Source organism: Leptonotus elevatus, chromosome 5, assembly GCF_054856555.1.
Source record: "Leptonotus elevatus isolate MCC_2025b chromosome 5, RoL_Lele_1.0, whole genome shotgun sequence".
Classification (NCBI taxonomy): Eukaryota; Metazoa; Chordata; class Actinopteri; order Syngnathiformes; family Syngnathidae; genus Leptonotus; species Leptonotus elevatus.
Window position 1 is genome coordinate 23,829,896 of NC_141243.1, and position 144,179 is coordinate 23,974,074.

The 144,179-nt window shown below is 38.7% G+C and overlaps 2 protein-coding genes across 2 annotated transcripts; one reads left to right on the forward strand and one right to left on the reverse strand.

Moving 5' to 3' along the window:
- Window positions 1–13,284: 13,284 nt before the first annotated feature.
- Window positions 13,285–37,168, forward strand: LOC147174414 (nuclear receptor subfamily 5 group A member 2-like). The gene is made up of 7 exons (XM_086076118.1): window positions 13,285–13,446; window positions 14,346–14,464; window positions 14,890–15,031; window positions 15,726–16,375; window positions 27,942–28,061; window positions 29,460–29,607; window positions 34,741–37,168. Exons 1-7 carry the CDS (start codon window positions 13,425–13,427, stop codon window positions 34,992–34,994), a joined length of 1,455 nt encoding a protein of 484 aa, XP_085932244.1. The 5' UTR covers window positions 13,285–13,424; the 3' UTR covers window positions 34,995–37,168.
- Window positions 37,169–39,835: 2,667 nt separating this feature from the next.
- On the reverse strand, window positions 39,836–113,676 carry adgrd2 (adhesion G protein-coupled receptor D2). The gene is made up of 25 exons (XM_086076431.1): window positions 113,268–113,676; window positions 113,024–113,081; window positions 112,688–112,927; window positions 111,968–112,591; window positions 106,220–106,342; window positions 105,589–105,683; window positions 102,608–102,895; window positions 99,325–99,436; window positions 95,975–96,112; window positions 95,494–95,602; window positions 95,044–95,149; window positions 94,905–94,960; window positions 94,599–94,725; window positions 94,369–94,472; window positions 94,037–94,139; window positions 90,365–90,518; window positions 86,519–86,652; window positions 85,940–86,055; window positions 82,190–82,310; window positions 45,652–45,693; window positions 45,478–45,531; window positions 44,344–44,491; window positions 43,851–43,909; window positions 43,711–43,741; window positions 39,836–40,731 (listed from the first exon to the last, which is right to left on the reverse strand). The coding sequence occupies exons 1-25, from the start codon at window positions 113,310–113,312 to the stop codon at window positions 40,724–40,726; spliced, it is 3,195 nt and encodes a 1,064-aa protein (XP_085932557.1). The 5' UTR covers window positions 113,313–113,676; the 3' UTR covers window positions 39,836–40,723.
- Window positions 113,677–144,179: the final 30,503 nt, after the last annotated feature.

The following is a 144,179-nucleotide window of genomic DNA, read 5'->3' on the forward strand; positions in this document are numbered from 1 at the left end:
TACCCTACTTAGTGCCTCATTTTGATTTTTTTTAAAGAAATACTTTATATTTTGCATCACCAAATGCATCTTGGCATGGCTCCACTATTTATATAACGTCGCCAGCCAGGTTGATAATTGTGATTTACTCGAGGTGATTCTTCACATTATCAATCTGGTACTTCACTAGGCAGACCCGTTCGGGGAAGGCGGGACTTGCTGTACAATACTTCGAGCTGATTGGACGATGCTTATCTTTGTACATTTGTTTTGACCAATCAAGGCAACGGAAGAAAATCTCGTTTTCCGTCTCGTATTAGGCAGGGACGAGGGAAAGGGTGGGGGGGATGTTCACGAACATCTTTACCAGATAAAATTGCACGAAACGCCTCTCGCTGTTCAAATTCAACATTCGTCTATTAGGTTTGTTTGTTTCCCCCCGCCACCGCCGCTTATCGGTTTCGTCCTGCCTAAACAAACGCCTGATTGGTCCGATCGAAAAAAGATCGGCTGCAAACGTATCAGCGGGAGCGGTACAAGATGTATTCTCCGGAGTTTGTGAACTCACAAATATCGCGAGAATTCATCTGCTGGCAAGGTTACTATTTATATACATCTTTATATATTTTTCCGCTGGTGAAAAAGGATACTACCATCTCAGGTATTATGATAGCCAATAAAGCTTGCCAAACCAATATCAAGAAATACAGACAGTAAAAGCATATTGTGAATCAACTCCAACCAGCAAAATTATGCTTGCACAGATCCATGTATGTACTTGATCAGCAGACGCATCTCCATTCACAATAACAGCCCTCATCGCAACAACTTGAGAGAGTACTGATACCAGGTATCAGTATTGGGTTGTTACCTGGCCTTATTTGAAGGTATCAGTACTTGTGACAACAGCCAATAACAGGCTGTTTTACGATCACCAACTAGAAATGAGAAATAATAAGAGAAAATTGCAATTATTATTTTTTTAATTTTCAAGCATTTTTAAGGAAGATGCTATATTGGAATATATAGGTCTTTCTTTAAAGTTATTTCTCATTTTGGGGGGGAACTTTAATGTATCAAAAGTAGTGATGGGAAAATGAAGCTTCATGAAGCACTTGTGATATTTTTTGACTCCCCTAGACGGTGCTCTTGGTTTAAATATAAAGGCCAGTGCAAAGGAAATTGATTACATTTCCACTGCATCTTTCAACCAAGAGTGCCATCTAGAGGAGTCAAAAAAATCACAAGTGCTTCATGAAGCTTCATTTTCCCATCACTAATCAAAAGTACTAGTGGTATCGGTAGTTGTTTTGGTATAGTTGACTGCTGACTACTCAAGAGTTGAGTACTCCTACTGGTATCGGTCTGAAAAAAAAGTGGTATTGAACATATCTACACTCGAGTATATGCTGGTTATCAAAAACCAACACTGCTAAGTTAACCAATGCTAATTTGTACACTCAACAAAACTAATTGCAGTCCTGCTTACCTGTTGGATTGGACATAATGTTTCAGTCCGGCAGTTGCTTAAGTGGCAGCCAAACTTATTCCACAAGATCCTGAATACTTTTAGTATAATGTATACTGAGAAAGAATAGTACAACTTTTGTATACTTTTGCACTTTTTGGTCAATCTTAAGTTCCCAGGATGCATTGCGACATGCAACACAGAACATTTTCTGTCATAAGGTCGTTAATTATCCATCCATCCATCCATTTTCTTCACCTCTTATTCTTGGTTGTTAATCATTATGGCTTAAATGTGTTTATGTTAAATACATCTTTCTTTGAATGTGGGTCTTAGTTAACTGTCACATTATGGTAAATTTAGGTTGCACATTATTAACATGAAACTGTGACTTTACAATTAGTTCAAGTTTAAGTCAGCTTTGTTTATAAACAAGAATCTCAATGTGTGATACAAGATGAATCACAAAAAAAGGAACAAATGTTTTGGACACTTGGCAGCAATAACACATTGTCATGAAGTTTAAAAGTTATTTTGAAAACCATTGATATTCATTGACACCACATTAATTGTTTGAGCAACCAGGCTAAGAAATGGTACAACGATTACTTTAATTGATTTCACATTTTGTCACCATGTTTTGAAAGTTAATGCTTTCAGCCTTTTTCCTCTCTGTTTCTCATTCTCTAGTGTGATGTTCACCGTTTTGTAAAGGCTCCTTTTATCGCCTAATTATCAACTCGCCTCCTGTAGCCTTGAGAGTGAATGGGATTTTGGCATAAATCTATACTTGAACATCTGGTGTCTGCACAATAAAAACATTCTTTGTACCAGTGTAACAAAACTTATATAAGGCAACAAAGGGTGAGAAGCCTGGCAAGTAATGTACCCGGTGTGACTTGAAATTAGTGAGACACTTGTTCCTCCCAATTCAAATTCCTATGAAATGTATTGAAAAGGTTTTAAGATCTTGTTCCAAGTTTTTCAGGGGTGTGTGACGGCCAAGGACTGTTTCAAGGGGGGGGGGGATATTTGGCACAGTTTGCTGTGATATTAATGCTGAAAGACTTCTACGATATTGCATGCGCCGTATCTACACTGTAGAAATAAACAGAGACAGGTGCAAGATGATTGAATGATGAAACTGTAATGAGTAAATAATGAAAGCTCATGTTTACTGATCATAACTAATTATACTGTGTGAATTCATGCATAACTACTTTTAAAAAAAATCTCTTATTTCATGTGTGTTCAAGTCAACCATACCTGAAAAACAGATTGAGACCAATTTTCTACACTGCTCATCCTGTCCCAGGGCAAACTTACTGTACATCCTGGACTGGTCATCAGTCAATAACAGGCCACATACAGCAACTGAGATATGACCCATTGTTGCCTGCTGAGAAGTCAGGCAAGTGAACCACTACACCAATGGGGTGTCTATGCATATAGCTGGCGTCAGGTGGAAACAGGGCTGGACTGGCACCCAAAAAATCGGCCCTGGCATTTTGACTTAAGCCCACCGGCCCGGCCCGACTCCTGCCTTACATCATCTAGTTCTGCCACTGATGTTTATTGATGATGTTTTAGTTTTCTATCTATATTGGAACTGTATTAACGGACTGATCCCTCTAACTTGTGGGCCAGTCTCTTGGGGTAAAAAGTAGGAAAAATAATCTTTAAAAAGCACTGCAGGCCGGCCCACTGGGCATGTGCCCTACATGCCAGATGGCCAGTCCAGCCCTGGGCGGAAACCTTCTACCTGCAAAATAGTCACTTTTCAGGAGACTCCAAAAATGAACCTTGCCCGCAAGCTGAACTCCTTCTCAATCTATCTCTTTTTCCATCCCCATGCGAGGCACCCGGTGATGATGTCGGACGCTACGTCACGAAGCTTTGCGGGAACATTTATTCTCATTCTACGGTTAGTAGTTTATCCTTGACTTTGGTTGTCTTTTATGTTTTCACAAGCTCAATTTTATTGCATCTGCACCACAGAACGTGACAATAAAGGCTTTATTCTACTTAATGATTGTTTTTGTGCTCTATAAAGAAAGCTGAGGTGAGAGTACAAGTCTGCGATCACACGGACTTGCAAGTACCGTGAAACAGTAAATACTGTACTGTACATGTAGCTCATAAATCAGATACGGTTCTTTGATCGCTTTGATAACATTTGGATGACTTGAATAATTAATAAAGAAATGTCTTACTTACGGTAGCTCGACATTATTTCAGCAACTGTATGTATTAAAGAGTTTGATGGATTGCTATGCGTCAAACTGGTGACTAAAAGTTAGTAGATCTCTGCATACCATAAATGTAGAAATTATGATTGATTTTTACAACAGTGTGAAGCGCTTTGTGCATTTTTAGTTGGTAAAGATGTTCATGCTTTAAAAAAAAAAGTTTTCCTCGAGGTTAGCCAAAAAGGGTATATTTGCTCAACCATTAACATTGCATCATCCAAGAGAGTAGGCCTAAGCAAATTTCAACACATGTGTTAAAAATAACACTACCTAGTACGTGTGGAATGGCTAATAGTATAGATTTTTGAAATTTTTTTGACTTTTACCAAATTGTGACCAATGAAGTTTTGGCCCAACACCAGCGATATGAAAACATCAACAAACTTGTGGACAGTATGCAGAAAGGATTTAGCACTGGGGTGGCCGTACTTGAAATTAGTAACTGTGTGACATTTGAAAGAGTTATATTGGACATTATGCATGAAATAGTGTCCTTGAATATATGTTTCCAGTTAAACTGACCAAGGCTGAGTAACTAATCAAGCTTTTTTTTATTTTATTTTTTTACTATTGTTTCAATACACCCAATCAATTTTGTTCACACTTGTCAGGGTTCATGTGGTTTAATTTTAATTGGCATACGTTTGAAAGAGACTTATTACAGTTTTGTGAAGGAAAAAGTAGACCTATTATTTTGTTTTAAAAGGAACATGATACACACACTATTCATTATCATTATTCATCATTGTGTAGATTCTCTTGATTGAAATTATGCTTGTAAAAATGGAAAGTTTGAATAAATAGAGGTCTTTTTTTCCTCAGAATTATTTCAAACTGGATTTAAAGCTCTTCATATACAATAAGGACACAAGCACGCACTCCCACGCTCACACGCATAAATTTATATCAGCCACGAGTAACAATATACCAGCAGGGGGCATGAGTCCATCAGACAAGCTTTGATTTACAGTATAGCCCTGCAGATCATTGTTTAAAATAAAGACAATTAGACAGGGCAGTTGTATGTTGTGAGGACTCTAGAGATATATGAGTTTTTTTTGTTTTTAGTTAAATGACTTTAAGGAAAAACCCTCTCATGCTTTCTCCCCATATTGTTTGGGTATTCCATTTAATTTCCTTTCCTAAGTGGTTTGTCATTGACGTTGAGGCCATTTTGTTAAGGGTAGATCAGAAGCACAGTGAATGCTTGCTGTTTACCAAATCATTTCACCATTATTCTGCTTATTCTGGAACCAGTCAATATAGTTCTCTTAATTGTTTGCGGCTCTCTATGATTTGGATCAACCAATAAGGCAATAGTTGGGGTTGTGACTATTAAAAAATGTTGACAGTGCTCATCAGAGGTGGACGATATCACAAATAGGGATGTTCAATACCACATTCTTTTTCAGACCGATACCAATACTCAACTCTTGAGTAGTCACAGATACCGATACTAGTACATAAAATCCCCCCCAAAAATTGACAGATAATTTTAAAGAATGACCTATATATATATATATATATATATATATCCCAATATTGTATTTTCCTTAAATTTGCATGAAATTAATGGCAATTTTCTACTCCTGATTGCAAAACGGCCGCCAGAGGATGGCCGATTGGTATCTGCCACTATTGCAAGTTCCAATACCTAAAAATAAGGCTGGGGATAGGCACTGATACCGATACCTGGTATCCCTAATCACGAACATGATTTCATTAGTTGGGTTTCTGACCCCCCAAATATGGTCAGGCAATATAATGGAATACTGTTGACATCATCTATTGAAACATTTGTATGAATAATCTACTTCACACAATATTGCTGTAGTTGCTGTTGTCATGATTTTAGTCCTCAGTAATTTCAATATTGACCCACACTCTTCTCCCTCTCACCAGGGCAGTGCAGGAGGGTGGGGCAGGGATGCTGAAGAGCAATTAGCGAGCTTCTTAAGACGGCTCCAGATGCTCCTCCTGTGCCAAACCATTTTGCAAGCAAGGTCGCTCAACACGTGTCTCCTCTCTCCAGTCGTTCTCCACACTGCCAACAGCATTTATAGTTAAGATTTAAGTTTGTTTTTCCCCTTGTGGTGATTTTGTGCTTTTGCCTTTTGTAAGAAGAGGAGTTTTTTTGTGCTGAAATAAACTTTTTTTTTTTTTTTTAATGATTCTTCATCTGGGTCCTTGCTTCATTGATGCACCTTCACAGTAGTTGAGCAGTTTGGTCATTCATTCTCTCATATTGCATGTATGTAAAATATTTCCATGAACGCACAGTTTATTTGATTAGTAAAGTGAACTGCAAGTTGGAATGCCCCAGTAGCCATGAATTCAAACCAAATTACTGACAAACACATCTCAATTCAATTTAATTAGAAACTTTAGGGATTATACACAATCAATCCCCCCCCCCCCCATTGGATTATTTATTTATTTATTTATTTATCGGTTTCCTTTTTTTGTAATGAGTGAAGAAGTACTCAACACAATTTTAAAATGGTGTCCACAAGCATGCCCCAAGCTCAAGAGGTGCAGCACTGTATGCCCGCTCCTGTCACTCTAAGGCCAATACTCACACTGACTTCCACCCTCGTGCCCCTCAACTGCGTATTCCTTTAGATGGGTGCGAGTGCGTAGGGTGTCCCATTCTCCAAAGTGCGCTGTCACTCTGCCCTCTTCGCCCCTTTGTTCCACACTTCGGCTGAGCCCGCATCAATGCACATCCCAAATCCAGGCATGGAGCCATATAGCTGCCATAGACTTGGATTTTAAATTTTGTACTACTTTACTGAAGTTTTGATATCATTCCAAGCAGCAAGATTGCCAAAACAACAACCGCTGCCGCAATGTTTGATGACATAAGCTACTTTAGATGGAACACAACAAGTCAATAAAATCACACGCACTCTCCCAATACTGAAATTTGCATGTTTGTATTGTATCCTGCAATTAAGTGTGCACTTCAGTGAGGAGCGTAGGGTGTAGTGTGGGAATTGAGGCAGGGCCTAAATTGTCCATTGGTGTGTGAATGGTTGTTTTTATCTCTGTGTGCTCTGTAATTGGCCACCAGTTCAGTTCAGTTCCGACCGAAGTCAGCGGGGATAGGCTCAAGCACGCCCTCGACCCCAAAGAGGATCAGCGTTTCAAAAAATGGATGCATTATAATCAGCATAAAATTTTTCAATAAAGAAAAAAAGAATGCTAGTTATAAACTACAGTACCATGGTAAAATGGAAAAATTATGACCAAAGAACCAATAGAATGGAACAAACAATAATGCTAAAACACACCCACCATGGCTGCTGTACCAAGTATGGTTATCATTATTATTGTTCTAAAGATGAATAAATCCAAATTGTAGTATTCAAACCCACACCCAGTACACCTTGACCTTGGCAAGCCAATTCTTTTTTTCAAGAAGTTAATTAAAATAAGGTGATTTTTCAGAGAAAAGTCATGTTTGAAGATCTTGTCAGCCATATCTACGGCATATCACATACTAAATTTTGTGAGGAACCTATTAAGATGTAGGCAAGGTAAGAATTGTGTGATTGAATTTAATTTAATGAGGTATTGCCAGTTGGTTCCATTTTTTTCCGGTGTACACATTTTAAAACAAATCCAAATAATATATTAAATATTTTAATTAGGGGTGTCAGGCGATTATTTTTTTTTAATAGTAATTAATCGTGTGACTTCAATAGTTAACTCACGATTAATCGCAAAGTTTATATCTGTTCTAAACGTACAATAAAATATATTTTTTTCAGTTTTCATACTCTTGTTAACATACAAGTGGGAAACAATTTTAAACTACGGTAATTGAAATATGGCTGCATCTTTTAGTCATTGATACAATAATTTCAAAATAATTCATAACATTTAGTTAAAATTATAAATATGCACTGTACGGTAAAAAAATGAGTGTGATATTGATTTGTGTTGAAGTCATTATTCTGCTACTAGAGGGCATAATTGCATTTGTAAGACATTGCTGAGAGCTCAGTGCATTTTTCTTTTCATATTAAGAGCAATCTAATCTTTTACAAGAACTTTGTGAAATTCTGCACATTTTTAAAATGGTAAAATACAGCTTGACCCCAGTCTCCACAAATATATGCATAATTGTTAAATTTATTACTGCTAAATTTTGACGTGGACGTGTCTGCTACGTTGTCTGCTACGTTGCGACTGGAATCCCCCCCCCCCCCCCCAAAAAGGAACTTAAAGTTAACTAAAAATTTGTGCACTAATTTTGTCACCCCTAATTTTAATACAGTAAAACAAAGGAAACAAATTAATCAAACATTATGTTGTAAATATGTTGGAAATCATGAGTTTAAATTTGTATCATATTTATTATACACATTGTACTCCCTAAAAGTAAATTTATTTTTCTATCTCTCGTACAATATTAAACCACACAAAGAAGCCAGCCACATAGAACAGATTGGACAAAAGTGAGGTGAGTCTCAGAGGGGTTTGATGCCTTGCTCAGTGACACCTGACCAGTACTCAGGAGGCAGAATAAATATCTGTCCAAAAGCAAGTTGCAATAATTGTTGTCTAGTAAATAACACAAATTCAACAATCATCTTTATTTGTTTTTGACAAGTGCCGTTTAGTCAGTCATCACATCGGCATCTATGATTTGTTGTATATGTATCGAAGTTTTGTATGTATTTCTTTTATGGAGCCATGTTCATGCTTATGCAACTTTGCGTATTATTCACATGAAAGATCTTCACATTTTTGAATCCAGCCAATTATCTTTGAATAGATACAAACTCATTTGGCTGTAGCTTTCACCCAGTCTGATAGACAGTATTTATCTTTTGTCCGCATACATCAAACTTTCGCACCAAGAGATGACTATGAGCGGTTGGGGTGGTTAGTGAGGAGGTGGGGGGGGGGGGGGTGTACACTGAACAAAATACAAATGACAAAGTCAAAATATGAGCTTGGCCTTATCCCTTCCCTTTATTTATTGTACAAATATATCTAGGAGACAGAGACAGAGCTTGTCTGATGCTGGGGCTCTGCTGACCTAGCCACAGCACACTTGCAAAACAAAATCATGCTGGGGACAAACAACAGATAGGCCATCATTCTTGGCCACAGTGACAGAGGGCTCGACTTAGCATGAGGCCCCCTCCCCTTGGTCAGCCAAGCTTGTTTTCTGGCCTGTGATCCCTATTAACTGGAGGTGCAGATTCAGACTAATCGAGGACCTTGTTGTGACTCGGGGAGTTCAGGGGTGAGCTAGATTGATAGATACAACTTCTCTCCCTCATCTGCCTTTGTGCACTTTCTGCTGAGCCAACAGTCTGATGAGCAAGCAGCCTTATTGTGAAGTTTTGGGAGGAGGCAGGATTAAAGATACAGCCAAACCTTCATCCAATGGGAATTATTTGTTTTAATGTGATAATAACAATGTGATGACAAAATAAGACATTGGTACTTTGTATACACATTCTTACATACAAAGAAATACTAAACCTAAAAAAAAAAGAAGATGTCATATATATCATTGGTATCAAACTCCCACCCTCCATTATGACTGTGAACCTATGTATGATCGCCTGGTATTGCGCTATACTGTATACACAACAATTTGATGAACAACAACGATTTGATGAATAATTTTTCCTGAAATTGGAAGCTAGTGGGAAAATAAATAAATAAATAAAACTTCAACAATTACTCAATTTTAAAAAGGTGGGGGAGCTTTCGGTATATCAATGTTATTACAAAAGAAGACAATTTGCAATTTGATATTATTGCAATAGTGATGGGAAAATGAAGCTTCATTAAGCCCTTTTTTTTATAATAATTTCCATTACATCTTTAAACCAAGAGTGCCATCTAGAGCAGTTAAAAATAACAAGTGCTTCATGAAGCTTCATTAGTCCATCACGACATAGCAAACACCATGAAGCCGACTTACACAAGAGGATTTGCCTTCATGGGTTTTCTAAAAATGATGTGGCGGGCCGGATCTGGCCCCTGGGCCTTGAGTTTGAGACTGTGTCAACACCACCATTACATCTGCTAGAATTACATTAGTAGTGATTATGTAGCACGCAAAGTCAAAGTCAAGGCCTGGGGGCCAGATCTGGCCCACCACATTGTTTAATGTGGCTGGTGAAAGCAAATCAAGCATATCAACTTCCATGATGCTTGCTAAAATCTGTACCAAAAATTCAAATTATTATATGTAATAAATAAAAACATTGAGATATTGCAAGCATTTGCTTATTACCAAACCACTTATTGCAATAACTTTTTATATTTGACTTCTGATTTCAAAGCTAGTAATTGTATATGTATAAGGAGGCGATGAAACATTTGTATGGTTGCACAGTAATAATGGCCCTTTGAGGAGATAATTACAATGTCATATGCGACAAAAATGAGTTTGACACCCCTGATTATAACTTTTATAGATATTTCAAAAATAGACCTAAATCAATATTGCTTATGGCTACAACACTATTACTGTTACAGCTTCTTTTTCTTCTTCTTCTTCTTAACCCACATTTTATACACTTTTTATTCTCATTACAACTTTTCGCTGCAGCGGGCCACTCTTTCTTAGATCTTAGAGTATCTTGTTAATAACACACATTGCTGACAGTGGCCGATTTGTTACAAAGCATGAGTATGCCAACAATGTCATAAATTAGCACATCATTTGCAAACATTTTTTGCAACACTGCAGAAAACTGCAAATGGGTGAATTTGCAAATAGTGAATCCCAAATTGTATATCGTCCTAATAGGAGCTTGGTGTCCCATTGATTTGCACGTCTGAAAGTTTTGATCCAATCTCTGCTGACACTTTGCACATTCTCCAGGTGCTTGCGTGGGCTTTTTTCAGGTTTTTGAGCTTCTTCCCACATTCCAAAAACTAGTGATGGGAAAATGAAGCTTCATGAAGCACTTGTGATATTTTTTGACTCCCCTAGATGGTGCTCTTGGTTTAAATATAAAGGCTAGTGCAAAGGAAATTGATTACATTTCCACTGCATCTTTCAACCAAGAATGCCATCTAGAGGAGTCAAAAAATATCACAAGTGCTTCATGAAGCTTCATTTTCCCATCACTACCAAAAACATACGTTTAAGTCCTTGGAGGAAGGAAGACTCTACATTTTCTGTAGGTGTGAATTGTTTTTGGACAAATGTGACCTGTGATTGGCTAGCAATCTGTCCTGGTGATATCCTATCGCTTGCCTAAAGTCAGCTGGGATATATATTCTGGTAGAAAAAAATTAATGGATGGCAAATTGTCAAGTAATTTTGCTATAGAAATGATCATGTGGCTGATGAAAACTACAAACTACTATTATACTTTTATTCCATTTCTTTCACTTTACATAAGGACAAATATCTGTTCATGAAGTTGAGTAAGTCTGGCAACCATGGACAAAATAACTTATTGCAGTTTGGGTAACAAGATTATGGTTTTGGTTTATTAGCCATCGACTTCCTGTACCTCTTATCCTGTTTGGGATTCTTATTAAATGAAACTGAATTCACCCAAAAATATTTTAATTTTCATGTTCACATTTTCAACAAAAGTGATGGAAATTCTCATGGTAATAGGTTGACTTCTGTTATCATAGTTTGATGCAAAGGTCAGATTTTGGTTTAATGATTTATTTAAACATATACTAGCTACAAATATGCCCGTCAGAGGTTACAGATATTGACACATGGTTCAGTAGAATCTGAATGTGATGAATAATATTTGAATATTCCTTTCTCATGCATGTTTTTGTATCTTTTATTCAATGAAAGGTCCAATCTGTAAACTGGATTACAGAAGGTGGTGCATATTCCTCTGTGCATATGGTTTGTTCTTGAGGGTGAGGTGTCCTGTTCTGCAAATTAAAAAAACATTGGGCCATGGCTTTTCTGGTCTGTGTTCTTAAAAAGAAGAAAAAATTTGATGTGGGATTGATGAGTTATGAGTTCTTATATTGGATTTATGTAAAATCATGTTCAGTTGTAAAATAATATTGTAAATTCTTCAATATTGTAAATATTGTAATCATATTTTACACAGTGAGCAATGTGCAGTAATCAGATGCTAAAGCTGTCCATGAACGCTAATCTGCGTATCCAACGTAATTCATTAAACCTTTGCTTACCTTTTGCTTTGACTCCTGCTTTTAACAAGGGCATCACACCCGATTGGTGTCTTGCACAGTAGTGCCTGCATGATAGTGTTTCTGAACATTGTATAGTCAGGCATACTACTCTACTACTCTAGCCGTCGCTTGAAAGTGGCTGTGAATGTTCGATCAGCCTAGCTGCTCATATCTTGGATAGAGAATGTCTGTGTCTATGTAAATCAGTCTACTGTTGTGTAACGGCAGCTCACAGACGCATTTTAAGAAATAAGAAGACAGCAGATTTATTTAATTCATTTAATTTGATGGAGGCAGGCGTGTAGGCACTCTGAAGGACCAACTATTTGTATACAGGCAATTAAAAAGTTAATGTCCCTTGATTGCCCTTAAGGAAGAGAGCAAACTGGATTGAAAATAAAATGTGTAACACGGCACAATGAAAAGAAAATCGTTTTGTGTCTCTTTTTCCCAATTAATAAACGGGGCACGGTCAATTATAAGGACCCCTTGCTTTGTCCATATTTCCACACAATGACCCTCAGTAGCCGGCAGATTCCGACCAAACCACCCACAACTTCCTGTCCCAGCTAACATTAGATATCTGGACTTCTAAGTATAAAGGACTTTCATTATTCTGATTTATATTACGTTAATTTAATAGAGAGTATGATTTACACAGAAATATAGATCTTAAAGAGTAAATTTAAAAAAAATGGCAACCTCCTAAAATAACAGCCTGTCTTTGTTTTCCTGAAAACATAGAAAAACTGAATAAAATGCTGAAGATATTATGTTTATGAACAGTTTCATTTAAATGGGGAATTGCTTCAGTTGGCCAGTATCATGAAGAGATTATTTGTTTAAAAAAATAAAAATAAAATTGGAATAGGCCAGGATTTTTGGGAGGTGAAGATAACTACTAGCCTACTACTGCTACTACTAGCCTACTACTACTTACTTTTATTATTAGTATGTATACTGTAATGTACTGCTAGGATTTATTGTACTGTATGTATGTACAAAACATTATGTATTATGCATTATGTATTCTATACCTAGTCCTACTTACTTACAATCTCAACACTAGAACCTTAAAATCATAATACACACATGAGGGGTATAGGCCTATATCTAATGAAAATGTGTGCGTTTATCAATTGAGGTATTATCGAGCGCAATTATCGTTTTCATGAATGTCTCTCTCGTCTAATAAAAGTGATACATTGTTGTACAAATAATGTCAAAACATTATTTCCAGATTGAAAAAAAACCCTTTCATATTCTGAGTCATCTAAATCAGCAGCAATTCTCGCCTGTCCAGGCATTTTTCAGGAGGCAGCAAAGCGACGGTCACCTGACTCTCCGTCCACCAATAGCAGCAGAGCAGCATAAGTTTGCGATAAGGGAAAGACAGTAAAGGGCGAGGAGGGTGAGGGAGACACCCAAACCAATCCCGTTACAGACGATTATTTTTTCTTGGTCTCCTCCTGCTGTTGTCCTCAACTGCATATGCAAGGTTGCAGCAACGCCTCCGTCAACATTTTCATAATCAGACAATCATCAGTGACTGGCTGCAGCCTGCTCTTCAGATGCTGGGAGACAAGGCTCACGGTAAGGCTCTTTACTTTCCCCCGAATTCCCTCAGTTCTGATGTGCATCGGGCATAGAGGCGGCAATCACCAGTTCCAGCGCCAATTCCATCCAAAAGAAAATATATTTTATTGCCAACCTTGTTACAAAGGTTCTTTAACGGCTTCGATTGCGCCCGACAGGAGACAAAAGCGGATGTAGTTTGTAAAACTAAAATACTAAAATGCAGCAACAAGTGCGTATTAATGCAACTAGTGCTTTCCATCATCTGCCATCGCCTTTTTAAAAATCCCATCAAGTCGCTGGTAGAGGTTACATGCAATAATTAGCAAAAAAGAAAAAGAAAAGAAAAAAGTATTGATTTTAAATTTGTGTTACTGATTATATGAGGTCTAGATGTCATAAATCAGTGCACATTAAATGCATGTATTCCCTTTGGAAATATAATTTACAATATAAAACAGAGAGTCTTAAATCCATTTAAATAAAATGCATGTTTTTATTTTAATTTTTTATTTTAAAATGAAATAGATTTCATTGAAAGTTTTTTTTAATTTCATTTTAGTCGTTCATTCATTAACTATATGTACTACATGTCGTGTGGTCGGCTATTTAAGTAAACTATAGGTTGGTAAAGACCACCATAGCATCTCTACAAAAAAAGAAGAAGAGAGAACCTGTGTTTGTGTGTGTGCGTGTGCGTGTGTGTGTGTGTAACGAATATTGTTATTACTGAGATTATTTAATTTATTTTACCATTAATGGTTGTTGATTTTAAATTTGAAGAACGTCAAATCTGAGTCTACATGAACAGCCTACACAAACAATTAAAAGGTGCTGTCGCACATGCAGCCTTGAAATTGCGTTTTTAATGACCTTGGTATTTGTGCGCGTGCGTGTGCGTATATGTGCATGTACAGGTGTGACTTTGAAGGTTATGGAATACACATATGATGACGATCTGGAAGAGTTGTGTCCTGTGTGTGGAGACAAGGTGTCCGGGTATCACTACGGGCTGCTCACCTGTGAAAGTTGCAAGGTAAACATGCAGACACTCAAGTGCTGCAGAAAATATTGACACCATTTCATTCGTTAAAGGGGAAGCTGGCGGTAAATGCTTCGTTTTCATGTTTTTCCCCCTCAACGTTAATATGACCTAAACATGCAAACGTTATTGGTCTACAGGTTTTTGTGTGTGTGTGTGTTTTAAAAGCACGCTGTCATTCCGCTTGTTAGCGGAAACACTGTTTAATCAAATATAGCTTATATTTGTATAAATGTGCATTCTTATTATAGACTATAGCCTATTAGTTTAAATGTAATGCTAAATATTTCTGAATCGAAAAAGCCTAATCTGAATTTCAATATTTCAAAATTTAATATGGGGCTAAATGAAAAATATTGCCATTCAAATTTGATGTTGATGACTTGAAAACAAAATGAGTGTGTTCGCCGTTTTTTCAGGGTTTCTTCAAAAGGACAGTGCAGAACAACAAGAGATACACGTGTGCTGAAAATCAGGAGTGTAAGATTGACAAGACTCAGAGGAAGAGATGTCCTTTCTGCCGCTTTCAAAAATGTCTCAACGTCGGCATGCGACTAGAAGGTACGTTTGCGTTTTTTTCTTTTAAAGTCATAACAAAAACTAAACTGTTAAATTGTTTATTATATAATAGCACGAAAAGACAACAATTAATTTAGTTGGCCTATTATTTAAGGGAAAAAAACTTTATTGTAGTTTCAAAATAACAATAGAAAAGCTGTATTGCATTTTTATACATAATGTATTTATATTGATGATTATGTGGCGTTTATAGCACGTTTGTATTTGTTTGACTACGTTCCAAATTGAACTCTTAAATTCCGATTTAACTAACAACTTGATTCTCCAACACTTGATTTGTTGGCTGAAGCTCTGTTCTCACTTCCTATTCACATGAGATGGGATTAATCTCCAGACAGCCATGCAAGAAAGCACCTGCTTCTTCCACGCTAGAAAAAAGAGCACATTCTGGACTTACTGATAAAAAAGTGCAGAGACTCCCGTGTTTTAAATCAAAAGCTCTATTTAGGCTACAAGGAGGAGTGAAGACTGAGAATCTTCTCAGCCCTAAAAAGGGAAGCAAAAAAGTGTGTGTGTGCGCGCGCGCGACTGTGTTATTCATTCCATGTTTAAATCGAGGATTAATAGGGAACAACGGAAGTAGCAATTTGACGCGGAAAAGTCATTTTAAACTTTTGAATTGGATTTGAGATCGTAGGCTGCAATCATGTTTCATTTCTTGGCTCTTTTTTGACAGCGGTGCGTGCAGACCGCATGCGTGGGGGGAGGAATAAATTCGGGCCCATGTACAAGCGGGACAGGGCCTTGAAGCAGCAGAAGAAGGCTTTGATACGATCCAACGGCTTCAAATTGGAGAGTGCGCCCCCCCCGTCCGCCTCTCCTCTTCACGCCGACTACGGCTTCGGCGGCACTCTCAACAGTATGCCGGCCATCCCCAAAAGCCTCATGCCCTCCACCCCTGGCTCCATCACCCCCACAGACTACGAGGCGAACCTTTATGCCCCCCCATCCCTGGGTATGCAGTCCCACGTCCCCCTGAGCGGCCAGTACCAGTACACAGCCTTCCCCAGCAGGGTCATTAAAGCAGAGTGCCCCGACTACACCAGCTCGCCCGAGTCTCTCACGGGATACACATACCCAGAAATGTACCCCTCGGCCTCACCGCAACCGCCCAGCCTGCCGCCGCTGGTGCTGGAGATGCTGCGCTGCGATCCGGACGAGCTGGTGGTCCGGAACAAGATCGTCGCTCATCTGCAGCAGGAGCAGAGCAGCCGAGGCCGGCTGGAGAAGCCCAGCGCCTTCAGCCTCATGTGTCGCATGGCAGACCAGACTCTCTTCTCCATCGTGGAGTGGGCTCGCAGCTGCATCTTTTTCAAGGAGCTCAGGGTGAGTACATGGGCCTATACGCCCTATTTGCTCCTTGCTCTATATAGCTTATGCATGCGCTTGTGTAAAAGCCATCTGAACGAACAGATCCAATGAACTAATACATTTAAACAAATTCCCTTTACTTGTCGTGTATGTTTGAAACAAAAGACATCAGTAACCAATTCAACATTTAAATTGTATAGCTATACCCGTTCCGTGTCACTATAGGATATTTTCCGAAAAGCTTTGGATGTCGAAACCTTTTAAAAAGCCGAACTGAACTTTGAACGAGCGATTTTGCATCTACAGCGAGCCCATTTTATGTTGCCTAGCAACCAAGACAGCACACATGGGCAGCAAGTTGTGGAGAATTAAACACGAAGACAACAACAATAAGAATATCAATAATAATAATAATAATAATAACAATAACAATAACAATAATAATAATAATAATAATAATAATAATAATAATAATAATAATAATAATAATAATAATAATAATAATAATAATAGCCTATCCTCATAACCGCCAGTTACTTTTCCGCTTGTAATTATACATTAGGTAGGTAGAGAGAAAGAGAGAGAGAGAGAGAGAGAGAGAGAGAGAGAGAGAGAGAGAGAGAGAGAGAGAGAGAGAGAGAGAGAGAGAGAAAATTGGGATGGTATTTACTCTAGTAAAAATGATGAATTATTTTTGATGCAATGTAAATAAAAACAGTTGTTGCTTTTGACATTACTTTTTTGTTAGTTGACATACACGAGCTTTATAAGAGCTGGATTGTAATCCCCAATCACATAAATAAATAAATAAATAAATAAATAAATCGAATCATTTTGAAAACTACAAAATGTCCATTTCAATCTGAAAACGCATTCTAAAATTTGGGAGAATTCTCATCATTTGTCAAAATTGCTATGAAACCGCTAATTAAATAGTGTTCTATTGTAATAACAACAGAAATGCTGTATTGTAAATGCGTGTCGCTTCACAGAATGTATATAGTCCTTTAAAAGATCTCTCCTGAGTCAACACAAAATCAGACACAAAATTAATAATTTCTCAGCAAACAAGCGTATTCAATTACTGCATTGTATTCAACAATTCATGTTTCTAAATTATGGACAAAAGTATTACACAAAAAGAAAACATGCTCTTCTGGTTGCTCTTCCATGCTTCTGGGAAGATTTTTGCTGCATCTATGGGAATGTTTGCCTCTTCACCCATAACACTTGTGCGGTCAGATGTCACTGACGTTCGGGCGAGGGCTTCTCATTCATAACCTCCATTTTAGTAAATCCTGCAGGTGTTTGATGGCGCTCAGATTAGGGCACATGCAGTCAAGTTCTTATACACCATATACACCAAGCATGCCAAGCTGGTACCGAAAGTGTTGGAAGCACACTCCAACATGTCACTTGAAAGTTAACCATCACAATTCAAGGTGATGTTTGAGTGTAGTATGGTTAATAGTTAGCGTGTTACTCTCAGGAGACGTGGGTTTTCGAATTGCAGTTGGAGCATCTGTTTGGAGTTTGCATGTTCTCACGTGTTTGCTTTCTTGGGTTTTGTTCGAGTATACTGGATTCCTCCCACATTCAACAAATATGCATGTTAGGTTAATTGAAGACTCCAAATTGTTCAGATGTGCATGCCCTGATGAGCACAAGTGAAAGCGGATGAATGGAAGGATGAGGAGCTAAGAGGTTTACTACCCCTGATTGATTAGTTCCGTATTACAATTACAAGGGGTATACCAGACCTTTTGTCCATGTGCAATGCATATTTTAGGTGTACTATACATCTTTTGGGGGGGGGGGCAATCAGTCAATCACTGTTCGATGTCACAAGATGATGATTTTTTTTTTAAGGGATTGCACTCTTTTGGCTTGCTGGTTCACCAAGCTTTCGTCTTCATTTCCGAGCATATTAGCAGTTCTATTGTTCAAAGTTGATGATACTTTTCGGAATGTCTGTCCTGTGTGGGTAGCTGGGTCCTCTTCTTGCTCTGAGATACAGTATCAACGTGGTTTGCATATCTGTGTAAATGTTTAAAATGCACTCAAGCTTCTTCATTATCCAGTTTGTGCTGCTCAGTGTGTCATGTTGTTGCTTTGTTACTCTGCAGCTGTGACAACACGGTGGAAAACAATTCTCTTTTGGCTTCCGGGCCGCTGGTGAAAATTTTCTGGAGAGCTTTTTGCATCACATATTTTCTGCACTCCTGTTAACTGACTGTTTTATCTCTGGACCAGTGTTTCTCAAAGTTTTATTTTCAAATTTCACCCAATACCGCCTGAATAAATATGCCATTATCACCAAGTATCACCATTAACATAACAGAAGTGTACTAGGCCCAAGTGTTCGTTAATTTGAACATTAGCACCACACTAAAATATTCTGTAAGAGGGGGAATCCTTTTTTTTTAATGATTCATTACAATTTTTATGTATGCACAAGTTAAATAAAAAATATAATTAAATAAATATTTATATTACTTATATATATATATTTAAAGACAAAAAAACAGCTCTAAAAGAGTAAATGAAAATGTGCTGTTCTTATCAGTCAAACACAACTGAACTGAGCTTTAAAGTGGAAGTCAACCATAAATATTTCTTGACAATATTATGTTATGTGTGATCTCGCTAGTCTAAACATGACATTCAGATAAAAAAAATTTTGGAATATGAGTTATGAAGCAAAATCCAGTCATTTTTATCTATCTCAGGGTGCGGCCATTTTGCCACTTGTCGTCGACAGAAAATGACATCAATATTGCTCAGGTCTCAGGTAACAACCAATCACAGCGCAGGAAACAGGTGAGCTGTGATTGGTTCAATCAACAGCAAGTGGCAAAATGGCTGCCCCTTGAGATGGATTAAAACGGCTGAATTTTTCTGCTTAATTCATATTCCACTAACTCAATATTAACCAGAATACCATATTTAAAAGGAATAATCATCCACGTTTTGATCATTTTGTTGGTCTTGAGTAGAAGACGCCATGTCCTCAGGAGTGGTGTCTTCTCTGGCATCTCTCTCACCCGCAGAGTCAAACCTTGGCTCCTCTAAAATTTTGGACTCTGTAATTGGCTGGCAACCAGTTCAGGGTGTACCTCGCCTACTGCCCGAAGCCAACTGGGATAGGCTCCAGCACCCCCACGACCCTTGTGAGGAATGAGTGGTTAAGAAAATGGATGGATGGATCATATTTAGACTAGTGGGGCTACACAGAACAAATTATTGTCAAAACATGTTTTTAGGGTTGACTTGCCCTTTAAGGGATACTTGACTCATTTAGCTATTTACAGCAGTAAAATGTTAATATTTAATCATTAATAATTAATTTGATAACTTATTTTTCATGTACAATTAAAACCTTTAAAAACACATTTTGCCACTTGCTGTTGACTGAAAATGACATCGTAGGTGCTCAGAGCTCAGGTGACGACCAATCATGGCTCACCTGTTTTCTGAGTTTGGTCATGTGACGATAGCAAACTGAGCCATGATTGGTCGTTACCTGTTTCCTGAGCACAGGTAATGTCATCGTCAGTCAACAGCAAGTGGCAAAATGTGTTTTTAAAGGTATTAATTGTACATGAAAAATAATGAAGTTATCACATTAATTATAGATAAAATATTATTTTCTTACTGCTGAAAATGGCTAAAAACGGGTTAAGTATCATTTTAACAAATACATTGTACTGGATTAAAAAAAATAATAATATGCACACTTATATCACTAGTGTGAACATTCAATTAAGTGATTCTTTTGTGTACCATTAGAGGGAGCCCATGTACCACTGGTGGTATTCAAAATAAATCACCCTTTGAGAACCGCTGCTTTAGACTGCTTCGATAATTGCTTTGAATTATTAGAATGGTTCATGAGCAAACACAAGTTAGCAAAATAGTCTTACGCTAACTCACTAAAACCCTTTCAGATAATTCCTTTCATTTTACGTGTGTAGCTAAAAAAGAATAAACTAAAAGCAAAATAACTCAATAACACATCTGTTGTTGGGCGGGGGAGAACATTTGTTGAATTCGTTTTTTATTCTGATTAAGACTAAAATGGTCATGATGATTTGAAAATGGCAGTAATTTTTTTCTAGAACAAATTTGGAAGTTTTTTTCCTCCACATCTTACCCTCCAGATAAACGTCATTCCACTGATTTACTGTAGTAAGACTGTAGTAAGAAGATCTGATTATAATTAACATTTCTACAGTGTTTGCAGTTCCCAATAGGTCAGTACTATCAATATGTGCAAACAGAAAGCTAGCAAAGTAGGAATTAAGTGGATTAGTGCTGGCGTTTCTTTTAACCAAGGAACCATGGCCACACTGTTGTAAGTTTTAGTTCATTTTATGCAGTTTTTTGTTTTCAAAACTTGTAACTATTCTATCTCAGTGTTTTATTTACATACATACACATGTATTTCATATGTATTTTTCGAGAAAATGGGGGTCGTATAGCTCAGAAACTTGACATGATAGAGAAAAACTGAGATCAGTTTTGGATTTTGCAACCAAAAATGTGTTAAAAACAGCTGTCAGACATGATTCAACAAAAATTCTGCTCCCCAGTCTAATCTATTAGTGGGCGCATGGTAGACTATTGGTCTATTACTCAGATCCACAACAAGCGTACATGTGCAAGGGGCGGGGCCAGACAAAGTCCTGGCAAGTCTGGCACAGTTAGGGGCGGAGTGGTACCGTCACTTGCAGGTTGACGAGGGTTCGCTTCCCCGCCTGGGAGACCATGTTTGTATGTGTGCGTGTTTGTGTGAGTGTGTGCAAAAAAAAAGAAAGAAAGTCTGGCACAGTTAGGGGCACCACATTTTAGCCCCTGATTGCGTTTCTGGATGTTAGAGCCCCACTCCCTCAGTCAATGAGCAGAAATGCTGGCTACACACACAAAAAAAATGCTGCACTGCTGCCAGTGACTTCAGTTTAACAAAATAAACAGCACGGTTGAGTAGTTAGCATGTCTGTCTCAAAAATTGCCCATCGGTGTGAATGTGCATGTTAATGGTTGCTTATCGTATGTGTGTGTCTAGTCTAATCCAGGGTGTACACCACCTCTCGTTAAAAGTCAGCTGAGGTCGGCTCCAGCACATCCTTGCAATATGAATTGACAGTAATTGTAGTACACAAACCTGCAGGTGGGAAAAGATCACCAAAGTGATTATTAATGGGTAATGGAAGGATTGATGAATACATTTATTGTGCAGTATTACGCTAACATTTGTAGTGGTAGCTCATGCGACTGCGATGCATTCTAACTTTGATTTTGACATCTCTCATTGAGCACATTCTTTTATTTACACATAATAAAAACAGGCAATGACAACCTTTGAAAATGGAATGAGTGACAGTTGAGCATAATACAAACAGCTCATGTATCATCAACCATTCATGTATTCATTTTCTGAATATTTTTTTATTTCTTGCCTCATTAAATCCACACAGTAAATTCTGTAGAGTAAATTTGACTCTATTTAGAGTGGGACCAATTAGACTCAGTTTTAGAGTAATAGTTACACTTGGAAGGGAATGAAATCGAGAATTTAAAAAATATATATAAAAATAAAAAAAAGTCACACAAAGGTTGAGGAATGAACTCACAACTGTCAGCTTGGGAGACAGCCGATATACTCACTGCGCCACACAGCTCCTGCTGTGGGCTAGTATATTGTTCGTGTCAGCTGTAATCTTCCGAACTCCACGAGCAAAAACGGTTTTGACCAAAAACATAATTTTTGGCCTCTTTGGAGGTAAGCAAACCGTAGGAGTGGCATAACTCAGGTGGTAGTGTGGCAGTCTCCCAAGGTGGAGGTCGTGAGTTTGTTCCTTCAACACTTGAGTGACTTTTATTTGACATTAGTGGCATTAAAAAATATATATATTTGACTCGCTCTCAAGTGTAAATACGACTCTAAAACTGAGTCTATTTGGTCAAATTTACTCTAAATAGAGTCGAGTTTACTCTGAAAAATTTGCTGTGCAGTTTAAATGTAAAACCTAAATAAAAGCAATGCCCCTCCCATTAAAAACAATTCATCATGTGCACAGGTGCACATGCAATGTGTTTGTGATGTATTTCTTGTGAAATCCAAACTGTTATATGGCCATTCAGCAGCCAGTGTGCACAGTGTGAACCTAGCTGTGCAGAAAGAGCTGTTTCTCTGCACTAGATAATTACATTCCATGCAGACGATAACAGGGGAATGTCAGCCTTCCACTGTGCTGCACTCTACTCGGCTACATTGTTATTAAATTGCAAGCTATTGATTGCTGCAATTCCTTAAAGGTGGCCTTTGTCATGTCTTGGGTTTGACCTTCCATTCACCTGTTGAATGGCAGATGTTGCATATGACGTGTACACAATGAACGTTTTAATGGTTCGATCTGAAGGCAATGAACTGGAGAGAGCAAATCGGAAACTAACTTAGCCAAGACAATCTTCAAGAATTTGTCTCCAAAAACAAATTATATTGTAATCATTTCAACTATAAAAATGAAAGGAAATACCATTCATTATATTGACTTTGTCAAATCGTTATACACATCCTGTCACTCACCCACGCCTCTCAAAACATTTTATGAGTGGATTGCACCGTAATGGTGACCAGAAAACAAAAAGTATGTCAATGTGTAGTTACTCACTGAGAACTGAGTCAAATTTGCCTCAGAGGAATACAAAACACACACGCACACAAAACTATCCGCTCATGGTCATTATACAATACGATACAAATTACCTAAATATCCTTTCAAGGGCAGGTTCAGCTGACTAAATGCAACCATCAAATGGAAGGATTTTATTTTAGCTGCTAACTACTGCAAAGGAACTAGCTTGCAGCCAGAGGTGCTACTTGCTACCTGGAATTAAAAAGTGTACAATATTAAATGTGTACATTCTGGAAGTTTAAAAAATATATATATGTAATGCAAAGACACGTCTGCGGAGCTCAACTAAGTTTGAAAGCCAACATAAAGCAAATCTGATGGAAATTTATTTCTGTCGTTTAAAGGCAGTGCATAATTGTTCAAGGCGCTTTTTAATACGCTCCATTTTTGATTAGAGTGAGAGTATAATCTTATTTTGGGGTATCATACAGGGGGCTTAATAAGAAATGAAAACATTTCACTTTGTTTATATGTTTACCAGTTCCTAGTTAGTAGATAGGGGTTCACTGATTTATTGTGCATTTCACACAAAATATATATGCTATATATGCTATAGGCTTCACATACTGTAAATACAAGTACAGCATTTAAAGGCAGTTACAAACAGATTTAAAGATATTTAAAAGCAAAGTAAAGAATTTAAAATCAAATAATCTGATACTAAAGGATTCCAGCTTCAATTTTAATTTAGTAAATTCAAACACTTGCTGTGTCCTGTTTTTCATTGGATTGATTCCTTTCCTGATGAAGGAAAATCTAATATTTAACGTTTCTCTCACATGGCACATCATGTACAGTCATTATGCTTAAAGGCTTTTATGATGAAAACTTCACTAAATTAAATATACTGTACATGAAAAATAATTGTAATAATGAAAATGTATATTGAGGCCCCAAAATGTTTGCCCATTTAAAGTAAAAATAAATGTTAAACCTTATTAAAGCAACAATAAGGAACTTTCAATTTATATTGTTTAAGGTGGCGTCATATGGACAAAAGTGGTATTGTTATGCCTGAAGGAAGACCATGAGGACAAGCGCATTGCGTGGTTTTTGAGCTCACGCCAGCGAGTGGAAGCCTGGCCAATGATGATCCTTGACTTTCCTTTTATCCGGGTAGCTTCCCCTTTTCTTTTTTGTCTCCTCAGATAAAACTTTTCAGTTGTTTTGCAGCTTCTGCCAGGAAAGCAGTAATTGTGCGTCGACATTCCATCTTTGTAACAAATGGGGAAAGGGGGAAGTGACATATGCCATAAAGCTGTCAACACAATTGTATTTTTTTTGTGTGGCAGCTCCTCAAAGTTGCTTAGTGACAGTAAAAATGATACAGACCACCTCAAGCCATGGCAAAGGTACTATTCAACTAGTTGTAAGTCGTTTCATAAGAAGAGCTATGAAAATATTTTATTCAGATTGAAAAGTTCCTTAGTGCTACTTTAACCATCTTGTCATTTATCAATGGTTAGGTGAAATTGGTGAAGACATATTCTGTAATGAAATACCGGTACTTAAATGACTTCAACCCTGCCACTGGTTGGTGACCAGCCCAAGGCGAACCCTGCCTCTGGATCTGGAAGTCAGGCGAGATAGACTCCAGTCATCCGTGACCACACTCAGGACATGGAAATGAATTTATGGCTCAAGATGGTATGATGTGGGTGAATTTATCAGTGATGCAAAAAAAAAACTTTCTTTTGTGATTAGAGTAAACATGATGTCCTGGTGCTTGTGTGCACTCTATCTAGGTAATATTTGAATTGAATTTGATTTATTTGAATGATAATCCAAAACAGGTACAACACGATCATGCGTTTGTGTTCATAGACATTTTTGAACAATAACCATGGTTGTGAATAAGAGCCTCTGTGGTCTTTGTGCGTGATTAGTGGTCAGTGGCAGGACAGGTGTACCCCGCCTCTAGCATAGAGTCATGTGAGAAAGGCTTCTGCTAGAATTTGAATGGATGACAAAATTAATAGACATCCAGTCGTGTTAATCTTGTGTGATAAAACACCAAACGAGACGTGCACATATACCGGGGTAGTAGTAATTAGAGAGCTCCGGATCTTTTCATGTGATTGGAACTTAAAGCAGAGCCTGTCATTTTCATCTAATTGGTATCGCCTTTTCAAATTGGGGGAGAAAAAGTTAAATACAAATATTAAATGAGCTGGCTTCAACAGCCTGTGAGTCTTTGAAATGGGCGGTACATTTGTACCCAAAGCTTGTGTTCAAAATGGTCTTTTTAACTTTTGCTCTTGTGAAGGAGATTGAGGTGCAGTGTGACATATGGAAACATTTTTGTTTATAAGCCAGGGCAAGACAAAGCACTGTTCATACTAGTATAGTATTGTCGGAATTCATAGAGCATCAGGTTTGCAAATTTGAAACATTTAAACTAATTACCTTCAAATGCAAACCCAACAAGTTTGAATTTACAGTATTTTTTGGCAAACGTTTGCCCCACTCCCACTGGTTATGTTTGGTAAGGTATCAGATCTTACTTGACCTACAGTATTTGCAAAATCAAGAGACTTGACCTGGACTGTGGAGGGGGAAAAAAAACAATCGGCTCATCCCTAGTTGCAACAATGTGAATTTTAAAATTCTCATGAACATGTGCTCAAGTGTTATCTTAATAAAATAGCCACAGAATGAAACAGGTAATAATGTACACGAAAGGATTATTGTTCTGTACATGACCCAATAGTTTGGTCAGAGTCCCTGCCACATTTTTTCATTGTATTCATTTCAGACATCGTTGGCATCCATGACAGGAAATTCAATCAATACATTCAGCTTTGGTCTCAAAATATTGACATCATGTCTGCTTGCTGCTAATGAAAATCACCCCAGTGGTAGAAGGTGACACAACATGTATACAAACACACTTACTGTAACACCAACAGAAATGAATCTCTCAACTCAAGTACTTGTTCTATATTCTGCATATTTTCAGTGTTTTTTTTTTTTAGGCTGCTGCTGAGAGTCTAACTCCTCTAGAGGAAGTGCAGGAGGTCGCCGAGACCTCTTACTTCCTTAACCCCTTCCTTTATCACTTTAAATCCAGGCCCCCACTGCAACACTATTCCTGATGGGTGCGGGGCCCAGATTTGACCCTCTCCTCTGCCACTAATATATTGTTTGATTTAGACGGACAGTAATTCTGTCAGCTTCATGTCAGATGAATGTGCGCCTGAGCCTATTGAGAGCTGCGGCTGTGGAATTACTGACCGCCGTGTCCTTCACTTTACTGATAATTACACTCGCATACACACACATCGCCTACAGAGCTGGGGAAAGATTACCGGTAGTAGTTTATCAATACAACCCTGGACACACTAACACAACCACCAATGACTGTCGTCACCCTCTTAAAATACTGGCCTAAGTCATAGGGAAAAAATCTCCTCAGGGTGCCGACCATTGCACTTCAACAAAAATTGACGATAATCTTTAGTGAAAACCCCCCCCATTCAATTATATCCCTGAAATGAAATTATTCATTCTTATAATAGGGGTGTCAAAATTAGTGCGTTAATTTTGAATTAATTAAAATTTCCTTTAACGCCACTATTTATTTATTTTTTAACGCGCGATTAATGACCGCCTCGTACTTGGAAAGCCTGTACTGGGGGAATTCCAGTCACAACGCAGCAGACACGTCCACGTGAAAATTTTGCTGTGATACATTTTATAATAATGCATATATTTATGGAGAGTGGGGTCAAGTGGGTTCCAAATTAAAACTTACTTCACGTTAAAGATTACATAGCTCTTAATATGAAAATAAAAATGCACAGAGCTGTCACCAACATCTTAAAAATGAAAAATGACCTCAACACAAATCAATATCACACTTGTTTTTTTTACAGTAGAGTACATCATTTTAATTTTAACTTTGAGTTATTATGAAATTACTGTATCGATGACTAAAAGATGCAGCCAAATTTATATTAGTTTAACATATTTCTCCACTTGTATGTTAACAAGAGTAAGGCAAAAAAATATTGTACATTTTATTGTACATTTAGAACAAATATAAAATGTGCGATTAATCTTGAGTTAACTATTGAAGTCATGTGATTAATTACGATTAAATATTTAATCTCCTGTCACCCCTAACTCATAACATGTATTTGGTTAAGTTTTTCATGTTTTCTAAGAGAGAAAACTTAGGCCCTTATTTCAAGGGGGTAATGAGTGACATATCAGTGTGGTTTGGTACTGGGGTGACAGAGAATTTTCTTTAAGAAATAGGAGCAAATTTACGGGATGTGTGATACAACAAAAAGCTTGCAAAATTCTATATACTTATTTACCTAATTATATATATTATTATTATTGTACTGTAATACTGTAAGGCTATATCTTTCAATAATAATACAGTTCTTTCATGGGACAGTTAAAAACAATTTTTTTGCTTTTTAATAATGCACGATTTGTTGCATTTCTTCTTCTTATTATTATTATTATTATTGTTATTATTATTATTATTATATTTTAGAATAACGATGTATGTACTGTACTTGTAGTTGTAATGTTAATGCATTAGTTGAATGTGTTTCTGGTACTGTACTGTATTTGAGTGAAAAGTCAAATTAAGACTCACAACAAAAAAAAAGACACGTTAAACTGTAATTTAACAACAACAGCTATAAATAATAAAAAATTATGTTTCAAATTTTGATCATTTTACTATGAAAAAGAGTATTCAAAACAACAAATCAAGGGCACTCTGTAATCTTTTTCACAGCTGTGTATATGTGTTTTGAAAAAATATATACTCAACTGCAGGATACAAAGTATGCACTAATTTTTGCCTTTACTTTTTTTCTTGTCTTTGTCTCACTCTCTCTGTGTTTGTCTTGTGTTTCCTGGAGGTGGGGGATCAAATGAAGCTGCTGCACAACTGCTGGTCTGAACTTTTGGTCCTGGATCACATTTTTAGACAAGTGCAGCATGGAAAGGGAGACAGTATCCTGCTGGTGACTGGCCAGGAGGTAACAACTCCCCCACACAGCTTCCCACCAGCACATTATTTAAAAAAAAAAAAAAAAAAAACTTTACTCAGAGTTTTTGAACTTCTTCTCTACTTTCCTCTGTCAGATTGTTTTCTTTAAAAAACATACACGAACAGTGTATATCATGATTCCCAGCAGTCGCTGAAAACAAAGGAATACAGCATTCTTTGAGGATGAGTAGATCAGTGGGGCAGATTGACCCACCACACATTTTCAGACGCTGGGAAAACTTAAATTCTTTAGCTCGTGAATAACGGTGTAATATTGTGAAATATTAATTTGGTAGTGACAGGTGAATATACTCATAACATTGTGTATGTAACAGGCAAGCAACCATGCAAAGCAGTACGCCAGACAAGTTCCTGGTTTATCACATTGATTAATTCCACTGAATATGTTTTTAAAATGATGTCAATTTACAATAAATCAAAAAGAGTAGTCAGAATTAGTTTCAAGATTTTTTTGAATTCTAGAATTACAGCACTTTACTTTGCATGGGAGTCAAATAACGATAATGTGACATTTGATAGTCGGCTGGAAAAAAGCCAAAATCAACTGCTTGGAAGCAGCAGGCTCTTAAAAATCTGAGTACTGATTGGATACTTGCTCATACAGGCTAATCAGGTTAATCAGATCAAAAGCCAGTCTCTCAGTCCTTCTTAATGTTTCTATTTGCTCTTCAAATGTTTATTCTGATACTACTAAATATACAACAACTGGTAATTCCATCCTTTGAAAGACGTTTGATCCACTGCTTTGTGGCATGGCCACAAAGCACCGATTAGAAGTTCACAGCTGGATTTTCTTGGGGGAAAAAAATACATTTATTGTTAATTCATTAAAGTGATCATATAATAATAATAAACAAGGACAACAATGAGAACTGAGATTTGTAAAGTATGTTTTTTTCACAGACCCAAGGGCGTTTATAACATACAATAATACAAAAATAGTAGTCTCATTATACATACAGTATATAACACACCTCTATCCATCCATTTGCCATACTGCTTTTTTGGGGGGGTCTTAGGTAACCGATACCTCAGTTAACGGGCTGTGTACATGCCTGACTTGTCGACAGTCAATTGCATGGGACTTGTAAACAAACAACCATTCATACTCACATTGACATCCATGGATAATTTTGAGTCTTCACTCAACCTGACATGGATGTTTTTGGAACGTCTAGGCTGAGATTCAAACCCAGGACTTTTAAACTGTGAGACATGTGTTCTAACCACTAGTTTACTGTCCTGCCAACATTTATACTTATAATCATTTTTATTATTAAACTTAAAGATGACTTTCAGGATTACTGCTGATCTAACCAATCTTTTATATAATATTGTGAATTAATCAGTAGCTTTTGTTTTGCAGATCGAGCTGTCTTCTGTTCTGTCTCAAGGTGAGGCAACTCTCTCAAATTTGGTCCAAAGAGGACAGGACCTCGCTGTAAGGTTGAGGGTCCTGCAGGTGGACCGCAGGGAGATTGCCTGTCTGAAATTCCTTCTCCTATTCAACCCCAGTGAGTCAACATTTTTGTTGTTGTGGTAATAACAATGAGATAAAAAAATACTGTATACTTAAGTGATGGCAGAATAAATTATATTTTGAATGATATAATAGTAATACATTTAAACGGGACTGAATGGTACTTTCTACACTATATGGTGCATTCACCCATTATATGTGTTTTCAGAGTATTTTGTGCAGCCTATTAAAACTCAGAACATTAATCTTCATGTCATAATAATTCTGCTCTTGGATAGGCTTTATACTGTAACATTTATATTTTCTGAAATAGTGCCACATCTGCTGACAATGTGCAGTTTTCACGACTGGCCTTTTACCTCCAACAAATTCACTTAATTAAAAACCTCGTCTTGCGAAAAGCGATTGTTAACATAGACAACCTCCTCTATTGTGCACTAATGGCATTCTAAAAGAGAGTAATGGGTCTATCATTCGATGGAAAGGCTGACATTCATGTAGCGGCTTGCGCAGATGGAAAAAGCATAGATGTGGTTTGCCCGGATTCCCAGAAGTGTTTGCTGTTTAGCGCAGGCAAGATGATAACAAAGAGCGTTTGAATGGGGAGAGCACTTGTCGTAGGTAGAAAATATTTGCTCTTTACTGGCGTCTTCTTTGCACACACTCTCCCTCTCCTCATTCTTCGAGTCAGGTTTGTCAGGGGTAATTTAATTGCCCCTAAGCAGTTTGAAAGGATGATTCATAACATTGATTCAAAACATTTAATTACTGTGTGAATGGATTCGACAAGATGGGCTCAGCTGATGCTGAATGCCGGTCCACTGGAGGGCTTTGCCGTTCTCCCTACCAATGCGCACACACACATACAAACACAAATATTCTATCAATTGATGAGCATTTTTTTGCATCCATCTGTTACAAAAGAGTTGGAAAATTCGACAGTAGTATTGTGTCACTAGCAGGGGCGCACATACAAATTTTGCTTTGGTTCTCAAATGGCATTTTTATACTGAATGTATTAACTTAAGACTTGGGGCATGTATGTATATATATATATATATATATATATATATATATATATATATATATATATATATATATTTCAATATGGACACTAGACGTGTGAATGTTTATTGAATAGGGATTCAATATTAATATGCGGCGATACGTTATGTTGATGTGACTGATATTTTTTTTCAGCAGTCTTTAATTTTAATTTATATAACAAACTACGCAGGTGGTAATAAAATTTACTGATTTATAAAATAAGAATACATAAAAATTCATATTTAAAGTTAAGACCAGGGGGAGGGGGGATGGGGGTTGCTATGGGTGCTGGGGCACAGGCCCTTTTGGCACTGATGCCTAAAGTGCCCCTTTGTCTATTTATTTATTAATTTATTTGTTTTTGATGTTTTTATATATTATTATTATAATAATTATTATTTTTGTTTGAGAAAGTAATTTTGTTGCCTTTCAAAACAAAAATTCAGCAACATAATTTACATAAAACTAATTATTATTATTATGTTATCCTTGGATGCCATCATACTACGAGACGCGCCCTCATTTCAAGCCAGGTCGCTCGCCTCTATACCTGGCAGTAGTCAGTAAGTTGGTCGCTCCGTTTTTATTTACGTAGTCTCACTCACAGTAAACAAAAGCCAAGGTCATAGAATGCAGAAAACTCAAGCAAAACAAATGCTGTTATTTGATAGATCTTCTCACAGAGCATACTGCGTGCTAGTCTTGCTTCAATTGAAAACACAAGTTGTAATCAGCCTAGCAGCAACAACGATGAAGTCTGACATTTGGGCGCAGTTGGCTCTGAGGACGCGTGAAACATGTCCCCCTCAATTTCATAAAGACCACAATCCTTCCCATACACTTTTGCAACGGCAAAAATCTCCTCCGTTAAAACTAACGTTCCTCTTCCATTGGGAGGGCATTTGATGCGTTTAAGATACACAGAATATGTCGGAATTTGTAACCCCAGCTCAGAATTTTAATAAACCCTCTTCCTGAAAACTCCAACTCAGGAAGGCAGACGTAGAATTGTTTCTATCCGCTAATCATGTAAACACTATAGTTACATGTTTTGTTATACTTTACAGGGGCGGGCAAGCGCTAGGGGCACGTAGCTCTGGCGTTATTGTCACGAGCAGCATGGGTCTTACCACGCTGTAAAGAATGAGGCATCTGATCAATGTGAAAAATACAAGTAACAACTTTCAGTAGATGTTTGTAACTTTGTAACTTTTTTCTGTTAAAGTAGCACTAAGAAAGTTTCAAACATAATAAAATATTTTCATAAATCGACTTAAAACGAGTTAAATGGTACCTTTGCCATGGCCTGAGTGGGTCTGTATATTTTATGGCAGTGGTTCTCAACCCCTATCCAGACTGTTTTCCACATATCCTTTACCCAACACAGCTGGAGATCGTTATCAGAATTAATACAGAGCTTGCTGATTAGCTGATCATTTGAAGCACCTGTGTTGGTTGTTGGAGACATGGAAAACAGGCTGGATAGGGGTACTCGAGGACCGAGGTTGAGAACCACTGCTTTATGGCATACGTCACTTACCCCTTCCCTTCATTACAAAGACGGAAGTCAATTTGAATGTCGATGCACGATTACTGCTTTTCTGGCAGAAGCTACAAAACAACTGAAAAGTTTTGTCTGAGGAGACAAAAAAGAAAAAAAGAAAAAGGGAAGCTACCCGGATAAAAGGACAGTCAAAGTTCAACAAATGGCTCGGCTTTCAATTGCTGCCGTAAGCTAAAAAACGACACAATGCGCTTGTCCTCATGGGAAATGTGGTCTTCCTTCAGGCATAACATTTACGCTTTTATCCATATGGTGCCGCCATAACGTAAACTGAAAGTTCTTTTTTTGCACTACAGACCGGTTTCACGTGATGGCGTATTTTGAAGGACCATAAAAAGCAGAGATGGGTGCCCCATTTGCGTTCTCTCAAATGTTTGGCCACCGCCGCCACCCCTTGTGGCAAAGGCCCAATCACAATAAGCGAAGTGCGCATTGCGATTTGAAAATGATTTGATAATCAAGTTAAAAATAATGTTGGCTACCAAAGAAAGTAGCAAGCATTGTAATTTTGAATGCTAGAGATTACAGTGCTGAGAGTGTATGGCTGACTATACACCACATTGCTTAAAAGGTGTTAAGACTTAAGTGACAAGGTGCACTTTATGCCACGTTTAGCTGCCCTAATGGAGCTTATATGCAAAAAACATGACTCCCCAGCCATGTACGACACGACACGTACTAGTTTTAGGGAGGTTCTTCCTATAACATATCGTCAGAGGAGTGATCACGTTATGTTGTGTAAGTAAGAGTTTTAAAATACTTATGTACGTGAAATACTTATGTAGTATGTAAGTATTTCATACTTATGTTATAAGTATTTTAGTGCGCATCAACTTAATGCACATAGTTTCTCACTGTTTTACTCATGAAAAATTATTTTGTTTATAATTAAATAATTTCATTCTCCTTTCTTAATGTGATAATTTAGTGTCGTTCATAACACGTTACGTCCAACATACAAGTAATAATTTTGAGTAGTAGTATGCTAAGAAATTGTTAGTATGTTTTACCCAATTATGATTTGCAATTGATTGTAGAATGTAATTAGAAATGTTAGCTAAAGTCTATCCAACATATTTATCTATTTCTTTATTGAATTAATGTGATATTTAACCACACTGTATGATTTATATTTATCCAATTAAAGTGGCTGCAAATTGTTACCCTACATTTATTGGGTAAATTCTATAGTTGTTTTTTTTCCAGTGCCCCCAAGATCACATTCCTCCACCTCCCTGAAAAGGTCTTATTTAGGGGTGCTGGAGAGCACAGTCCATTTTCAAGAGTTCAAGTATATTAGAGTCTTATTCACAAGTTAGGGAGGAATGGAGCGAGAGCTTGACAGCCAGTGTCTGCAGTGGTGTGGACTCTCTTACGCTCTGCCGTGGTGAAGAAGGAGCTGAGCTAAGCCAAAAGGGGAAGCTCTCAATTTACTAGTTGATCTACGTTCCCACTCTTATCTATGTTATGATGAGCTGTGGTTCATGACCGATTGAACAACATCAAAAACAGTTTTAGTTGTAGACTTTCGATTAATTTGTGTATTTTCAGAGAAGCCCAGTGAACTGACTATTCCCTATGGTAAAACATGAAGAGCTCTCAGAAAAGAGTATGCAAGAGTATGTAAAGCAGTTCATTACACTGTATGGTCTCTTCCCATTTTTATGACAGACAGCCTTATAAATTTGTTCTCTGCCTAGAACCTCGAATCATATCAAAATGTGTAATCTTCACTGGTATCTTTTGATTTTATATTTTGCGGGGTTGCCTTAAAATCATCCAGGCCCCTTAGCATCCTGTTGCTCTTAGTTTCTTAAATTGCTTATCAGGTAGGGGTGTTAGAAAAAATCGATTCTGCAATATATCGCGATATTACAGCGCGCAATTCTTGAATCAATTCAATATGCGGCCGAATCGATTTTTAAACATCAATTTTTTATGGGAATATTCAACAAAACGTCTTACTTAGGGTTAGGATTTACACATTAAGCATGGAAGAATGTTTTATTAATGGAACATTAAGCCTTAATATTTTATTTCAGTGCTGTTCAGACATGAAACAAACTGCAACCTGAATTTTCAGATAAATAAATAAATACATTTTCATACAAATCTTACAGTGTACATGTACAAGTTTACTGATTAGTATTTTCTAAATTTGAGTTTTAAAAAAATCGCAATAATCAATTTATAGATTCGTATCGGGATTAATCAATATCAAATCGAATCGTGACCTATGAATTGTGATACGAATCGAATCACCAGGTACTAGGCAATTCACACCCCTATTATCAGGGCATGCCCAACTAGGGGATGTCAGAATATTTGATGCTTGGGACAGACAGAGCATTTAGGGGAGTGTTCCCTTCCCCTATTCATACCAAGAGGTGTCCATGGTGAACTACTAAATGTGTAGGATTTTTACTTTCACTGTATTTCAAAGACATTTATAAAAACATGCTGGATACTCATCTTTTCTGTTATGTCTATTATACATGGCACACTGCCACCAACACATTTATGTTCATTAACCTTACTGAATGCTCCTGTGTGCAGATGTGAAGCTGTTGGAGAACCAGGCGTTTGTGGAAGGTGTCCAGGAGCAGGTGAACGGAGCTCTGCTGGAGTACACCCTGACCACCTACCCTCAATTTCAGGAGAAGTTCAGCCAGCTGGTGGTGCGACTGCCGGAGCTACGCTCCCTCAGCACACAGGCTGAGGACTATTTGTGTTACATGCATCTGAGTGGAGAGGTGCCCTGCAACAACCTGCTGATTGAGATGCTCCATGCCAAGCGAGCATGTGTGTGAGGAATGCAGACGACATGCTTCACCAATGCTGTGTCTTGGTGAGACCATGTATGGGATCAAAAAGTCAGCAATGAAAGTGGACTACATGTGAGCTCATCTTTGTGAGCTTTTTTTTATAGCAAGAGAGGGTCTTGTGGGTTTGATAGAGTCTCATCTGTGTTCCAGATTGTTTGAGTTTTGTATATTTATGTGACCTCTTTCAATTGGATCATAACAATTTTGAATGACATCAAATTTAGGGGCAATGAATCATTTCCCCAACTCCAATGAATCAAACATTGCCAACACAAGGGCCCACCTGCTTACACCTCAGCAAAGACAACCACAGCCAAATACATGTAATGACAATGAAAACGTTGTCAAGTGTTAAACGCACTATTCCATTGAAGTTCAATTGTAATATGCGGCAAATGCTTAACTGTCGCATAGGATGGCACCATTAGCCTGGAACCCTTTTATGAATGATGGCCTGGTCAAAACTGTGCACTTTTTATGAGAGATTTTATAACCTTTTTAAGAAGTTGATTGTTGGCGTAGTCTCTCTCCCTTTTTTTTTTTTTTTATTATAAAGAAACAAATTCTGCGTTTTTTTAATTATGATGATCTTGATAATATTACATTCTCAATAGAATGTGCAGTTGCATTTGGTCACATTTTATAGTCAATATAGTTTGATTCAACTCGAATAGATATTAATATATTGATATCACAACATAGTTCTGTTTAGACCAAATGAAAGAAAAGTAGGATAAAGCCAGTATTAAAATTAAAAACAATGGTTGTGGCCATTTCGTTTTTCTTGCATACCAGTTGGCCAAACAGACAACATAGAGTGGGAAAGAAACAGGTTAAAAAATGTCAATATTTAATTTAGATTTCTGAACAAGTTTTGTGTAATGATCTACAGTGTGCCTAAAGAAAAATAAATATTTTTGAGAGTCCTATCTCCCTATCAATTCCTATGGATAGTGAATTGTGTCTCATTTAACATACCACGCGGTTGTGGTAGTAGCCTCGTTAGTCAGGATAGTGACACGAAAACACTACAAGTAAGCAATGTGTCATTATCTAACTTTATATTTTCTCTGTCAGCTATCAGCTTCAAGGCTGTTGTCTTCAATAAAAGAGGAAATTCAGAAATTCCTTATTCAATTAACAGTGGATGCATATGCTTTCATTTCGAATTCCAAAAGACTTAGTACTTTAGTGCAAAACATTTAGTGGGTTTTAATACAAAATGCTGACTTTGTCCATTTCTGTCGCCATATCTGTGATATATTAGTATTTACACACAATCAGAGTATCACGCAAATTGAACATGTTCACTTTTTCAAAGTAACGTCATAACAGTAGCACTCATGTTACTTGTTTGTTGGTTTTAGACAATTCCAATGTCCAGTTGCCTAAATATTTATTGGCTTATTATGTTTGTCTGTTGGAATATTTTTACATTTAACAGCTTTCGTACTGAGCAGTTTAAAGTCAGTCTATCAACAATTTGGATCACTTTGAAAATCAGAATAATGAGTAACGGAATGATGTCTATTCTTGGTAGTGATTGTCATCACTGTGGTATCTGTGGCACTTACTGTGGCTAAAAAGTGAGATAGACTCATTTAATAATAAAAGGTGACTTATGGGCACATTCAGAGACGGTCATTTAAACCACATGAACTCTTGCTAATTGTGAAAGAAAGACAGATGAAAAAGCATTTGTAACATCATAAAGCTCACTGTAGACATTTGAAATATTTATTTTCATGTCCGAAATTTCAAGATATTATCGACAATCATTAAGTCTGCCTTAATGTGAATGTCACCCACAGACACAAAGAAAAAAACAGCACACACCTTGATTTTCATATTGAGGCAGGCGGGTGTTCACATGGTGTACATGGTGTATATTTATGTTGTGAAGTAACAAAATTACGATTCATTTAACTCTAAAGAAGTTCTCAGCTTTTATTCAGGGCTATTTGCTACCGTTGTGAAACTGATTCTCTTGATGTTGCTTTTGTTTTTGTCCTTCAACTCTTCTTTTTTTCTTTCTTATGTAGGTTGACAGTCTGTCCCATGTTAAAGTGGTTTACGTCCAAAAGAGACAATGACTGACCAAAGCATTCTGTTTTGTTTCAATTTTATTGTAATAGTATCACATCAATAAAAGTCAATGAAATAAAGCTGCACTTGTGAGTTGGCTATTTTTGCCACTTTGAATAGTCCATCCATCCATTTTCAAACCACTTATCCTCACTGGGGTTTGCACAAGTGCTTTTGCCCGTCCATCTTATTTACAACTATTACAGCAGTCATGGTGTGGCTGTTTTTAGCCTTGTCTGATGATCTACAATATATAGCAGATCACCATCACTTCATCTAAAACAGTAATGCTCAGCAAAATAGAAAAAAAACAAAAAAAAACACTTGAACACATTTTGACAATTAAAGTCAAATTAATTTGACTCAAATATCTCACAACAAATACATTGTCAACATCAAAAGTAGGACAATGATGATGATAACAATTTGGACTGTGTGTGGACTTTAAACCATATCAGCTTACACAAACCCCTTACCTTTATAAACATATATTATACATCAGCGACTAAGATACAATAGCTGTTAGATCAGACAGGACCTCCTGTGTATACACAAATGTTAAGTAGTGTGTGTTGTAATCTTTTGGCCTCATGACAAGACCGATAGGATAGTGGCAATGAGTGAATGCTGTATTTAAAAAAGTAGCAATATCTAAGTCTGGAGCCAACAGAGACTTTAAAACATGAATAAAAGAGAGTGCTTGGGAAATACCGCCTAAAACTTGTGGGCAACATTTTTTGTTGTTGTGCTTGTAAGCTTTTAGGTTTTACATTGTCTTACAGTAATGTGCAAATGCCTTGCTTCACAAATGTTTCCATCGGTACTATATTGACTTACATGATGAAATAAATATTAATGCACCATTAAGCATATTACCAAAATTCATCGAAATGTAATTGGTTGTTTAAATATAACTCAAACGTAATCAAGACAATGCTTGTAATGACATAAGGCTTTTCTCGTAGTACTGTATGTAAATGAACAGAAAGTCCAGTTTTTATTTTTCAAAATAACCTCACGATATAGCCTAGCTCACTGAACTTCTTTACACAAGATCATATGGTGCAATTTGTATACGAATCAACAACAAACCATGCAAAATACTAGTTTTTGGTAATGTAAAAAACAACAACAACTATTTATATATATATATACATGACAACAAGCCTAAGCATTCATGCCCCCAAAAAATCTCAAATACAATGGTTGGAATTGCCTAGTCATAACGCAGACCTAAATCCAATTGAATACCACTTTTTCATTTTTGAAGTAACAGTCTATTGCTGCAAGACTTTTGGAGTGTTTTCCTGAGCAAAAAAAAAGAAGAAGCAAAAAACAAAAATCTGTGACATTGCAAGGGCAGTTCTGATGAGAGCCCACTGACATTCAATTGGATTTAGGTCTGCGTTATGACTAGGCAATTCCAACCATTTTTTGTTGTTGTCATGTTTACTTTGGCTTGTTGTCATGCTGACAGGTGATATTCCTTTTCCGTTTTATGATAGATGCTTGAAAGTTCTTCAATAGTTGGAACTGTTCCTAATTTCCCTCTAAATCCCCTTTTTCACTGTTGTTGCCACACTGCAACATTTAACCATGTTGTGTATTGTTCCCTTGGTGTTTTAAACATACCATTTAGAAACATGGAAACCCCACATTGGAAGTCCGTAGCACGGTTTTGAAATGACAGCCTCAGAACTATTATTGCTTGGAAGCTTCAATTTTAACAAACAGTTGTTTTACCACCATATCACACAACCATACATTAGAGACGGGAACTGCAACCACAATCGATTATGAGATTATTAGATTTCGCTTATATGATTAGCAATATATGGCGAAATAATCGAAGGTTAGTTTATGATGATTGGCTCCTTTCTTATTCATATTGTGGCTGTCGTCCACAAAAGCTGATGGCAGAGCAGCAATTTGTTAAAACAGAAAAAAAGTTTTAGCTATACAGTTTAGACATATATGTACAAGAATAGCAAAGTATTTATTTGATTCAGTGCTTTACTTCATTTCCAACATAATCCAACGATAATCTAACAGGCAGCAGCAGTATCAATAGTGAATGTTGGTGCTTTTATTTCATTTTGAAGGTCTGTCCAATACACCATTGTGTATTTAATGCATTAGAAATAATTTTAACTTTCCCCAGATTGATACCTTCCAACATTTTGATGTATTTTATAAACCTTAGAGGGCACATTTTGATGGGCAATATTTCTGAAAAATAACTACTACTAGCTTAGCTGAAGGATTGAATCAGAATCAGAATTAGTTCCTATTAATTATTATGGAACAGGAGTTTGATATACAGTACAGGCCAAAAGTTTGGACACGCAAAGCATTTTCTTAATTTTCATGACTATTTACATTGTAGATTCTCACTGAAGGCATCAAAACTATGAATGACCACATGTGAAGTTATGTACACAAATAATTGAAAACATATTTTATATTCTAGTTTCTTCAAAATAGTCACTCTTTGCTCTGATGATTTTTTTTTTGCACTCTTGGCATTCCCTCGATGATCTTCAAGAGTAGTCACCTGAAATGGTTGTCCAACAGTATTGAAGGATTTCCCAGAGGTGAGAATGGCAAGAGTGTGCAAAGCAGTAATCAGAGAAAAGGGTGGCTCTTTTGAAGAAACGTGAATATAAAAGATGTTTTCAATTATTTCCCTTTTTTTAAAGTACATAACTTCACATGTGGTCATTCATAGTTTTGATGCCGTTAGTGATAATCTACAATGTACATAGGAATGGGGGGAAAAAGTAATTGACACATTGAACTAGACAAGTGCAATTTCTTTAGAAATTGCGTGGGAATGCTGAATGCTAAATGAGGAATGCTAATATTTGAATGTTATTATTATTACTGCACTACCACAATGAGGTGTGTCCAAACTATTGGCTGTACGGTATTTATTATGAAAACTGCTCATGTTTGAAATACCCCCAAATAAAACTTATGTTCTCGTCTTTAAGGAATTAGATACATATTTTTCAGATAGGATGCTTAAAAGTTCAGTTACTTGTGAAATGCATGATGTTTTTTTTTGTTTTGTTTTTTTAACAACTTGTGTTTCTACCTTTTAAAAGTTCTGCTAGGATGTGATCAACACATACAACAGAGTGACGGCTTCCACTTATTTATAACACTTGAAATTACAACCGTTATTATGCAACATTTTCATTGAGTCTGAAAATAAATGGTGGCAAATATAAGATGACATTTTCCTATGCTTCTGAACAGACTTGTCTGTCTTCAAGCAAAATAATGTTTGACTTTCTTGACTAACTACAATAATACTTTATGATCATATAAGCTGCATATGACAATATTGCTGCTTCCTCATCACATTTGGAAATTCTGAGCGTAATTGGAATGTTAGCGCACCTAAATCGTGTCCCTTTCTCTACTGATGATAGTACTGAAGGTCTGTTCTGAGAACCAAACATCTGCAGCGTATGAGCAAATGTAGAGCTCTTCATCCTTGAATTTCACCTGTGTATTTGTGTGTAGTAGCCGTGCACTCAAATTGTGTGTCCAGTTCTACCCCTCATTCAGAGTGATCCAAGGTTGCGATGTATTGAGTATCAGGATGGGGCTCCATTTTCAGTTCAACAACCTGTGATGAAATACAGAGAAGGGCATTAGCCAAAACTATATCAGAATATGATGTTTTGGTATTGCGTGCAAGTGTGTTTGCATACAAAAGAGAAAATAAGAAGGGCGGTCGATTGAAAAGCAGAGTGAGAGGGAGAGCAGGTGTTGGAGTGGTTAATGGCTAATGCTGTGAATAGCCAGACATGGCCATTGCTGATTAGTGGAATGAACTTCTTCTTTGTCTCATTAGTCAACAATGAACACCCAGGAGCACTCTAGCATCCAGCAGGCGTTCTTCACAGACGCTAAAACATTTAATGAATCAATTTCAAACTTGGTTCTTGTCACTGATGGGCAAATCGGTGCTATTGAAAGTGACTTAACCCTCTGCACCATCTGTTGTCTGTGCCTTCTAATTCAGAACACAAAAATACACACTGAATTTTCACACAGGCCTAATGATGTGCACCGCAGAGGTGAATGGAGATGAAAAACTACATTTGGCCTTCTTTGGCCCTGCTGCCAGCCTTTATAATTGTATCATTTTTCAAATTATGTGTTTGATTTTTCTGCTTCAGGTTACATACATCAGACCTGGGAGATATTACTCTGTATACTATTCACTGAAAAAAGTGATTCGTTGGACTAAACAAAAAAAAATAAAAAATTTAAGTAATTTGTTCCAGCTAATTTTGTTTGTTTTTCTTGTTATATTCATGATTTGGTTGAAAGCATCATTTTCAATTTAATATAAATCAAATACATTTATTTTTTCCAAGCCAAATAAAAATGTTACATTTAAGTAACTTTTTACTTTGGAATAAACTAATTAAGTTTAGTTTTATTACTTTACCCCAAATCGAATTTCTGATTCAGTACGAACACAATTTGTCGGGTTCAACTTGAGGTGGTTGCCAGACAATCGTAGGGCACACATAGGTGAACAAACATACACATCAAGGGACAATTTAGTCTTCAACTAGCCAACCATGCATGTTTTTGAGATGTGGAGCAAACTGGAGTACCTGGAGAATGCCCGCGCACAGGGCTGGACTGGCCATCTAGTATACAGGACAGATACCCGGTTGGCCGGTGTCCTTTGGGGCCGATGTGGTGCTATTCAATAATTATTTTTCCTCCATTTTACTTCGAGAGACCGGCTCACGATTTAGAATTAGCAGCCCATTTTTCCAGTTACAATATAGAGAACAAACTGAATCAATAAACATTAGTGGTATAGGTACGTCGTAGCCAAGGGAGGTCAGGAATAAGGTTGGGCCAGCGGGCCTAAGTCAAAATGCCAGGGTCGATTATTTGTGCCAGTCCAGTCCTGCTCACGCAGGGACCCGTAGAATGTGGAAGGAACACACGGGAAGGCCCGTAGAATGTGGAAGGAACACGCGGGAAGGCTGGAGGCTAGATTTGAACCCTGGACTGCTGAATTGTGAGGCCGGCATGCTTACCAGTGGGCCACCACGGGGTCAAATTTGGCCCCTATAAATTCTGCTACTCAAATAACAAAGACATTTTCTTTTTTTTACAAATTTAACTTCAAAAGTCCAGAGTGCCACTTCTGACCCCTGCATGGGGTCATCTAGTGGATGAATATTGCACTTACATGAGCCAGAGTGGTGGTGACAAGATGGCTGGCAACATGCCAATTTTGTTGAACTGGAAATCAATCCAAACAAAACCATCTTCTCAGCAAACCATCAGATGGTAAAATTGTGTTTTTTTGTTAATCTATTTCATATCATGTTGCAGAATGCCTAGGAGTATGTTTTATATATATTTTTTGATAAATTAGCAACTCTGAGCTAGTTAAAAAAAAAGGGTTAAAATTGAAAAAACATATTTTGGTGTTCAGTGAACCTATAGCAGTCATTTAATGTATAATTCATAATTTTCCAAAGAAGAAAAGGGTTCTTGGGTTCTCCAGGGTTAAAGCAGAGACATATCTGCAGTCAAATAACAAAATGCCAGTAACAGGAAAACGATCTTCTTTATGATGAGTATTTTCCAAACTTGTGCAACCTTACAATTCAACTTACAATTCTTGTTTGTTTGCTTGTTATTTGTCTAACTAGTGGAGGCACGCACATACAAGACATTTTTTGCAGATAAAAAAAAAAGTTATTCATTTAGCTCCCATTTGTGTGTAAAATTGTATATTTTAACTAACACATATGAGAATTCAAGACAGGAGAAAATATCAATAAGAAAAAAACGTTCATACATTTTTTTAAATATAAAAATTGTTAAAAAAAAATTAATACTTTTTATAGGGACAGTTTTCTGTTTTTAATGGCAGTTTGTTATTTGATTGCAAATGTGTTTTCGTTTTATTTCAATAAGCTCTGCAGGTTTGGTGGCCCACTGCTAAGCGCATCCACCTCACAATTCAGCAGTCCAGGGTTCAAATACAGCCTCCACCCTTCCTGTGTGGAGCTTTCATATTCTCTCTGTGCCTACATACGTTGATTGAACACTAAATTGTCCCTTGGTGAGGGTGTCTATGTTTGTTCATCTATGTGTGCCCTACAATTGTCTGGCAACCACCTCAGATTGTACCACACAAATTTTGTTCATACTGAATCAGAAATTCGATTCAGGGAAAAGTAATAAAATTGACTTTAATTAGCTCATTCCAAAGTAAAAAGTTACTTGGATTTAAGTTTTTTATTTGGCTTGGGAAAAATTTATGTGAATGATTTATATTAAATAGAAAATGATGCTTTCAACCAAACAATGAATATAACGAGAAAAAGTAAAACAAATTAGCTGTAACAAATTACAGCTTTGTGTGTGTGTGTGTATTCCAATGAATCACTTTTTTTCAGTGCAATATTCACCAAGGACCACCAAGAGACCTTTTGGTCAGTTGCACTTGACCCGTTTTCCACTCAAATCTCAGATTGTTTATTACTATGACACTCTAATAGTACATTTGATAATGCTGTATACATTTGCCCCTCAATGATGGTGAAAAAAAACATTGTACCTGACGGTTTAAACGCAGTGAGTTGCACTACCTGTTTAAAAAAAAAAAGATAAACAAAAACAGATACGCATTTAGTCAAATAACAACAGCAGCAAAGAAAAAGTCTCAACTAAGGATTATTATGTAAACATGTTGCTTACTTGATTTCCTGGTGCTGGGTTCAATGAGAAACTCACAAAGCTTTCTTTTCTGAAACTCTCTGAAAGACCAAAAGTCAGCTATTAGATTTTCTTCTTAAACTTTATTTTTCAGTTAAAACTGTTTTTATTAAAGGATATTTAGTTTGAATTCCCAATCAAACTCTGCTGAATATTTTTGTTGCACACCACACAGAGAAGCAGACAACACACGTAGAGGCATACAAGGGGAGATGTCAAGTAATGAGGTGAAAAGTGTGTGCTGTGTGCTGTGTGTGCCCCGACTTACCGTCCCTGAGCTGGGACGGTAAGTCGGGGCCTGGTGCATCGCTCAAGGGGCTACTAGCATCTTTCCAACAACTAGCGGTATGTCTGTAGTAGGACTCTAACAGGGACTCCATTTCCAAAGCCTAGGTCCTAATGGTCATCATTGCTCATTGACCATTGATTTAAAGCTTGATGGCCGTCTAAACAGCATGCACTCCAAAGAACCTACCATTTTTGATAACTAACGAAGTGGAACTAGAACTGGGGGGTCCAGAGGTCTCGCTGGTTTCAGGACTGGATGGGGTGGGTGGGCTGCGGTCCCAAGACCTTATGGGAGCTCTCTGAGAAGCTATGAAGGTGGTTGGCTGGGAACAATTCTGCAATAATAGATACAAAACAAAAAGCAAATCATTTCAAACTGACAAAATTGATGTAACAATGAAATGAGCAAAACAATAAGTGCTGATTTAAAAAAAAACATTTGTGACAAAACTTGAATTTATTTTTTGCAATCACAAAGAATCACTACAGGCAATCATGCAATCATTGAAAAAACAACAACAGCAACAACATTTTTTGTGCCTCTCAACGAGGCTTCCACTCCTGTCCACGGGTATTTTGGCCTCATTCCTTATATGTGTATATCTGTTGCAGATTTATATATTTTAGATTAGATTCCATTCATCCATCCATCATCTACCGCTTATCCGGAGTTGGGTCGCGGGGGCAGCAGCTTTAGCAGGGAAGCCCAGACTTCCCTCTCCCCAGCCACTTCAGCCAGCTCCTCCGACGAGATCGCAAGGCGTTCCCAGGCCAGCCGAGAGACATTGTCTCTCCAGCGTGTCCTGGGTCACCTCCCGCCGGTGGGACATGCCCGGAACACCTCTCCAGGGAGGCGTCCAGGAGGCATCCGAACCAGATGCCCGGGCCACCTCAACTGGTTCCTCTCAGCGCGGAGGAGTAGCGGCTCGACGCTGAGTCCCTCCCGGATGACCGAGCTTCTCACCCTATCTCTAAGGGAGAGCCCGGATACCCTGCGGAGGAAACTAATTGCGGCCGCTTGTATCCGGGATCTTGTTCTTTCGGTCACGAGCTGTGGGTCGTGACCATAGGTGAGGGTAGGAACGTAGATCGACCGGTAAATCGAGAGCTTTGCCTTTCGGCTCAGCTCCTTCTTTACCACAACGGACCGATACAGAGTCCGCTAGATTAGATTTAATTAATTAATTCATATAATTATTATTGTATTTATTTAATCATTTAGATTTATTTATTTAGATTGGATTTATCTGTTGCAGATTTATATGTTTATGTAATTCTGATATGATCAGCACTGTCTACATGCTACATTTTAGGCACTTACTGTGAAAGATAAGGCTTTTCTCTTTTCCTTGATCCTCTTTATGGCATTCCTCACCTAAATGTGAAAACATTTTAAATCACAAGTTGGCAAGCCTTCATAAATCAAAACAATTCAATGTAATAATCTGCTGCACTGACTGACAGTGACGGTAACATGAATTGACTGTCAACCTACCTCACTGTTGTAAACAGCATAAACTAAGAAAATATACAGGCCCTGTGGAAGATTAAATACACAATTAAGAAAGCAACTCTAAGGAAAAAAATAGATCACATACAGTATGCATCTTTTACAGACTACTATGGCTCTTCAGTTTGCAGTAGCCCATAATGTGTACGTGTGGTGAATTGATACTCTTTGAGTAAGATACCTAGATACAGTGAGTGGCCAATATATCAATGGTTTAAAAAGGACATAAGCTTCTGGTTCAGGCAACACAACGTTGAATAGAGTTTTTTTGCTGCTCTTGCTAACAAGGTGTAGTCACAGGGCTGTGCAAAATTACGAATTTCCCAATCCAATTCAATGGATGAATTTGACTCCACCACACAGGATTTTGAATTTAATTCAATGCAAGTGGCAGAAATTCCCATTACATATCAGTGAGAATGAGCCTTTACGTACATTTTACTTTCCTTATTGTTGGAAAGCTTAGTAATTTATTTTTATTTCCAAGTAATAAAATTAAACAATGCTTTTGTAGTAATTATGTATTGTATACAAGTACATTACAGTGTAAAGTTGTTACATCTAATGGTCAGCAGTACCTCAAATGTTTTGTCATTGAGGCAGCATCATTTTGTTCTACCATCATATCAATCAATTTCAACGTTTTTACAATCATAATGATCTGTTTTATCTGGATAGGCTTTTAATGTTAATAATAACAATAATAAATACTACACTTTACTATTTACTTTAATTATATAAAGTACTCCTAATAATATTTGTATGGAATTCATGTTGTAAATGGGCTTATATACTGTAAAGCTTCATTGTTAAATACACTTTAATTTTGCATCATGAAATTCGTCATGAATTTAACTACTGGTAAATTAGTGAGCAGATAATTTATCAATAGACAGTTGTGTTATTGTGAGCATTACATGATTAGTGTTGCAGTAGTTTTGAAGGTACGTATACAGATGTAAACATTGGATGGATGGAGACAGAATTGTACTGTAATATATATTTGAAGATTTGTTTTTCTTTCTTTTACTTTTTATTTTTTATTTTTACAAAAACCTTTGGGAAAACATGCCACACCACATACCGTAAACATTTTTACAGTGAGGCTTACTGCAATTCCATGAACGATCCCACTATATCACAATAGTTATCATACCGTGACATCAATACTGTGAAAAAACAGACCTGTGAGCTTTGGTAGCCTGACTGATAATAATATGATATTTTTAGTAGGAAGAGCAGGGTTTGCCTGATGAAAAGGTAATTTCAGATCATAATAGAATTGTTGATGACAACCCTGGTTTATGGCTTCACTTTGATTCATTTATCAGAAAAAATAACACACACAGCCATACATGAGTTTTGTTCCACTTATCCAGGTTTGGGATGCGGGTTCAGTAGCAGCTTTAGCAGGGAAGCCCAAACTTCCATCTTACCTGCCAATTTGAGCAGCTCTTCCCGTGGGGCTGGGGGGGGGCAAGAGACATAGTCTCTCCAACATGTACTCGGTCTTCCTAAACTATACATTGACACTTGTCACATAAAGACAGCCAATTTTAGTTGCTCCAATATCCCATACTCCCGGAGCACCCCCCACAAGACATGTCATATCTTCTCCACAAAGCACATGAAGACTGGTTGCGTGAACTCCCATGTACGACCCTGCTAAGGGTCTTGGTGTGTCAACCAAATCTGTTGCATAACATTATCAGCCTTTAGAAACTCTGAAGCGAGTTCTCGCCACCTTAATGACCTCGACGCAAGAAATAAGAGATCCCACCAGAGAAGCGTGCCACTGGAATTGAGGATTCTTTCATGTATTCTTTTCATCTACTCACAATGTCTCAAGCTGTGGGCAGCAGTGCCCCATCCCCACTATATATAACACTGACTGTTTCCCCCATCTAAGGAATCAGACGGTGAACCAGAATTCTCAAAGCCATCTGGAAGTCATTCTCAATAGCCTCACCAAATTCTTCCACACCCAAGTTTTTGCCTGGCGGACCCCCTAAAATGTTATTTTGCTGTGAGTCATTGAAATGAAGCATAGGTGCATAGGTGCATAGGTGCATAGGTGCATAGGTGTGTAGGTGTGTGTGTGGAGGGGGGCACTATATAATAATATACAAACATAGCTAAGTAGACTTATATTATTGCAGCAAATTCCATCCATCAACACCGTTTATATTGTTTCAAGTTGAAAGGGAGCGAACAACAAAAACTGTTTTTATAAAACTTGTTAAGTTTAAACCTTTCTTTGGGATGAAATTGTCTTCAATACACTACAGTACATTTTATCTGTGTGGTAATTCATTGTTTTCTTGGTGTATGACTGAAACGTTTTTGTTCCAAGGAAAATACAGACTGGTTGAGCATCCTCCTCCTACCAACATGAGGAAGAACTCCTACTGTCTTGTTACATGCCCTCAGCTGGACACATGCCGTAAATCTAAATTAACAAGCAGCTCTCTGGGGGTCATGGAGGGGCTAGCTTTTGATTAATTAAAGATCAGAGGAGGGTGGACGGGTGGTTGAGGTAAGAAAAAACGAGCCAAGACAGAGAGTGACTGTGCAAAATAAAAGCAAAACAAGGGCACTGAAGAAAAAAAAACTTTGGAGTGAAAAGAGAAAGGAAGTGGCTGCTATGTAATCAGGGGAGGCGAGCTATAAAGGTAGATATGGTATGAGCTTACGAGACTCTCCCACACACTCACACACATACGTATGCATAATGCACGTAAAGTTCTTGCAGAGTTGCAGTGATGTGCTGGATACACAGCGGATGTTATCAGCAAAAATTCTTTTTTTTTCTTTTTTCTTTTAAAATCAAATTAAGGGAACACTTACGCTTTCTTAATTTAATGAGAATATAAAACGGAAATATGTTAATATTGTTCCCTTTGATGGAATATAATAGATTGAGCTACACCAACAAGGATGTATTGTGAGGGGTTCAAATAAAACTCATCTCACAGACCCATACCATGCATCTAGTGCAAAAGTGGTATTAGTGTCATCAAGGTCTGTCAACACTCAACCAAAGTAGTTGCAACACTATCCCGTATGTTCATATACAAAGCTCTTCTCCACTGTCCAATAAAAAGACCCCAGCCACATTGATGCAATATATGTCTATCACAGGATTTTTCCTGGCTCAAATTGAGGCAGAGGTGATACCATCCTGACTATGGGCGACTATCAATACCAGGTATCGGTACTCGTGGCAGTGACGATACCATTATCGGTCGCCCTCCTGCAGCCGTTTTACGATCAAAAATGAGAAATTATATGAATACAATGTTGCCATTAATTTCATGCAATGTTAAGGAAAAATAATATATTGAGGTATATAGGTTGTCATTTTTGGGTGGCAAATTTTATTTACTAGCGGTATCGGTATTTGGTATCAGTATCGGTGACTACTCAAAAGTTGAATATCGGTCTGAAAAAAGTGGTATCTAACATCCCTAATCCTGACCATGCGCTATGACATGCATGTATTCTGTAAATGAACTGACTCGCTTCATTTTTTACAGGCAACATAATACTCCTATGTTCTAATGATAATAATAATAATAATAATAATAATTTAAAAAATCAGTTTCTTCAGTAGTTGCTGCTTCAAGTCTTTTTGGTGCACTGCTAATGATAAAGCGCCTCGATAATAGCACAATGCTGCATTTGCAGTTAAAATACGTTGCTGCCGAGCTTAATCAACAATATCAGTCTGTCAGGCTGGAGGGTTCAAGCAAATTAGGTGGAGGTGGCCGCCTCTGAACTTTGTACATTGGAAAAACCCTGGACAATACATCCATTCTGTACACTGCTTATCCTGTTTGGGCGAGTCAGGGAGCACATAAAGACAGACCATCACCCAGAATCACATTCACAATGTCACTGAGTGGGAACTAAACCCACAGTGCTGATGGATTTTTTCCCCCCTCCATGATAAGAAAATACTTTGTATTCAATTTTAACGCTTGACTATTAATTAGATTTTAGCATTATTATGGGCCTGCTAAGCGGAGCAAGCAGCAGCGAAGCTGCTGCTTGCGGAGCAAGCAGGCACATATTACTATCCACCCTAGAAAAGGGTTTATTATTATGGGCCTGCTAAGCGGAGCAAGCAGCAGCGAAGCTGCTGCTTGCGGAGCAAGCAGGCACATATTACTATCCACCCTAGAAAAGGGTTTATTATTATGGGCCTGCTAAGCGGAGCAAGCAGCAGCGAAGCTGCTGCTTGCGGAGCAAGCAGGCACATATTACTATCCTAGAAAAAAGGGTTTATTATGGGCCTGCTAAGCGGAGCAAGCAGCAGCGAAGCTGCTGCTTGCGGAGCAAGCAGGCACATATTACTATCCACCCTAGAAAAGTGTATATTATTATGGGCCTGCTAAGCGGAGCAAGCAGCAGCGAAGCTGCTGCTTGCGGAGCAAGCAGGCACATATTACTATCCTAGAAAAGGGGTTTATTTTTTTTCTTCTTATTATTCTTTAATCTTCCGCGTTTTTTCTGCTAAAATGCGGCCCGTACCGTAGATCGCACCGGGACAAAAGAGGTATCAAACGATGCGGCTCGATCTGACTCGGTGCGGCATTATTTTTCTAAGAATTCCCAGTTACCATGGCGACGCTATTCCCAAAAAACTCCCAAATAAAGTCCCATAGGAATGAATGGGAATCCGAAAGAGATCAACTCCAATCAAGCACCTTTTTCAAAGACACGCTGCGCGCGCATACATTAACCGACCGATATGAAAAATAGCTCATTTTGTTGGAATTTTTGTCATCTTTAGCTCAGTGTCAAAAAAAAATTTAAGGAATGAAAGCTCTCCCCCCTGTGCGGGTTCAAAGACAGTGAGCAAAGGGGTAAAAGTCGCCTTTCTTGCATCAGTTAGAGCGTGACTAATTAAGGTCTGAGTGGTGGGAACCAAAAAATCTATTTCCAAAAGTTTCACTTCAACTCGTCACCATGGCCACAATCTTTGCTCACTAGACATCAAATTCGCACATTTTGTAGCCACAAGCCTCTGCTTTCTGAAGAACTAAGTTTTATTTGGCTAAGGTGTCATTTAGTACCTTTATTTTCACTTTAAGCGAGGAGAAGTCGCACATTTTTGATCTCTTTTCAATGTAATTTTCGCCGTTTTTGCCTCTTCATTTTCGATCAATCATAAGTTTTCAACCTGCTCTCATTTGGTCATTTTTCATCCGATTAAAAAACTGAGAACATGCTCGCGTTCCCCAAACCCTTGCCGTTCTAACGAGCCATTTCTGGAATCTGCATCTTCAACCGTTAAGTCGCGAGAGGCTTTTGTTTGAGGTGAGCGTAATCCTATACAAATCAATGGAGTGTTGGTGCGTGACGTCTCCTCACAACTTAAAATCAAATGTGTGTGCGTGAATGTGCATGTTTTGTAAAGGGGCAGTGAGATACTGTTAATTATGGTAGATTCCACATTTCTTGACCGATTTCAATGGTTTGAATTTTAAACTGTTCAGCTCATTGAAATGTTACTTAAAATCAAATGTGTGTGCGTGAATGTGCATGTTTCTTAAAGGGGCAGTAAGATACTTTATTTGATCTTGATTATGGTTAACTTGCACATTTCTTGAGCGATTTCAATGGTTGAAATTTTAAACTGTTCAGCTCATTGAAATGTTAGTTAAAATCAAATGTATGTGCGTGAATGTGCATATTTCTTAAAGGGACAGTAAGATACTTTATTTGATCTTGATTATGGTTAACTTTTACATTTCTTGAGCGATTTCAATGGTTGAAATTTTAAACTGTTCAGCTCATTGAAATGTTAGTTAAAATCAAATGTATGTGCGTGAATGTGCATGTTTCTTAAAGGGCCAGTAATACTTTTAGTTGATTATAACTTGCACATTTCTTGAGCGATTTCAATGGTTGAAAGTTTAAACTGTTCAGCTCATTGAAAAGAGTTAGCAGGCCCATTCAAAATTTCCGCGGGAATTTTTCTAGTTATGGGCCTGCTAAGCGGAGCAAGCAGCAGCGAAGCTGCTGCTTGCGGAGCAAGCAGGCACATATTACTATCCACCCAGGAAAAGTGTTTAATAATATTATTATTTTTATATCATCTTCCAGCGACTTTTCCGCAAAAATAGGGCCCGAACCGTAGATCGCACCGGGACAAAAGAGGTATCAAACGATGCGGCTCGATCTGACTCGCTGCGCTATTATTTTTATAAGAATTCCCAGTTACCATGGCGACGCTATTCCCAAAAAACTCCCAAATAAAAGTCCCATAGGAATGAATGGGAAAAGGAAAGACAAAATCACACATCAAGCACCTTTTTCAAAGAGACGCTGCGCGCGCATACGTTAACCGATTGATATGAAAATTAGCTCATTTTGTTGGAATTTTTGTCATCTTTAACTCAGTGTCAAAAAAAAAATTAAGGAATGAAAGCTCTTCCCCCTGTGCGGGTTCAAAGACAGTGAGTGTAATCGCCACTCTGATACCCAATTAAGGCTTCAGTGACGGGAACCAAAAAATATATTTCCAAAAGTTTCACTTCAACTCGTCACCATGGCCACAATCTTTGCTCACTAGACATCAAATTCGCACATTTTGTAGCCACAAGCCTCTGCTTTCTGAAGAACTAAGTTTTATTTGGCTAAGGTTTCATTTAGTACCTTTATTTTCACTTTAAGCGAGGAGAAGTCGCACATTTTTGATCTCTTTTCAATGTAATTTTCGCCGTTTTTGCCTCTTCATTTTCGATCAATCATAAGTTTTCAACCTGCTCTCATTTGGTCATTTTTCATCCGATTAAAAAACTGAGAACATGCTCGCGTTCCCCAAACCCTTGCCGTTCTAACGAGCCATTTCTGGAATCTGCATCTTCAACCGTTAAGTCGCGAGAGGCTTTTGTTTGAGGTGAGCGTAATCCTATACAAATCAATGGAGTGTTGGTGCGTGACGTCTCCTCACAACTTAAAATCAAATGTGTGTGCGTGAATGTGCATGTTTTGTAAAGGGGCAGTGAGATACTTTATTTGATCTTGATTATGGTTAACTTTTACATTTCTTGAGCGATTTCAACGGTTGAAATTTTAAACTGTTCAGCTCATTGAAATGTTAGTTAAAATCTAATGTGTGTGCGTGAATGTGCATATTTCTTAAAGGGACAGTAAGATACTTTATTTGATCTTGATTATGGTTAACTTTTACATTTCTTGAGCGATTTCAATGGTTGAAATTTTAAACTGTTCAGCTCATTGAAATGTTAGTTAAAATCAAATGTGTGTGCGTGAATGTGCATGTTTCTTAAAGGGGCAGTAATACTTTTAGTAGATTATGGTTAACTTCCACATTTCTTGAGCGATTTCAATGGTTGAAAGTTTAAACTGTTCAGCTCATTGAAAAGAGTTAGCAGGCCCATTCAAAATTTCCGCGGGAATTTTTCTAGTTATGGGCCTGCTAAGCGGAGCAAGCAGCAGCGAAGCTGCTGCTTGCGGAGCAAGCAGGCACATATTACTATCCTAGAAAAAAGGGTTTAATATTTTTCTTATTTTTATATCATCTTCCAGCGACTTTTCCGCAAAAATAGGGCCCGAACCGTAGATCGCACCGGGACAAAAGAGGTATCAAACGATGCGGCTCGATCTGACTCGCTGCGCTATTATTTTTATAAGAATTCCCAGTTACCATGGCGACGCTATTCCCAAAAAACTCCCAAATAAAAGTCCCATAGGAATGAATGGGAAAAGGAAAGACAAAATCACACATCAAGCACCTTTTTCAAAGAGACGCTGCGCGTGCATACGTTAACCGATTGATATGAATTTTAGCTCATTTTGTTGGAATTTTTCCCATCTTTAGCTCAGTGTCAAAAAAAATATTAAGGAATGAAAGCTCTTCCCCCTGTGCGGGTTCAAAGACAGTGAGTGTAATCGCCACTCTGATATGCAATTAAGGCTTCAGTGACGGGAACCAAAAAAATCTATTTCCAAAAGTTTCACTTCAACTCGTCACCATGGCCACAATCTTTGCTCACTAGACATCAAATTCACACATTTTGTAGCCACAAGCCTCTGCTTTCTGAAAAACTAAGTTTTATTTGGCTAAGGTGTCAATTAGTACCTTTATTTTCACTTTAAGCGAGGAGAAGTCGGACTTTGGCGCCTATCTCCTCCATGTTAATTTCGCCGTTTTTTCCCTCTTCATTTTCGATCAATCATAAGTTTTCAACCTGCTCTCATTTGGTCATTTTTCATCCGATTAAAAAACTGAGAACATGCTCGCGTTCCCCAAACCCTTGCCGTTCTAACGAGCCATTTCTGGAATCTGCATCTTCAACCGTTAAGTCGCGAGAGGCTTTTGTTTGAGGTGAGCGTAATCCTATACAAATCAATGGAGTGTTGGTGCGTGACGTCTCCTCACAACTTAAAATCAAATGTGTGTGCGTGAATGTGCATGTTTTGTAAAGGGGCAGTGAGATACTGTTAATTATGGTAGATTCCACATTTCTTGACCGATTTCAATGGTTTGAATTTTAAACTGTTCAGCTCATTGAAATGTTACTTAAAATCAAATGTGTGTGCGTGAATGTGCATGTTTCTTAAAGGGGCAGTAACATACTGTACATTATGGTTAACTTGCACATTTCTTGAGCGATTTCAATGGTTGAAATTTTAAACTGTTCAGCTCATTGAAATGTTAGTTAAAATCAAATGTGTGTGCGTGAATGTGCATGTTTCTTAAAGGGGCAGTAATACTTTTAGTAGATTATGGTTAACTTGCACATTTCTTGAGCGATTTCAATGGTTTAAATGTTATTTTTATTGCGTGTTTCCACGCGAGTTAGCAGGCCCATTCAAAATTTCCGCGGGAATTTTTCTAGTTATGGGCCTGCTAAGCGGAGCAAGCAGCAGCGAAGCTGCTGCTTGCGGAGCAAGCAGGCACATATTACTATCCTAGAAAAAAGGGTTTATTATTTTTTATTATTCCACGACTTTTCCGCAAAAATGCGGCCCGAACCGTAGATCGCACCGGGACAAATGAGGTATCAAACGATGCGGCTCGCTCTGACTCGCTGCGCTATTATTTTTATAAGAATTCCCAGTTACCATGGCGACGCTATTCCCAAAAAACTCCCCCAAAAAATCCCATAGGAATGAATGGGAAACCGGAAGACATCAACTCCAATCAAGCACCTTTTTCCAAGACACGCTGCGCGCGCATACGTTAACCGACCGATATGAATTTTAGCTCATTTTGTTGGAATTTTTGTCATCTTTAGCTCTGTGTCAAAAAAAAAATTAAGGAATGAAAGCTCTCCCCCCTGTGCGGGTTCAAAGACAGTGAGTGAAATATCCTTTATCCCATGTGTGTGTATTGCATGAGCTAGAGCGGACCAATTAAGAATCAGAGTGTAGACAGAGAAAAAATAGATTTCAAGTTTCACTTCAACTCGTCACCATGGCCACAATCTTTGCTCACTAGACATCAAATTCGCACATTTTGTAGCCACAAGCCTCTGCTTTCTGAAGAACTAAGTTTTATTTGGCTAAGGTGTCATTTAGTACCTTTATTTTCACTTTAAGCGAGGAGAAGTCGCACATTTTTGATCTCTTTTCAATGTAATTTTCGCCCTTTTTGCCTCTTCATTTTCGATCAATCATAAGTTTTCAACCTGCTCTCATTTGGTCATTTTTCATCCGATTAAAAAACTGAGAACATGCTCGCGTTCCCCAAACCCTTGCCGTTCTAACGAGCCATTTCTGGAATCTGCATCTTCAACCGTTAAGTCGCGAGAGGCTTTTGTTTGAGGTGAGCGTAATCCTATACAAATCAATGGAGTGTTGGTGCGTGACGTCTCCTCACAACTTAAAATCAAATGTGTGTGCGTGAATGTGCATGTTTTGTAAAGGGGCAGTGAGATACTGTTAATTATGGTAGATTCCACATTTCTTGACCGATTTCAATGGTTTGAATTTTAAACTGTTCAGCTCATTGAAATGTTACTTAAAATCAAATGTGTGTGCGTGAATGTGCATGTTTATTAAAGGGGCAGTAAGATACTTTATTTGATCTTGATTATGGTTAACTTGCACATTTCTTGAGCGATTTCAATGGTTGAAATTTTAAACTGTTCAGCTCATTGAAATGTTAGTTAAAATCAAATGTGTGTGCGTGAATGTGCATGTTTCTTAAAGGGGCAGTAATACTTTTAGTAGATTATGGTTAACTTGCACATTTCTTGAGCGATTTCAATGGTTTAAATGTTATTTTTATTGCGTGTTTCCACGCGAGTTAGCAGGCCCATTCAAAATTTCCGCGGGAATTTTTCTAGTTATGGGCCTGCTAAGCGGAGCAAGCAGCAGCGAAGCTGCTGCTTGCGGAGCAAGCAGGCACATATTACTATCCTAGAAAAAAGGGTTTATTATTTTTTATTATTCCACGACTTTTCCGCAAAAATGCGGCCCGAACCGTAGATCGCACCGGGACAAATGAGGTATCAAACGATGCGGCTCGCTCTGACTCGCTGCGCTATTATTTTTATAAGAATTCCCAGTTACCATGGCGACGCTATTCCCAAAAAACTCCCCCAAAAAATCCCATAGGAATGAATGGGAAACCGGAAGACATCAACTCCAATCAAGCACCTTTTTCCAAGACACGCTGCGCGCGCATACGTTAACCGACCGATATGAATTTTAGCTCATTTTGTTGGAATTTTTGTCATCTTTAGCTCTGTGTCAAAAAAAAAATTAAGGAATGAAAGCTCTCCCCCCTGTGCGGGTTCAAAGACAGTGAGTGAAATATCCTTTATCCCATGTGTGTGTATTGCATGAGCTAGAGCGGACCAATTAAGAATCAGAGTGTAGACAGAGAAAAAATAGATTTCAAGTTTCACTTCAACTCGTCACCATGGCCACAATCTTTGCTCATTAGACATCAAATTCGCACATTTTGTAGCCACAAGCCTCTGCTTTCTGAAGAACTAAGTTTTATTTGGCTAAGGTGTCATTTAGTACCTTTATTTTCACTTTAAGCGAGGAGAAGTCGCACATTTTTGATCTCTTTTCAATGTAATTTTCGCCGTTTTTGCCTCTTCATTTTCGATCAATCATAAGTTTTCAACCTGCTCTCATTTGGTCATTTTTCATCCGATTAAAAAACTGAGAACATGCTCGCGTTCCCCAAACCCTTGCCGTTCTAACAAGCCATTTCTGGAATCTGCATCTTCAACCGTTAAGTCGCGAGAGGCTTTTGTTTGAGGTGAGCGTAATCCTATACAAATCAATGGAGTGTTGGTGCGTGACGTCTCCTCACAACTTAAAATCAAATGTGTGTGCGTGAATGTGCATGTTTTGTAAAGGGGCAGTGAGAGACTGTTAATTATGGTAGATTCCACATTTCTTGACCGATTTCAATGGTTTGAATTTTAAACTGTTCAGCTCATTGAAATGTTACTTAAAATCAAATGTGTGTGCGTGAATGTGCATGTTTCTTAAAGGGGCAGTAACATATTGTTGATTATGGTTAACTTTTACATTTCTTGAGCGATTTCAATGGTTTGAATTTTAAACTGTTCAGCTCATTCAAATGTTGGTTAAAATCAAATGTGTGTGCGTGAATGTGCATATTTCTTAAAGGGACAGTAAGATACTTTATTTGATCTTGATTATGGTTAACTTGCACATTTCTTGAGCGATTTCAATGGTTGAATTTTTAAACTGTTCAGCTCATTGAAATGTTAGTTAAAATCAAATGTATGCGCGTGAATGTGCATGTTTCTTAAAGGGGCAGTAATACTTTTAGTAGATTATGGTTAACTTCCACATTTCTTGACCGATTTCAATGGTTGAAAGTTTAAACTGTTCGGCTCATTGAAAAGAGTTAGCAGGCCCATTCAAAATTTCCGCGGGAATTTTTCTAGTTATTTTTTATTATTCCACGACTTTTCCGCTAAAATGCGGCCCGAACCGTAGATCGCACCGGGACAAATGAGGTATCAAACGATGCGGCTCGCTCTGACTCGCTGCGCTATTATTTTTATAAGAATTCCCAGTTACCATGGCGACGCTATTCCCAAAAAACTCCCAAATAAAAGTCCCATAGGAATGAATGGGAAAAGGAAAGACAAAATCACACATCAAGCACCTTTTTCAAAGAGACGCTGCGCGTGCATACGTTAACCGATTGATATGAATTTTAGCTCATTTTGTTGGAATTTTTCCCATCTTTAGCTCAGTGTCAAAAAAAATATTAAGGAATGAAAGCTCTTCCCCCTGTGCGGGTTCAAAGACAGTGAGTGTAATCGCCACTCTGATATGCAATTAAGGCTTCAGTGACGGGAACCAAAAAATATATTTCCAAAAGTTTCACTTCAACTCGTCACCATGGCCACAATCTTTGCTCACTAGACATCAAATTCACACATTTTGTAGCCACAAGCCTCTGCTTTCTGAAAAACTAAGTTTTATTTGGCTAAGGTGTCATTTAGTACCTTTATTTTCACTTTAAGCGAGGAGAAGTCGGACTTTGGCGCCTATCTCCTCCATGTAAATTTCGCCGTTTTTTCCCTCTTCATTTTCGATCAATCATAAGTTTTCAACCTGCTCTCATTTGGTCATTTTTCATCCGATTAAAAAACTGAGAACATGCTCGCGTTCCCCAAACCCTTGCCGTTCTAACGAGCCATTTCTGGAATCTGCATCTTCAACCGTTAAGTCGCGAGAGGCTTTTGTTTGAGGTGAGCGTAATCCTATACAAATCAATGGAGTGTTGGTGCGTGACGTCTCCTCACAACTTAAAATCAAATGTGTGTGCGTGAATGTGCATGTTTTGTAAAGGGGCAGCGAGATACTGTTAATTATGGTAGATTCCACATTTCTTGACCGATTTCAATGGTTTGAATTTTAAACTGTTCAGCTCATTGAAATGTTACTTAAAATCAAATGTGTGTGCGTGAATGTGCATGTTTCTTAAAGGGGCAGTAACATACTGTTGATTTTGGTTAACTTCCACATTTCTTGAGCGATTTCAATGGTTGAAAGTTTAAACTGTTCAGCTCATTGAAAAGAGTTAGCAGGCCCATTCAAAATTTCCGCGGGAATTTTTCTAGTTATGGGCCTGCTAAGCGGAGCAAGCAGCAGCGAAGCTGCTGCTTGCGGAGCAAGCAGGCACATATTACTATCCTAGAAAAAGGGTTTATTATGGGCCTGCTAAGCGGAGCAAGCAGCAGCGAAGCTGCTGCTTGCGGAGCAAGCAGGCACATATTACTATCCACCCTAGAAAAGGGTTTATTTTTATTTTTTTTATATTTTATTCCACGATTTTTTCTGCTAAAATGCAGCCCGTACCGTAGATCGCACCGGCACGAATGAGGTATCAAACGATGCGGCTCGATCTGACTCGGTGCGGCATTATTTTTATAAGAATTTCCAGTTACCATGGCGACGCTATTCCCAAAAAACTCCCAAATAAAGTCCCATAGGAATGAATGGGAATCCGAAAGAGATCAACTCCAATCAAGCACCTTTTTCAAAGACACGCTGCGCGCGCATACGTTAACCGACCGATATGAAAATTAGCTAATTTTGTTGGAATTTTTGTCATCTTTAGCTCAGTGTCAAAAAAAAAATTAAGGAATGAAAGCTCTCCCCCCTGTGCGGGTTCAAAGACAGTGAGCAAAGGGGTGAAAGTCGCCTTTCTTGCATCAGTTAGAGTGTGACTAATTAAGGTCTGAGTGCTGGGAACCAAAAAATATATTTCCAAAAGTTTCACTTCAACTCGTCACCATGGCCACAATCTTTGCTCACTAGACATCAAATTCGCACATTTTGTAGCCACAAGCCTCTGCTTTCTGAAGAACTAAGTTTTATTTGGCTACGGTGTCATTTAGTACCTTTATTTTCACTTTAAACGAGGAGAAGTCGCACTATTTTGATCTCTTTTCAATGTAATTTTCGCCGTTTTTCCCTCTTCATTTTCGATCAATCATAAGTTTTCAACCTGCTCTCATTTGGTCATTTTTCATCCGATTAAAAAACTGAGAACATGCTCGCGTTCCCCAAACCCTTGCCGTTCTAACAAGCCATTTCTGGAATCTGCATCTTCAACCGTTAAGTCGCGAGAGGCTTTTGTTTGAGGTGAGCGTAATCCTATACAAATCAATGGAGTGTTGGTGCGTGACGTCTCCTCACAACTTAAAATCAAATGTGTGTGCGTGAATGTGCATGTTTTGTAAAGGGGCAGTGAGATACTGTTAATTATGGTAGATTCCACATTTCTTGACCGATTTCAATGGTTTGAATTTTAAACTGTTCAGCTCATTGAAATGTTACTTAAAATCAAATGTGTGTGCGTGAATGTGCATGTTTCTTAAAGGGGCAGTAACATACTGTTGATTATGGTTAACTTTTACATTTCTTGAGCGATTTCAATGGTTGAAATTTTAAACTGTTCAGCTCATTGAAATGTTAGTTAAAATCAAATGTGTGTGCGTGAATGTGCATGTTTCTTAAAGGGGCAGTAATACTTTTAGTAGATTATGGTTAACTTGCACATTTCTTGAGCGATTTCAATGGTTTAAATGTTATTTTTATTGCGTGTTTCCACGCGAGTTAGCAGGCCCATTCAAAATTTCCGCGGGAATTTTTCTAGTTTTTTTTATTCTTATTTTTTAATCTTCCGCGTTTTTTCTGCTAAAATGCGGCCCGTACCGTAGATCGCACCGGCACGAATGAGGTATCAAACGATGCGGCTCGATCTGACTCGGTGCGGCATTATTTTTATAAGAATTCCCAGTTACCATGCCGATGCTATTCCCAAAAAACTCCCAAATAAAAGTCCCATAGGAATGAATGGGAAAAGGAAAGACAAAATCACACATCAAGCACCTTTTTCAAAGAGACGCTGCGCGCGCATACGTTAACCGATTGATATGAAAATTAGCTCATTTTGTTGGAATTTTTGTCATCTTTAACTCAGTGTCAAAAAAAAAATTAAGGAATGAAAGCTCTTCCCCCTGTGCGGGTTCAAAGACAGTGAGTGTAATCGCCACTCTGATACCCAATTAAGGCTTCAGTGACGGGAACCAAAAAATCTATTTCCAAAAGTTTCACTTCAACTCGTCACCATGGCCACAATCTTTGCTCACTAGACATCAAATTCGCACATTTTGTAGCCACAAGCCTCTGCTTTCTGAAGAACTAAGTTTTATTTGGCTAAGGTGTCATTTAGTACCTTTATTTTCACTTTAAGCGAGGAGAAGTCGCACATTTTTGATCTCTTTTCAATGTTAATTTCGCCGTTTTTTCCCTCTTCATTTTCGATCAATCATAAGTTTTCAACCTGCTCTCATTTGGTCATTTTTCATCCGATTAAAAAACTGAGAACATGCTCGCGTTCCCCAAACCCTTGCCGTTCTAACGAGCCATTTCTGGAATCTGCATCTTCAACCGTTAAGTCGCGAGAGGCTTTTGTTTGAGGTGAGCGTAATCCTATACAAATCAATGGAGTGTTGGTGCGTGACGTCTCCTCACAACTTAAAATCAAATGTGTGTGCGTGAATGTGCATGTTTTGTAAAGGGGCAGTGAGATACTGTTAATTATGGTAGATTCCACATTTCTTGACCGATTTCAATGGTTTGAATTTTAAACTGTTCAGCTCATTGAAATGTTACTTAAAATCAAATGTGTGTGCGTGAATGTGCATGTTTCTTAAAGGGGCAGTAAGATACTTTATTTGATCTTGATTATGGTTAACTTGCACATTTCTTGACCGATTTCAATGGTTTGAATTTTAAACTGTTCAGCTCATTGAAATGTTACTTAAAATCAAATGTGTGTGCGTGAATGTGCATGTTTCTTAAAGGGGCAGTAACATACTGTTGATTTTGGTTAACTTCCACATTTCTTGAGCGATTTCAATGGTTGAAAGTTTAAACTGTTCAGCTCATTGAAAAGAGTTAGCAGGCCCATTCAAAATTTCCGCGGGAATTTTTCTAGTTATGGGCCTGCTAAGCGGAGCAAGCAGCAGCGAAGCTGCTGCTTGCGGAGCAAGCAGGCACATATTACTATCCTAGAAAAAAGGGTTTAATATTTTTCTTATTTTTATATCATCTTCCAGCGACTTTTCCGCAAAAATAGGGCCCGAACCGTAGATCGCACCGGGACAAAAGAGGTATCAAACGATGCGGCTCGATCTGACTCGCTGCGCTATTATTTTTATAAGAATTCCCAGTTACCATGGCGACGCTATTCCCAAAAAACTCCCAAATAAAAGTCCCATAGGAATGAATGGGAAAAGGAAAGACAAAATCACACATCAAGCACCTTTTTCAAAGAGACGCTGCGCGTGCATACGTTAACCGATTGATATGAATTTTAGCTCATTTTGTTGGAATTTTTCCCATCTTTAGCTCAGTGTCAAAAAAAATATTAAGGAATGAAAGCTCTTCCCCCTGTGCGGGTTCAAAGACAGTGAGTGTAATCGCCACTCTGATATGCAATTAAGGCTTCAGTGACGGGAACCAAAAAAATCTATTTCCAAAAGTTTCACTTCAACTCGTCACCATGGCCACAATCTTTGCTCACTAGACATCAAATTCACACATTTTGTAGCCACAAGCCTCTGCTTTCTGAAAAACTAAGTTTTATTTGGCTAAGGTGTCAATTAGTACCTTTATTTTCACTTTAAGCGAGGAGAAGTCGGACTTTGGCGCCTATCTCCTCCATGTTAATTTCGCCGTTTTTTCCCTCTTCATTTTCGATCAATCATAAGTTTTCAACCTGCTCTCATTTGGTCATTTTTCATCCGATTAAAAAACTGAGAACATGCTCGCGTTCCCCAAACCCTTGCCGTTCTAACGAGCCATTTCTGGAATCTGCATCTTCAACCGTTAAGTCGCGAGAGGCTTTTGTTTGAGGTGAGCGTAATCCTATACAAATCAATGGAGTGTTGGTGCGTGACGTCTCCTCACAACTTAAAATCAAATGTGTGTGCGTGAATGTGCATGTTTTGTAAAGGGGCAGTGAGATACTGTTAATTATGGTAGATTCCACATTTCTTGACCGATTTCAATGGTTTGAATTTTAAACTGTTCAGCTCATTGAAATGTTACTTAAAATCAAATGTGTGTGCGTGAATGTGCATGTTTCTTAAAGGGGCAGTAACATACTGTACATTATGGTTAACTTGCACATTTCTTGAGCGATTTCAATGGTTGAAATTTTAAACTGTTCAGCTCATTGAAATGTTAGTTAAAATCAAATGTGTGTGCGTGAATGTGCATGTTTCTTAAAGGGGCAGTAATACTTTTAGTAGATTATGGTTAACTTGCACATTTCTTGAGCGATTTCAATGGTTTAAATGTTATTTTTATTGCGTGTTTCCACGCGAGTTAGCAGGCCCATTCAAAATTTCCGCGGGAATTTTTCTAGTTATGGGCCTGCTAAGCGGAGCAAGCAGCAGCGAAGCTGCTGCTTGCGGAGCAAGCAGGCACATATTACTATCCTAGAAAAAAGGGTTTAATATTTTTCTTATTTTTATATCATCTTCCAGCGACTTTTCCGCAAAAATAGGGCCCGAACCGTAGATCGCACCGGGACAAAAGAGGTATCAAACGATGCGGCTCGATCTGACTCGCTGCGCTATTATTTTTATAAGAATTCCCAGTTACCATGGCGACGCTATTCCCAAAAAACTCCCAAATAAAAGTCCCATAGGAATGAATGGGAAAAGGAAAGACAAAATCACACATCAAGCACCTTTTTCAAAGAGACGCTGCGCGTGCATACGTTAACCGATTGATATGAATTTTAGCTCATTTTGTTGGAATTTTTCCCATCTTTAGCTCAGTGTCAAAAAAAATATTAAGGAATGAAAGCTCTTCCCCCTGTGCGGGTTCAAAGACAGTGAGTGTAATCGCCACTCTGATATGCAATTAAGGCTTCAGTGACGGGAACCAAAAAAATCTATTTCCAAAAGTTTCACTTCAACTCGTCACCATGGCCACAATCTTTGCTCACTAGACATCAAATTCACACATTTTGTAGCCACAAGCCTCTGCTTTCTGAAAAACTAAGTTTTATTTGGCTAAGGTGTCAATTAGTACCTTTATTTTCACTTTAAGCGAGGAGAAGTCGGACTTTGGCGCCTATCTCCTCCATGTTAATTTCGCCGTTTTTTCCCTCTTCATTTTCGATCAATCATAAGTTTTCAACCTGCTCTCATTTGGTCATTTTTCATCCGATTAAAAAACTGAGAACATGCTCGCGTTCCCCAAACCCTTGCCGTTCTAACGAGCCATTTCTGGAATCTGCATCTTCAACCGTTAAGTCGCGAGAGGCTTTTGTTTGAGGTGAGCGTAATCCTATACAAATCAATGGAGTGTTGGTGCGTGACGTCTCCTCACAACTTAAAATCAAATGTGTGTGCGTGAATGTGCATGTTTTGTAAAGGGGCAGTGAGATACTGTTAATTATGGTAGATTCCACATTTCTTGACCGATTTCAATGGTTTGAATTTTAAACTGTTCAGCTCATTGAAATGTTACTTAAAATCAAATGTGTGTGCGTGAATGTGCATGTTTCTTAAAGGGGCAGTAACATACTGTACATTATGGTTAACTTGCACATTTCTTGAGCGATTTCAATGGTTGAAATTTTAAACTGTTCAGCTCATTGAAATGTTAGTTAAAATCAAATGTGTGTGCGTGAATGTGCATGTTTCTTAAAGGGGCAGTAATACTTTTAGTAGATTATGGTTAACTTGCACATTTCTTGAGCGATTTCAATGGTTTAAATGTTATTTTTATTGCGTGTTTCCACGCGAGTTAGCAGGCCCATTCAAAATTTCCGCGGGAATTTTTCTAGTTATGGGCCTGCTAAGCGGAGCAAGCAGCAGCGAAGCTGCTGCTTGCGGAGCAAGCAGGCACATATTACTATCCTAGAAAAAAGGGTTTATTATTTTTTATTATTCCACGACTTTTCCGCAAAAATGCGGCCCGAACCGTAGATCGCACCGGGACAAATGAGGTATCAAACGATGCGGCTCGCTCTGACTCGCTGCGCTATTATTTTTATAAGAATTCCCAGTTACCATGGCGACGCTATTCCCAAAAAACTCCCCCAAAAAATCCCATAGGAATGAATGGGAAACCGGAAGACATCAACTCCAATCAAGCACCTTTTTCCAAGACACGCTGCGCGCGCATACGTTAACCGACCGATATGAATTTTAGCTCATTTTGTTGGAATTTTTGTCATCTTTAGCTCTGTGTCAAAAAAAAAATTAAGGAATGAAAGCTCTCCCCCCTGTGCGGGTTCAAAGACAGTGAGTGAAATATCCTTTATCCCATGTGTGTGTATTGCATGAGCTAGAGCGGACCAATTAAGAATCAGAGTGTAGACAGAGAAAAAATAGATTTCAAGTTTCACTTCAACTCGTCACCATGGCCACAATCTTTGCTCACTAGACATCAAATTCGCACATTTTGTAGCCACAAGCCTCTGCTTTCTGAAGAACTAAGTTTTATTTGGCTAAGGTGTCATTTAGTACCTTTATTTTCACTTTAAGCGAGGAGAAGTCGCACATTTTTGATCTCTTTTCAATGTAATTTTCGCCCTTTTTGCCTCTTCATTTTCGATCAATCATAAGTTTTCAACCTGCTCTCATTTGGTCATTTTTCATCCGATTAAAAAACTGAGAACATGCTCGCGTTCCCCAAACCCTTGCCGTTCTAACGAGCCATTTCTGGAATCTGCATCTTCAACCGTTAAGTCGCGAGAGGCTTTTGTTTGAGGTGAGCGTAATCCTATACAAATCAATGGAGTGTTGGTGCGTGACGTCTCCTCACAACTTAAAATCAAATGTGTGTGCGTGAATGTGCATGTTTTGTAAAGGGGCAGTGAGATACTGTTAATTATGGTAGATTCCACATTTCTTGACCGATTTCAATGGTTTGAATTTTAAACTGTTCAGCTCATTGAAATGTTACTTAAAATCAAATGTGTGTGCGTGAATGTGCATGTTTATTAAAGGGGCAGTAAGATACTTTATTTGATCTTGATTATGGTTAACTTGCACATTTCTTGAGCGATTTCAATGGTTGAAATTTTAAACTGTTCAGCTCATTGAAATGTTAGTTAAAATCAAATGTGTGTGCGTGAATGTGCATGTTTCTTAAAGGGGCAGTAATACTTTTAGTAGATTATGGTTAACTTGCACATTTCTTGAGCGATTTCAATGGTTTAAATGTTATTTTTATTGCGTGTTTCCACGCGAGTTAGCAGGCCCATTCAAAATTTCCGCGGGAATTTTTCTAGTTATGGGCCTGCTAAGCGGAGCAAGCAGCAGCGAAGCTGCTGCTTGCGGAGCAAGCAGGCACATATTACTATCCTAGAAAAAGGGTTTATTTTTTTTATTCTTATTTTTTAATCTTCCGCGTTTTTTCTGCTAAAATGCGGCCCGTACCGTAGATCGCACCGGGACAAATGAGGTATCAAACGATGCGGCTCGATCTGACTCGGTGCGCTATTATTTTTATAAGAATTCCCAGTTACCATGGCGACGCTATTCCCAAAAAACTCCCAAATAAAAGTCCCATAGGAATGAATGGGAAAAGGAAAGACAAAATCACACATCAAGCACCTTTTTCAAAGAGACGCTGCGCGCGCATACGTTAACCGATTGATATGAAAATTAGCTCATTTTGTTGGAATTTTTGTCATCTTTAACTCAGTGTCAAAAAAAAAATTAAGGAATGAAAGCTCTTCCCCCTGTGCGGGTTCAAAGACAGTGAGTGTAATCGCCACTCTGATACCCAATTAAGGCTTCAGTGACGGGAACCAAAAAATATATTTCCAAAAGTTTCACTTCAACTCGTCACCATGGCCACAATCTTTGCTCACTAGACATCAAATTCGCACATTTTGTAGCCACAAGCCTCTGCTTTCTGAAGAACTAATTTTTATTTGGCTAAGGTGTCATTTAGTACCTTTATTTTCACTTTAAGCGAGGAGAAGTCGCACATTTTTGATCTCTTTTCAATGTAATTTTCGCCGTTTTTCCCTCTTCATTTTCGATCAATCATAAGTTTTCAACCTGCTCTCATTTGGTCATTTTTCATCCGATTAAAAAACTGAGAACATGCTCGCGTTCCCCAAACCCTTGCCGTTCTAACGAGCCATGTCTGGAATCTGCATCTTCAACCGTTAAGTCGCGAGAGGCTTTTGTTTGAGGTGAGCGTAATCCTATACAAATCAATGGAGTGTTGGTGCGTGACGTCTCCTCACAACTTAAAATCAAATGTGTGTGCGTGAATGTGCATGTTTTATAAAGGGGCAGTGAGATACTGTTAATTATGGTAGATTCCACATTTCTTGACCGATTTCAATGGTTTGAATTTTAAACTGTTCAGCTCATTGAAATGTTACTTAAAATCAAATGTGTGTGCGTGAATGTGCATGTTTCTTAAAGGGGCAGTAAGATACTTTATTTGATCTTGATTATGGTTAACTTCCACATTTCTTGACCGATTTCAATGGTTGAAAGTTTAAACTGTTCAGCTCATTGAAAAGAGTTAGCAGGCCCATTCAAAATTTCCGCGGGAATTTTTCTAGTTATTTTTATATCATCTTCCAGCGACTTTTCCGCAAAAATAGGGCCCGAACCGTAGATCGCACCGGGACAAAAGAGGTATCAAACGATGCGGCTCGATCTGACTCGCTGCGCTATTATTTTTATAAGAATTCCCAGTTACCATGGCGACGCTATTCCCAAAAAACTCCCAAATAAAAGTCCCATAGGAATGAATGGGAAAAGGAAAGACAAAATCACACATCAAGCACCTTTTTCAAAGAGACGCTGCGCGCGCATACGTTAACCGATTGATATGAAAATTAGCTCATTTTGTTGGAATTTTTGTCATCTTTAACTCAGTGTCAAAAAAAAAATTAAGGAATGAAAGCTCTTCCCCCTGTGCGGGTTCAAAGACAGTGAGTGTAATCGCCACTCTGATACCCAATTAAGGCTTCAGTGACGGGAACCAAAAAATATATTTCCAAAAGTTTCACTTCAACTCGTCACCATGGCCACAATCTTTGCTCACTAGACATCAAATTCGCACATTTTGTAGCCACAAGCCTCTGCTTTCTGAAGAACTAAGTTTTATTTGGCTAAGGTTTCATTTAGTACCTTTATTTTCACTTTAAGCGAGGAGAAGTCGCACATTTTTGATCTCTTTTCAATGTAATTTTCGCCGTTTTTGCCTCTTCATTTTCGATCAATCATAAGTTTTCAACCTGCTCTCATTTGGTCATTTTTCATCCGATTAAAAAACTGAGAACATGCTCGCGTTCCCCAAACCCTTGCCGTTCTAACGAGCCATTTCTGGAATCTGCATCTTCAACCGTTAAGTCGCGAGAGGCTTTTGTTTGAGGTGAGCGTAATCCTATACAAATCAATGGAGTGTTGGTGCGTGACGTCTCCTCACAACTTAAAATCAAATGTGTGTGCGTGAATGTGCATGTTTTGTAAAGGGGCAGTGAGATACTTTATTTGATCTTGATTATGGTTAACTTTTACATTTCTTGAGCGATTTCAACGGTTGAAATTTTAAACTGTTCAGCTCATTGAAATGTTAGTTAAAATCTAATGTGTGTGCGTGAATGTGCATATTTCTTAAAGGGACAGTAAGATACTTTATTTGATCTTGATTATGGTTAACTTTTACATTTCTTGAGCGATTTCAATGGTTGAAATTTTAAACTGTTCAGCTCATTGAAATGTTAGTTAAAATCAAATGTGTGTGCGTGAATGTGCATGTTTCTTAAAGGGGCAGTAATACTTTTAGTAGATTATGGTTAACTTCCACATTTCTTGAGCGATTTCAATGGTTGAAAGTTTAAACTGTTCAGCTCATTGAAAAGAGTTAGCAGGCCCATTCAAAATTTCCGCGGGAATTTTTCTAGTTATGGGCCTGCTAAGCGGAGCAAGCAGCAGCGAAGCTGCTGCTTGCGGAGCAAGCAGGCACATATTACTATCCACCCTAGAAAAGGGTTTATTATTTTTCTTCCATATATTATCTTCCACCGACTTTTCCGCAAAAATGCGGCCCGAACCGTAGATCGCACCGGGACAAATGAGGTATCAAACGATGCGGCTCGCTCTGACTCGCTGCGCTATTATTTTTCTAAGAATTCCCAGTTACCATGGCGACGCTATTCCCAAAAAACTCCCAAATAAAGTCCCATAGGAATGAATGGGAATCCGAAAGAGATCAACTCCAATCAAGCCCCTTTTTCAAAGACACGCTGCGCGCGCATACGTTAACCGACCGATATGAATTTTAGCTCATTTTGTTGGAATTTTTGTCATCTTTAGCTCAGTGTCAAAAAAAAATTTAAGGAATGAAAGCTCTCCCCCCTGTGCGGGTTCAAAGACAGTGAGTGAAATATCCTTTATCCCATGTGTGTGTATTGCATGAGCTAGAGCGGACCAATTAAGAATCAGAGTGAAGACAGAGAAAAAAATTGATTTCAAGTTTCACTTCAACTCGTCACCATGGCCACAATCTTTGCTCACTAGACATCAAATTCGCACATTTTGTAGCCACAAGCCTCTGCTTTCTGAAAAACTAAGTTTTATTTGGCTAAGGTGTCATTTAGTACCTTTATTTTCACTTTAAGCGAGGAGAAGTCGCACAATTTTGATCTCTTTTCAATGTAATTTTCGCCGTTTTTCCCTCTTCATTTTCGATCAATCATAAGTTTTCAACCTGCTCTCATTTGGTCATTTTTCATCCGATTAAAAAACTGAGAACATGCTCGCGTTCCCCAAACCCTTGCCGTTCTAACGAGCCATTTCTGGAATCTGCATCTTCAACCGTTAAGTCGCGAGAGGCTTTTGTTTGAGGTGAGCGTAATCCTATACAAATCAATGGAGTGTTGGTGCGTGACGTCTCCTCACAACTTAAAATCAAATGTGTGTGCGTGAATGTGCATGTTTTGTAAAGGGGCAGTGAGATACTGTTAATTATGGTAGATTCCACATTTCTTGACCGATTTCAATGGTTTGAATTTTAAACTGTTCAGCTCATTGAAATGTTACTTAAAATCAAATGTGTGTGCGTGAATGTGCATGTTTCTTAAAGGGGCAGTAACATACTGTTGATTATGGTTAACTTTTACATTTCTTGAGCGATTTCAATGGTTTAAATTTTAAACTGTTTAGCTCATTGAAAAGAGTTAGCAGGCCCATTCAAAATTTCCGCGGGAATTTTTCTAGTTATGGGCCTGCTAAGCGGAGCAAGCAGCAGCGAAGCTGCTGCTTGCGGAGCAAGCAGGCACATATTACTATCCTAGAAAAAAGGGTTTATTATTTTTTATTATTCCACGACTTTTCCGCAAAAATGCGGCCCGAACCGTAGATCGCACCGGGACAAATGAGGTATCAAACGATGCGGCTCGCTCTGACTCGCTGCGCTATTATTTTTATAAGAATTCCCAGTTACCATGGCGACGCTATTCCCAAAAAACTCCCCCAAAAAATCCCATAGGAATGAATGGGAAACCGGAAGACATCAACTCCAATCAAGCACCTTTTTCCAAGACACGCTGCGCGCGCATACGTTAACCGACCGATATGAATTTTAGCTCATTTTGTTGGAATTTTTGTCATCTTTAGCTCTGTGTCAAAAAAAAAATTAAGGAATGAAAGCTCTCCCCCCTGTGCGGGTTCAAAGACAGTGAGTGAAATATCCTTTATCCCATGTGTGTGTATTGCATGAGCTAGAGCGGACCAATTAAGAATCAGAGTGTAGACAGAGAAAAAATAGATTTCAAGTTTCACTTCAACTCGTCACCATGGCCACAATCTTTGCTCACTAGACATCAAATTCGCACATTTTGTAGCCACAAGCCTCTGCTTTCTGAAGAACTAAGTTTTATTTGGCTAAGGTGTCATTTAGTACCTTTATTTTCACTTTAAGCGAGGAGAAGTCGCACATTTTTGATCTCTTTTCAATGTAATTTTCGCCCTTTTTGCCTCTTCATTTTCGATCAATCATAAGTTTTCAACCTGCTCTCATTTGGTCATTTTTCATCCGATTAAAAAACTGAGAACATGCTCGCGTTCCCCAAACCCTTGCCGTTCTAACGAGCCATTTCTGGAATCTGCATCTTCAACCGTTAAGTCGCGAGAGGCTTTTGTTTGAGGTGAGCGTAATCCTATACAAATCAATGGAGTGTTGGTGCGTGACGTCTCCTCACAACTTAAAATCAAATGTGTGTGCGTGAATGTGCATGTTTTGTAAAGGGGCAGTGAGATACTGTTAATTATGGTAGATTCCACATTTCTTGACCGATTTCAATGGTTTGAATTTTAAACTGTTCAGCTCATTGAAATGTTACTTAAAATCAAATGTGTGTGCGTGAATGTGCATGTTTATTAAAGGGGCAGTAAGATACTTTATTTGATCTTGATTATGGTTAACTTGCACATTTCTTGAGCGATTTCAATGGTTGAAATTTTAAACTGTTCAGCTCATTGAAATGTTAGTTAAAATCAAATGTGTGTGCGTGAATGTGCATGTTTCTTAAAGGGGCAGTAATACTTTTAGTAGATTATGGTTAACTTGCACATTTCTTGAGCGATTTCAATGGTTTAAATGTTATTTTTATTGCGTGTTTCCACGCGAGTTAGCAGGCCCATTCAAAATTTCCGCGGGAATTTTTCTAGTTATGGGCCTGCTAAGCGGAGCAAGCAGCAGCGAAGCTGCTGCTTGCGGAGCAAGCAGGCACATATTACTATCCTAGAAAAAAGGGTTTATTATTTTTTATTATTCCACGACTTTTCCGCAAAAATGCGGCCCGAACCGTAGATCGCACCGGGACAAATGAGGTATCAAACGATGCGGCTCGCTCTGACTCGCTGCGCTATTATTTTTATAAGAATTCCCAGTTACCATGGCGACGCTATTCCCAAAAAACTCCCCCAAAAAATCCCATAGGAATGAATGGGAAACCGGAAGACATCAACTCCAATCAAGCACCTTTTTCCAAGACACGCTGCGCGCGCATACGTTAACCGACCGATATGAATTTTAGCTCATTTTGTTGGAATTTTTGTCATCTTTAGCTCTGTGTCAAAAAAAAAATTAAGGAATGAAAGCTCTCCCCCCTGTGCGGGTTCAAAGACAGTGAGTGAAATATCCTTTATCCCATGTGTGTGTATTGCATGAGCTAGAGCGGACCAATTAAGAATCAGAGTGTAGACAGAGAAAAAATAGATTTCAAGTTTCACTTCAACTCGTCACCATGGCCACAATCTTTGCTCATTAGACATCAAATTCGCACATTTTGTAGCCACAAGCCTCTGCTTTCTGAAGAACTAAGTTTTATTTGGCTAAGGTGTCATTTAGTACCTTTATTTTCACTTTAAGCGAGGAGAAGTCGCACATTTTTGATCTCTTTTCAATGTAATTTTCGCCGTTTTTGCCTCTTCATTTTCGATCAATCATAAGTTTTCAACCTGCTCTCATTTGGTCATTTTTCATCCGATTAAAAAACTGAGAACATGCTCGCGTTCCCCAAACCCTTGCCGTTCTAACAAGCCATTTCTGGAATCTGCATCTTCAACCGTTAAGTCGCGAGAGGCTTTTGTTTGAGGTGAGCGTAATCCTATACAAATCAATGGAGTGTTGGTGCGTGACGTCTCCTCACAACTTAAAATCAAATGTGTGTGCGTGAATGTGCATGTTTTGTAAAGGGGCAGTGAGAGACTGTTAATTATGGTAGATTCCACATTTCTTGACCGATTTCAATGGTTTGAATTTTAAACTGTTCAGCTCATTGAAATGTTACTTAAAATCAAATGTGTGTGCGTGAATGTGCATGTTTCTTAAAGGGGCAGTAACATATTGTTGATTATGGTTAACTTTTACATTTCTTGAGCGATTTCAATGGTTTGAATTTTAAACTGTTCAGCTCATTCAAATGTTGGTTAAAATCAAATGTGTGTGCGTGAATGTGCATATTTCTTAAAGGGACAGTAAGATACTTTATTTGATCTTGATTATGGTTAACTTGCACATTTCTTGAGCGATTTCAATGGTTGAATTTTTAAACTGTTCAGCTCATTGAAATGTTAGTTAAAATCAAATGTATGCGCGTGAATGTGCATGTTTCTTAAAGGGGCAGTAATACTTTTAGTAGATTATGGTTAACTTCCACATTTCTTGACCGATTTCAATGGTTGAAAGTTTAAACTGTTCGGCTCATTGAAAAGAGTTAGCAGGCCCATTCAAAATTTCCGCGGGAATTTTTCTAGTTATGGGCCTGCTAAGCGGAGCAAGCAGCAGCGAAGCTGCTGCTTGCGGAGCAAGCAGGCACATATTACTATCCTAGAAAAAGGGTTTATTTTTTTTATTCTTATTTTTTAATCTTCCGCGTTTTTTCTGCTAAAATGCGGCCCGTACCGTAGATCGCACCGGGACAAATGAGGTATCAAACGATGCGGCTCGATCTGACTCGGTGCGCTATTATTTTTATAAGAATTCCCAGTTACCATGGCGACGCTATTCCCAAAAAACTCCCAAATAAAAGTCCCATAGGAATGAATGGGAAAAGGAAAGACAAAATCACACATCAAGCACCTTTTTCAAAGAGACGCTGCGCGCGCATACGTTAACCGATTGATATGAAAATTAGCTCATTTTGTTGGAATTTTTGTCATCTTTAACTCAGTGTCAAAAAAAAAATTAAGGAATGAAAGCTCTTCCCCCTGTGCGGGTTCAAAGACAGTGAGTGTAATCGCCACTCTGATACCCAATTAAGGCTTCAGTGACGGGAACCAAAAAATATATTTCCAAAAGTTTCACTTCAACTCGTCACCATGGCCACAATCTTTGCTCACTAGACATCAAATTCGCACATTTTGTAGCCACAAGCCTCTGCTTTCTGAAGAACTAATTTTTATTTGGCTAAGGTGTCATTTAGTACCTTTATTTTCACTTTAAGCGAGGAGAAGTCGCACATTTTTGATCTCTTTTCAATGTAATTTTCGCCGTTTTTCCCTCTTCATTTTCGATCAATCATAAGTTTTCAACCTGCTCTCATTTGGTCATTTTTCATCCGATTAAAAAACTGAGAACATGCTCGCGTTCCCCAAACCCTTGCCGTTCTAACGAGCCATGTCTGGAATCTGCATCTTCAACCGTTAAGTCGCGAGAGGCTTTTGTTTGAGGTGAGCGTAATCCTATACAAATCAATGGAGTGTTGGTGCGTGACGTCTCCTCACAACTTAAAATCAAATGTGTGTGCGTGAATGTGCATGTTTTATAAAGGGGCAGTGAGATACTGTTAATTATGGTAGATTCCACATTTCTTGACCGATTTCAATGGTTTGAATTTTAAACTGTTCAGCTCATTGAAATGTTACTTAAAATCAAATGTGTGTGCGTGAATGTGCATGTTTCTTAAAGGGGCAGTAAGATACTTTATTTGATCTTGATTATGGTTAACTTCCACATTTCTTGACCGATTTCAATGGTTGAAAGTTTAAACTGTTCAGCTCATTGAAAAGAGTTAGCAGGCCCATTCAAAATTTCCGCGGGAATTTTTCTAGTTATGGGCCTGCTAAGCGGAGCAAGCAGCAGCGAAGCTGCTGCTTGCGGAGCAAGCAGGCACATATTACTATCCTAGAAAAAAGGGTTTATTATTTTTTATTATTCCACGACTTTTCCGCAAAAATGCGGCCCGAACCGTAGATCGCACCGGGACAAATGAGGTATCAAACGATGCGGCTCGCTCTGACTCGCTGCGCTATTATTTTTATAAGAATTCCCAGTTACCATGGCGACGCTATTCCCAAAAAACTCCCCCAAAAAATCCCATAGGAATGAATGGGAAACCGGAAGACATCAACTCCAATCAAGCACCTTTTTCCAAGACACGCTGCGCGCGCATACGTTAACCGACCGATATGAATTTTAGCTCATTTTGTTGGAATTTTTGTCATCTTTAGCTCTGTGTCAAAAAAAAAATTAAGGAATGAAAGCTCTCCCCCCTGTGCGGGTTCAAAGACAGTGAGTGAAATATCCTTTATCCCATGTGTGTGTATTGCATGAGCTAGAGCGGACCAATTAAGAATCAGAGTGTAGACAGAGAAAAAATAGATTTCAAGTTTCACTTCAACTCGTCACCATGGCCACAATCTTTGCTCATTAGACATCAAATTCGCACATTTTGTAGCCACAAGCCTCTGCTTTCTGAAGAACTAAGTTTTATTTGGCTAAGGTGTCATTTAGTACCTTTATTTTCACTTTAAGCGAGGAGAAGTCGCACATTTTTGATCTCTTTTCAATGTAATTTTCGCCGTTTTTGCCTCTTCATTTTCGATCAATCATAAGTTTTCAACCTGCTCTCATTTGGTCATTTTTCATCCGATTAAAAAACTGAGAACATGCTCGCGTTCCCCAAACCCTTGCCGTTCTAACAAGCCATTTCTGGAATCTGCATCTTCAACCGTTAAGTCGCGAGAGGCTTTTGTTTGAGGTGAGCGTAATCCTATACAAATCAATGGAGTGTTGGTGCGTGACGTCTCCTCACAACTTAAAATCAAATGTGTGTGCGTGAATGTGCATGTTTTGTAAAGGGGCAGTGAGAGACTGTTAATTATGGTAGATTCCACATTTCTTGACCGATTTCAATGGTTTGAATTTTAAACTGTTCAGCTCATTGAAATGTTACTTAAAATCAAATGTGTGTGCGTGAATGTGCATGTTTCTTAAAGGGGCAGTAACATATTGTTGATTATGGTTAACTTTTACATTTCTTGAGCGATTTCAATGGTTTGAATTTTAAACTGTTCAGCTCATTCAAATGTTGGTTAAAATCAAATGTGTGTGCGTGAATGTGCATATTTCTTAAAGGGACAGTAAGATACTTTATTTGATCTTGATTATGGTTAACTTGCACATTTCTTGAGCGATTTCAATGGTTGAATTTTTAAACTGTTCAGCTCATTGAAATGTTAGTTAAAATCAAATGTATGCGCGTGAATGTGCATGTTTCTTAAAGGGGCAGTAATACTTTTAGTAGATTATGGTTAACTTCCACATTTCTTGACCGATTTCAATGGTTGAAAGTTTAAACTGTTCGGCTCATTGAAAAGAGTTAGCAGGCCCATTCAAAATTTCCGCGGGAATTTTTCTAGTTATTTTTTATTATTCCACGACTTTTCCGCTAAAATGCGGCCCGAACCGTAGATCGCACCGGGACAAATGAGGTATCAAACGATGCGGCTCGCTCTGACTCGCTGCGCTATTATTTTTATAAGAATTCCCAGTTACCATGGCGACGCTATTCCCAAAAAACTCCCAAATAAAAGTCCCATAGGAATGAATGGGAAAAGGAAAGACAAAATCACACATCAAGCACCTTTTTCAAAGAGACGCTGCGCGTGCATACGTTAACCGATTGATATGAATTTTAGCTCATTTTGTTGGAATTTTTCCCATCTTTAGCTCAGTGTCAAAAAAAATATTAAGGAATGAAAGCTCTTCCCCCTGTGCGGGTTCAAAGACAGTGAGTGTAATCGCCACTCTGATATGCAATTAAGGCTTCAGTGACGGGAACCAAAAAATATATTTCCAAAAGTTTCACTTCAACTCGTCACCATGGCCACAATCTTTGCTCACTAGACATCAAATTCACACATTTTGTAGCCACAAGCCTCTGCTTTCTGAAAAACTAAGTTTTATTTGGCTAAGGTGTCATTTAGTACCTTTATTTTCACTTTAAGCGAGGAGAAGTCGGACTTTGGCGCCTATCTCCTCCATGTAAATTTCGCCGTTTTTTCCCTCTTCATTTTCGATCAATCATAAGTTTTCAACCTGCTCTCATTTGGTCATTTTTCATCCGATTAAAAAACTGAGAACATGCTCGCGTTCCCCAAACCCTTGCCGTTCTAACGAGCCATTTCTGGAATCTGCATCTTCAACCGTTAAGTCGCGAGAGGCTTTTGTTTGAGGTGAGCGTAATCCTATACAAATCAATGGAGTGTTGGTGCGTGACGTCTCCTCACAACTTAAAATCAAATGTGTGTGCGTGAATGTGCATGTTTTGTAAAGGGGCAGCGAGATACTGTTAATTATGGTAGATTCCACATTTCTTGACCGATTTCAATGGTTTGAATTTTAAACTGTTCAGCTCATTGAAATGTTACTTAAAATCAAATGTGTGTGCGTGAATGTGCATGTTTCTTAAAGGGGCAGTAACATACTGTTGATTTTGGTTAACTTCCACATTTCTTGAGCGATTTCAATGGTTGAAAGTTTAAACTGTTCAGCTCATTGAAAAGAGTTAGCAGGCCCATTCAAAATTTCCGCGGGAATTTTTCTAGTTATTTTTATATCATCTTCCAGCGACTTTTCCGCAAAAATAGGGCCCGAACCGTAGATCGCACCGGGACAAAAGAGGTATCAAACGATGCGGCTCGATCTGACTCGCTGCGCTATTATTTTTATAAGAATTCCCAGTTACCATGGCGACGCTATTCCCAAAAAACTCCCAAATAAAAGTCCCATAGGAATGAATGGGAAAAGGAAAGACAAAATCACACATCAAGCACCTTTTTCAAAGAGACGCTGCGCGCGCATACGTTAACCGATTGATATGAAAATTAGCTCATTTTGTTGGAATTTTTGTCATCTTTAACTCAGTGTCAAAAAAAAAATTAAGGAATGAAAGCTCTTCCCCCTGTGCGGGTTCAAAGACAGTGAGTGTAATCGCCACTCTGATACCCAATTAAGGCTTCAGTGACGGGAACCAAAAAATATATTTCCAAAAGTTTCACTTCAACTCGTCACCATGGCCACAATCTTTGCTCACTAGACATCAAATTCGCACATTTTGTAGCCACAAGCCTCTGCTTTCTGAAGAACTAAGTTTTATTTGGCTAAGGTTTCATTTAGTACCTTTATTTTCACTTTAAGCGAGGAGAAGTCGCACATTTTTGATCTCTTTTCAATGTAATTTTCGCCGTTTTTGCCTCTTCATTTTCGATCAATCATAAGTTTTCAACCTGCTCTCATTTGGTCATTTTTCATCCGATTAAAAAACTGAGAACATGCTCGCGTTCCCCAAACCCTTGCCGTTCTAACGAGCCATTTCTGGAATCTGCATCTTCAACCGTTAAGTCGCGAGAGGCTTTTGTTTGAGGTGAGCGTAATCCTATACAAATCAATGGAGTGTTGGTGCGTGACGTCTCCTCACAACTTAAAATCAAATGTGTGTGCGTGAATGTGCATGTTTTGTAAAGGGGCAGTGAGATACTTTATTTGATCTTGATTATGGTTAACTTTTACATTTCTTGAGCGATTTCAACGGTTGAAATTTTAAACTGTTCAGCTCATTGAAATGTTAGTTAAAATCTAATGTGTGTGCGTGAATGTGCATATTTCTTAAAGGGACAGTAAGATACTTTATTTGATCTTGATTATGGTTAACTTTTACATTTCTTGAGCGATTTCAATGGTTGAAATTTTAAACTGTTCAGCTCATTGAAATGTTAGTTAAAATCAAATGTGTGTGCGTGAATGTGCATGTTTCTTAAAGGGGCAGTAATACTTTTAGTAGATTATGGTTAACTTCCACATTTCTTGAGCGATTTCAATGGTTGAAAGTTTAAACTGTTCAGCTCATTGAAAAGAGTTAGCAGGCCCATTCAAAATTTCCGCGGGAATTTTTCTAGTTTTTTTTTTTATATTATCTTCCACCGACTTTTCCGCAAAAATGCGGCCCGAACCGTAGATCGCACCGGGACAAAAGAGGTATCAAACGATGCGGCTCGATCTGACTCGCTGCGCTATTATTTTTATAAGAATTCCCAGTTACCATGGCGACGCTATTCCCAAAAAACTCCCAAAAAAAGTCCCATAGGAATGAATGGGAATCCGAAAGAGATCAACTCCAATCAAGCACCTTTTTCAAAGACACGCTGCGCGCGCATACGTTAACCGACCGATATGAAAATTAGCTCATTTTGTTGGAATTTTTGTCATCTTTAGCTCAGTGTCAAAAAAAATATTAAGGAATGAAAGCTCTTCCCCCTGTGCGGGTTCAAAGACAGTGAGTGTAATCGCCACTCTGATATGCAATTAAGGCTTCAGTGACGGGAACCAAAAAAATCTATTTCCAAAAGTTTCACTTCAACTCGTCACCATGGCCACAATCTTTGCTCACTAGACATCAAATTCACACATTTTGTAGCCACAAGCCTCTGCTTTCTGAAAAACTAAGTTTTATTTGGCTAAGGTGTCAATTAGTACCTTTATTTTCACTTTAAGCGAGGAGAAGTCGGACTTTGGCGCCTATCTCCTCCATGTTAATTTCGCTGTTTTTTCCCTCTTCATTTTCGATCAATCATAAGTTTTCAACCTGCTCTCATTTGGTCATTTTTCATCCGATTAAAAAACTGAGAACATGCTCGCGTTCCCCAAACCCTTGCCGTTCTAACGAGCTATTTCTGGAATCTGCATCTTCAACCGTTAAGTCGCGAGAGGCTTTTGTTTGAGGTGAGCGTAATCCTATACAAATCAATGGAGTGTTGGTGCGTGACGTCTCCTCACAACTTAAAATCAAATGTGTGTGCGTGAATGTGCATGTTTTGTAAAGGGGCAGTGAGATACTGTTAATTATGGTAGATTCCACATTTCTTGACCGATTTCAATGGTTTGAATTTTAAACTGTTCAGCTCATTGAAATGTTACTTAAAATCAAATGTGTGTGCGTGAATGTGCATGTTTCTTAAAGGGGCAGTAACATATTGTTGATTATGGTTAACTTTTACATTTCTTGAGCGATTTCAATGGTTTAAATTTTAAACTGTTCAGCTCATTGAAATGTTGGTTAAAATCAAATGTGAGTGCGTGAATGTGCATGTTTCTTAAAGGGGCAGTAATACTTTTAGTAGATTATGGTTAACTTCCACATTTCTTGAGCGATTTCAATGGTTGAAAGTTTAAACTGTTCAGCTCATTGAAAAGAGTTAGCAGGCCCATTCAAAATTTCCGCGGGAATTTTCTAGTTGATATTGTTATTTTTTAGTTGCAGTACGACTACATACTTGATTTGTTAATGCAGTTTTATCCTGCTAAACAATGTGGTTTGAAACTTCACAGCTGAACTTGTCTTGCTTCACTGTGAAAAGGATGTGACTGGTTGATTTTTGCCTGTTGACCACAGGCTATGTGGATCACGAGATATATAAACTTTAGAGTCAGTCTGAATGCTTTATGTCATCCTAATAGTATGGAGTCCTTGTCGTTTGTGCGGAAGAAGAAAGCCTATCAAACAAAATAAGGCGAGTAAGCCACTGAGGAACCTCAAACACTAAATGCACTAAAGGTCATACAGTTGGGAATTTGAGTAAGATTGGGACCACTTGAGTCATTACAGCCAAGGAATGTCTGAAGAACAACAAGATTCATGTTCTGGATGTGCCCAGTTAAAATCCTGACTTAAATTTTTTCAAAATACTGTGCCGGGACTTGAAGCGGGCAGTTTATGCTAGACACCCATCCAACCTCTCTCAATTGGCTGCATTTTGCAAGGAAGAGTGGCAAAAATCCCCCAAAGTAGATGTGAAAGACTGATAAGTCTGACTGATAAGTAAAGAAAGTGTTTGGATGAAGTTCTCATTGCAAAAGGAGGTGCAATGTCGGATTAAGTTAGAGGTTCACTTACTTTTGCACCCATGAAATCTGAGTTTTTCTTAAATCACCAACTTTTGCTCAGTAATGAATGACAATATTATCATTCTTTTTGTTCAAGTCCATTATTTTCAATGTCAGCATTGTAAATTTGGGTATGACGAAACATTTAATAAGGTTATTTTAATATTTTAAACAAAAAATCTGACCATGCCTGCAGGTTGTACTAATAAGTATAAAATAAGTGTAGCAAAAGCTCTAAATGCAGATTTCATCAGTAAGACTGTGAATATAAATGTTGCCTCATAAGTTACTTTTTATTCAAAGATTGGTCTGCATCATGTTATCAGAAATGAAAGCAAAGCACACATGAAAACAACAATCGCTGTGAAATGCAAAACTAACTTCTGCGAGTCACGATGCTTAGATAATATACTCTGAATGGTTGATGCAAACAATGAAGTTCGTTCTTTGCTAGGCTCTCATTACAGCGATCCTGGCGTAAAACACCTATATATATATATATATATATATATATATATATATATATATATATATATATATATTGTGTATATGTATAATACTCCGCCTGTTGCCAGCATTTAGCAGTAGCTCCATTGTTAGTGACTAGCACCGCTAATGCTAATGCTGCTAAAGCTGCTAATGTATCTAGTGCTGCTAATTGTAATGCAGCTAGTGCCAGTAACGGTAATATGGCTAGTGCTGCTAAGCAAGTGTGAGGGACGTTTGATTACTTTTGAGGCATGGCTGTGCGGACTTTAGCACTGACAATATGACACTGCACTGCTCATCAGTTTTTAACAAAGAAGTCTTACTCAAATGATTTAGCCAGTAAACGTGCTACTGTGGTTCTGACCTCACATCGTCTCACACAGCAAAATCTAAAATCCAAAATCTATGTGGAGACTTTCTGCACAGCAAAGTTTAAATTTGGGTGGCCATTATTAACTGAAAATTTGTGTTTGTGTGTTTGTTCATCTGTCATTATAATTTAAAATGTAGTTAGAATTTTGTTCTTTAAGCAAGCAAAAGTGGATTAATATTTTAAAAATATTTATTCCACACTGAGTATCCGATATCCATCCATCCATCCATCCATCCATCCATCCATTTTCTGTACCGCTTGTCCTCACAAGGGTCGCGGGGGTATCCGATATCCAAATAACAAAATATTTGATAGCTGCAGGGCTAAAACTTTTAGCGGAAAGCTCTCAACTGCAGCAGTTATTGCAACAGCATTTGAAAAATGAGCCTGTAACAATAGTGACTCTCCTGATTATGTTTACATTTGTACTTGCACTCAGTAAAAAGAAAATATTTTGATAAATGGAAATTGAATATGAGGCATTGTTTCATATTACAAATTTTTGCAAAAATTTCATCTCTTTCTCGTGGACTCAATCTCGTGAGACATCTTGTCTCTTGGGATTTGTGTCTCGTCCCATCCCTTGTATCTATTGTGGAATTTTGCTTGTATTCGTTTTGTAGCTTGGCTCCTAACCCCCGCAAATAGCAAGGGTTCATGTCTAGATTTATTTCTCACGAAAAAAAGCACACAAAAAAAAGCAAGGGTTCATGTATTGACATTGGGTGATGCCTGTATACCAGCCACGAACCACACAGACGAGAGAACAAGTAAAATTATGACTAATAGACCTTAATACTGTCTCCTGTTAATCACAAAACAAGCATATTGCAAACTACATTTGCAATGTTTGGAAAGGCACAGGCAATCAATTTGCAGATTGAAAAACAAAATAATAAAAAATAAACAAATAAAATGATAAAAAAAAACTTTGCTTACTTGGAAGGCATTGAGAGCACTGAAGATGTAGGCAATTACAACAGACAAGTGGACCAGTACTCCGCACAGCCAGGTTAGGCCCAAAACAGGCAGGAGGATGAGAACAGGTCGAGTCACAGCCCTGCAAACAAGGTAGAATGTGCACTAATAATGAACTAAAAGCAGGTCTAATATACTTAAAACCTTTCACAATTCCTTAGTTCTGATGATGATTTCTGATTTTTAGGCCATTTCTGTAGAAACAGAGACTCCAAATGTGTCTGAGGTATTTGGAACTTTTCCTTGTAAAATACCTCTTTAAACCCTCAAAATCTTCTCTGAACAGTTACCCGTGTTCATGCCCTGAGCATTCTTTTTCGATCAACTTTTCAATAATCGTGGCACTTATACATCCTCTAACCTTTTGAAGGGAGGAGGCAAAAACTGTTTCTTTTGTTCAAACCACAATTGTTGTCATGCTGCTGCACCTGGAGAAGAGATTGAGTTCAGAAAGTGCTGTGTCTGCAAGGACAAAGCCAGAACTCACTTTACTCTCTTTTATGTTCAAAATTTGTTTCCATCTCCAGAATGCGCATAACACTCTAGTGCTGGCACAGACTTTTAGCCTGTTTGTGATGGAATGAAGAGACACAATAATAGTGGGGATGGTGTCGTGGTATGTTTCATGCTAAGATTGAAGGACATTTGGCTGAATGAGAGAACAGAATATAATGTCTGTACACCCATTAGACTTAGCAATATGTCCTGAGTTATATGCAAAAATAACCGGGGTCATGTTTTGGGCTCTGGGTAGGCTTGATAAGTTGTTACAGACCAAACTCCTCCAAGCATGCCTTTAGAGATCTTGCTATCCCAAACTGTTCCCCCCCAAAAACACAGAAAAAAACGTTTTTAATTAATCACACAATTTCCTACAAATAATCGCGATTAATCACCTTTTTCTACTACTGCTTCTTCAAAGCTTGTAACATATTTACTTGCGTAAAATCTTCTAATTAATGTAAAATCATCTAATAGAAAGTATATTTAGAATCAAAGACTGTTCAAAAAGCTTTTTTTTTTTTAAATCCTCGAATAGAATACTTCTACTGTAAAAACAAAACAAAAAAACTGTCAAAACGATCAAAATCAAAAAGCTTTACAGGCCATGTTTTTTCTCATAGCAAATTATTTGAATTTCTCCAAAACTAACTATAGTCCGTGTTTGACCATATTAGTTTGGCGGAAGGTTATCGGCCATAACAGTAGTAAATAAAAGTAAGTTAACTGAGTTTTTTTTTTTTTAGTCTTTTAACGCTTTAAAGAATTTAAATTATTCTCCAGAGTTAACGCCATATATATATATATATATATATATATATATATATATATATATATATATATATATATATATATATATATATATATATATATGTATACATACATATACATACATATACATACGTATACATACATACATATATACACATATATATATATATATATATATATATATATATATATATATATTAGGGGTGTTAGAAAAAATGTATTCTGCAATGTATCGCGATATTAAACCGCGCAATTCTCGAATCGATTCGATATGCGGCTGAATCGATTTTTAAACATAAATTTTGTATGGGAATATTCAACAAAACGTCTTACTTAGGGTTGGGATTCACACATTAAGCATGGAAGAATGTTATATTAATGGAACATTAAGCCTTAATATTTTATTTCAGTGCTGTTCAAACATGAAACAGACTGCAACCTGTTTGTTAAATGCAGTGGCTCACTTATAAGCCTGAATTTTCAGATAAATAAATACATTTTCATACAAATCTTACAGTGTACATGTACAAGTTAACTGATTAGTATTTTCTAAATTTGAGTAAAAAAATATATCGCAATAATCAATTTATAGATTCGTATCGATATCGAATCGTGACCTATGAATCGTGATACGAATTGAATCGCCAGGTACTAGGCTATTCACACCCCTAAAACATATATATATATATATATATATACCCTTCCAGTGTGACGTCATGTTTAAGTGCGCCCCTTGCGGTGGAGGGCAGGGCATAAAAATCAGTGCAAGCTAGAAAATAAGTCAAACAGTTGATATATCAGCGTCCAATACTATGGTGAACTTGTGCGCGGCCTACGGATGCTCTAATCGCTCAAAGAGAGATGAGATAATTATTTTGGCTGCCGGCAGTGATTCTAAACCAGGCGGAAGACAGTGAGGAGTGAAAGACGAGCACGGTGGCTAGCGCGAAACTACGATGCAACTGCTTTGCACCCACAAAAAGTATGAGGATATGCTCAGATCATTTTATATCAGGTAGTTTTTCTCTTTTTCATACACAGTGGGTCATAACATTACCCTTTGATTGGAAATTCCAGGCAGACATGATAATTGTGCCATATTATCTTTAGTGAAACAATCATTCATACTTTCTTATTTTTGCATAGGTATTCAAGTAATTTTTAACAAAATGTTTACGATTTAACACAATTACCACAACACTTTAACTCAGGCTTGATCTCTGCTGAGGAATGTGTTGTAAACGTGCGGTCTGTTTGTTAGCAGCTAGCAAGCTAAGATAGCTTGAAGACTTCGATATACAGCAAGACGAGTATATCCGGACACAAACGATTTAATGAATGACAATTTCACCATGAAAGTAGTGATCGCCGTACTGTTTCAACCAAAATACACACACACACACACATATATATATATATATATATATATATATATATATATATATATATATATATATATATATATATATATATATATATATATTCTTGTGAAAACAGGCTAATTTGTATTATGTCCAAGACACCAATGTCTATAAAATTTGAATAGTCATTATTACACAAATGAGTGCAATTATATGATAAGTAAGCGAATAAATTAATGAATAAATAAATAAATAATTACATAAATAAATACATAAATAATATGCAAGAAGTATGGATTTTTCAGAGATTAGGAATACTACATTTATACATATATTAGATAAATATTTATTTGTGTATATTGTATATTTGCAGTCTATGTACAGTATACAGCAACATAACTCTAGTATTTGAATAGAGTGCATTTGATTATTTTTTATCAATTTGTATTAAATATGGCTATAAAAAATGTTTTAATCTGAATGTTTGCTTTCCAGAAATGCATCACAACAATTATGAAACAAGCAAATATGTACAGTATGTTCCCTTGTTGTTTTTCTTGATATCACGTCAAGGCAAAGACTTATAACAAAATTAATTTTGTGTGTCTGAATCCAGAGGTGTGCACTTCCAATTTAATAATAATAAAAAAGCTTCTTTCTTCATAAACTACTAAAAACACATGAAATACGTGAGTAACATTCAAGTTCTGACAATTACTTGACCTTTCCATTCACTGTTTGCCTCCTAACCTAGAATTGAGATACTGTTTGTGTGTATTTGGTTGGCCCTTATATAAATAATACAGTTAGCGTTAATCGTTATACACCAAGAGTATGTTGTACTGGGACCAGGTGTTAAACTGATAAGGCCAAACAACTCCCACAGAAGACTCCCGAACCACAGCTTTTAATCTCCCCACTGTCTCTATTGACCATAGTTTGCTGAAACAACAAAGAAGCATAATTTTTGTGTGTGTAAGGGTTTGTTGTTCCCTGGAAGAATCACATACACATCGTGCACACAAAACTGGGACAAGAAAAAGAATGTCAGGGATGAATAGCATGGATTGTAGCTTACCAAGTGAGGTCAAAGGTCGGCATTTTTGATGCTGAGCTTGGACTGAGCATCTTGGCACGACGGCGGGCGCTGGAAACAGTCACCATGACAACCCGACACAACACAACTGAATTGACCTGTAAGTGGAGGACAGCATCAGCATTTCAAACAAACTCCACTTGGCCTCCAGCTCACATTAAGAGAATAAGTGTTGCTGCGGCTAGCCTGACTGTTTTTGAAAGACATGAGAAGCCTCTCCTCCTTATAAATACTTCAACACGTGCACAACTTTTTTTGCATGAACACTTTTTTTATATATAGCAATATTCATCTCTAATAGACCAGAAGCTCACTCTAAAAAGATTTTGCGTTAGGGGTAAAAGGCAAAGAATTGTTGTAGTGTTGTTGAGCAGTATACATCACCATGACCACCATCTGTCATCTCTCTTGCATGCAATACAAAGGAAAACTAGCCTATAACATATAGAAAGTATTTCAAAAATAATTTCACATGCTCTTGCATAGAAAAAGAAACACACGCGCACTCACACACACATACAAAGACACATTCATTCTTAGTGATTAAATGGAACCGCATACCGCCAAAACAAATATCACAGGTCCCACAAAAGACCAGATTGTTCCAGTTTTCAGATTGAGCCAGCAGTGACCGTCGGCCTTGTACTCGTTCACCGTCGCTGCCAATGTTACGACAACAATTAGAACAGGTAGTCCTGCAAAACAATTCAATAAAAGCATATTAAGTACGGTTGTGGTGCTAGAATAAAATATGCAACATGTTTGAAGACATATTTACAGAACAGCGACTGCTTCGGCATCTCATGATCCGACTATTTTGTCTGTTCTTCATCGCCAAGCCTATTTTATCTAACACTCACACATCTGCATGGAGAGCTACAGGAAACATCTCAATATTGTTGTGCTTATTCACATTCTGTTCTCAGCTCTTTATGCGATATAACGCATAGTGGGATAATTAGGGACATGAACATGGACAGCTGCAGGATGTTTTAGAAATGCTAAAGACTGGGTTAAGGTTAAACACAATAACTCTTCTCCTTAATTTCAACAAAGCATGATGACTTTTGACATTAAACACACGATAATAATATGACACTCACTCTGTGCAGTTTTTTTTATGGTAAATTGTGCGTGTGTGTAAGCACTACCAAAGCTACAACCACTTATATTTTATTACTCTGGCAAATTGTGATGTACGAGTATGCTAAAGTAGGCTTTAGCATACTCGTACTCGTACTTCGACTTCTGGCGTAGTTCAAAGTCAAGCATGGTCAGGCTTGCCCTTATGCCGTCAATCAAGCTTCTGCACTTATTATACCGTGAGCAATGACTTGTAGTATATTGAGCCACTGGACGCCATACTCCTGGAGCACCCCCTCTGGACTCCCCTTTTAGTGTTCTGTGGAGTCAAATTTTGGGGGTTTCCAAATCCACAGGCCCTTTTTTCTGTTCCCGCATAAATGTTCCCACTGATGGACGAATGTCTATATAAGCATGCACTGAAAAAAGTCATCTTGCGCATTTGTAATGGTCACTTAGCGTTAAATTGTAATGTCAACAAAGAAAACTATATATTAATTAATTTTTCCTTTAAAACACAAGAAATCGGGAGTTGTCTTCTTAACAAGACTTATTTACGTAATCTCAGTGATTCATGTTAAATAGACCCATACTACATACAAAAGATTTGTTGTGCTCTACACAACCGCAAAGTGGGAGGGGCCACGGGTTCTCGCGACAGTTGCATGATCGGATTTGTACGCTTTTTTGTCTCATTATGTCTTTATGTGCACCATCTTATACCTTTGTTTTTTATCATTTCGCCTATCAGTGACTCCTTTAGTCCTGATAATTCAACCGAGGGATTTGCATTTAAAACCGAGAGAAAATGTATTATATTTTTACTTCCGGACTCCCGTGCATCACGACCCGCCATTTTTGCTCTTCCGGGATGCATTTGTTGACTGAAGAGGGAGGGGTGAGCATTTTTTGTTTTCCTCCTTGAGTGCGGCGAAGATTACCCTTGATGGTAAAAGTTATTTAAATGATTTGTTGTGGTGCATTTTGTAAATTTTGTTTGTACTTATGTTAAGTCAACTAACATAAGTAAGTGACTATAAGCAAATGCCTCTAAGACACCTGTAGTACAGTTTTTCAACACGTGAACTTTCGAAGTTACGGTAAGGAAAATGGCGTCTTGGTTGAACACTCGATGGTTAACATTATGACTGGTTTATAGTATTATCAGTCTCTAAGTCGCTGTTTACAGCGAGTGTTTGCTTTTTTTCCACCGCAGCTGTTTTATTGTGAATACAGATGGCAACCTGCAGACAACATACAACAATTGAAAACTCCATTTTAGCTCAAACTTCCTCGTAATGATGGCTGCAAATTACAGACTTTGGAATGACAAAAAACTCTGTATTAATTTAAACGTTTTTTTTGGTGGGGGGTTTTTGACGATGGGGGCCTGTGTTTGTTAGGTTTCAAGGTGAGTTAAGAAATGGGGGCAATTGTAAACTGTATGAATAAGACATGAAAACGATCCTGCAGCCATCAAAGAGGCCCTCAGCACGTTTGTCCTGAACATCTTTGTGCTCAAAACGGGGGACCGTAATCCAGAATAGTCATCGAGTTGAACTGAGGTTCTTTTTGGAATCCCTGATGTGGCAAGTGCTTGTGTCTTTCTGATGGGCCTTAAGCCTGTATCATACTAGGCTTGGGAGTAAGGCTGGGCAATAAATGATATTAATTCCATTAATCATCATTTTAAAAGTCAAACCGTTGAAAATTTGCTAAATCCTGAAATCAAATTTCGTCTTTGTCTGGATTATTAAAAGCTGTCATTCTTATGTTCTGTTACCAAATAGTAATAATGCATTAGATTTATATAGCGCTTTTCTAGACACTCAAAGACGCTTTATAATTTCACAAATGTGAGTGACACTGAAGCAAATGTGTGTGAAGTGCCTTGCCCAAGGACACAACGACACATGACTTGGGGAGAGCGGGGATCGAACAGCCGACCTTCTGGTTACTGAACGACCGTCTCTACACCCAATTTTGTTTACAATAGCTATCAACTACTTAATTATGGCATTTAAGCAGAAACTATGAATATTACGTTTTGTAATAGATTTAGAATCAGGATATTTTATTGTTTGGACATTTTGCACAGGTTTAAAGCAGTTTGAGGATGCTGTTGCAGGGCTCAAAGTTTCATTGCTATGTTGACTATTTAATGTAAATTTGAATTGTATTTAATTCACTGATTCTTGTGTGTGAGTGTGTAAGCGTGTGTTGGGAGGGGTGGGGATTTGTAATAGGTTTTAGGTGAACTAATGAGTACACACACACATACACACGCACATGCACATACTCACGCACATAAAAAAATAAAAATTTTAAACAAAAAAAGAAAGAAAAAAAAGAGCAATGATGATGACATGTCAAATCGATAAAATTACCGAATGAACAATACTGAGCTCTCAAAGAAAAAAAGAGAAAAAAAAGAAAGAAAAAAAGGGAGGGGTGGGGACTGAATTGTCATAATTGTGAGGTACTGTTTGTCAATTATTAGATGTCATCTTGTCTCATGACTTTTCCTACATTTCTGCATGTTTTGCACAAAGTAAAAAAAAAAAAGTTCAATGTACAAAACCTTAATTTTTGTCCTGATTAATAAACATGAAAATCAGTGGTGTTGTACTGTATATTTCTCTTGTTTTTATTTGTAACTATAGTTTCCTTTCTATGAAATCCCATTTAGCCAATTAAATGTAAAAAGAAAGCAGATCCAACTTGAAAATTAGTAGTATAGATAATTTAAAAAAGTAAGTAGCTTCTACTCATAAAAGCATATTTAAAAACTCTATTAAGTAAGTAATCCCAAAGATAACAAGATTGATTAGTGAAACTATGAACTCAAGTAGCATTTATTTGCAAATTTAGATTTTAGTCAATTAAAAACTTGCTTTGTTTTAAGTTTAACAAGGATTGTTTTTAGATTTAACTACTTGATAATTTGATGCAATTAGCTGCCTTACATTTTCTAAGTAGATTTAGCTTAGATTTTTTTTCAGTTGAGTTTGAGTTTTATGTGAGAAATTTTGACTGGTCCTTATCAGACCAAATAATTGGTGAAATATAACCACCTTAAAATTATGTATAAAGCCCATCACCAAATTTTACCAAATAACTTGCAAAACAGATTTTGAAAAAGAGAAAAGGAGTACAAATTAAGAGGATTTTTTTTCTTTCTAAACCAAAGTGTAGAGCAAAACAAAACGAAAATGTATTTCAATCCAGAAGGTCAGTCTGTGGAAAATGTAAAAACATTTTAAACTCCACAATGCACCCTTTACTACACTAATGGACAGTTTAGTTACAAGTAGTTGAACTTACCCCAGCCAATGATATAGTACAATTTCATTCTGCGGTCCTCACTGATGTTGACAGACACAACTTTGCTCCATAACAGTAAACCTTCAACCAGCATCCAGGAAAAAGAGGCCATGAAGAAGAGATGGAGCAGTGCAGTCACCACAAAACAGGCGGCCTGCAGGAATTGAAGTATAAAAATAAGGATGTTGATACAATAGGTGCTTTTACCCTTAATCTAACTTTTTAGTTGTTGATTGTCTGTTCTGTACCATTGCAATCAGATGTTGTGTGCTACATACCTAAAGCAACAGTTTTACACTACAAGTAGACATTTTTCCTAACCCTAACCTCTTAATTGAGGTGGCACGGTATGTTCAATAGGCATTCTCAATAGGCATTCTCAATAGACAGTTGTCATTTCGCTGATGTTCATTGGCAGAGCCAGAAGGGAGGCCGGGGTGGCACGTACCCCTGCTCAAATGAGATTGGACCCCGCAGGCGCCAAATGATTGACAGATCAGGGCAGCGGCGCAATGGCGCCGCACGTCTTGCCAATGCAGCCTGCCATTTTTTTTTTTAACAGACACCTACTAATTGTTATGTCTCTCCTGCACAGTCGGTGGCGCTATGTACCACAATATGCTGTAATCCACCTGAGGAAGAAGAATCTCCCGAGTCCCATCAAGATGACACGTACGCTTTTGGCAATGTCATGTTGGTTTTCGCGTGAGATTTGAGTGACTGTTTAAAATAACTTTTATGTGTCATGGTCTGTGTTTTGTTTTGTTTTATTGGTCATGTTTTCCTAGTGTGTCTCCCTTCGTCAATGTCTCGTCAAGTTTTATCATGTCCTCCTGTGCTTGTTATGCCGGTCCCTGGTGTTACCCAATCAGTTCCCCAGGCCACGTGTGTCTTGTGCAGGTGTCTCTCGTTGTCTCGTTACTGTGTGTATTTAGTTCCTTGCTTTTTTTCAGTCCTTGTCGAGTCATTGTCACTGTCACACCCATGCCATGTCCTGTCATTATAATTTCCTTGCTTAGACGTGTTCCTGTTTGGTTTGTTGCTTTGACTTGTGTTTTTGGATATTGTTGATTTTGTTGTTTTCGCCAAGTACTTTGTTTGCCTTTTTCTTAATGTAATTCCCCTTTTTGACTGCATCCTTGCCTGGCTGCTTTTGCTCCCTGCATTTGGGTCCTCCACCAATCTTGACCCTCCTGACATTATGTTCAGATAGATTGTTTTAGACGGACATCAATAAATTGCCATTGTTTTGCACAAACTAAAAATAAATGCATGAGCTAAATGACGAAGGAGATGTGAAACAGGAAACAGAAGTACGGAGCGGCCTTCCAAATTAAAAGCATATATTTCAAAATAAAAATTTAAACATCACACAAAACTACTTGAAGAATACAGCTTAACACTTACTCACTTAGTATATGTATATGTATGCCCTAATGTTTTTAGCCTAGAAGTGGGGGTTTAATGACAGGATTTAATAACATTATTATTAAATAATAACATTACTTTAGTAACATTATGTGGTTGTAAATAAAAGTGCTAGGATTAACAAATGTATTATTATTTTTTCATAGGGTGTGTGGAAAATGAAACAAGAAATGATGACTTGTTTTTCAAACTAAAATTTCAAAAAACAAATTGCAAATTTCATTCATGTTAAACACTGTTAATTGTTCATAGACTTCGAATATTTTTGTACATTTTGTCCATTGTTAATAAACAGCATGGGCAAAAATCTCCCGTGTCACAATCACATTTTCTGAACCGTTTCTTCCTCTCAAGGGTCGCGGGGCGCTGGAGCCTGCATGTGCTATAATATGTATTTAAATATATTTCAACATTTAGAGACTCCGACTGAAATTAATTGTTTATAAACAAGGTGTTTGGCATAATCTTTGGATACCCATGAGTATCCTTGGCTCCCCCTGGCTCCCCCATTTATAAAAGTCTGGCTCTGCCACTGCTGGTGTTACCTTTTCGAGTCGCTCAACTCACTTGTGTCCAGCAAGTGTTATATCAGGATACAAACAAAGGAGAAGACTGATAATATTACTTGATTTTCTTTAAAAGTATAGACATGTTTCAAGCAATGCTTACAGACAGAAAACGGTCTCACCAGTTTTCATTCCTTCATCTTTGTATTAAACCAGGCTTGCAAAATCCTGGTCCTCGGATCAGGATTCAGTGAGATTTTGATTCAAAATCTCACTGAATTGAATTGTTTCACTTTAAAATGAACCGTTCTTTAATCGTATCACACTCCATGTATCGAAATACGGATCAAATTGTCTTTTAATTAAGAGATAAAACCCTACAGGTTTAACAGGCTAGCTCAATCCTGGACCTCGAGGGCTGTAGTCCTGCAGGTTTTGGATGTTTCCATACTCTAACACACCTGATTGCTATAATCATTTCATCAGCAAGCTCTGCTGAAGCCTGATAATGATCCAGATCTTTAGAATAAGGTGCATTGGAGGACGCGAACATCTAAAACCTGCAGGACGCCGACCTGCGAGGACCAGGATTGAGCTAGCCTGTAGGGTTTTATCTTTTAATTAAAAGACAATTTGATCCGTATTTCAATACATGAAGTGTGATACGATTAAAGAACGGTTAATTTTAAAATGAAACATTTTGATTCAGTGAGATTTTGATTCAATTAAAAATGGGACATTTCAGTTTCTTGTTTCATGTTACAATATGAATGAACTTGTCAGTAATGTGCCAATATATATACAGGGAGTCCTCAAGTTACGTTGTACGCGACCTACGTCGTTTTGACTTTACGGCGGACGTAAATAGTAGCACCTTCTTTTTCATTAATTTCCCATTTTAAAGTTATTTAAAGTTGTGTTGTTGTTACCTCCAGCAACGGACGTCCATTGAGCAGGTTGGCTCGCCATCAGGCTGTGTGTATATATATATATATATAGAGACCTCAGAAAAACAGTCAGTCCCCACCTGCACCTTTCAGAGTAGCCTTTCATTGTGGCCAATCTAAGACACACCTGTGCACTAATCATGGTGTCTAACCAGCATTTTGATATGGCACACCTGTGAGGTAGTATGGATTATCTCGGCAAAGTAGAAGTGCTCACTATCACAGATTTAGACTGGTTTGTGAACAATATTTGCAAAAAAGGTCAAACCTACTTATGTGTGTGTCTGTTGCCATTAATACAACAGACAAATCATGGTTACCTGCAAATAAATAAATTGAATAAATTGAGTTAAGATAATTATTTCAGTATGCGCAATTTTTGTTTTTGTTTACTGGTTTACCGTGTTTTTTTTTTAATGCAAAATAAGTGCCTTGGCTCCACATGTTGGAAACACTGGCTTCTGATCTTAGAATTACGCTTAGATTTCAAATGAATGGACAAGATGTGCTTTAATTGCAGACTTCCACCTTTATTTTGAGGGGGTTTGCGGTACGATCAACATTTTCCTTGCAAGCACTACAATCCGACGTCAACTTGACATAGGCCTCGCAATAGAGAGGATGCTGAAAAATGGCTATATTCCTGAAGACAGGACCACCTCCTCAAAACATGATTTATTTCCTTTGTGCAAGATGACTTCTTTTTCAACAAACTCAAAGTATTCAGTTATTGACAACCTTGTGTTACTCGGAGTGCTGCGTTTTGTGACAGAAGTATTATATATTCTCACCTCATTGGCAGATGCCCAGTCACTGCACATTAACAGCAACTCAGCAGTGCTGAGAGCAACAATCAGGTTCTTATGGACAGTGGTGCGGTCTGATTTAGGAACCCTGTATAAAGGCAAACAAATGAACATGATGAAGAAATATTAATATTATTTTGAGACCTTAAGTACACTATTACATTGTCATCAAAGATATAATCGAACCACCATATTTTAAAATGAAATTCTCTGATGCTCTTCAACATAACTGTCTATTTTTTCTTCCTTATGTGAATCTGAATCTGCTTCCAACCTCTGCGCTTTAAAGGGTGTGCTCTGTGATATTTGTGACTCACCCTACAGCAATGAAAAGGATCAAGGTGAAGAGGAGGCCACACAGAGACACTCCACAGCCAATGAACGTCAGCACCTGCAAAGCTTTTTTGTTTTCTGGGCTCGGCTAAATCACACACAAACGCACGCACGCACACACACACGCACCCCACACACTGTATAGTAAGTACATAATGAAGCTATGAGTAAATAGCAGCAAACACTGATGACAAAAAAGCCGAGTAAAGGTTACCTGGGCTTCATAGACCTGCAGTAGCAATGCAAAATTGGTGGTGTGATTGCAGTAGCACACAGTGTAACCATATTGTTTGGAAACGACCTCACACCCTTTGGTATTCCACCAGCCACCAGCCTCTGGACTAGATAGACACAGACATGTATTTATCTCAAGCAATACAGGAATGGGAAGAATGGAAATATTGTTATATCTTGAACAGTTTGGGGCATTGTCATTGTTTTGATCTTACAGTCAGATAACTTTGGTATTCGAAAGGCATGCAAAATTCCAAATTGTTATTTTGTTCCAAAGTGTTCTCACGTGAGATTAAAATCCCAGAAGGCGCACACTGGATCATATACGGCACCAGCCGGATTCTATTAGATACAAAGAGACAATGGAATAAATGGTATGATTGAAAGAATAATTGTGAAAACTGTAGTCAAGTGTCCTTCACTACCTGCACTTTGTGACGGAGTTGAAAGTGGACAGCTGTACTGACGTGTTGGTTGTCGCCCAGCACTGTGGTGGATATGACAGAGGAGCCCAGGATCGTACCCAAATACCTAAAGCGCAAAAGTTCATTTTACATCTCTCAATACTGACATTGCTTCCATCGACAAATAAATAAATATGATAAGTGCTGGGAAAAAAAATTGGATGGAAAAAACATACTGTATTTACTAATAAATATAATTTATAAATAAAGTATACTCTATATAGTAATTCCATATCTCTGTCATCAAACTATTGCTCACAACGTGTTCTATTGGACCTAATAGTGTGGTTCTAAAAGCAGAGGTTTTGTTTTACATATTAAATGGATATAGGGTGTTGTGCATTGTGGATAAAACTGTTGCAAATTGTTTTAAAAAAAAAAAGAACAGCTCTACATTTTCTTGTCCAATACCTTTGGCTGCCATCCGTGACAGTAGGAACCATACTGATGTTTTCTTCAGGATTGAAAAGAGGCCGCAGAGAACCATACCACGTGTTGACCAGGGTGAGCTTATGGAATCCTGCACATTAGGCACAATAAAAGATTAACAAGATATTCTCATCTTTCACCAGGCTGATAAATGAAGCAATGCAGAGAAAGTGTTAATTTAGGATCACTTATTGTTCAGGATAAATTAATTGTTGCAAACCCCAACTGTGAGCCTCCATTTGCACTTTATTGCATGACCTTGGAAGGGAAAAATGTGAATGCATGCTGCACATTCTCAAGTCTGTTCATCGTCGTTGCATTCAGCCGTATGACTGAATGTGTCTCCTTTGCAAAAAAAAGTGATGTGACTATGTTGTGACACATACTGTAAGTCTAAATATGCAATTGATTTAAGTGAATGTAAGTGAAAGAACAAGATTGGTTCTTGGAGTGTTCAGTCCACCTTTGTTAAGGAGATCCTGGATCTTTTGATGTGGCACTGAAATGCAGTCTGAGATGGATTGTTTCTCAGTCTCAGGCCCACAGAAACTTGTTCCTTTGGATGACGATTCCTGAAGCCTCTGCTGCTGTACGGCTAATTCTGTAAATAACAAGAGAGTAAAGCAGATTAAAGGTGGAACTTTGCTTTAAGAGAACATACTATGGAAACACTTTATTGTACTGAAATAGATTACTCAGGTTGAGTTTTAGTATATGAGCATTGTATCATTTTTCTGAATACTTTTTTACTAGGGATGGGCGAGTATACCCGGCCTTATTTCAAGGTATCGTTACTTGCGACAGTGGCCGATACCAATATTGGTCATCCTTTAGGATTAGGAACTAAAAGGCAAGCATACATATGTCTGACAGATGCCCATTAAGATGCACAACCACACGTTTTGAATGGGGCTTTTTCTGGCCACTGGATTGTTAGTTTAATTGTATTTATTTAATTAATTAATTATTTATCAAAATAATTTTTTTAATCTAAGTCATTTTATTGTGTGCGCTACACAAAATATGCACTGAATTGTGTGAACAAGTAGAAAAACAGACAATAGAAAATTGCCATTCATTTCATGCAACTTTAAGTTAAAAATGCTATATTGGGTTATAGGTCTTTCTTTAAAATTATCCATCATAGTTTTTGAAGAAGTACTAGAGGCATCGGTATTTGGCATCGGTGACTACTCGAGTCAGTCTCAAAAAAGTGGCATCAAACATCCCTACTTTTTACTTTTACTCCCTGCATTTGAAAACAGAGATCTGTATTTTACACAGTACTTTTTTTCAACCTCCCGCAATGATGACACGATGCAAAAACAATGTAAGCTTTGGAATATTATATGTTGGAAATTATAAGGAGAGCAGTGACATAGAGGAACATGAATTAGGCAGCATTAACAACGACGGCAACTTATTCAGTGAAGCAAGGTATTCCCCATTCATGTTCTTATTTAACACAATTGTTTGATGTTGCTAATGCTTCTTGGTGTGTTGAGTCTAAAAAAACACACCCGATTCTGCCATTATAAAAAAAAATCCATCTGAAAAATAAAACACATTTAAGTGAGCTATTTTTTTCAGTTGTCATTAATTGATAATTTAAACAGCATGCTAATCAACAGTACAAGATTTATATAAGGTAATAAAAGAGGGAAACTATTTTAGGTACATAAAATGTTGTACCACGTTAGCAAAACAGGCATTGCATGTAACAGAGTAAAAAAAAAAACATTTTTGCTTTTGTTTTTAAGCACATTTCAAAGGCTGTAATTTTCTACTGAGAATAGTTGCAAGTATTTTAGTACAAGAGTTGAATCGGAACTTCTACTTTCACCAGAGTCTCTGCATTTGAGTCCTTTAAGTTTCACAAAAATACATGGTTCCTAAACACCCCACTATAAAGCTATAACCATGTGATTTATGAAACTATCAATGAAAAAGGTACTGATAATAAGGAATAGAGATGTACAGCATGTTACATAAAGTAAAGCATCTGGCACGTGTGTCCAAACTCTTAATTCTCACTGTATAATAATAATAATAATACGAAGAAGAATAAATATTATTTCATGGAGTATTTGTAATACATACATGAAGATGTTTTACAAATAATAAAATACTGAGATAAAAAAAAAAATTGAAAGACTGGAATAAAAAAACTTTTAAACATTAAAATCTGCTTGGAAAAAGTATATATAGACATATATAATATAATAATGATAATAAATTTAAAAAGTTCCACTTTGTTTGGTTGTTTGTTGCATGCGTTTTGTGCTGTATTTTATTTACACTTCTACTGAAGTGACGGCACTTTGGTGAACTCTGTTTTTAAATCTGCTTTATAAATAACTCCATTTGATTGGATTCTTCTAAGCAGTATGTCCTCTTTTCTTTAATACAATCCACTCAGAACCCCGGAACGGGATTCTCCTGCCTCCCTGCATTTGGGTTCTCCACCCACATCGTGACACTCATATGGGTGGCCTGTTTAGAACCACTGACTCGGTTCACTGTACAGTGAAATTAATTAAAAAATTGTCCTCATTAGATTATTGGTACATTTTATTTTAATATGCTGTGGTGACTATGTTGAAAAATAAATAATAAAGTAAATTATAAGTTAATGAGCTAAAACGAATTAGAGTGTTAGAGTAGCTGTTACAACATGTTATCTAACTTGTTGATTGTAAGAAATCTGTCTTTAAAATAGTTAATGAACCTGCTGTTATGGTTATGTCATATATGTAATTTGAAATTGTGTTAGAAGTTCTATAAATTATTATGAATGTGTATAGTCTAAGCCCTGATCTGTGATTGGCAAAAATGCCAAGTGTACCGGTTTGGCTAATAAGCAGAATTTTCAGCAAAAGATGAGTAGCGCGACTTAAAACCTTTTCACACTGTGATTAGTGCTAAAGTACATCTTTCACTCAAGTCTTTCTGGAACTGCATTCATTAACAATGAAGAGTAATCTCAGTGAACAAAAAATTAATACGTGTCTAGAAAGAAAATATAATACATAGCCACACACAGTGCAGTCTAAAATGAATTAATATGTTACACAATGTTATCGCATATGTCAGACAAAAGGAAGCTTAATCAAAATCTAAGATTAAAAGTAGTACTACATATTACAGTTTATCAACACTTAATGCATATCAGCAATGTTACTTGTTTATTTGCACAATATAGTGCTGAGTTTTAATCATTTCAAAAAAATCAATTCAGTTAATACTTTGTAATTTTCACATAATTTATCTTTCAATTTACTTCATAAGCATTCAGCTATTATCATTCAGCTATGTAACACTCCCACACAATTTCTCCAGAAAGTGCACTTTGTCTAGTTCTATACATAAAACTGTCACTTCATTGTTATTGTATATTAAGCTCTTTTTTTTTTTTTAGCATGGCATCACATTGAGTATAAAATCAAGACGCTCTTGACTAAATATCCAGTCATTTCTTGAGAGGTGGTGATAGGGCATCCCTGGATTTGATGAGAGGTAGAAAGAATGAGCAAGAGCAGCAGGCTTGAGTGAATGGGGGACAGGGCAGATTAATAGAACAAACAGCAAAATTCTGTAGTGATGTTTCTGGCATGGAAAAAACATAATTTTCTTTCAAAACCAAAACTAATGACAGACCATGTTGAAAATATTGTTTAGGCATGTTTTAAAATTTTAAAGTCAAGTTGAATCTCCTGAAAACCAAGTCTCAAAGTCAAGTCAAGTCTTTTGTAAGTTTTAGCCAATAAATAAATGGTGACACCATTAAGTTGTTCTCTGCTGTGTGACACTTACTGATGTTGGGGCTGTGAAATGTCAGGTGATCTCTCTCTGCCATCAACCTGGGGCTCAAGTTGGTCACCATCCGGTCAATACTCTTCACCACATCCATGGGACCATTCACCACCTATAGCACATGCAACACTGGCACGTTACCAACCACCCTCCCCTATACAGATCAGCTACAGAACTATACAAAAGCATGCGGATACACAAAATATTCTGACAACAGACAATTTCATGACATGATTATGGACCACAATATGGAGTTCCTGTCTTCTAAGATAAATATTTTACGACATTGATCATTAGTAGTCAAAGGTAACTGATAGGCCGAACCCCTTATTTATGAATGCACTGAATAAAATATATTTCAATAATTTTAGCCTACTCAGTGTCAATCCAAAATATTTTTAACATTCTTTACAGTTTCCAGAGCCTAAATACAATTTTGGCTGGATAACACTCATAAAGTCCAATGGATAAGTGTCTATAATGCAGGGGTAATCATGGATTTTTCCATTGTCAGCTTTGAAACCTCTCATTCTGAACACAATGTTCAGGAGAGCTGAGCCTTGGATACAAGCAGGGGCAGTGTGGCAAGGAGGCGGTTTGAGCAAGAGCATGGCAACAGTTTGTCAAAGAGATGCTCATCCATTGAATCTGGGCTGAGATGGCCTTGGAGTATTGAGAGGCCAGGGGGAAGGGAGGCGAGCGTTCATACGAACACATTTGCCATGAGTTGCTTCCATATGGATCCACAAGCACATCACTTGCAGAGTGGAACAAGATATTTTAAAAAAGAAAAAAAAGGTGCAATTCAGGCTTATGTGAGCATCAACAATAATAATGATAATAATAATAATTATTATTATTTGTATTAATGAAAGGCAGCCCAGAATAGTGGTTAGCACGTCTGCCTCACAGGTTATCTCAGTATGTAGTTTGCATGTTCTCCCTTTGCGTAGATATTTTTTCTTTAGGTTCTCCTGGCTTCCTACCACTTTCCAAAATCATGCAGGTTTGATAAATTGAAGACATGTCTTTAACTGCCCATAAGTGTGAATATAAACAGTTGTGTGTCTATTTGCCCTGTGAGTGGCCATTCCAGCGTATACCATGCAGTTCAGCTAGATTCCAAGTAGTGGTTACACGAATGAGAACAAGATGTGCAGAAAGTGGATAGATAATAGGCGATAATTATATAACACTTTCTACCACATTGAAAATTGCTTAAACTTAGTTCTGTCTTCATTCCTTCTATTAATTTGTGTAAATGGAAGTTTCTGTGCAGTATTTAATGTATCCTTAGCTTGTAGGTTCCATGGAGAAAAATGCAAAAGATAGATGTGTGAAAATATTTGAGTTAGGAAATGCTTTCATCCAGAAATAAGGAGCTTGATAACGTAATTGATGGTACTGTTCACTTTTCCCTGACAACCTCACAGTACATCAATTTATGGAAGAAAAAACACACACACATTGCCCTCTAGTGGCGAGGGGCGGAAATCTACTCACTCTATTCAATTGCCTAAAGAAGTGACTGTAATGATCATGAATTATTGAAATTTCTCTTTTTAGGATACTGAAAAATATCATACAGCTTTGAGAAAATTGTTGCTGGACTTGGGTGAAAGAGGATCTCATCCTGAACTGGGAATTGCGATTAATATTGCGTTTGTGGAAAAATCCACCCATTTTAATCCATCTCTGGAGGCGGCCTTTTTGCCACTTGCTGTCGACTGAATATGATGTCACAGTTGTTTGGGGCTGAGAAAACATCTAATCACGGCTTAGCTTCAGAACACACGAGAAAAAAAATTCTGGAATTAAGAGTCCTGTTCATGTGCTTTTGTTGTCATAGTAAAAAAAATACTCATAGCAGAGACGCAGGACACACATTTCATTTTAACCTGCTGCATGGGGAAAATTCATTTAGATCTATTAATTCACTACAAGAGGAGGAGGATGCATCAGAATGCAGATGGTAAGTAGGCCTATGTGTTGTAAATATTGAGTTATCGTGTTTAAAATTCAGTAAATTAGCCATCGGGTGAACAGCACGGTCTACCTGCCATAAAAAAAAAAGTTGGGGTAGCAGATAATAATGCCTTTATAAATTGTTCATATTTCTTTCGAAAATACGAGATGAGGGGGCGTTCGCGTGACATATATATGACTAGACATATTTACCATATTTTTTATACCACATGAAGGAAGGATGATTGTTACTTAAGCCCTGAACAACTGAGATGTAATTTTCAGTTGACAGCAAGTGACAAAATGGCCGCCATATGCGATGGCTAAAACCGAGTGGATTTTGCTGCTTAACTCATTTTCCACAAACAAAATATTAACCAGAATGCTGAGTTTAGACTAGTGGTGCTTCATAAACCATATTATTGTAAAGAACATTTTTGACTTGCTTTCCCGTTCCAGTAAAAACAAAACTAAGTTAATTCGATATTTGTTCCGTTCCGTTCCGTTCCGTCTTCAATTCCGCTTATCCGGGGTCGGGTCGCGGGGGCAGCAGCTTTAGCAGGGAAGCCCAGACTTCCCTCTCCCTAGCCACTTCAGCCAGCTCCTCCGATGGGATCCCAAGGCGTTCCCAGGCCAGCCGTGAGACGTAGTCTCTCCAGCGTGTCCTGGGTCGTCCCCGGGGCCTCCTGCCGGTAGGACATGCCCGGAACACCTCCCCAGGGAGGCGCCCAGGAGGCATCCGAACCAGATGCCCCAGCCCCCTCAACTGGTTCCTCTCAACGTGGAGGAGTAGCGGCTCGACGCTGAGTCCCTCCCGAATGACCGAGCTTCTCACCCTATCTCTAAGGGAGAGCCCGGCTACCCTGCGGAGGAAACTCATTTCGGCCGCTTGTATCCGGGATCTCGTTCTTTCGGTCACGACCCACAGCTCGTGACCATAGGTGAGGACAGGAACGTAGATCGACCGGTAAATCGAGAGCTTTGCCTTTCGGCTCAGCTCCTTCTTCACCACAACGGACCGATATTTGTGTATATAGTTATGTGGTAAAGAGCAGTGCAGAAAGAAAAAAAACATGTACAACAGCAATGATATCATGATAATATTATCTACGTACTTGTACCTGCACCAAGCCCACTAAAAAGGCATTTTGTTTATTTATTCTCCAATTGTAAGGTTGTGTAGAGTTTGTTTTCTGCACATGTATGTTTCTGATACCATACAAGCAGCCATGAATGATAACTCAAAATGGTCAAAAGCAGAGCCCAAAGTGCAGCAAGACAAAGACGCGATAAGAAGGTGCAATGCAGTGTATGCTACCTCTTTGATGACCTGCCACTTGAAGGCATTGTCCTGGCTGATGATGCTGTCGGCCACACTGATGAAGTGCTGACTTAGCTCCTGGGCGCTCTCCTTGGTGTGGTTGGTTGAATCAGAAAGCTGTGGGGGAACATCAGCAGCCAGAGACAGCAACTGAATGAGGGAAACCATGTCTGTTGGCTGGAGTCCTTCCTGCCTTGTGTCCTGCAGAGCCTGGACAGACACGTCCAGCAGAGTGGAAGCTTCGGCCAGGCTGCTCAGCCCTGATGACTGCTGTCCCAGTACTGCCTGAGAGCACAGACAGACCTCCTGTATTCTTCTAGATCATTTACAATACCAATACTGCAAAGTTAGGTCTGGGATATATATGTCTGATAGCATGATAGATTGCACTAACCCATCTATGCTACTTTTCATTAATGCCCGGATGTACATTTCAAATTCTGGTGACACAGGATGTTAATATACACAAGCAATTAATAGTTTATCATAATTGTATATCCTTTATAGACATACACAAACAAATTTACAGGATATAGTCTCTGCCATCGGGCCCCCCAAAAAATTATATATAAATTCTATATTTTATTTAAAAAAAAATAATCTATACTATTCAGTCAGTTCACACGTGTGAGAGTTTATTTATTTAGACAAATTATTGACCAATCTATTGAAAATGGCAAGATATTGAAGAATTGCACTACCCATCCACCCCCCATGTTTCACAATACAGTAAACAAGTCATGTTCAAACTATGGTCTGGGGGTCATTTGTGGCATCCCATCCATTTTTAGCGGCCCACAGCATACGTATGTTTTATGTCCTATAGAGCTTTTTTAAATATCCAAAGTGCAAATTAGAATTTTACAATTAAATAAGTAATGACATTTCTCTTCAGAAGACTGTGATGAATAAACATAATTAATTGTTATAAACAAAAATGGTTTCCTCCACTTTCTGCCCTCTCAAGGTGCAAAAAGTGAACATATCACATAAATGATTCCCAAGTATCTGCTTTAAAAATTGTCATTTTACAACATATTGCGCCTGTTTTGGTTCTGAATGTAGAAATGGGATTCAACTGCAACTTCTTCTGATGGGTTACAGGGCCTCGACCACCCCCAAAATCTTGTAAAACTAAACTATTTGCATTATATAAAGTTGTTCATGTAGCAGTTTAAACAAATAAATAAATAACACTGTCATATAGCAACATGATGCAATTTCTTGATTGATTAATTTTGGTGTGCTTGACAAATTAAAGTAAAATAATCTTGAAATGTTTCCTGTATGTGGCCCATGGAAGAAAAACTTTAGATACTACTGCTGTAACCATTGGTGGGCTTTCAACTCAGCATGGTGACATTTTTCAACATACTGATGTACAAACCAAAAATTTCAATGTCCAACTTTTTTCTCACTCAGTTGCTCACAAAGTTCTTCATCCTTGTTAGTGAACATCTGAGCTTTTCCGGAATGCACTTTTAATAACTGTCCAATGAACCTGTTCACCTTTGGAATGATCCAAACAGGTGTTTTTTGTTTTTTTTTATATTTTCTCCACTTTCCCAGTCTTTTGTTGTGACTGTCCCAGCTTTTTTTTGGAACATGTTGCAGCCAACAATTTCCAAATGAGAGAATAATAAAACATTTCTGTTTGAACATTAAACAATACAGCATGTCTTTGTATTGTAGTCAACTATATGTAGGTTGCATTCTGTTTTTCTTTCTTATTTCAGGCAACATAACCCAATTGACATCAGTAACAAAGACGTAAAGAAAAGTGCATGTTAAATGTAGAAACAAGATGCCTAAAAGGGAGTGGGAAGAAGAAAACTTATTAAATCCCACCCCTTTTTACACATTCATTGTAAAACAAAAAAACATTCACCACTTCCGTCAAAAATTAACTTGCAACTTTTTGTTTCAAATCTAATTAAGCTATTATCATTGACACAATACAACAGAAATACAAAAATATTCACACACACACGAGTATTGCCACAGGTAAAGAATTGTTAATTAAATGACATTAGTAAATTTTCTACCAACATTTGAAACAAAGGAAATGTATTGGTTAGGATAGCGCAACACTGGTAATAGACAACACGTACCAACATTGGTAAGAATATGACAAACAGAAGTTGACACTAGGAAAACAGACTAAATCTGATGATGTAAATGTATGAATTTGAAAAATATATAGGCATTGCTTTATTAGAATATCTTGTGAATAATTTTTGTTATTTACAATTATATGTATATTTATGCTAGATTGCAGTGCAGCCTCTCGGCCTGGCCCCCCCTGTCCCATTGTTACAATTATACCCATCCACACAACTAGCTGCATGCATAGATTGATACACATGATTATTGAGCAGATTGTCCGTTTTAATACAAGTACAATCAAATAATACAGTAATAATTCCAGGATAATTCCAGGATTAATCCATATTAAAATCAATTAATTAGTTTGATTATTATTTATTTTAGATATGGAATATAAGACCCCTGTCTGGCTGCGAAGCCAGTGAGGAGTGTGCTTTTATACATAGTATTAAATGTTGTATGTATGTTTTACACAACGTCCCAACTTTATTAGAACTAAAGTACCACTGATTGTCACACCCAACTAAGTGGGGTGAAATTCATTCTCCTCTTTTGACCCATCCCCTGTGGGAGCGGTGAGCAGCAGCAGGAGCCGCGCTCGGGAATCATTTGGTGATCTAACCCCCCAATTCCAACCCTTAATGCTGAGTGTCAAGCAGGGAGGCAAACGGGTCCCATTTTTATAGTCTTTTGTATGACCCGGCCAGGGATTGAACCCACAACCTCCCAGTCTCAGGATGGACACTCAATCACAAGGCCACTGAGTAATTTAATGTTGTGTGCAACGCTTAGGAATAGTAAATAAATATAAACTCATGGAAGGATAAAGAGAAGAATGAGTATGAATAGGTAAAAATGTCTGGACTGTCTACCTGGCTGTTATTGGAAAGCTTCATCAGATGATTCATAAAGGCAGTAGGCTGAGCGCTTTGGGAGTCACTAATCAGTTTGATCTTCAGGTAGCGTTCTGGTTTAAAAACAACAACAACAACAACAACAACAACAACAAAGCATGGTGTAAGTGCAGTGATGTGATGTGTGAAAGATGCATTTCAGTTCACATTTTGATTGTAGGCCTGCTTAGTACTAAGTGCATGGATTCAAAAATTTTATTGCAATAACAAGGCTTTGCAGATGACAACAAATACAGTAAATTTAACTATCATTAGTTTCATATGCAGTATGGATCATTTTGCATACTTCAAAATACAATTTTGTTTTCATTTGCTTCATTTGATAGATTGTCATTAGAACATTAATGGCAAATAATACGTACACTACAACAATTTCTCTTTTCTTCTCTTCTGCACCTTCTCTGTGCAACATTTCTTGAAAGTGCTACTTGTCATTTTTCTCCATTTTAGTGTGTTTAGTGATCAAGCCTAATTGAAGACGTTTTACATACAGTTCCAATTATTGGATGACAAGTTATGAATATTTGGGACTGGCTGTTGATAAATTAGTACCTCTGAAATTGCGATGTTAAAATAAAATGAGACCTACCTCTGCTACTCATGCAGATAAATGGCAGTGGCTCAGCGCAGTCAAACAGACTCATTAGTGGGTGCTGATCTGGCTGGATCTGCAGCGTTCTGCAGCCTTGTAGCGCCATCTGCTGTTGTTTTTCTGCCCACACGTCACACAAGTGCCAATTACACAGTCAGATTGAAAAGACAAGACTTTGCAACAATATGTGTTAAAAATTGAAACTTATTTCAGCACTAATAGATGCACTTAACAATATAACTTTTAAAATCTGTCCAATTAGGCCGAAGTCTTGTTGTAGTAGCCCCCATTTTCCTCTTGATAATACTGTATTGTAGCACTCATTTTCCTCTTGTAGTTGTAATGCTGTATTGTCACGAGGAAAACGAGGGCCACCAGACCCAAAAACAAAGACCTGACAGCAAGCATCAAGAAAGCCTGGGATTTCAGGACTCCTAGGCAATGTCACGGCGCATCGAGGCAGTGATTAAGGCGAAGGGATTCCCAACCATGCAAAACACTGGGAAGTATGCATGGTGATTTCTTCACAGTATTCAAATTTTTCCAAAAAAAAAATGTAAATCCTGTTTTCATGGGTTTTATGATCTGGAAGCCCAAATTATGTAAAAATAAACAAAAACTTGCAATAACTTAAATTGTGGGCCCTGAATCTATGGTGGATAAAGTAAAAATATCTTGGTCACATCATTAGGAGTGATCTCTCTGATAATGATTACATTCAAAGGCAGTATTGTAAATTGTATGGACAGTCCTAATATTCTGGTACGAAAATTTGGAATGTGCACAGAGAAAGTGAAAATAGCTTTGTTTAATGCCTATAGCACATTGCTCTACACTGCCCCGCTGTGGTGCTGGTATACACGGTTTATTGATTCAGAAAGCTGCAAGTTGCATACAATGATTCTCTGAGGCTCCTGTGGACAAGTGCCAGTCAGCTGTTTGTGCAGAACAATATACCCACCTTAAAAGCTGTTATACAGAACTTTGTATATACATTTTTAATGAGAATCATGGACTCTGAAAATGAAATTTTAAATGTTCATATAAGACCTGAGCACAGTAGTGTAAGGTACACCTCTGGGCTCTGGGGGCGCTGGAGAGAGTGCTTGTATTGTTTGTAATTGTATTATCTATTTTTTGTTTGTCCCATTTATGTTATTTTATGGACCTTCTTTGAGTCTGAAATAAAGATTATTGTGAAATAAATTGATTGATTGATATAATCTATGAAAGTTAGACTTTTTGAATTGAATTATGGAAATAAATTAACTTCTCCATGATATTCAAATTTGGTGAAAAGGGTCTGTACAGAGTGCTCTTACTCTAGCGATTCAAACAGCTAGCTCATTACTTGCTCCTCGTCGTATATCACATGACCACCGTACATGTCATGACGCACCGACGCATACATCTGAGACTATTTATTGTGAATTAAAATGTTTTAAAACTGTATTGTATTTGCTTTGTTAACTAAACAAACTATTTCCGTAGTAGCCTATATGACCGGCTCTGGCAAAAGTGTCTTTGTGTAAAAAAAATCAAATCAAATCAACATTTTAATATTCGTTTACAGTCTTCAAATTCCACACTTAATTCCCTTTAAAATGATATATAATACATGGACATACCTCAAAAATTGACAAATTTGAAGCAAATTGAATGTTGCCAAGTTGAAATCCCTAGTTTTGAGAAAAAATGGTTTAAAGTTTTGGTCATTGCACCTTTGAAATGTCTATAGCAACCAGTATCTTAGGAAAAATATTATATAACAACACCAAATTTTCAGTAACTGTTAAAAGATCACAGGAAAGTAAATTCCTATAGCAGGGACATGATCCAAGATTTGAACCCTGTAAAAGTTTCGGAAGTTTGCACTCTCAACAGTTGGAATCAGCCTCGACTTTGTCAAATTAAGCTTGCAATTCATCTTCTGAGTCATTTATTGTTGTTCTTTGTGGTATTTTCTTGTCTAAATGAGGCCATAAAACTGCAGTGGGAAATATGATTTAATATTTTTTTTGTGAATTCGATTATTTGCCATTTGGTGTGGTCTGTGACAAGTTTATCATGGATAAACTAATTATGGATGTTATATCTCAAATGCTTTTGGTCACATAAAGAAAATGAAAATGTTATAATGGTTCAACACTCGCATCAAGGAGGCTATTTGTGGAGAAATCTTAAAATCCAAATTTTTGTCCAAATTATACATTTTTGTGTCTAGCTTAAAACTAATGTTGTTAATGTACATATAGCTAATGTAGTGCTTCGATTCTCGCACTTGCGCTGTCGCTCGCACCATTTTTTTTTCATACTCACAATGCATTGTGGTCTATATAAAACATTTGAGTGACCATCGATGTTCACTACTTTTCAAAGTACATTGTGGGTAATTTTGAGTGCCCCACATTTTTTTTCTTTTGGATATTCGGACACCCCTCTGTTGTGACCCTTTGTTAGGGTACAATATATGGAGTAGTGTGCACATTTGGACACTCGAGCATCAGTTTTGAATGTTGTGTTTACAAATAGCAACGGAAAAACTTCTGACCATGCCTTTATGAAGCGCACATGGAAGCATTATTTAGGGTGCATGGCAGTTTAGACTGTGCTTTGTGCATAGCAGAGGTGTCAAATCCAGATCCATAAAGTAAAAACCCTGCAACACTATGGCTTTAGCCATAGGTGCTTCTACTCAAAAGCTCGTCTACCTGTTGTTACGGGGTGGTCAGCCTGCACTCCCTCTCGTCATTAGGAGCTCCAGTTTTCTTTTGACTACCTATCCACACCTGGTAACAATCAGTCATCAGCGGGATAATTAGGGGAGTGGTGAGGAAGTGAGGGGTGTTTTTTTCTTTTTGATCTGTTTTTGTATTATTTAACCTTTTGTCCTTTTTCTCCTTTTACACAGCTGCCCAGCTCCCGTCATGAGCATGCTGGAGTTTTTCTTGTTTTAGTTTATTGTTTTAGTTTGGGCTGGTGACCGCCGGTAGCACCATTAATTGATTGTTTCTTTGTTGATTTTGATTTTTGTCTTTTTCTAGATTAGGGGGACAACACTTGATCCAACAGCCTTTGACTGGGATTGGCCCCATTTATTTTCATTTTGGTCGGGGTCTCCAGTACTTTTGTTTGTTAATTTTAAATTATTTTTGATTGGGCTAAAAAAATGCTTTTTTCTTCTCACTCATTATTTTCTGGCGTCTTTTATATGTTGCGGTCACTTATTGAGCCAAAGAGGCCGTAACATCTGTCAGTTGAGTAGAAGCACCTACAAATAAGCCAAACTGGCAGGATTCCTAAGTACCTGTTCAGGGTTAGAAACCACACAAACATTCACCAGTGGACGGCTGCTGCCCAGGTTCACTGGGAGCAAATCGGGGTTCAGTGTCTTGCTCAAGGACACTTCGACATGGTCACCAAGGGTGAGGATCAAACCCACAACCTCTCGGATAGCAGATGACAATTCTACCACTGAGCCATGCCGCCCCCTGAATTCTTACTTTCTTATTTGGCACTTCTGTGTACAAGACTTTAAGGTCTAGAACGAGGCAAATTACTTTCTATACAATGTATAGATAGTCGTGATTTCACTGATGTCATGGGACAACGTGAGCTCAGTCAGCGCTATTTGGTGTGTCTACTTTTACAGCGCCACAGCTGTTCTTACTGTTTAGATTTTGTTTGATGAATGGAATCGATTGGAATACAAACATTTGCCAGTGTTGGGACTCACATATGCTGTGAGGTAGGATAGCTCAAGCCCAAAACACAGACGTACTTGTGTCATCTGTTCGCTTATGTGCTGTTGTAGGGTCAAATTATGGTGTACTTTTGGCTTTTATCAGTTGCTATGTGCATTTATATAAATAATTTGTGAATTAGAGGCAAAGAGTGTCTGGTTATTTTGAGATCAAGTTAGCTAGCTCCCCGACCGCACTAGCTCGCACTAGCATGTTTACTACAACAACATTTTTGACTCATCACTCATTTTCATACACTTTGACTACAATTTCAACTTTTGGACTGCTGGGAAAGGAAAATAGTGACCTTAAGGAGAATATTTGGAAATCCCAAAATCGAAACTTTTGACTAGTACTGTCAAACGATTACCAGTACATTTGTAAACTAATTAATTGCACAATTTTCCGTAATTAATCAAAATTTTCTGCTTCTGCTTCACTTTTTTTCTTCAAATCTTGTAACAGATATTTACTTGAGTAAAATCTTTAAATTCATTTAAAATTATCAAGTAGAACATATATTTAGAATCAGACTGTTCTAATAGCTTTCTTTGATCCTTGAATAGAATACTTCCCCTGTAAAATACAACAGCTAAAACGATAAAAATTGACTCCGCTTTACAGGTCATCTTTTTTCTCATAGAAACATTTCTCAGAACTTCTTGCTACCAGGTTTAGTTGTGTCCACAAGCAGCACACTACAGACTTGTTGATCTGCGAGGCCCCGTGGAGGTAACTTGAGCAGGGTATTTTGCATTTGGCTCTGCAAAGTGCACAAATTACTTTAGAGTTCTCCAACAAGCATTAAAGCAAGTAAATCAGAAAGTAAAACTACCTATAATCCATGTTTTTTCATCTTCCCGCCGGTGACTCTGTCAAGTTTGACTGCACACTGAGTTAAAGGAGTTATTTTTTTAATGCGTTAATACAATTTACATTAATCTTCAGAGTTAACGTTTTCACTCTAAAAACATTTGGGTAAAAATAATCCAACGATGGGTCAAAAATGGACCGATCCTCTACTTGGGTCAAGTTGACCCAAATTTGAGTCAAGAAAGGGGTCTATTAGCGTAAAACAACTCTTAAATATAGGTCAGATCCTTTACTTGGGTCAAAAATATTGGGTTATTTTGTATAAAACAACCCAGAAAGTTGGGCCAAATTGACCCATAATTTGGATTGGTCATTAAAAAAAAAAACCCCATAATAGGGTTACTTTTGACCCAACTGTTTTTAGAGTGTTCATTTTGACAGCCCTACATTTGACCACTCGGCCTATTAGCCAGAGCTAGCCATTACTGGCAATATAGTAAAACGCGTTTTAACAATCTTAAAATAATACTTATTATTTTAAACAAAATGGTCAGAACTCAATTTGGTAGACTTTCTCGGTTGGAAATATTTTCAATTTATGCTTGCAGTCCATGTATTTCTTCTCCGGACTCTCAGTTCATTTGTTTGGTCACATTTGACAGTTGACATTCTCTGCACCCATAAGCGGCACACAATATGGGTCAATGGGCGTAGTTCAGTGACATCATGTGAATACTACCTATAGTTTATGTTATTTGAAAATATTTACTTTTATTATATATTAATTAAAATATTAGTTGTATTATATAGTACATCACCTGGAGCAAAGGCCTCAAATCCTAAAATATTTTAAATGTCCTTCGGTCAGTAACGCATCACAGATGGTCATAGTAGCAGTGCAGAACATTTACAGTTAGCTGGAGGAGTGACAAAGTTGCTATCATCACATAGTGACCCATCTTGAGCAACACAAACTGGGCTGCGGTTGGAGACATCCATTTGCTCTCACATTGACCACAATGGGAAATGTAGCATTGAACCCACACAGATGTGAACTCAGAGTCTTTGAACAGCAAGTACACCACGATACGTGACAATTATTTAAAAAAATAAAAGTTATGAAAAGTGCAGTTCATGAAAAGAAACATGAAAGTTCATGCAGCTGGACTAACTGTACATACGATCATACCTGGACAAAACAGAAGGGCCTGGACCTCCTTGACAGCTGGGTGATTAATCAGATGGTCTAGGTTCCATCTGAAAAGCATGACCTGATTCATGGCTGCACATCCATTCAAAGCGCGGATGTGGCGGCTTTCCAGAGATATATTCCAAACATTTAAGTCCGTGATATTTCCAAAAAAGGGTTCAGTGAAATTCCCTCCAAATGAGTCTTGGTCCTGACCCAGAATAAGTATCCCATCAGCATGGATATCTCTCAAAGTGTCTGAGCCAGATCCCATATCCTTCCTTTCACCATCCACATAGATAGCCCAGAGACTGCTGCTCCATGTGACACAGATGTGATGCCATCCACCATCATTAGTGAAATATGCTTTATATGGAAGATGTTTTCCATGGACAATGAGTGCCAGGAGGACTCGCCCCTGCATGTCACCCTGACCTCGTAGAAGGAATTCATTGGTAAACACACGAGCAGCATAGGAGAAGATGGTGGACACTTCGTTCCATTCTGGGTCCCACTGAATACGGATACACACACTGACTGATGACAGAGCAGGGAAAGGCCTATTGATGCGAGCAAAGCCTTCTCTGGATGTTTTTGGAAAGTTTAGAGCTGAGAACTGTACATCTAAACAAAGGAATACAGGAATAATTATTCAATTTCACAGGGTTTGTCAATGTGCAGCAGGTATACTGATTGTACAGTGCCACTGAGCTCACTCACACTGCTTAGACAGGGGCAAGGGCTTGGATGGCAATTTGGAGGGATTGTTGATCCAGACATGTGACTGATGTCCGGCCTGACGCAGTAACTCCAATGCCCCTTCCCGGACCTCCAAGTGGTCCAAGGTAGCAAGTGAGCTGAACTGACTTCTGCAGGAGCTCTCAGCCCTGGAAAAGTCTAGTGACTCATTGACCAGGACTAACGCCCAACGTGAGGATAAGTGAACCAATTTGGACTGTCCTAAGGAGTCAGATGTTTGGCTTATACATTGACACATATCAAGATGATTTAGAAGACATGAGGTTGGATTGAAGGATTTGATAAACAGCGACTTACCATGTGAATCGCCCACTCTGTCAGTCCCAATATGCGTTGGCTCAGTCTCACACACAACCTACAGGAAAAAGTCAAGTTGATGTGACTCTTGTAATTTATGTTGGACTATCACTTATCAATGTTAAAGTCCTGACTTTTTTCACTCCTTCAAACTACATATTCATGATTACATTGACATACAAAGCTTTAAGTCAAATATAACCTTAGGATAAAGCTTTTATATAATGTATTAGAATATTATTACCACAACAGAAAATAGTATTAGTCCAGTATGCAAGACTCCAGTCATCTCTATATCAGTCTAATATCCAGTTATAACAAAATATTTGTCCAACTTGGTCCAGGTTAAAGAATCCTGAAGGGGAAAAAAGTTCAGTTTTAATACACTGCTTAAAAAAGTGTATTGGAAAAGCTAGTCAAAATGTGTAATCTCGTGACAGGGCCTAAGCAAACCAAGAAAAACAAGTTGCTTTGAAAAATTAAGAAAGCTTGAACCCGTGTTTTTCAGCAAAAACAGCTGAATGTCATTTCCTAAGTAATTTGGAAACAAAATCCACACGTGTAGGACAGCTGAAGGTAAATCCATCCAGACTCGTCATCAAGAACCTCTGCCTCTACGTCCAACATATCCAGCAGAGGTCTCAAGACTGGCAGACAATCAGCAATCCCACCGTGTGTGCAAGAGGGACATCTATTCTACCTCTTCCCTCATTCCTCCTCCCTCTCTCCAGACACCATACCCCTCCTTCTCTTGCACCCTCAAGCTATCTAGCTTTGTCATGTAAATGCAGTATTTATTTATTTATTTTCCCAAAGAACCTCACTTACGCAAGCAGTGTCAAGCATTTGGCAAAGAGAGTTCATCAAGAGCAGCAGGGGAGTGGACATTTTTACCACATAGAGCTTATTTATTTCTTCTATAGGACTCAAAGTTCATCAAAACATCTAGTTTACAGTGGATAGACGATTACTACTTAAGAACCACATTTCAGGGATGGTTTGATTGCATTTTTATTAATCCTTCCATCCTCTATCTTTTTGAAAATGAGAGCTTCTTACTGGATACTGATTAACGCAAAGGGCTACAGTTTGAGACACACTTCTAAAATAACAAATGTATTCAAAATGCCATTAATTATTTTTCCATTATTATTAAAACTAATTTTGTGAGAGGACACTGATCGTGTTAATGATTTTTCACAATAATTTTGAAACAGATAAATATCAATATGCAATACTGATTATCTAAATCTCTGCCAATGTTCACATTATCATATGGATATCACAATGGCCTATTGCTGGCTAGCTATTAGTTATTTAGAACAGACTTGTAGACACATGCAGTCCTTCGGGACTTCCTGGTGTCCGCGCGTCCTATGTTGGTGACCCTGGTTTTCAGGCATCAACAAGTTATTTTCAATTTGACAGCACCCCTGGATCATATTTCTGTATACATCTAGTATGGTTTCAATAACAGCTGTATTATACGACCAATGATTTCAAAGTCTGAGGAGAAAAAAATATAACACCTGACAATTATTCAAAGGATTGACACATTTTAGAGCGGCTGTTGTGACACTGCCCAAGTAAATCTTTGTAATATTGTTATTGCCTGAAATGAGGCATGGACTGATTTAAATAAAGCTAACCATTAGTATTCCATCTCCTATTCATTTAAAGTTCTAGAAACTATACAGGGCCTCAGCTTAGACAGGCCTATTCTGTCTTATTCAATACAAGCATGTCCCTCTCCTTCATGCTCGTCACACTTGGAACTAAACACTTTCTCCTTCAGTGCCAAGAATTTCACACAACAAAGAAACAAGCTTTACTCTATTACTTTCTTCAGAGTGATTCAAAGTCAGTGGAACTATTTAAAGTTTGAGCAAGTTCAAAAACACTAAGAATATGCAATATGACTGCACTTACCTCAAGTGCTTAATGTGGAATACTGTATAAATAATTAAGAAGGTCTCTTGCACTGACAAAGAGAAAAAGGCTAAGGATTTAAAAATAATTAAAAGCATTTCAATGTTAAAAATATATGTTTTCCATGTTTTTCCATGTCGAGAACAATGTTGTTAAATGCTAAAAAGATCTTTTGTTTTTACATTTTGCCTTGAAAGATGGTTAATATTGATGTTACAAAAAATTATTGTAGATAAACTATATTAGTTTTACAATGTATTATTTGAATGGATTATTTATATTCATTCTATCCTTTTAAAAACATTATTTGGGAATAAATCAGAGGTCACCAAGCACGTGCAACTATTGCACCCTAAACCGTGGTGCACACAATACCAATTTCTACCATCTTAACTGAGTTTTAAAATGTGAGAAAAAAAATCTGTATGCTTAGTACGACTCTTATAGTGTACTCAAGGTGGTCAACACAACACGTAACACTAATAATAATATCTTTGTATTTTATGTACATAAAATGAATAAATGAATGAATGACGTTGTATTCCTCTCCACTCACTATAGCATAATGGTGCTTAATGAGGTAAACACTTATGTCCATACACTGACAGTCCCGCTTTTGCACCTCCTTGGTCCAACCTTGCTTTATAATAATTTCACCTTTCTCTCAACTGCTATTATTCCGCCATGGCGTTCTCCGCGCAAATCCAGCATTGCCATGTGTGGTAAATCAGGTGCAAACTGTACTCAACTGTCAAACTTTGTGGGCGTGTTTGTTAAAAGGGAGCAAACTGCGGGTGCATCTGAAGAGCAATTTATGTAGCTATCAGCGGGTGAAATGCATTATTATGTGTATTTGGTCCTATGTATTGTAACGCGCGCGAGGCGATTGGCCATGGATGGCACAGCGGTCATCAAAAAAAAAAAATGGGAGTGCTTCAGAAGATTAACAATCCACGGATTCACTTTATTAAAACAAAAGGAAAAAAAAACAATGGGCTTGGCGCCACCACGCGTTACAATTATTGGGGGCCTGTACGGCATCAAAAACATTCCCCCACAAAACGAAAAAGTCCACACAAACTACCCACTCCACAAAAGCAAAGAAGCGCCACAGCGGTGCCACACTGCAATTGGTACATACATAGAACACAATTATGGATGGCACACACAAAGGGCAAACACCGTACACAACAAAAATCAACATAGTAAAATAAAAATGTACATTCATCCATCCATCCATTTTCTGTACCGCTTGTCCTCACAAGGGTCGCGGGGTTGCTGGAGCCTATCCCAGCTGGCTTCGGGCAGTAGGCGGGTACAGTGGATTTATTTTCCTGTTCTTCTTTCTTTCTTTTTTTAACATACAATAGCACACACGTATAGTGTCGGGATATAAACCTCACCCAACGAAAACCATGACTTCAAACTGGTCATAGACCTGGATAACAGAGCAAACAAAAAATACAACCTTGCATTTCCAAACAGCAGCAAACCATCGCAATATGAATAAGAAATAACCATAACCAAAAATATTCACTTCAGATCAAGCCTGCACGACGTGGCTTATTTAGGGTTTAGAGTTTGAGGCCAAGGCCGATATTAATTAAACAAAAAAACTCCTCGTTTAGAGGGAAAAAACAAAGGCTATTAAATGCTAAACTAAAGGCGCTCCAAAAAGGAGGATGTCTAAACTACAAACAAAACAATATCACTCCTTAACTAAAACTATACTGTGGCAATACAAAGTTACAAACCAAAGTTCACACAAGAGACAGGACAACAAGGCTGAGGACTGTGACTGGCTTGAGTGGCTCTGACGAAAACACTTAGGCACAAGACAGGGGAGACGCAGACCATTTAACACATAAGGGTAGTGGGAAACAGGTGGACACAATCAGGAATCAGGGTTGAAACTGACACCACATGAGGAAGGGCAAGTGACTTGAAACGAAAGGAGTCAGAATTTTCAAAATAAAACAGGAAATGACAAGACAACCTCACCGCTTTGTGACAAAGCCTATCCATGTGAATATTGTTTGTCCATCTATTCTTACTCCAACCAGACGTGACCCTGGGGCAACGTCTGGGCCTGAAGTTGTAACGGCCTGGAAGAGCCGGGTCGGGGCTAGACCCGGGCGAGAGACCATGGGGAACAGCATCCGCCTCACGATCAGATTTAATGTCCATCAAATCAAAGGGAAATGGATCAAGGTCAGCATCAGCATCCACTAAAGGGGCCTGAGGGGCGACAAAGTCAGTGTCTAAAATCTCAGAGGTCCCAGTCCCAGATGGAAAGGGAAATCAATTGTCTCTTGGCAGTGAGAGAATTCCAATTATGGAACGGCTGCATATTCACAATATGATAAACCCCAGCATCAGTACCAGAGTCCACCCAAGTGAGTCTGTAGTTAACATCACTGAGTCTCTCAGACACACGCAGCGGTCCCTCAAATAGGGGTGCAAGTTTAGCCGTAAAATTAGAGTGAGCATCTGACTGGGGTGTGTCTTCACTCTAACAAGGTCACCGACACGGAAGGTGTCATGTCGACGTCTCAAATCATAATAGCTTTTTTGTACTATAGTCAAGTGCTGCTCTAGCATGGTCATGAGCTTCCTTCAGGGAGGCTCTGAGAGCCTCATAATAAGGAATACCAGGCTCGTCAACACCGTCACTGGAGGCCTATGTGATAAGGTCAAGTGGGATGTCTAACTCACGACCGTAAAGCTTGATGGTGGGATCAATCCGGTGCTGTCATGCGGGGCGGTACGGTACGCAGTGCAAAGCAAATGTAAGTATCTCAAGAAGTGTGCTTGTCGCCCACGTAAGCGAGGATTGCAGTTTTCAGAGTCCGGTTGACGTGTTCAGTAGCATTAGTCTGAGGGTGGTATGCTGCTGTGAACAGAACCCAAGGAAGAAACGACATGTTTAAACAGTTCACCCACAAAAGGAGACCCTTTGTCAGAAATCAGGTACGTTGGCGCACCGTGTCTGGCGAAATTGTCAGTGACAAATTTACCAGCTGCTACCTGAGATGTAGCTTCTTTGACCGCGCTCGCCTCAACCCATTTTGTCAAGTAGTCAACAAACACTCACATACTGCCAGGGTTTTTGAGTTCCAATCGGAACCATAAACCCAGCAGGTTTTTTCTCTGGCTTGGCTTAGTGAATTGGCATACAGAGCATGAAGTTACATATCTTTTCACATCAGCGGCCGTCTTGGGCCAGATAAACCTGAAACGCAGTCTCGTCAAAGTCGTAGAAACGCCAAGGTGGTCATGGTAATAGTCCAGCAAGGCGCCTCTGACAGAAGCAGGTGAAAACAGTTTTAACCCTTTCAAAGAATGTAATGAACACTTGAACTTAGAGTCTTTGAAGTATAGAAGAGATTTATACACAATATAGTGTTAAAGATTGTCATCATCTACGTTGTCCTGGGAATCTGCTTCAATGTCCCTGAGCAGTAGGCCTGTGACAGGATCATCTAACTGTAACTGCCTCAACTGAGAATGGTTTGCCAGTACCACAGGAGGCAAGGTACGGAGGTCAAAGCTGTCTATAACAGCATAGTCAGGTAAAAGGTCTGTCGGCCTATCACAAGTCAAAGGCAGGGGATTTCGGGATAGCGCATCAGGCACTCTATTGCGTGTGCCAGGTTTGTGCACAACAATGAAATCAAAGTCCTGTAGGCGCAGTGAGCAACGGGCCACACAGCCCGTGGGGTTTTGACGAGACATAAGCCATTTGAGACTATTATGGTCTGTAAAGATAGTAACATGCATACCTTCAACATATGGGCGGAAGTGCTCGAGAGCCCATATCACAGCAAGGCACTCCTTCTCAGAAGTTCAGTAGGGAAGCTCTGCATTGTGAAGGGAGCGGCTGGCAAAGGCCACAACATACTCCCGACCCTTGTCATCCTTTTGCATCCTTCAGCGCCCAGACCAATGTCACATGCGACCGTGTGAATGAAGAAAGGACGCTCGAAGTCGGGGAATGACAGTACAGGAGCCGATGTGACACAATCCTTCAAAATGTCCAAGGCTCTTTGGCAGTTGTCGTCCCAGTTGAAAACTGCATTCTTCCTTGTGAGAGCGTGAAGAGGCTCAGCATGATGGCCATAATCTTGAATGAAGCGACGATAATATCCAGTTAGGCCAAGGAACTGTCGGACAGGCTTCAATGTGGTAGGGGTGCCAAACTCCTTGACCACCTTAACCTTGTCCGGATCCGGTTTAATACCAGCCGATGTGATGCGGTATCCGAGGAAGGTGAACTCCTTGAGGCAGAACTGGCACTTCTTGAGTTTCAGTGAAAGGCCAGCGGCCTGGAGTCTATCTAGCACTTCCTCCAGAGTCTCTGGAAGGTCGCAGGTGCGTTGCAGACCCCGAAAGGCAGCACCTGAAACTGGAAGAGACCACTGTGAGAAATGAAGGCTATTTTTGGCCTTGACTCCTCCGAGACAGCAACATGCCAGTAGCCTCGAGCCAAGTCCAATGTTGAGATGAACTTGCCCCTTGCCAAAAAGTCCAAAGACTCATCACTCGAGGTAAAGGATAGGAGTCCTTTTGAGTCATTTGATGGAGACCACGGAAATCCACACAGACCTTGGGTCAGTGGACGCTCTGTTGACGATGACTACCGGGGCAGCCCAATGACTTGTAGAAGGTTCAATGATATTGTCCTTTAACATTTGTTGCACCTAGTCTTCAATCACACGTTTCTTTGCAGGCAATGTGCGATAGGGTGGGAGATTCACAGGTTTTGCATCACCAGTCTCTATGACATGTTCAGTGAGTGATGTTCGACCGAGATGACCGTCAAACATGGGAGAAAACTTGGTGAGAAGACCAAGCAAAGTGTCCTTGTTGTATTCCGAAAGGCATGCTTCAGAAACTTTTTCTGCAAGGTCCGAATGAAGTGAGTCCATGGACGCTAGCGTCTCTACTGAATGTGAAAAACGGTTCCGACAATTCTCCTCCTTGTCCAGAAGAGGGTAGGGGATGTCATCCATATAGATTGTCCTTGTGGGAATGTGGATAGACACAGTAGCTCTTGTCATGAAATCCATTCCCAGGATGAAAGGAGAAGACAAATTTGGTATGATAGTAAAACATTGGTAAAAATGTTTGTTCATGAATCCAATATTGAGCCAAATGACACCATCAGGGATGCAAGGAGGGTCATTGGCAAGGTCAATAGCGGGGCCACACCACTCACCGGTTTTGCTGGGGTAGGTGCCATTAGTTTGAACAAGGTCTGCACACGCGCAGCTGAGAGGGAAGCACCCGTGTCAAGAGTAGCATCCACACAAGTTGCATTGAAGTTCGCTTTTGGTTTCGGATCGGTTTCATGTAGGCCCGAGACAGGGTGATCTGGAACTGGTGGTTGCACCGAGCGAGACCCCATTGTACAAACAGCGGATTGAGTAGAAAATTGTTTGCCGTTGTAGTTGGGGCAGGTGCGTGAGGTGTACCCTAGAAGAGAGCATTTGAAACAGTAAGGGTCAGGTTTACGTTTTTCTTTGCAATGTAAGTGAAGCTCATGAGCGCGCAGCAAAAGTTCCATCACAGAAGAGATGCTGGTGCCATACAGGGCAACTCTGTATTTTTCAAGAGAGTGTTTACTAATCAGTTCAATTTGTTCCTTTTCAGACGGCGGGCTTTTCAGTTTGTTAATCTCACACAGCATGTGGGCCACAAAGATTGGGAATGGCTCATCGTGGGGCTGAGCACGATCCAAAAGTCCTCTCAGAATGCGTTCTTGATCGTCGGAAGGCAGAAATACTGACTTGAACAGCTGGCAGAACTGAGGCCACGAGGTAATGTGGGAGCTCAGGGCCTTGAACCATTTCCTGGGCTCTGTAGCAATTGTCCATCAGTAAGGCCCAGTGAGGATTTGTATGCATCCACCGCTTGCAACCAGACCTCAGGCAGCACCTGACAGTCACCAGCATACACAGGAGGCTCTAGCTTACAGTGATGCAAAGCCGCCGCGATCACCTTGGAAGTGTTACTGAGTTCAACTGAGTGAGATGGGAAAAATGGATTTGTCGGGAGAAAAGGATTGGTAGGCAGGAATGGATTTGTTTAGTCCAAACTGACTGTAGGTTCCGCTTTGATCCTTGCAGGAACGTAAGGTGTGGACATAGCAATAGGGACCCCCGCAGACTGCAGGACAGCCGGATGAATAGGGTTTTCTTTGCTGAGACGGACAGTCCCAATGTTTGAGCAGACTGTGCTGCATATTCATCAAATCATGTAAACAATCACCCAGTCTGCCCACTTCTGCTCTTAAGTCAACTATCTGCTGATTAAGGTCAGGATCCTAATTTTTTATACTGCTGTCCACTGGTAACGAGATCAAGTACATGTCAGAACCACAGTCTAAGTCATCTGGGTAATATGCCATTGCGCTCACCAAAAAAAACACTCTTGAACACAGCACCGTCGTTATACTGATAGGAGTCAGTCAGGCTAAGCTATGCTCATCAAAAGTGAAAAGGGCACTGTCTCATAGAGTAGGTTGATTTTGGGGAGAAAACGCTGTGTCACAAAAAAATAAAATAATTGACTTAAGTGGTACTAGACAGTAGACACATTGTCACAAAGATGCACTAATGCAAAAATAGACTGAAATACTGTTAAATAGTAACAACTAAAATCGCCATAAGTAGTCGGTAGTCAACAAATTTTGTAATTGTGGAGTGTAATAATCGAAATTGGATTTTGATTAATTGCACAGCACTATCATGAACCATTTGAAGGTTTTATTCATAGCCTTAATTTGTAAGGCTAAATGGTAGGCTACTTCATTTATGTAGCGCTTTTCCACTGGATTGTGATCTTGAATTGAATTAGAATTTATTGTGTCGGCTTTGCTGCTTGTGGATGTAAAGTGCTCACTGAACGTGCCCCACTCAACTTTTCATACCAGAGACGCCACTGGACACAAGTCCTGCTCAAAGGCTTTTAAGCAAGAGAATAAGTCTAGCGTGTTTGTGAATTTGGTAGACATGCTATGCCTCCCTTGGTGTTCTTGCGTGCCCAGCTGCCGCGCCCATTAACGCATCGCCAATTTGGTTACAAAAAACAGACTAAATTCTAGACTGCTTAAAAGGAGGTCTATTTTGGAGTGCAGGTGTGATCTGGTGCATTTGATGCAGGCGCAGGCAGACAGACACAGATGTGTGTGGTGGATGTTATTGTATTTGATAAAAAAAGAAATTATGGCAACTGCGAGGGACAATCCGTCTTAAACATTATAGAAATCAATTAATTGAGCGAATTATTAACATGATAATTTTAACAATATTTTAATTGACCCCTAACCAACCCCAAACCCCGCCCTTGTGCCGCTGTGTTTATTAGTAGATTAACTTTCCATGAAGCATCTCTGTTATGCGAACTCACAAACAACACAGCACCGAGAGAGGTCGTGATGTATTGGACGACCCCACCGTCGGTCCACGGCTAGGGTGGCCAGACGCCTGGATTTAGGCCGGACAGTCCTACTTTTCAGTGACGTGTCTTGCGTCCTGCGCAACCCTAAGCCGGATGCTAGTTTGTCCGCCTTTTAAAGAAAATGAGCCGTGGTTGATTTTATGTGACCCCAACATCAGCCCCACCACAACTGGTCTGTATTGGCTTCAGTTAAAAATCTCATATATCATTGGTTCCATAAATGTAAACAAATCTGCGCGTGTGGCTATCATTTCCTCGCCGCCTTCTTTGACGGCAGCGAAAAGGCAGTGCTAGCAAAAATGCCAAAACGCCGGACATCTTTTAATATTGAATGGACGAAAGAGCATAATTTCCTGGCCATAAGCAGTTGAGACTGGTTTCATGGTTTCTTTGCAGGTGTGATGTCGACGTGAGCAGTCAGGGCAAAGCAGTGAGAACATCACGCAAGAGGCGAGCAGCAGGTGCGTCATCATTGAAAATGTTTTTTCCTTATTTTTTTTTCAAAATAAGTTGTGTTTTGTGGCAATATAAAAAATAATTGATATCTCAGCTGCTGAAGCAGATAGAAACATAATTCCCAAAACATTTTAGACCTTACACCTGTGGCGTTCACACAAACATAGGTTTATTATTATAAACCTTAAATTATTATTTTAAATTAACAAACAAATGTCCCATCTGCGGGTACATGACTCCATATATATTTGCCTTCAACACTGGAGTGCAGTTGTAATAACCTCAGGGAATTCCAGGACATGCTACGAGGCCCACGTCACCCTCTCGTGCATATTCTGATGAATTTAATCGGCTAAGAGACCAAGAATTGGTCAAAACCAAATGACTTATCCGCTCTCGCGGCTTTAAAGGGAGAACAGCGCTGGAGTGCTCCCAGCTTTAACGTTAGAAGTGCTCCAGGCCTTAATGGGTTAAAAAACGTTACTGTAAACAAAATAAATTGTCAAAAAGAAGTTTGACTTTTTATTGATATTTTTTACCATTTAGGGCACAAACATGATCTATAAAAACCATGCAAAACTTTATTGTTGTTGAAAATACACCACAAGTCTGATATACAGTGTTCCCTCGTTTTCCGCTGGGGTAAGGTTACAAAAAACACGCAATATATGAAATCCGTGAAGTAGTTATAGCTTTGTTTTACATTTATTATAAATGTTTTAAGGCTCTAAAACCCCTCACCACACAGTTTATGCACTTTTTTTATCAAGGCATTTACATTTTCTCACATTTCTCTCGTTTATTTTCAATGTTCAAACCTTCATAAATTTGATAAAATAGGCACATTACTGTAAAAAAAAATTGCACTAAAAAAATATCTGCGAAACAGCGAGGCCGTGAAAAGTGAACTGCGTTATAGCGAGGGAACACTTTTGTTTTTAATTATTATTATTATTATTTTTATTATTATTTTTTTTTTTAATATGTCCTCCTTTTTGACCTTATGGAAGTGGCCATCCTATCTACGGCATCCGTAAGCCTGTTAGCCCACAAGCTAGCTGCAAGGATAGCGCCACTCTTTGCAGCATGGAAAAGCCCCACGACTACTCGATGGGATATATTCCGTCCACCAGAGTCTTTAAATTGTATTTATGTGTCTTAAACATAGGAATGTGTATATAATACACATACAAACGTATGTGATTGACACCTATAGTGACATGTTTTCTCTGTAAGCTTACATGCACTTGGTTAAAATATGTCTGCCTCCTGTATTCTTGGTGGTGATGATGCTCCTGTGTGATTGTGATGTGTTGTTACTTTCTCCTTACTGATACAAGTGGAGTGGTACAATTTAAGGAATAACTTCAGAGGTCTGGACTACATTTAATTTTTGCACAAATTAGATTTTCCTTGTCTCTTGTAATTATTGTTGTTAAAATATTGCTGAATCCTCTTGGAGTGTCACAACACAGTTATTACAATACTGCCAATTTTAATTACTTTCAATGTAAATTCATCAAAAGTAAAGTTTGGTGAGAGTGGATTAAATTTAAGTTTCCCCAACATCTGACATTGGCCAATCACAACACATATTGACAAACAACCATTCACACACACATTCACTGCAAGGGACAATTTAAATTAGTCTTCCAGAGACCCAACATGTATGAGTTAGGAACGTGGGCGGATGCAGTGTACCCAATAGAAAGTCCACATGATTACGGAGAGAACATGCAAACTCCATAACACATGACACTGCACATCCTTATTTTACTAAATAAAACTTATTAATAATAAAATAAAACTTACATCTGTAACTCTTGTGGATGGTGTTTGCACTCCCCTTAAAATCTTGAATATTTCAGGGTGTTTTTCATGACTCTGACTACAATTGGCTAGCTAGACAGCTAGCTGGCTGGCTAGCTAGCTAACAAACGAACTAACTAACTGACTAGCAATGTCAACTTCAGCATCTTTTCAACTAATAATTTACTTGATGAAACTGGCTGGAACAGCATACTCATCCTTGAGTAACCACAAATTACCATGAATTAGTAACCATACTTTCCACACCTTGTCTAGCTCTTTCAAACTTTGATTTACCAGCTTCTTGTGTTCCTTCTTCTTGATGTTGATGTCACTTGGGGTTGCATTTTTGTGTTGCTTAATCAGTCTTCATTATATGGCCATCATCAAAATGTGTAGGGATTTAAAGGACAAACATTGTCTATTCAACCAACATAAATGAGTGGCAGCAAGTTATTGTAAACCCTAAAACACAGCTGGTGAATCCAAGGCGGTGCATGACTCAGTCAACCAGTCTAGTGAATCAGCTCATAAAAACAGTAATGCAGAGCAAGACAAACATTTCTCTGTGCAACCATGAGCAACATGGATCACAACTTGCTGAAACAGTACTGACCCACTTTACTCTTAAAGACATTTGGAAGACGAGAAGATCTATTATAAATTGTTAACTGATGCCTGCCTATGTCCTGGACCCACCCAAAATGGCTCTGCAACCCAGAACCACTGCTCTGTCATATGTTCATATGTCCAGAAATAGTATTAACAAACATTTTTGTACTATCAGCTTATGAGCCCTGAGTTTGGAGTGTTTTCACCAGTTCAAGAGCACTTTCACCTTCCTTACGTTTTCACACTTCTTTCAGCCCACTTAAGTCCCACTAGATCTACTGCCTTCAACAGGCATTAGATCAGGGGACTGTTCACAACACTTAGTAAAGTCACATAAATCTAACAACTTTCAACCCATGTGTTTTACCACATGCAAGCGTTTTTAACAAGGCTCCTGTGTGTTTTTTCCCGGTCATTTGAGCAATCTGTCCTGCTTTTAGCCTGAAGTCAACAAACTTTGGTCGGAGCTCATTTAATCAACAGACTTAGCTGCATCGAGCCAGGGCTGACAAAGGAAAAGAGACTAATTGACCTCCCTCCCTTTGCTTCTCTCTTCCCTCCACTGTAGCTCTGCTGCCGCTGCCACCCATTGTATTTCCATGACAACCTGGCAATTGTAAGGATGGTATGGAAACGTCAAACACTTGGTGGGCTTGCATCGTTGCACACAAAAGACCAGTGACCTACATGTGGAGCAAGAATGGAGGCTTTTCCCAGAATGGCCAAGCAGAGACCAGAACCGAAATACAATCACCCCCTCCAACTTATTTCAGCCTCTACTGCAGCATTGAAAACAGCCCAGCAGAATTCGTGTCCATTTGATCCCACACAGTACTAACAACAAGGGGATTTTTGGTATGATACCACTTACGATTTATTATGTAAGAATTGTCCTGCTACTGTGCATGCTTTATCATGGCTATATCATGGTACACACCACTGAGTACCACACAGTTAATCTTGTCAATTATTTTGAAGCCTTCTATTCCACTCTGACAGCACATCTAGCAATACATACTGTAAGTTTCTTCCATGCTCATGAGATATACAGTATGCCTGTAAATCTGAGGATAGAAAATGGCGGAATGCTGCCTTGTAAAGTAACATTCTTGGCTGGTCAGCAATCAGGGGCCATGTTTGCCTGTTCTAATCTGGCAGCAGCAGATAGCCTTTATAGCTACCTCTGCACCATCAATCAGCCCAGCTACTCAGGGCCCTGTCGACTGCAACAGGGGTCACGTCGTCGCCACAGAAACCGCATTTAAAAGCAGCCATATAAATGATATAGGCTTTTGGCATGACACAAAGAAAAAGTGACAGAGGGAGATGGGATTGGGCTGGTCCTGTGTGAGCTGTCTTTAGACAGAATTAGACCTCAGTTTGAGGAAGACAATACTGCTTTTTAGAAAGGGACACCTTCGAATCACTGTTATTTTGGTTACTTGGCTTTTATATGCTTTAAACATTGTCATTTCTCCTCTAGAAGGGATTTTAGCAGAGCTGGGCATTTTGCAAAATTTTGCCAGTCATCATCAGTCAAGCTGAACCAATCTGTTATCGTCAGTCTGTCAGTCCGTCATGCAATTTTAACCAGGCTTCGTTCAGTTTGTCACCAGTATTTGGCATTCTGTCAGTCCGTCATTTACAACTGACCACGAATGACGGAGCGTCAACATTTAGTAAATTACCCACCTTTGTCCACTCATCTTCTCCTTTTACTAGTACAGACTGTGAAATGATTCATTTCACCAAGATGCAAGATACTCCCGAATGCAGATATTTTTTTAAAGTAATCAGCTGTGCTTAATACACTTGCACTTTTAGCAAATGCACCTTAACAAAGCACTTCAGTTAGGAAGAGAATAAAAGCAAACAAACTCAATATAATATGGTTGGCATTTTTTTCTTACTTTATATTTAATTCAATGAATGAGTCCAGCAGGAGGCCCTTATTTTTTTCCTCACTTTTAACACACACCTTTCTGCGTTCTGGTAAAAAATTCGGGACTGGTCCGAAAATATGATGGCAACTGTCAAAACCCCATGTTAAAACACCTGCCGGGCTGCCACCCAAGAAGAAAAAAATCTACTAACGTCAGATTTACATATACAACAAGTCACCAAAAGCGGGGGGAGCGTGAGGTGGCACGATTGCATATCACGCGGACGGGCGCGTGCATGGGGCGGCGCGGAGGTCGCGACACGGTGCGGTGCGGCGAAAATTCGCATATTCGCCAAAGTTAAAAAATTTGAACTTTCTTCGCATTTCGCCTCGCGGCCTGATAGGCTGAAACATGTGCCACATCGGCTTCGGGGATGGACTACGTCACACTGCGTCCTGTCTGTTGTCACCTGCGTGCAACAACACGGACAGCCACTTAATACCCCCGTAAAAAAAATTATCCCCTCCTGCGGGTACAATGCATGTTTTTCCATAAATACAAAAAAACCCACACGTGGGCTTTGTTTTGAAACAAGGAAAAAGTATTTATCGCGGAGAAGCAAAAGAAAAGCAAGTACTCGCGCTGCATTCAATGACCACACACACGCAGTAGGAAATCTCAGCTATACAAAGAAAAAGCTCAGACGACTGAATGTTACTGTTTTTCTGTTTTGTTCCAGATGTTTGAAGTTTAAATATCAGTTTACAAGGTACCTTTTCAAATAATCTCCACTTTTCTGTGGTAAAAGTTATAATATCCCACGGCAGGGGATGCAATTTTTGTACGGGGGTAAATACTTTTGGCATGACAGCGGAACGCTTCCCCCTATATTGGTGTGAACATAGCATAAAGTGTTTCTGAATTGTTCCAGTGTGCTTGTGTAGCGTAATCCGTTTCCAACAATATCTATTATTTATTTATCCCACGGAGTTCTGTCCACCGGCTCCGTTCTGTGGTCATCTGAGGAGCCATGTCAATGTGTGCACTTCGGTGTTTTTGTTATCTGCTATTTTGCACATCATTTAAAATATATATATATATATTTTGGCTGCGCAGCGACCTTTATGTCAGGGAGTTCAGGCAAGAAATTCTAGCCACTTTCACCCCTGCCAACATGTCTTGTTTTCTTTTAAGGGGGGAAATAGCTAAATTTCTGTGACAGCACTTGAATATTGGAAAGTTCTGTTTCCCTAAAAATAACAAGCCCCTTGTTTTGTAGCATATAGGCTAAATTGACCCAAGCGGGTCAGTCTCATTTTTTTAAATCACAATTTGATTATTATTCTCCCAGAGTGTAAACACAAGGCATGATTTTTATTATTTTTCGTTTCCTTTTTATTTGGAAGATGTAATTATTAGACATTTTTGTCCAATCCATGTCATCACTGTGATTTGTTGCGTGCGTCACTGTTCAGTTTGGACTTTTCCTTTCCTGCTCTATTGTGTTTTACAAATGCCGCATGGTGTTGTCAAGTATTGCCATAATTTAGATGGCACTCCTGACTATCTCAGGTTTCATATTCTTCCTTTGAGAAACAGAAAAATAGACACCAACCTGTGTATTGTACAGCGGTGTGCAACCGTCCATTACGATTGCATGACCTCCTCAATTCCACCGCCTTCCTTTGCGGAAGCAGAGTCTGGGGAGTCTGAGGTGGGCTGTCCTATATCTGGGTTTGAAGTCACTGAGGTGGTTGAAAGCTCCTTGGTGGCAAGGCCCCGGGGGGTGGATGAGATCCGCCCAGAGTTCCTAAAGGCTCTGGATGTTGTGGGACTGTCCTAACCAGGACAGGACATTCCTCTACAACATTATCGGAAGCAGTGTCTCTGGAATGGTAGACAAGGTGGTGGTCCCCCTTTTTAAGAAGGCGTACTGGAGGGTGTGTTCCAACCACAGAGGGATCACACTCCTTAGCCTCCCTGGTAAGGTCTATTCAGGGGCGCTGGAAAGAAAGGTTTGTCAGGAATTTGAATTTTAATGCCTCAAATTTTTGAATGTGAATTATTTTTGACTTATGGTTGAAAGTATCCACTAGATGGCACTTTATGTGTAATGCAGCCAACACGGTGACAAAGAAAGAAAATAGCTTGAAGCTAGCAACTACTATACAGTCTACAGAAAGACTGAGAAAAAAAAATACTGCTGTTTTAAAAAAAATGTTTAGTCCATATGTTTGTGATGTGGTTGATGGAAAGTTCCACTCTGCTCTGACCGGAGGATTGCTTTTGATGCTGATGTACTCCGATTTGGTTTTAAGATAAATGAATGCTGGATCTACATACAGCATTCATTTCACCCAGGTTCTCTGTCTGTGATGCAAGGCAGAGCTGTAAAGCATCTTAAAGCGTCATCTTCATCTTCGTGGAGATTTACGCCTGGACCAGATAAGCTCGAAACTGCGCAGCAACACATGCACATACATACTACCCGGGTAGCACAACACATACACACTGAACACATGGACGAACATTGTTGTTTTTGGTAGGGTAAGCTTGAGCAAATCTGGTTAAGTGGTCTATTACGTCGGCGAGCTGCGGACTCAGTAACAGGGGTTAGCTTTCACTAAGAACGCTGGAGTGACTACCGGGGCCTTTCCCCGCTGGGCCTGGGGTTCGGGGGTGCCGGCCGTCCTCCGGTGCCCCCATCTCCCCTTCTGCCCCCGGTGTTCCGTCCATCCACGCGGCGGGGGGTGGGCGCCCTCTCTGCTCCGCTGTCCGGCCCCTCTTCGGCACCGATGCCTGGGTGCGGGGGGTCCCCGGGGGCTGGGGGGCTGCCGGTTGGTCGGGGTGGGGTCGGGGGGGGGTGTGTGGCTTTGTTGGGGGGGGGGGGTCTGGGAGCGGCTGGGGCTGGGTTGGGGTGGATGGGGGGCGGGGGGGGTCGTGGGGGGAGCAGGGGCTGTAGACCGGTGGAGTGCCTGGCGGGCCTGCAGTGCCCCGTCCTGCTGCGTTGGGTTGGGGGCGCAGGCCGTGTTAGGGTGGGGGGCGCTCCTGCTCCTGGGTTTGCTCTCCGGCCGGTGGCCCTGGCGGGGCCCTGAGGTGTTGCGCTTGCTCTGTCCTGGCAGGGGTCGACGGCTCCCCTCTTTGGTGGAGATTTTCATGCATGCCAGATCCACCACACCAGCATCTATCGAAACTCAGACACAATCTGCTTCTTCCTCAGGTCATTGAATCGGTGGAGGCTGGTGTCTGTGGATCTCACTCTGCTTCGTCTGTCCTTCCTTCCTTTCCTCAGTCTCTCCTTTGGTCTCTTGAGGTCTCCCTGATTTGTTGGAATTTAGATGTTTCTGGGGTTGGTGAAGAACTCTGGTCGGTGCTGGATTTCTAAACTAAATCCAGCAGGATAGCAAAGGTTAGGCCACTCATGGGCGCACCTACATGTGTGGTGGGTTTATGCATTTTCTTGTGACGCAATCTTCTATGTACTTCTTCTTGTACGGCCAATTAAACCATTCTCTGCAAGTTGGTACACACGTTCAGTCACGTCAAGTTTTCCACTGTGGAGTCTGTAGTTCCTTTCCGCTGGCGTCAGAGTTCGAGATCCATATCCTATTACTCACATTTTTCCATCCTGTCGCTGATAAAAGATTAGGCCGAGTTCTTTCTCCGATTCATCTGTGTGTAGGATGAATGGTGACTCAAAGTCGGGGTATGTGAGAACTGGTGGATTAATCAGCATGTTGATTAGCCACATTCAATTGGTGTTTTGGATGGGAGTTGTGGACCTTTGGACTTGCTGTGATGTGGCAGGCATGTTTGGCAATCTTAGCAAAATCTTGAACAAAAGAACAAAAATAGCTCAAGAAGCAAAGAACTTGACGAAGGTCACCAACTGTTTGGGGTGTTTTGTCCTTCAAAGCTGGTCTTTGGGGTCAATTCGAACTCTCTCAGCCCATAGCTTCACTCCATGGTGCTGCAGCGCTAGGAGGACCTTGCGAATCACTTCTACGTGGTCACTGAAGGATCTGGAATAGCACAGTAGGTCATTCAAGTATGGAATGCAACACATCTCTCAGAGAGCCTAACATTTCCTCCATGCTCCTCTGGAAAGCTGTAGGTGCGTTGGACAGTCCGAATGGTATCCTGATCCACTCGTAAAGCCCCCAGGGGATGATGAAGGTTGTGACCCTTCTGCTACGAACCCGTGGTGATAATCTTTACATTGGTCAAATATGCTGAACATGGAATATCTACCCAGCGTGTCTGTCAAATCCTGTATTTGCGGTAGTGGATGTCTTTCTGGTATGGTCTTTTGGTTTAGGAGGCGATAATCTATGCAGCGCCGAAAAGTGCCGTCCTTCTTCTGGACACATACTACTGGAGCAGAATAGGAAGACTTCAATTTTACTATTCATCCCATTACAATCAGATCCTGAATATACTCTTTTACTTCTTTGAAGAGTGGTTTGGGAATGGTTGTGTAAGGTCTCTGCACAGGTACATCGTCTTTGAGGTTAATTACCATTTGTAAATTAAAAATACAGCCAATGTCATTTCCATCTCTTGCAAAGGCATTTGACTCCTCATGCAGCAAGAGATGGATCTGAGCTGCTCATGTGAGTGGTGGTGACCTCATTGACAGTTGCTGCAGACCGTGATTTGTCCAGGATATCTGCCTCCACGACACTTTCAACATGCTGCAGGATACCTATAGCAGTTTTGTGTTGGTATTGTTATGTCATGATTAGTGTTGTTACTGAATTGAATAGTGAGATAGGGCTTTGCTGGATTCTGAATTTCAAACAACCCTGGGCTTGCCTCCCACTCTTCATTTGATAGGCTGTCTTCATCCCTTTCAAACAATACTAATCGGTTTGAGGCATCCATGTTTGACGGAACTCGGCACTTCATCCATGACACTTTATCAGCTTCAGGCACAGCATCCTTGGAACCTGTTCTCTACGTCCCTGCTGCATGACTGCTGTCTGAATAAAATTTACCAGGGTCTCGGCTGTTTCATTGGGGACAGATATTGCATTGCTAAGAAGGCTAACAAGTACTGGTACTAGCCTCTGGTTGATCACAAATAAGCACTTCCAAAACATTAAAGCCAATTAATGGTCTGTCCATGGCGTATTTGCTGATAAGGAATGGGACGCTAATTGACAAATTTGGGTCCAAATTCCCTGGTAAGTTCACTGTTACAGCTATCCACCTATCATATGGAATGAGACCACCATTTGCTGCAGTGACTTTCAAATCTTCTTCCCCTAATGTTTCAGAAACTGGATGAATACTAAGGTCAGGTAAGTATGCATCTTTCCAGTATGCTAACTTGTGAATCAGAGTCAAGTAATGAGGTGACTGCTAACCATTTAAATAACTGAACTAGGGCCTTTTTCCCAATCAGGCTAGCAATAGCTGTGACTTTAGCTACACTTGGTGGCTGAGAAGGTGGTGAAGCTACTTGGTTGCAGTGACTTTGTGTGCTTGTAATTACTGTTTTGAGCTGTAGCAGGGTTTGTGATTTGTCACTCTTAACTTCCATACTTGGTTGGAACTTATTTCCAAACTCGGTCACTCAATGTCGCTCTCCAGTGACCGACTGAAGTTTCCCTGCCTCTTTGGTCGCTTTAGACAGCCTGCTGCACGGGGTCATTCGACCCCACATATGAAACAATGTTTGCAGTCTTGTCTATCCTCTTCCACGCAGCTTGGACAGCCATAGAGTTGTCCACGTTTAGATGGTGTCCTATTTTGACTGTACTGCCGTCCATTGTGGGTTAACTCAGGTGGGTTTCGTTGTTGCATAGCCACAACCATTTTTGTGAGTTCCTCTACTTTGCTCGCAAGATCTTTCAATGATCTGTTTAGTTTTGGTTGACTTGGACTCTACACTCTGAGTTTGTGTATGGTTCCCTAACTACGTCAGGCTCAAGCTGTGCACTGTGTGTAGTTGTTACAGTTTGACGGCGGAAAGAGCCAAGTCTTTTCATTCTCTCATTTTCTTTACTGGTTATTTTTTTCACATGACAAAGGATCATCTCATCAGTGACTTCATTGTTTGACAACAGCGATTTGAGCTCTCTTCGTATGTCAGTATGTTTGTGTCCAAAGCCTTGGTCCACTGTATGCAGAAACACATCTTGTACTGTAGCTGCAGAGTATTTGATGTCAGTGTCAGCTAATTTTGAGGTGAATAAGATGCGTTGTTTCAAGCCAATCACACGATATAGAAATTGTTGTGGTGTCTCGTCATCCTGCTTTGTGCACATCAACTCTTGGAATAGCTCTGTGCTGTTCTTTTCTCTTAGGTGGGTTTGTAAGAACCCCTAGGGTTTAATCACTGTTATGTAATCTTCATTGATCAGCATTTCTTTGAATATTCCAGGTTTTATGATTTTGAGCACACCACGAACAATCTCAGAGTCCAAAAATCCTTCTCTGGTTCCATCATCAATCTGTTTGCAGATGTGATCGTAGCTGATATCTGAGGATTGGTCACCCGCCTGACCACCTTGGACTTTGAACTCTCTCCTGGGCAGGTAGCTGAGTTTCCTGAAGGACACCGTTCCTCCCTGAGCTGAATGAGGGGCAATCCCACCTGGTGAATCTCCGCCTTGTTGACTGGGCAGGAGCGGGTGTTGATATACATTGAATGAGTCTCTTATTAAGGTATTCATAGCTAGCAAGTACTTTAAGCAAGTCAGCATTCGGTGTGTCATGTGTGTTTAACATTTTAGCATTAGCTGATCTCAAATCTGGTCTATTAGTGTCACTATGTGATTCAGTGCTAACTGAAATAGGTGTTTGTATGTTGGCAAAACCATCAGGCACATCCAAAGAAATCCACAGAAAATCACCTTTCAATGTCAATAGACATATTACAGTAAACAATTACAATGAACCAAAAAAGTGACTCTTGATGGAAAAAACACAAATTACATCCCAACAAAATACTTTTGTGAGTATCACATGTACACTGTACCAGCGATCTTTTGACTGTGTAGCTGTCACATCTATCAAATCTACCCTGTAGCTACTCACTTCTACTTTGTCGCAAGTTCTCTAGCAGCTTCTCCTCCCCCCCTGTCCTGTTTTCCTCCCACACTGGTGCTCCTCTCCTCTTTGCTCCATCTCTCCATGACTTCTTGTGTTCTAACTTCTGCCATGGTGCTAAAGCAGGCGTGCGCAGTGAGCCCTTTTTATTGTTGTTGTTGCTTGTTTCAGAGCTTAACGACCCACTTTACAAGTTCATTGTTTGATTGACGCTCATATGCAACGATGACACTCCCTCCAAAAGCGAATGGTGGAAATGCTCCCACACAGTCAGTCAAGCGGAGCACTTACGTGAAAATAGGTCAATCTGATGTATGAAAGGAGTGGCGGGTAATGACTCTAGTGTAGCCCAATACAGCAAAGTAAGAGAAGCTTTACTTTTTTAGTTCACACATCTACTCAAGTAAAAGTAAAAAGTATTGTGTGGTAAAACAGAAGTATTTTTTTTTTCAAAAAGTTACTCAAGTAAATGTTAAGGAGTAAATGTAACTCACTACTACCTGCCGCTGTCCATACGTCTCCTCATTTCCACAAAACATTTCTACCTCCTCCTGTCTCACTACTCTGGCGATATGATAAGGCACGGACTTAAAAAAATCCATGTGACAAGGTAATCCCCGACACCACGATCCCCGACCATATGTACTTCCGTAAACACGTCACGTAGCGTCGTCTTTTGGGTGTACGTGTGTGAAAGTGTTGTTTTAGCGCAGTGGTGGGCACACTCGGTCCTCGAGGGCCGGAGTCCTGCAGTGTAGTATAGTATAGTATAACATGTTTTAGTCCCTGTCCTCCCCAGTTCCATGATGCCATCTGCGCCACTGCACAAACTCATATTCAATTGCTAATTTAGGATGCTAAGAAACCGCTAATTAATTACGCCGTCATTGTATGGTACAGCACAAATCTCCAACGTTAATGGCTAGCAGCTAGCTGTTAGCATTTGCAACGAATGCCTGGCTGGCAACAGTAAATGGGTTTGACAGCTGTTACCTGGCTTGCTTTCTATACTGCTTTTTCAATATTCTGGACCTTTGTAGTTCACTCTCCATGTTTAAAGGAAGGGCCTTTAATTGCTCTTTGAGGCCTTTTTCATTATAAAACAAAAACAAAAGATAAATAGAACTTTGTCCATTTATTTAATAAAACATGTTTGCTCTCAATAAATGAATAACAAAATATTATTATTATTATAATTATTATTAGTATTATCATTATTATTAGTATTATTATAAAGCATTCAACTCAAAATGTCAAATATGGCCATTTAGATTTAGATTTAGACACCTTGTTATACATGGACCATGTATAAAATAAGAATGTATCGGCCTCATATTGCACTTAAAGTTGTGTTCCTAAATCCTAAATGGCCTTATTAGACATTCTGAGTTTTGCTTTTTTTATGGGCAAAAGCGTTTTACAAAATAAATGAAGACAAAGTAGCCTATTTTTTTCTTTTTGCTGATCTGAAAAATGATCTGTGACTCAAATCTTTGTTCCGATCCGAACCATGAACCAATGTAAGATGGGGTTCGAACCAAAGACACAGTGAATGAAAGAGCATATGCTTTACCAAGTATGTCATCTGAAAATGAGGCTTAACAACTTGCAACAAGCAATGATCATTTCAAACTATGACTAAATTGGTCACAATTGAAAGGTGACAATTTTGGCGCATTTGGAAATTGATTTGATGGGTCGTGTGTGTTTGAGTGTGCGTGCGTGCGTGCGTGCGTGTGTGCTGGGCCCTAGCCAATACAGATTTAAATTCAGAAAGAGGGAGGTGAATGTGCGAACGTGTAAACCTCCCATCAACTCTCCAGTTGAGTCTGCTTTTCTTCCTTTGACCACTGGGTGGTGTTCAAGTCTTGTGTGATCTCACCACCCACTGCACGGTATAGTGTGTGTACCTGATGAACATTTCCAAACATCTGCCTCAGTTGTCCCTGCATGTCAGCACTGATCAGAGAGCAAACGGGTTTGCCCGTCCTGATTCACCTACAGTCACCTGAGGTGGAGGAAATTACAGGCGCAGGCAATGGGGAACAGATGTACAATTAAGGTAACACGGATTCGTATTTACCTCACTCATTGCTTCTGCCTTCCACTATAACCATCACAGAGACACAGAGAGAACTACTTCACTTCTCAACTCGCACGCACGCACGCACACACGCACAGGTCTTCGTATCAATGTGTGGACATCTCATTTAGCGTTATTCCAACATGTGGCACTTATTTGGCATAAGGAAAACCTCACGGTAAACCAGCAAACAAAAATAAAACATTTGCATACTGAAATAATGATCTTATCTCAGTCACAAATGTACTGCTACTTAGTGTGAAATCTGTTGCTGTTATATTTGCCGGCAACCATGACTTAGTCTGTTGTATGAATGGCAACAGATGGATACACAAACAGGTTTTGCCATCCAATTGAAGAGTAGTTATTTGTTATGTCTGGCACTATATGCCACTGGCATAAATAAAATAATAATAATTTAAATGATAATACAATATTAATTATTATAATAATTAGCTGTGAATAATATACTGTTTCACTTTTTACTCCAAAATGTAATACATTTTTCAAAAACTGCATACCGAACTAAACCGAAAACCATGAGCACAAAACAAAACCGAACTGTACCACCCCTAATATATATATATATATATATATATATATATATATATATATATATATATATATATATATTAGGGGTGAAACAGTTCGGTTTTCAGTTTTGCGAGACAAAGAGAGAGAGTGTGTGAGTGTGTGTCAAACTCTCTCTTATGTAGGAATATAACAAATTGTTTAACCAGTTTGTCACGTAACATTTCGCCGATATTTGCCTAGTTGCTATTTTGCCCCAGTGGCCGTTCAGTCATTTGTTTGGAAAAATTGTTAGCTGGTTATTTATTGGATGACTCACCTGCATTTAAACCCATTCTATTGACTTATCAAGCATTCTCTTCCTCGATCATGCTACCCTGTATCAATTCACAACTCTGCAGCGCCTTTAAGTGAAACTCAAAGGTCTGATTGGTCAACAAAATGTCAGACTTGGAACAAAATATATGAAGATGTCCTTTTTAGCTTAGTCTTCAATGAGAACGACCCTTAGTAAAAAGTGTATATACACATTACTTTTCACAAACAATTTCTAATAAATCATTCTTATAATCTAACCAAATATACTGTTAAATCTAGTTTAGGAAACTGGTGGGAGTTGCCCTGAGCTTATCATATAGACTACTGTGATTTTATTTAAACGTTAAAGTGCCATGTACGTCCAGCTTAACAATATAACTAAAATTAGTGTTGTTGTTTTTTTTACCTTTATGACCTGAAAGATAAAGAATGGCAAGTTCAGACAGAAGTGTCCCTGTTGATGAGGGAGACATGTGCATGTATTTCCTGTGTCTCACTTGGCTCCTGAGGTGATTCACTGCTTACTCAGGAGTGAAAAGCCTCAAATTAAAGTGTTTGTGCTGACAAAGGACAAATGGGATTTTTCCTTTGCGCAAAGTGTGCAGGATTGTGTTGGCTTGCACAAAGTGTCAGCGAAAAATGTCTCCTGGTCGACACCTACTGAAACATGTGGCTGAAATTAATCTCTGCATATTGGTTACTAATGTTTAGGTTGTTCTTCATGTATGAAAACCTTGAAAGAAGAAAATGAGGGAGGTAGAGAAATGATATGACACAGTGGGAGCGATAGTGTTCTTATCTCTTGTGTATAGATACGTCTTATGTACCCTTGAAGTGGGAATAAATTGAATATTCATGAGTGAGTGTGAATAAGTGCTCTGTCAGCTGATTGTGTCACTGATAGATGAGGGGTGGACCAGCAAAATCCTCTACAGAGAGCCATGGTAGCGAGTGAGGGGCAATAGGCTTGGTCAAGTCTAGCCCTGATGAAAAAAAAAAGTTAATATAGGGGTTATCTTTGAGACATTTTACTGTTGTTGAGTCTAAGGTCCAGGTGCAGGTCTGGAGATTACTGGCACAAGGGCTAGGAGGGAGAAAAAACAACAACATCCAAAACATATTATTTCACATTTGCTCTCCAATCCAAGGGGCCTGCACTTGCAAATTTTTATTCTTCTGAAAAGAAGGTGGCTAGCACACAGAAAAAACAATTCCATCCATCCACTAGACTAAGTGCAATTTCTGCAGAAATTGCGTGGGAATGCTAATATCTGAATGCAATCTGAATGCTTATGAAGTAAATTGAAAGATAAATTATGTGAAAAAAGCAAAGTATTAATTGTAGTTGAAAGATAAATTTAAAAAAATAACACTGGAACCCGGGAGGCGTGAATTTTTGAAGCAAGTTGAAATGTATATGGTGTTATAAGTGTTATCTGAAAGTACCCTCCATTCATTTAGATGGAAAAGTGGAACTAATGATATCCAATTGAAAAATGCACACACACAAAATCACTCAATAGCGCCACTTAGGCATGCAGTGCCCTCCATTAATTTAGATGGAAAACTAAAACTAATGATATCCAATGGAAAAATGCACCCCAAAAAACCACTCAATGGCGCCACCTAGGCATGCAGTACCCTCCATTCATTTAGATGGAAAACTTGAACTAATGATATCCAATATAAAAAATAAAAACTACATCACTCAATAGAGCCACCTAGGCATGTAGTACGCTCCATTCATTTAGATGGAAAAGTGGATCAAATGATATCCAATGGAAAAATGCACAAAAACATCACTTAATAGCACCACCTAGGCATGCAGTAACCTCCATTAATTTAGAAGGAGAAGTGAAACTAATGATATCCAATGGAAAAATGAAAACAAATTCACTCAATAGCGCCACCTAGGCATGCAGAAAACTCCATTCATTTAGATGGAAAAGTGGAACTAACGATATCCAATGGAAAATGGGGGGGGGGGGGGGGGTCACTCAATAGAACCACCTCAGCATGCAGTACCCTCCATTCATTTTGGCTACATTCGCACTGCAGGTCTTAATGCTCAATTCCGATTTTTGGGTGAAATCAAATTTTTTTGAGTAAGCGTTCACATTACCTATTATTTGCGACCTCAGTCTGCTGTGTGGACGTAATGCATCCGCAATGTGACCCGCATGTGCCGAAGAATATACCAGGTCACTCACAACGTTGTGTTTGCGGAAGTAAATACATATGGTTCAGCATGTCAGGGCCACGGACTTTTATAAATCCGTCGTCGGGGCTCATATTTTTACCATCATGATCTCATATCTACAGAGGAGTGATGCGGAAGGACGTACAAATAATATTTTGTGAAATGTCATCTATATACTTCATGTTTCAAGTCTGATTAAATACAAGTCAAATATAAAGCCATAACTGTTACTCGAAACAACTTTGCCAATTCACGTAAGTGACGTCACGCGAGCCGTGCGGACCTCTTCGGTGCGTCAAGCATAAATAAAGCTTAACGCCCCCGCCCGCGCGGAGCGCATATTAAACTTTTGATGACGTTGAGGTCTGATATTTGCGACCTGGCCGTTCAGACTGAGGTCGCATTGCAAAAATTCGGATACCTATCTGATTTAGGACCACACATGAAAGTGACCCAGGTCGGACATGAAAAAATCTGAATTGAGCCGTTCAGACTGACATAAAAAAGTCAGATACAGGTCGCATTTGGGCAAAAAAATCCAATAGCGCCACCTAGGCATGCAGTACCCTTCATTAATTTAGATGGAAAACTGGAACTAATGATATCCAATTGAAAAATGGGGGAGGGGATACACTCAATAGCGCCACCTAGGCATGTCCATTCATTTAGATGGAGAAGTGGAACTAATGATATCAAAAGGAAAAATGCAACAACAAAAAACACTCAATAGTGCCACCAAGGCATGTAGTACCCTCGATTCATTTAGATGGAAAAGTGGAACTAATGATATCCAATGGAAAAATGAGGGGGGGGGGGGATCACTCAATAGCGCCACCTAGGCATGCAGTAAGTACTCTCTATTCATTTAGATGGAAAAGTGGAACTAATGATATCCAATGGAAAAATGAGGGGGGGGGGGGGGTTCACTCAATAGCGCCACCTAGGCATGCAGTAAGTACTCTCTATTCATTTAGATGGAGAAGTGGAACGGATGATATCCAATGGAAAAATGCACACACAAAAACACTCAATAGCGCCACCAAGGCATGCATTACCCTCCATTCATTTAGGTGGAAAAGTGGAACTAATTATACCCAATGGAAAAATGCAAAAAAACAACAACAACAAAATCACTCAATAGCAACACCTAGGCACCCTCCATTCTGTGACTTTGACAGTCGCTCGTTGGTGGTTTGCATGCTCCCAAACTACATTACCCACATTACTTCAGTTATGAATTTTATTTTACATTGGCTTCTACTTTTCAGTTAATAATGCATGCAATTTGTTGATTTATTATTATTTCTTTGTGCAATTATATTCATATTAAAAAAAATTTTTTTAATTGAGAACATTTTGCTTTAAAAGTTTAATTGTTAAATAATATACACGTTAGTTCAGTTTTGTCCAATTGGTAATGTGCAATCATTATTATATGTTTTAATGTTGACCCAGTATGGCCCTCGGTTTGTGGCTTTTTTTTGTGGCAAGAAAAAAAACTCAATAGCGCCACCAAGGCATGCAGTACCCTCCATTCATTTAGATGGAAAACTGGTACTAATGATATCCAATGGAAAAATGAAAAAAAAAATCAATCAATAGCGCCACCTAGGCATGCAGTACCCTCCATTCATTTAGATGGAAAAGAGGAACTAATAATATCCAATGGAAAAATAAATCACTCAATAGCGCCACCTCGCATGCATTAACCTCCATTCATTTAGATGGAAAAGTGGAACTAATGATATCCAATTGAAAAATGCACACAAATGCACTCAATAGCACCACCTAGGCATGCATTACCCTCCATTCATATAGATGGAAAACTGGAACTAATGATATCCAATGGAAAAATGCACACACAAAAAATCACTCAATAGCGAAACCTAAGCATGCAGAACACTCCATTCATTTGATGGAAAACTGGAACTATGATAGCAACATTTAGTTTTTAGTTTAAACAATTCTCTGTCTTTAGCCAATGAAATGCACCAGAATCTACATGTGAGGGTGAGGTGGGCATCATACCACTGCCTGGATTTTTCTTTTGAGCATTCATGGATGACGCAGTTTCGCGGGAGTTATGAAATAAATGACGGTAGTGATAGATGATGCACTCAGGACTTCGAACCAGTGGAACAACTCGGCAGTGATATTGTTAAGACTTATTTTTGTAGACAATGTGAATGCCGAAGATTTTGATGGCTTTGGAATGTATTGGAGGACGAATATTAACCATTCGATTCCATTATTGCAATGGTCCCCTAGTGTTGAAGGTTACTGCAGTTGCAGTATTTCATCACATTTTTACTGACGAACTCTGGGCGCACCTCAGTGTTGAAACCAATATTTACGGTGACCCGAGCCAACACACTCCGGCTAGGGCAAAAATGTCAGTGGTCTCACGTATAATAAAATTCAACAATATACAATAATTCTAACAAAAAGAAAAATGTAAAGTGTGAAAAGTCTGTATTATTCACACATTATTTTGTTTGTTTTATTGGATGTCTTTCTGTGAAGTTAAATATATTGAAGGTTTATAATGACACACTTTGGTTTGTGTGAAAGTCAAAGGTATTGACCATTTGCACCAACGTCATTGTGATCACGTGACTGCCCTATGACGGACGGCGGAAGGAAATAATTGTTGAATGGAAGTGGACGTGACCCGGAGCGACTTAGTGGCTTAGCGACTGTTATTATATTAATTAATTATAAATTAAAAGTTATTATTGCCCATAGAGCCATGGAATCTACTACATCAATCGAAAGTCGCCTGTCAGTCGAAGTGGCACATTTAGTCGGGACTCATATATATTTACTTAAGTTGGAGATCGCTAGTTTGAAAACAGCCCCTTACCTTCTGTTGCCTGCTGTTTTTACCAAGTTAATCAAATCGCCGACTTAGCCGGAATTCACAGCGCACGACCTATATCATTATGTAGTCAATGCCGTCTCTTCTCCTTACACCGGGGCTGATTCAAAAGCTTGTCGCTGGCTGGGTCTCTGGGACGAGATGCTACGCTCACACGGGGGGACAATATACCTCGTAATGCAAAGGTAAAACTTGTTTATCATTCTAACTGACTTATTTTTAAATAGTCCGTTCTATATTGAAACACTGTCATGATGTTATGTTGCTATGCTTACTAGCATGGAACAAATGGCTATCGTAGTGGCAAGCTATGCAGTCATTTCATGAATACGACTCCGGCTCCAGAGTGAAAAACTCCAAGCACAAAGACGAAATCCCCCATTATTAAACAGTCAAATACACTCAATAGTTCGTGCAGTTGGAGTGGACGCTAACTATCTAGGTTGTTAATGTGATTTGAAACATGCAATTCGACACCTCTGTTACAATCTTTGTTAGAGTGTACGTTTACTAGTAAAATGTATGAACATTTATCTACTAACAACGCAAAAAATTATCGCTGCAAATCCGTGAATATTTCATGGGCTGCCAGTCCTTTCTGTTGATTGCTGCTATCAATCGACGTCATTCGGCGTCATTAGTAGGTATGTGATGAAAATCAACATTTGGTTTACTCCTTTGTCTGTCTGTACAACCGACCGCACAGCAAGATATGACCATTTTATAAGATAATCAATTAGATAAAGGACTTTACGCTATACGAGATTCAATGGTTACAATACAGGCAAGTGGCTCTTTTGCCATCCAGCGTCCCGGAGGGGGGAGTTCCCATGAGGGCTGTGACGTCACGTGCAAAAGGTCAATAAGCTCTCAAATGTTTTGGGAATTGTGTTTCTATCTGCTTCTAGGGCTGAGATAATAATCATATTCATCATCATCATCATCATAATATTGTTGAAAATTCTAGGAAAACTTCAGGTTTTCGGGGGTGATTCTAAATCCACCCAGACTGAAGATTTTTTTTTAACTCCAATATTTTACGAACCCTTGATGTTGTTCAATAAACATGCTTAAATTATATTTTTTTAAATAAGACCTCGAGTTGGTATTTTTAAAACTTTGTATGCCAATATTTTCACTTTTAGTGAAAATGAATATTGGCTCCAAATATCGGTTATTGGAGTCCTAGACTACTAATAATCGGTATCAGCCCTGAAAAAAAAACATCGGTCTATGTTTAGTTTTGCAGTATATGCAATAAAAATGTAGGTTCAAAAGGATTTGCTAATTATATATATATTAGATTCTGTTCATAGTAGTTTTACACAGTGTTCCAACTTAATTGAAAATGGGGTTTGTAAATCTAATGAACAAAACTTAAAATAATTATCAGCAATAAAACAGTTATACCACTCATGTAGTGGAAGTCAAAACATGACTTTTGATGAAGGCTTCTTAGATTCCATCATAATAAATTGAAATTATACCCAAAGGAAGTCACACTTCTTTGAAGCTTGGAAAAGTATGAAGAGTCCTTGAAGATGTTAAAATTGGCTGCCATTTTCCATCCTTAAGTGACTATCCAAGGCCCATGAGTCGCCCCTCCTAACTCCCCACAGCCTTTTGTTTTCATTCCTCTCTTTAGGCAGTAATGTATTGTCTGCACTGAGTGTAATGATGCTAGAGAGCCGTTGTGTACCACTAACAGGCACTTCTGTCACACACATCACCATCACTGTGCATTGATTTGTGTTTCCTTTAAATCGGCTGTTTCTTCCATGGCGAGTGCAGCTGTAATTGCTTCTTGCTTAAATGATTCAAATAAGGCAGTATGTTGCTTATATCTCTGCTCCACTGTCATTGCCAAGCCCACTTATTTCATTACAGATTCGGTCGACTTGATAAACAGCGGGGGTGCCCCATTGAACAGCTCTTAGCCA

Excerpts from the sequence above, each read along its gene's own strand:
- adgrd2 (XM_086076431.1), bottom strand. The coding sequence starts at position 113,312 with ATGACTGGAGTCTTGCATACTGGACTAATACTATTTTCTGTTGTG. Across the intron at positions 95,603-95,974 it reads CCAGGATCTCCTTAACAAAG|GATTCCATAAGCTCACCCTG; the intron begins GTGGACTGAACA and ends CCTAATGTGCAG. Across the intron at positions 82,311-85,939 it reads CCGACCTTTGACCTCACTTG|GGCTGTGACTCGACCTGTTC; the intron begins GTAAGCTACAAT and ends CCTTGTTTGCAG.
- LOC147174414 (XM_086076118.1), top strand. The coding sequence starts at position 13,425 with ATGCTGGGAGACAAGGCTCACG. Across the intron at positions 14,465-14,889 it reads TCACCTGTGAAAGTTGCAAG|GGTTTCTTCAAAAGGACAGT; the intron begins GTAAACATGCAG and ends CCGTTTTTTCAG. Across the intron at positions 28,062-29,459 it reads TGCTGGTGACTGGCCAGGAG|ATCGAGCTGTCTTCTGTTCT; the intron begins GTAACAACTCCC and ends TTTGTTTTGCAG.